Source organism: Microchirus variegatus, assembly GCF_963457635.1.
Source record: "Microchirus variegatus genome assembly, chromosome: 12".
In the NCBI taxonomy this organism is placed as follows: Eukaryota; Metazoa; Chordata; class Actinopteri; order Pleuronectiformes; family Soleidae; genus Microchirus; species Microchirus variegatus.
In genome coordinates this window covers 27,172,965-27,311,490 of record NC_139813.1, presented here as the reverse complement: position 1 = coordinate 27,311,490, position 138,526 = coordinate 27,172,965, and the positions used below count along the sequence as shown (strand labels likewise).

The following is a 138,526-nucleotide window of genomic DNA, read 5'->3' as shown; positions in this document are numbered from 1 at the left end:
ATCGTATTATGACTTAAATATGATAATATCTTTTGTTGACATAAATATCGCAATGAAATCGTATCATTACTTAAATATTGCGATAAAATTGTATCGGTATCGTATCGGGACTTTAATATAGCGACTTGAATATCGTGATATTGTATTGTGACTTAAATATCGTGATAATGTGGTATCGTGACTTAAATATTGTGATTTAAATATCGTGATAATGTCGTATCGTGACTTAAATATCATGATAATGTCATAGTGTGACTTAAATATTGTGATTTAAATATCGTCATAGTGTCATTTCGTGACTAAAATATCGTGACTTAAATATCGTGACGTCGTACCGTGACTTAAATATCATGATAATGTCATAGTGTGACTTAAATATTGTGATTTAAATATCGTCATAGTGTCATTTCGTGACTAAAATATCGTGACTTAAATATCGTGACGTCGTACCGTGACTTAAATATTGTGATAATGTCAGTGTGACGTAAATATTGTGACTTAAATATCCTGATAACGTCGTATCGTGATAATATCATATCATATTATCATGATAATGTCTTCTCTTGACTTAAATATCGTGATTTAAGTATCGTAATGTCGTAGCGTGACTTAAATATCTAATAATGTCGTAGCGTGACTTAAATATCGTGATAATGTCGTATCGTGACTTAAATATCGTGATAATGTCGTATTGTGACTTAAATATCGTGATTTAAATATCGTGATAACATCGTATCGTGACTTTAATAGTGTGACTTAAATATCGTGATAACGTCGTATCGTGACTTATATATCGTGATAATTTCCTGATAACGTCGTATCGTGACTTAAATATCGTGATAACGTCGTATCGTGAATTAAATATCGTGATAACGTCGTATCGTGATAACGTCGTAGCGTGACTTAAATATCGTGATAACGTCGTATCGTGACTTAAATATCGTGATAACGTCGTATCGTGACTTAAATATCGTGATAACGTCGTATCGTGACTTAAATATCGTGATAACGTCATATCGTGATAACGTCGTAGCGTGACTTAAATATCGTGATAATGTCGTATTGTGACTTAAATATCGTGATAATGTCGTATCGCGACTTAAATATCGTGATAACGTCGTATCATGACTTAATATCGTGATAACGTCGTATCGTGACTTAAATATCGTGATAACGTCGTATCGGGACTTAAATATCGTGATAACGTCGTATCGTGACTTAAATATCGTGATAACGTCGTATCGTGACTTAAATATCGTGATAACGTCGTATCGTGGTAACGTCGTATCGTGACTTAAATATTGTGATAACGTCGTAGCGTGACTTAAATATCGTGATAATGCCGTATCGTGACTTAAATATCGTGATAACGTCGTATCGTGACTTAAATATCGTGATAACGTCGAAGCGTGACTTAAATATCATGATAACGTCGTATCGTGACTTAAATATCGTGATAACGTCGTAGCGTGATTCACGTTCTCCTCTGAATGTCATCTCATCTTCAAATATTTACCAAATGAAAACGATTTCCTGCGAACCTTTAAGTGAAAGGTCACGTGTGGGCGTGGCCTCCGTCACCATGACAGCGGCTCACGTCAACATGTCCCAGACGAAAATAGTCGAGTGGAAAATGTGACGATGACGATGACGATGAGGAGGAAACTCGTTACGTGACGACGAGTCGCAGGCGGTGAACGTTCAGCGACCAATCACAGAGTCTGACAGATGAGACCAGAGTGTGTTTTATTGTCTCAGCACACACACACACACACACACACACACACACACACACACACACACACACACAGCATGTGAAGGATAATAAGCTGCTGTGTGTGTGTGTGTTATTTTACAGCCTGTTCCCTGTAATGACTTGTGATAACAACACAACTGACAATACAACTCATTACTGCTGACACGCACGCACGCACACACACACACACGCACGCACGCACGCACGCACGCACACACACACACACACACACACACAGCAGCTCTCCTCTCTTTTTCAGTTGCAGTTTTCTCTTCATATTTTATCGTGCGACTCTGACATTGTTGTACGTTTTTTTTAAATAAAATCTGCGTTAAAGGTCTAATATGCGACTTTCAGGTGGTTAAAAAAACAGCGCGTTTCTTTCAGAAAAAAAGTCTTTAATTTCCACTTTTTTCCACTTTTGTTAATGAACAAACATCAGAGGAGCTAATGATGCTAAGAGACAAATGCTAATGATGCTAAAAGACAAACGCTAATGATGTATGCTAATGACACTGATGGAAAAAAAAGAGTGTGTGCATGTGCGTGTGTGTGTGCTACAGTGTTTCAATGTCTACGTCCGTCACACGTGCTCCACTTCCTGTTTCAAAGTAAAAGCACACACATATCCCTTGATTTGCTCTTTTTTTTTTTTTTTTAAATGTACACACACACACACACACACACACACACACACTGTTCTTACCCAAGTGTAACCACATGTGTCTGATGGATCACCCTCTTCACACCACTGCAGGTGTGTGTGTGTGTGTGTGTGTGTGTGTGTGTGTGTGTGTGTGTGTGTGTGTGTGTGTGTGTGTGTGTGTGTGTGTGTGTGTGTGTGTGTGTGTGTGTGTGTGTGTGTGTGTGTGTGTGTGTGTGTGTGTGTGTGTGTGTGTGTGTGTGTGTGTGTGTGTGTGTGTGTGTGTGTGTGTGTGTGTGTGTGTGTGTGTGTGTGTGTGTGTGTGTGTGTGTGTGTGTGTCACTCTGTGTGTGTGTAACTTTCCACGGTAAAAACACTTTGATGTTGGACTTTTTTTTACCTGAACCAATGACTTGTTAGTGGACTAAATGTCCTGGAGCTGTGTGTGTGCGTGCGTGCGTGTGTGTGTGTGCGCGGTTGCCATGCCAACGGGAGACAGCGATAACAAATGCAGAGGTGTTTCCTCTTCGTCAGCTTCAGGCTTTCACTCTTTTAATTATTCTTTCTTTCTCTTTTTTTCCCCTTTAAATTCAAAAGACGTCGTCAGACTTTGAACTTTGTCTTTTCTTTGATAGTTTCCCTTTAGTCCTGAGGCTTTTTCTCCTCCTCATCCTCTTCATCCTCCTCTTCATCCTCCTCCTCCTCCTCCTCCTCGTCTTCATCCTCCTGTCGCTTTGGTCTGTGTGTTTTGCTGCAGTCTTGGCTGCTGTGTGTGTGTGTGTGTGTGTGTGTGTGTGTGTGTGTGTGTGTGTGCGGCGGCGGCAGCGTTCCATTAAGGTCGTTTGTTTAAAGTTGATTACAGAAGGGCGTTCCTTTTCTCACCGCTGACTCACCGCTCACTTTGCTGAGTCATGGTCTGATCAGCTGATCAGGGGGAAACCCGGCGTCTTTAAATCACTGATTCAGCTTTTATTTTGATAATTCAAACATTTACTGACAGTTTTCAAGAAAGGTTTTTATTTGTATAAGAAACCCTTTATTAAAATAAGTGTTTTGTAAAACACTCACTCTCCCACGCCAAAGCCCATAGAGAAAATCAGTGATTTTAGCTCACAGGGACACAGGAGCTGCTGGTCCTCTGCTGCCTCGTGTGGTCACTTTGTGTCACTGAGGTTAATCTAAATTAAGATTTTCAAAAGCTGAATTGACAAAATAAGACATTGTAAGTTAGTGATGGAGGCAGCAGTGGATCAACAACTCCTGTGAACTCCTGTGTGCTGTGATGTTAAAATCACTGGTTTACTCTATGGACTTTGGTGTGGGAGAGTGAGTGACTTTACAAACTTCAGTTTCCTGTTTGAAAAAGTCTGTCTTACAGTGAAATAAAGACGTGAACGTGTTCTAAAGACATCGTAGACTTAAACTGACGTAGATTTTATTGCACAAGTCTTTTGTTAGAGGGCAAAAGATCTGTTTGTAAACTCACTCACTCTCCCACACCAAAGTCCATAGAGTAAACCAGTGATTTTAACATCACAGACACACAGGAGTTCACAGGAGTTGTTGATCCACTGCTGCCTCCATCACTAACTTACAATGTCTTATTTTGTCAATTCGGCTTTTAAAAATCTTAATTCAGATTAACCTCAGTGACACAAAGTGACCACACGAGGCAGCAGAGGACCAGCAGCTCCTGTGTCCCTGTGAGCTGAAATCACTGGTGTGGGAGAGTGAGTGGTTTACAAACGTGTTCTTAAAAACATCATCGAAGAGGCTGCGAGCAGATTAAAATAAAGTCACAGTAACGTATTATAATTAATCCCGACTGAGCCGACGTCTTCATCTGCGATGGATTTACCGTCAAACCCAAGAATGAGAACGAGTGTCTGTCAAACCGGGATTATAATCTCACGTCAGTGCAATTCGCTGCGGCACTCAGTGAAGCACGAAAGACACGTTTTACTTTGAAAAGCTTCACAGTTTCACAGATTGTTCATCAAGATCTGCTAGTTAGCTTCTTAAACGTAGCATCATCTGGGTGGTTAGCTTCTCAGCAGCTAGCGTCTTGCTTTCTACAGTTATCATTTGGTGTTTTAGCATCTAAGAAAATAACAAAGCTAGCAAAAGCTTTTCAGCACCTACCAACAAGCAATTAGCTTCTAGTCTTCTCACAGCTAGCATCTGACTTGTTCGCGATTAAGCAATGGACAGCTAGTTTCTTGCCTTTACTGGCCAGGGAGCTTCATAGCAGCTAGCTTCTGTGCCTCTCACGGCGAGTATCAGGCTTCTTAGCTTCCAAGCTAATAACCGCTAGTTTCTCCGCTTTACTAGGCAGGGAGCTTCGTAGCAGCTAGCTTCTGTGCCTCTCACGGCGAGTATCAGGCTTCTTAGCTTCCAAGCTAATAACGGCTAGTTTCTCGGCTTTACTAGGCAGGGAGCTTCGTAGCGGCTAGCTCCTGTGCCTCTCACCTCAAGTATCTGGCTTCTTAGCTTCCAAGCTAATAACCGCTAGTTTCTCCGCTTTACTAGGCAGGGAGCTTCGTAGCAGCTAGCTTCTGTGCCTCTCACGGCGAGTATCAGGCTTCTTAGCTTCCAAGCTAATAACGGCTAGTTTCTCGGCTTTACTAGGCAGGGAGCTTCGTAGCGGCTAGCTCCTGTGCCTCTCACCTCAAGTATCTGGCTCTTTAGCTTCCAAGCTAATAACCGCTAGTTTCTCGGCTTTACTGGCCAGGGAGCTTCGTAGCAGCTAGCTTCTGTGCCTCTCGTGGCGAGTATCTGGCTTCTTAGCTTCCAAGCTAATCAGCGCTAGTTTTTAGGCTTTCCTAGCCAGGGAGCTTCGTAGCAGCTAGCTTCCGTGCCTCTCACGGCGAACATCTGGCTTCTTGGCTTCTAAGCTAATAACCGCTAGTTGCTCGGCTTTACTAGCCAGGGAGCTTCGTAGCAGCTAGCTTCCATGCCTCTCACGGTGAAAATCTGGCTTCTTGGCTTCTAAGCTAATAACCGCTAGTTTCTCTGCTTTACTGGCCAGGGAGCTTCGTAGCAGCTAGCTTCCGTGCCTCTCACGGCGAACATCTGGCTTCTTGGCTTCTAAGCTAATAACCGCTAGTTGCTCGGCTTTACTAGCCAGGGAGCTTCGTAGCGGCTAGCTCCTGTGCCTCTCACCTCAAGTATCTGGCTTCTTAGCTTCCAAGCTAATAACCGCTAGTTTCTTGGCTTTACTGGCCAGGGAGCTTCGTAGCAGCTAGCTTCTGTGCCTCTCGTGGCGAGTATCTGGCTTCTTAGCTTCTAAGCTAATAACCGCTAGTTAGCTTCTGGTCTCCTTACATCTGTGTGTTGTGATGTTTGCAGGTGGTTGACTGTTCCTGGGATGAGACGGTGAAGATCTACACCCCCACATGTGTCTCTGCTGCTGCTGTCTGTCCAACACCGTAGGACGGATGGACAGACAGACGGATGGACAGACGGATGGACAGACGGATGGACAGTCGTCCCCCCGCCTCGTCACACAGACTCTAACGACCGGATGTGTCTTTAAGACTGAGACACAGGTCCTCACTGAGGTGGAAGAACAAGCCTCTTCCTGTCCGTCAACAGTAAAACATAATATTACATATGAATATTTAGTGGAGATGATCCACTCACTCTCCTCGCACCAAAGCCCATAGAGAAAACCAGTGATCTTAGCTCACATGGACACAGGAGCTGCTGGTCTACTGCTGCCTCGTGTGGTCACTTTGTGTCACTGAAATAAATCTAAATTAAGATTTTTAAAAGCCGAATTGTTAAAATCAGTCATTGTAAGTTAGTGATGGAGGCAGCAGTGGATCAACAACTACTGTGAACTCCCTGTGATGTTAAAATCACTGATTTTCTCTATGGGATTTGGTGTGGGAGAGTGAGTGGTTTACAAACTTCATTTTCCTGTTGGAAAATAACGACTTGAACACACAGTTAGGATATTCCCAAATGAAATCTACGTCGCTTTAAGTCGACGATGTTTTAACAACATCAGACAGATTTTTTCCTTGTGTAAACTGAAGTTTATAAACCACTCACTCTCCCACACCAAAGCCCATAGAGTAAACCAGTGATTTTAACATCACAGCACACAGGAGTTCACAGGAGTTGTTGATCCACTGCTGCCTCCATCACTAACTTACAATGACTGATTTTACTGAATTCGGCTTTTGAAATATTTAATTTAGACTTAATTCAGTGACACAAAGTGACCACACGAGGCAGCAGAGGACCAGCAGCTCCTGTGTCCCTGTGAGCTAAAAATCACTGATTTTCTCTATGGACTTTTTGGTGTGGGAGAGTGAGTGAGTTTACAGTGAAATAAAGACGTGAACGTGTTCTTAAAGACATCGTAGACTTAAGCTAACGTCGCGTATGAGGGTAAAACGTAAAAAAATCGTCACGTTAGCGTTCCACTCGGTGATTGTGCGTCTGTATTAACACATACACACCAGTTTAGAATGAATCAATAAATGAATAAATTAACAGTTTAACACTGAATTAAAGTGGGTTTTTTTTTCTTTTTTTTTTTTAAGTGAAAAAGCTGAACTGACCCTTTAATGATCGGACGTTACGTTTATACTCCAGAAAACAGTGAACTGTGTCAATAAAGGTGGAGCGAATGAGTGAGTGAATGAATGAATGAGGGAGTTAATCCCTCCCCTTCCTTCCATCCCTCCCTCCCTCTCTCTCTCTCTCTCTCTCTGCGGCAGACTGTCATATTTCAGTCTCTCTCTCTCAGCAGCAGCAGCAGCAGCAGCATCACCTCCTCCTCTTCACCTCCTCTTCACCTCCTCCTCCTCCTCCTCTTCTTCTTCTTCTTATTCCAGTTTTTGTCAGAAAAGTGGGCGGCGACGTCTTTATTAACACGTTTTTTTCAGGATAAAGTTTCTCACCGAGTTGAAGATTGAAGAAAAGTGAGTCTCTGCTGCTCCTCCTTCATCATCGTCGTCTTCACTTCACTTTTTCTCCTGGATGAAGATTCTCTCTCCTCCTGAGCGTCTGTGCTCCTCCTCCTCCTCCTCCTCTTCCTCCTCCTCCTCCTCTTCCTCCTCTTCCTCCAGCAGCAGCAGCAGCAGCATCAGTGCGTCGCTGCCGAGTGTAAAAGCCAAACCTCGTCCTCCTCCTCCTCCTCGTCTTCATCATGGAGGTGTTTAAGCCTCGTCTGTTGGGCATCACGGTGGCCGTGGCTCACGGCGTCTTCTCAGGTTCTCTGAACATCTTGCTGAAGTTCCTCATCTCCAACTATCACTTCACTTTCCTCACGCTGATCCAGCTGCTGACGAGCAGCACGGCCGCGCTGACGCTGGAGACGCTGAGGAGGCTGGGGAAAGTCCACGTGCCTGCGTTCAGTCTGCAGCTGGCCAAGGTACACGCACACACACGTGCACGCACGCACACACATGTACACACACACACACGCGCACATGCGCACGCGCACACAATCTCAGTCTTTTATTGACACAAACATCAACATTTACCATATTTAAGAATGATGAATTTATGAAAGTGAGGACGTTTTTTTTTAAAGGCGAGGAAAACATTTTTTAAGGTGAGGACATTTTTTTTTTTAAAGTGAGAATTTTTTTTTTTAAAGGTGAGGAATTTTTTTTAAATAAACGTGAGAATTTTTTTTTAAAGATGAGAAAAAATTTTTTAAAGTGACATTTTTTTTTATATAAGTGAGGAATTTTTTAAAAATAAAAGTGAGAATTTTTTTTTAAAAGTGAGGACATTTTTTTTAAAGGTGAGGACATTTTTTTTAAAGGCAAGGAAAACATTTTTTAAAGTGAGGAATTTTTTTTAAATAAACGTGAGGATTTTTTTTTAAAGATGAGAAAAAAATTTTTAAAGTGCGGACATTTTTTTATAAAAGTGAGGAATTTTTAAAAATAAAAGTGAGATTTTTTTTTTTTTTAAATGAGGACATTTTTTTTAAAGGTGAGGACATTTTTTTTAAAGGCAAGGAAAAAATTTTTTAAGGTGAGGACATTTTTTTTTTTAAAGTGAGAATTTTTTTTTTTTAAAGGTGAGGAATTTTTTTTAAATAAACGTGAGGATTTTTTTTTAAAGATGAGAAAAGTTTTTTAAAGTGCGGACATTTTTTTTATAAAAGTGAGGACATTTAGTATTTTAAAAGAATTTCACTATAAAATTGTTATTTGGCAAAAAAACCCATATAACTAAATTCATGATTTTTTCCCCCAATTTCTGTCTGAAATGAATGAATCATAAAATTCAAGCACTAAAACAAATGTAATTTAACGTCTTAATTAAGAAATAACTATGTGTTTACAAATGTTTCTATATATTTGTGTGTAAAACTAACAATAATAATGATGTATTATGTTAAATTACATTAGAGCTAAAAAGCTTCTATAGACTGGTTCATTAACTGTGTGTGTGTGTGTGTGTGTGTGTGTGTGTGTGTGTGTGTGTGTGTGTGTGTGTGTGTGTGTGTGTGTGTGTGTGTGTGTGTGTGTGTGTGTGTGTGTGTGTGTGTGTGTGTAGGAGTTTTCCTCGGTGTGTGTCCTCTCCACTCTTCAGTCCACTCTCACCCTCTGGTCTCTTCGCGGCCTCAGTTTACCGATGTACGTCGTCTTCAAACGTTGTCTTCCTCTGTTCACGCTCAGCATCGGCGTGTGCGTGCTGAGGAACGGCGTGCCGTCCTTCGGCGTGGTCACCGCCGTGCTCATCACCACCGCCGGAGCGGCACTGGCTGGTGAGGACTGCACCTTTAACTCAGCACCGACTGTGGTGTGAGCGCCCCCTGCTGCCGAGAGGCAGCCTGATCCACTCGCTCTCCCACACCAAAGCCCATTGGGAAAATCAGTGATTTTAGCTCACGGTGGACACAGGAGCTGCTGGTCTACTGCTGCCTCGTGTGGTCACTTTGTGTCACTGAAGTAAATCTGAACAAAGGATTTAGAAAGCCGAATTTTACAAAATAAGACATTTGAATTTAGTGATGGAGGCAGCAGTAGTGTACAGGAAGTTAGCCAAAACTGAGCCCAAATAACGTACAGGAAGTTAGCTGAAACTTAGCCCAAATAACGTACAGGAAGTTAGCTGAAACTTAGCCCAAATAATGTAAAGGAAGTTAGCTGAAACTTAGCCCAAATAATGTAAAGGAAGTTAGCTGAAACTTAGCCCAAATAACGTACAGGAAGTTAGCTGAAACTTAGCCCAAATAACGTACAGGGAGTTAGCCAAAACTGATCCCAAATAACGTACAGGAAGTTAGCTGAAACTTAGCCTAAATAACGTACAGGAAGTTAGCTGAAACTTAGCCCAAATAACGTACAGGGAGTTAGCCAAAACTGATCCCAAATAACGTACAGGAAGTTAGCTGAAACTTAGCCCAAATAACCTACAGGAAGTTAGCTGAAACTTAGCCCAAATAACGTACAGGGAGTTAGCCAAAACTGATCCCAAATAACGTACAGGAAGTTAGCTGAAACTTAGCCCAAATAACGTACAGGAAGTTAGCTGAAACTTAGCCCAAATAACGTACAGGGAGTTAGCCAAAACTGATCCCAAATAACGTACAGGAAGTTAGCTGAAACTGAGCCTAAATAACGTACAGGAAGTTATCTGAAACTTAGCCCAAATAACGTACAGGGAGTTAGCCAAAACTGATCCCAAATAACGTACAGGAAGTTAGCCGAAACAGCCCAAAGAATATACAGGAAGTTAGCCAAAACTTAGCCAAAAGACAATGTTCACTTTGGTTTAGCTAAGTTTTACTTTACTACAGTTCAGTTTAATTTAGCTTAGTGTTATTCTAGCTATAGTTTAGCTTGTATTCAGTTTAGCTCAGGTTAGGTTAGCTTTCATTTTAGATTAGTTTGGTTTACTTGAGGTTTTAAGTTCAGTTTAATTTAGCTTAGCGTAGGGTCAGTTGTAGTTTTAGCGCAGTTAAGCTTAGATTTAGTTTGGTTTACTTTACAACGTGTTAGTTTTAGTTTAGCTGAGATTTTGTTGAGCTTGGGTTAGGTTTAGATAGTTTAGACTTTAGGTATTAGTTCAGTTAAGTTTAGCTTAGCATAGTGTTAGTTGTGATTTTCGTTAAGTTTAGCTCAGATTTATTTGACCTTTTGTTTAGTTTAGGGTTTTCTGTTTAACTTGATTTAGTTTAGCTTAGCATAAAGTTAGTTATAGTTTTACATGAGTAAGATTAGCTTAGCATACATTCAGATTGAGTTATTTTAGGTTTTAGCTCTCGTCCAAATGTCTCCGTTGTCCCTCCAGGTGCCGGCGATCTCACCGGCGATCCCTTCGGTTACGTGACCGGCGTGTTAGCGGTGATCGTCCACGCCTCGTACCTGGTCCTGATCCAGAGAGTCAGCCTGGACAGCGAGCACGGACCGCTCACGGCGCAGTACGCCATCGCCATCATGGCGTCGCCGGTGAGCGCTCTTTTCACCTCGACTTTAACGTGGTCTCCGTGGTTTCCTGACGTCCTCTGCTGTGTCTCAGGTGCTGCTCGTCTGCTCCTTCATCTCCATGGACACCGTCAACATGTGGACGTACGAGGGCTGGAGCGACGCCCACATCACCGTCATCTTCGTCTTCTGCGTCTTCATCGGCTGCGCCATGAACTTCACCACGCTGCACTGCACCTACCTGAACTCCGCCGTCACCACCAGCTTCGTGGGCGTGGTCAAGAGCATCGCCACCATCACCGTGGGCATGCTGGCGTTCAGCGACGTGGCGCCCACCGGCCTGTTCATCGGCGGCGTGGTGGTGAACACCGCGGGCTCCATCACGTACTGCGTGGTCAAATACTTTGAGATGAAGAAGAAGAGCCTGTACGAGGATCTGGAGGAGGAGGCGGGGAAAGACGGCGCGTTGCCGGGGGAACCGTACAAAGAGAAGCCGGCGCTGAACGGCGACGGACCGGGAGCCGACGCCGGACGACCGCAGACGGACGTGGCGTTGAGCGGTGAGAAGATGGAGGACGCGGCACCGACCGACGCGGTCAACGGACAGATGTGGGCGGGAGACGGCGGCCGAGGAGACGCGGAAGTGGGCGTGAACTCCAGCGTCATGACGGAGAAAGAGTCGCTGGAGATGCAGAGGGAGCACCTCCACCGGGAGAACCCCGGCGCCGCTCAGTCCGTCAGCGACGGCTACGTCGGGGTGTGGCGGTCCATCAGACACCTGCAGTTCGTGAAGAAAGAACCTCTGATAGAGAACATGGAGACGCAGAGTCCATGAGCTCAGGACGGAGACCCGAGGAGACGAGGAGGACGGAGGAGGACGTGGAGGACGACAACGAGAAGAACGGCCAGGAACCTCTTGATCAGCATTCGGTCAAATGAAAAGACCTTTTTGGGCTTGAAGTTGCTCTTCACTCACCGAGTGCTCTGCTCTGCTCTTTGACCAGAGGCGTCTTCTGACTTAGTGACGAGCATGAGAAGAGTTTCCCGGTGGAGAAGCGCGGGTGAGGGCGATGAGGAATGGGGAACTTCCTGTTTCCTGTGGCGAGCGGCGGGGAAACCGGCGAACCATCCATGAAGCATGATTTGGTTTGGTTTGCATCGCTGCGGCTTTCGAGAGAACGTTCGGAGAAACAAACCAGAGACACCTGGACAACATCTGGAGGAGACACCTGACTGACTGACTGCTGTGAGTCAAGGTCAAAGGTCAAAGGTCAACTTCAGGCATTTGTAAAAGCATGCGTCGGCCACAGAGAAGAACGTATCATTTCCTACGTTCCGTTTACGTCGGAAGTCAGAACCCGGGAGTGATGTCGCCGTCGAATTGACCACGTTCGAGTTTAAAAGTCGTGAGCATAAACGTATGTCGGGCTAGCCGTGGTTAGCAATACCAGTCACTAAAAAATAAGAACGGTTAGAGAGAATTTTTAGTGACAGCCATCTTGGAATACCACGACAGGGTTGACTTACGCCGTGTTCACACTGGACGTTGATTTCTTGCGCGACAACTTTACCCGACACGGACGCACAAATCGCGTCTGGTGCTCGAGAAAAATCGCGACGTCGCAAACGGCTAATCCGCAAAACTCGGGTTCGGAGTCGTACGACGACACTTTATCTGTTGCGGAAACGTCTGCAGAGGAGAAGCCGTCGTCTTGTGTGGTTTCACGCGGAGCATCGCGTGGTGTCGCGAAACCACACAAGACGACGGTTTCTAAATCACGCTCGGTGTGAACACGACATAGGACGTTTCTGATTTCCGACTAAAACTGGAACCACCACTTGGATGCGTTTGTTTGATCTGTGTTTGTTTGTTGGTTGTCGTTTTGTTTGTTTGTGTGTTTGTTTGGGTGTTTGTTTCTTTTCCTCTAACATTGTTCGTGCTCTGTATGACACTGTGAAGAAAACTTTATTTTTCAGTTGTACGTGTACAAACAGCCCTTTGACATGTGTCAATAAAGTTTTTTTTGAAGCGCGCGGCCTCCTCGAGTTCAGTGCTACGTAGGTTAGCTTCTGTTAGCACTCATTAGAACTCACTCATTGAACATTTGGTGACAATTCTACAGCCATAAAATCAAAATAAGGGAGTATATTTCTTAAATAACAAAAACATATCGGGTTCTACAGAACAAAAAGAAAGAAAAGGTCCAGCAGGGGGCGATGCAGAGGGTTTTGATGGTCGATTTTTGTAAAAAAAAATAAATATTTTTTTAAACCATAAATATAACGAGTCAAAAAAGGATCCAGCATGAAGACGTGAGATTAGAATTTAAATGTGATGCACAGTTTGTCAGGGATCACCAGGATTATTGGGATTATCCTTTCATTCATTTAATTTCATGCTTTATCTTTAAAAAACAGGTGTGTTTAAATCTTCCAGGTCGACTCGAGGGTTCATTATAATTTTGCGTCACGTGGTGACGGTGACGAATAAAAACGTGTTATTTTTGCTGTGAATTAATTCACTTTTAATCTTCTAATATGTTCTGTTTTCAGCGTAGTATTAAAGCTATTTATTATATTATATTTAAATGTAATTATGCTGGACGTCGTAGGCGAGAGGACGAGACAAAACGGCTAATAAACTCTGTGTATGTGTGTGTGTGTGTGTGTGCGTGGGCCGTGATGTACTTCCATGTGGCAGCTGGAGACGAGGCGCCTTCGTGTGTGTGTGTGTGTTCTTGTACCTGCAGCATACTGAGGACCAGTGAGTGTTTTTAACCAACAAAGTGAGGTCGTTTTTACAAAGTGAGGACATTTTGGCTGGTCCTCACTTTGTTTTCGTTGAAATCACTTCCTGAGATTGTAAACAAGCTTATATGTCTGTTTTTTTTTTTTAAACAGAGGTTCTCAATTTGGTACAAGAACCTGGCTCCACCTGCAGACCTTTTACGGTACTGCACCCAGTAGTTCTTTATAGATGAATGAAGTAGATATTTGTAAATGTGTTGATTTATGGAAGTGGAAATGCTGGTCCTCAGTATGCGGCAAGTACAAGAATGAATGTGTGTCTGTGTGTGTGTGTGTGTGTGTGTGTGTGTGGGCCTCATGGACAGACGGACACACTAATCGTCTGTAACAACAAATTAAAGGTCGATGCTTCGTTTTGCATCTTCTTCACCAAAACAGCTGTTTTTCTTTCAAGTGGAGTCAGCGTCGTCTGTGCTGTGAGCGCCCACTCACTCTCCCACACCAAACCCCGTAGAAAAAATCAACGATTTTAACATCACAGGAGTTCACAGGAGTTGTTGATCCACTGCTGCCTCCATCGCTAAGTTCAATGTCTTATTTTGTCAGTTCGGCTTGTCTCGGCTTCACTCAGATTTACCTCAGTGACGCAAAGTGACCACACGAGGCAGCAGTAGACCAGCAGCTCCTGTGTCCCTGTGATGTTAAAATCACTGGTTTTCTCTATGGGCTTTGGTGTGAGAGAGTGAGTGGTTTACAAAACTTCAGTTTCAAGTGACTAAAATATGTTTTTTCCTTGCCATGTTTTCACTGAGCGTGAGCCTCTTTGTCTTGGGCTGGTTCTCAGCAGCAGGGGGCGCTCACAGCACAGTTCCACATTCGAGTATCAGACACTTGTGGGTTTTGTGGGAAATTGTCGTCTCCGTCACTCTAACACAAAGAGTCACAAGAGGCCCCGCCCCCCCCTCTGTGTTTATCGAGCGACATTGATTTTTCTTCTCACTTCCCCCGAACTTCATTTTACGCTAGAAGAGACTGATGTGACCTGGAGCTGGAGCTGGACCAGACGGACCTGGACTCATGTACGAGAGGAGATGAGAGTGACGTCGTCGTCAAAGTGTGATAATGAGTCTGTGGAAGACGATCGGTCAGCGAGTGAGATGTTTGTGACGCTGCAGAAGAGTAAACAACAACAACAACAACAAGTGAATTTAACTTTAACTCTTTGTACTTTTGACTGAAGACTCTGTCTGTGAATGTTTTCATCTTAAATAAAAACTACGATGTCTTTAAGAACACGTTCACGTCTTTATCTTCACTGTTAGACAGACTTTAACGACAGGAAACTGAAGTTTGTAAACCACTCACTCTCCCACACCAAAGCCCATAGAGAAAATCAGTGATTTTAGCTCACAGTGGACACAGGAGCTGCTGGTCTACTGCTGCCTCGTGTGGTCACTTTGTGTCACTGAAGTATGTCGAAATGAAATATTTCCAAAGCCGAATTTTGCAAAATCAGTCATTGTAAGTTAGTGATGGAGGCAGCAGTGGATCAACAACTCCTGTGTGTTGTGATGTTAAAATCACTGGTTTACTCTATGGGCTTTGGTGTGGGAGAGTGAGTGGTTTACAAACTTCAGTTTCCTGTTGGAAAACCTAATCAAATCTATGTCAGTTTAACTCTATGATGTCTTTAAGAACACGTTCACGTCTTTATCTTCACTGTTAGACAGACTTTTACAACAGGAAACAGAAGTTTGTAAACCACTCACTCTCTCACACCAAAGCCCATAGAGAAAATCACTGTTTTTTGTTGCACAGAGGTGAAGAAACTGCTGGTTTTTCTCAAGTTTCTTTTGAGGACATGGATTCATCAGCTGTTTTGTCTCCTGTTGTTAAATTCAAGAATATTTTCTTTTAATTGAAAAACAAAAAAAAGTTCAAAACCTTTGAATCTTAAAAAACTAAATAATCCAAACAAAACTCTTTTGGACAAATGAAGCAAACCCGTAGTGTCAGTAAATGTCTCCATCTAGTGGTCAACAGCTTCAACTGCGTTATGAATTTCAAAACAAAGCTGTGTCTTTTATGGCACTGCAACATCAATTTTTTCTATTATTATTGAATAACGGTCCTTTACGTTTAAGTTCATGACCGTTTCTATGGCGACAGTTTGTCCGTCAGTCTGTGACCTTCTAGTCAAAGTGTGTGTGTGTGTGTGTCCTCGTCCTGGTGTCCTTGTGAGGACCGTGACCTCAGTGTGAGATGTGAGGACGCTTTTGAAAAGTCGTCAGGTTTCAGGACGAACTCGACCTCCTCGTGTCGATCATTTACAAACTGACATTTTTCTACTGACGAGGAGATGAAGACGAGTTCACGCTCAGTTCTCTCTGCGACCAGCAGGGGGCTAACCCTGCTACTTCCCTCCTGACTATGAAAACACCGACACAAAGAGAGGAGGAGCGTTCAAACGTCACCGTCAAAAACATAACTTTATTTGATTTTATAAATCGTGATTCAGATCGACGTCGACACTCGCAGACAAATGTGTTGACGTTTTTTCTTCAGCCTGTTTTGAGCAAAACTTTATTTAAAATAATGGACAAAGTGTCGGGGAAACACTTTATTAGCAAATACAAGATGATGTTTAGGAATCACGTGACTGAAACGATCGGCTGCAAACGTCTTTATTTCCCTGATTTCTGCGTCCTCGTTTTCTCTGGACGACGGTTTGTGGCTTGTGAGAATCGGCCCAAACTCCTCACGTAATCTCAAACGAGCATCACCGGTTGTCGTCTTCTTGGAATACGTGATTCAAATTAGGATTGAATCCGGTTCATGTCGGTGCTTCGCGTTTTTCCCGCCGTTGACGCGTTTTTCCCTGAGAAAAACGCTGATGTGAAGATCCAGAAACTTCGTCCGGAGATACATTGCGGCGAAACAAAATAAAGATTTTATCCTTTTACAAAACACACACACACACACACACACACGTACACAATTCCCAAATAAGCACACACACTCGGGGGGGCGGAGCCTAAGGGTGAATTCCAATTCCTTTCTTAACCCTCAATCTCAAAAATGTTCTCCCTCTAGTCCAAGTTCTGTCCCGATTCTCAGAAAAATTAAGTTGAGGGTCAAGTTTAAGGGCTGTATCGCCCTCAATATTGAGATTTTCCAAGACCACCCTTGGGAGCAAGGGCTACCCAGAATGCATTGCATGTTTTGCAAAGATAACAAAGATGGCGTCGAAAGCAGCGAAACGAGTGCGATACAAAGTATTAACAAAGTATTTTCTTTGTTAATAGAGATATAAAAATGATCTTAGTTTAGGCCCATATTATGGATTACTGACGTCATTGTTGCGTAACATTTATTTTATATTTTACGATCTTTTGTCTTTACTTTTCAATAAGTCGTGGTGTGTGGTAACTGTCAGCTGAATATTTGTATGAGTATCATCTTATAACTAACTGACAACCTAATAACTTGACTGACAAACGGATCAGAATAAATAATCCTGACGTAAATGTGTTCTTCTTCTTCTTCTTCTTCTTTTTTGGAGTTGACAGACCGGACGCAGCTTTTCCCGTTATTCTGCCCCCTACAGTCTGAAGACGTATCTGCATTTAAGGGGTGTCCCATTTCTAAGTGACAAAATAACACCTCAACACTTGGTTTTGAGGCCAGTTGGCTTGAGATTGAGGGTTATGATAGGAATTGGAATTGGCCCCTAAGCTCTAGCTGGAGTTCTTGCCGCCCTTCTTCTTCTTCTTCTTCGGTGCCTGCTTCTTGTTTGAGTTGTCGGTGTTTGCGGCAGCGGCGGCAGCAGCAGCAGCTGGTTCATCTGTGGTTCCAGCAGAAGGTGGAGCAGACGCTGATGTTGTTGTTGTTGTTGTTGTTGTTGTTTCTTCTGATCTCTTCACCGCTTCATGGTCGTCCACCTGGACCACAGCGTTGTCCTCACCGGGCTTCTCCAGTGGTTCAGCCTCGGATGGCAGCTGCTGCTGCTTCTCCTCATCCTTCTGCTCCTGCTCTTCGACCTGAACTTGTTCTCCTTCAGGTTCTCCTTCAGGTCCGGGTTCGGACGTCTTCTCCTCGGATGTTTGAACCTCCTCAGCTTTCACGTCCATCGCCTCCTCGGGGATAGAAACCTGCCCTTCTTTGGCCTGACCTTTGGCGCTGATTTGGATAAACGCCGTCGCGTCTTCTTCTGCCTCGCCTTCTCGCCCTCCGTCGTTGCGAGTGGGCGTGGCCAACAGCGCCTCGGCAAACTCCAGCAGCTTGGCCTGCTCCTCCTTCAGACGAGCCATGTCCTCTGTCAGGACGGGGTCCCTCTCCTGGAGCTCCTGGATGTCGGCGTCGGTCAGGAGAGCAATAGGTTGGTCAAGAACATCTGCACGGGTGGGTTCCTCGGCACGAGCGACGGCTAAGATCTTGGCCGGCAGCTCAGAGTTGGTGTGGCGGACTTCTTTGATCTTTTCGTAGAGGACCTTCCTCTCCTGCTGAAGGATACGACAGAGCTTCTCAAGCTTCTCGATCTTCAGGACGAACACCTCGTACTGTTTCCCTTTCTCGGCTCTCTGGAGGACAAAAAGGTCGAAGACAGACGTCACGTTTGGGGTTTTTTTTTTTAAAAAAGAGAACGTTTTTCTTAGCGTGAAAAGTCGGGCGAACAAACCTCCTCGATCATGTCGGTCAGAGCCTTGTTGCAGTTCTCGAACCTCGACTTCCACAGATTTGACTCGTCCTCCATTTTCTTCATCTTTTCCGACATCTGCAACGATAACAGTTTGAAGAAAGTTCTGACAGATCAGCTGCTGAGGTGAGGAACGTTCATTCAGAATTGGTCATTTTCAGTTTCCCGTTGGGAAAGTCTGTCTAACAGTGAGATAAAGACAGGGCCGGCCCAAGGCATAAGCAAACTAAGACGCTGCTTAGGGCCCCGTGACCACTAGTGGGCCCCCAAGAGCATTTAACGCAAAAAATCAAAGTTTGGATTACTGTAGTTTATTTAGAATTTTTCTCCCCATTTTTACCAAAGATTTTTCACAATTGTGATTATTTAACTTTATATTTTATTTATAAACCATTTTTATGACCTTGTTCCGGGTGCCTCTGTTGATTTACACTATTATGTAAGTATTTCTTTGATTTTATTTGATTTTATTTGTTTATTTTGTAAAAGTAAAATCTTTGTATTATAGGAGTGTATTTTGAATCCTCCCCCCCCCCCCCCCCCCCACAAAGGTTGTGCACATTTTTAAATTTTCAGACCTTAATATCTTAATATTTTATTTATAAACCGTTTGGTTTTATGTATCGATTCTCATTCTCACATTTAGTTTTACAAGTGTATTAATATTCGTGACAGAGTAGAATAAGTAGAACACCTTTAGTATAGTAGGTGTGTCAATGATCAATAATCTTTGTTATTGGCAGTAACAACAGGGCCCCAAAACCAAATTTTGCTTAGGGCCCCATGGAGGCTTTGGCCGGCCCTGGATAAAGATATCGTAACTTAAACCGACGTAGACTTTATTGCACAAGTGCACTCTGTTCAGTTGGATAAAAGTATGTTTTTGCTTGTGTGTCAGCAGGGGGCGCTCACACCACAGTCGTGCTCTCCACTCACGTTATCCATCTCCTTCTTGAAGCGGACGTAGATCTCGTTGCTCTTGGCCAGCGTGGCCTGAAACTCGTCAAACTTCTGGGCGTAGAGCGCCAGCTGTGGGCAGAGAAGGAAACTGTCAGGTTTTGATCAGAAAATATAAAGATATATATATTTTTGCTTTGATGCTACTTTCAACAAACTGTCGCTCTGTGTTCTCTGGGGGATTTTTGACAGACTGTAATGTGCTACGGGGAGTTAGCATGATGAGCTAAGAGGCTTGTTGTTGTGTATTCAAACGTGTGTGTCAGAATTTGTTTTTATAAGAATAAAGTTAAATGAATGTGAAAAAGAAAGGTTACTTTTCGATTCTGCCGCGGGAACGTTTCTCTGAAACTTTAGCGCTAAATGTACGCGTTTCTACCGAATAAACGTTTACGTTTGCGTCTTTCTCTCAGGCTGACGGGAAACTTTTGGAAGTTTGTAAACCACTCACTCTCCCACACCAAAGCCAATAGAGAAAATCAGTGATTTTAGCTCACGGGGAAACACAGGAGCTGCTGGTCTACTGCTGCCTCGTGTGGTCACTTTGTGTCACTGACGTAAATCCAAATTAAGGTTTTTAAAAGCCGAATTCACTAAAATCAGTCATTGTAAGTTAGTTGTAAGGCAGCAGTGGATCAACAACTCCCGTGAACTCCTGTGTGCTGCGATGGTAAAATCACTGGTTTTCTCAATGGGCTTTGGTGTGGGAGAGTGAGTGGTTTACAAACTTCTGTGGGACGTAGATTTTATCGAGTTCTGTGGCTCGAATACATTTCTTTTCTTGTATTTTCACTTATTTCCACAAACAACACGACGGCCAATCAGCGTTGAGGTTCTCTCTGGACGTCGCGTACCCGCTAGCATCCAGACGCCGCTCGTGGACGTTTATAATTGTTGTGTTTGGACACGTTAGCTCTTCTGGAAACGTCTGCAGAGGAGAAACCGTCGTCTTCCAGCTCCACACGGGATCGCCGCTTCCCAAAGTTAACGGTGAAACTCGCCATGAGGAGAAACCGTCGTCTTGTGGCGGTTTCACAACAACCACAAGACTACGGTTTCTCGTCTGCAGAGGTAAAGCGCAACGATGCTTTGGCCGATGGCGGAAAAGAAATCTGTTTAAAACGCGGCCGGCGCTCCCATCGCGTTGGGTGTGAGCACAACATAAGCGTGAGCCTCAGGTTCTCAGCAGCAGGGGGCGCTCACAGCACGCCGTAGTCGTACGTTTGCTCTGTCGGTGCGTATTCACCTGTGCCTGCATGACAGTCGCCTGCTCTTTGAGTGTTTTTGCCTGAAGTTTCCACTCAGCGGCCTGAACCAGTAACTGGTTAGAAGAGAACAGACAGAGCCACGTTACAAACAGCTGCTTTACCTTCTTCTTCATGGTCAGCTCCTGCTCCTTCATAGCGAAGCATTTCTTTGTTTTGTCAATAGCCTCCCTAAGCAACTACAGTGACAGAGACAATACACAGTCAATCTGAGCAGACGGTTAGCCTGGTCGCTAACACGCACACATTTCTGCAAACCACAAACTGAACACAACCGTGTTTGTATGGACTTTAGACTATTGTCACATGCAGTTTGGACTTCTTTTGATTTCTAGTTCTGCCTCGTTTGTCTTTTGTGACTTCCTGTTTTACTTTGTAGTTTTCTTTTTGAGCCGTCATCTTTTGCCGTTTTTCCATCGTACAGTTCTAACTCCACTCGTTATTTTTCTTTTCCATCGATGATAGAACCTACTCTGACGAGGTTTCAACGCAAGCTAGTTCCCAAATCTACTTAGTTTGAAAATCTACTTAAAGTTCCAAACTCTACTTAAAGTTCCAAAATCGACTTATAATTCCAAAATCTACTTAAAGTTACCAAATCTACTTAAAGTTCAAAAATCACCTTATAATTCCAAAATCTACTTAAATTTACAAAATCTACTCAAAGTTCCAAATTCTACTTAAATTTACAAAATCTACTTAAATTTACAAAATCTACTTAAAGTTCGAAAATCTACTTAAAGTTCCAAAATCTACTTATAGTTCCAAAATCTACTTAAAGTTCCAAAATCTACTTATAGTTCCAAATTCTACTCAAAGTTCCAAATTCTACTTAAATTTCGAAAATCTACTCAAAGTTCCATATTCTACTTAAATTTTGAAAATCTACTTAAAGTTACCAAATCTACTTAAAATTCCAAAATCTACTTAAAGATGGAAAATCTAATTATAATTCCAAAATCTACTTAAACTTTTAAAATCTACTTATAATTCCAAAATCTACTTAAAATGATTAAATCTACTTAAAGCTCCAAAATCTACTTATAATTAACGTAAAGAACAGAAGTGTAAAGTATAAAAACCGCCTTAAGTTTAATCTGGATCTGATCCAGATTACAGAGTCATGTGACCCAGGAGTGAAACATTTGATATTGATTTTTTCTTTTTTCACATGAAAGGTTAGAAATGTAAAAATGTCAAGTTTCCTGGTGGTTTGCAGAAAAACAACATCTTTATTGGTCTTTATTTGAGAGCAGGCTGTGATCAGGACAGCGAGTCGAGGGCAGAACACGTGAGTAAAGATGAACCTGTTGGGGAAACGCACTCACGTATTCCTTCTCGCGCTTGTGTTTCTCCTCGGCGGCGGCGAGCAGAGCGTTGGCCTCCTGCAGTTTGGCGTCGGTCAGTTTGTGCTGCAGCTCGCGATGTCTGTCGATTTTCTCCAAACTCTGAAAAAAAACAAAAAACCACGCTCGTCGAAAAAAACCTTTCCGTCGCTGCCGTGAAACAAACGAACCTGAGCGGCGCTGCGGCGTCACCTCGTCCCTCAGCTCACACTGGCCCATCAGACTCTCCAGTTTGTCGCTCAGGTTGGCGTTTTCCCGACACAGTCTGTCGTTGCGGGCGCTGTGCTGCTCGATCTGAGCCCGGATGTCGGTCAGCGTGTTCTGGAAGTGACCGGTGATCTCGTTCCTCTTCTGCTCGTCCTCGCTGCGACACTGAAGCGTCTCCTCCTGGAAACACCGACGCTCACTGTCAGTGCTGTGACTTTTGGAAGCTCACTCACTCACTCTCCCTGCACCAAAGTCCACTTTAACATCGCAGCACACAGGAGTTCACAGGAGTTGTTGATCCACTGCTGCCTCCATCACTGAGTTATAATGACTGATCTACTTAAATCTACTTTAAGTTCTAAAATCTACTTAAATTTTCAAAATCTACTTATAGTTCCAAAATCTACTTAAATTTTCAAAATCTACTTAAATTTTCAAAATGCAATTATAGTTCCAAAATCTACTTAAAGTTTTAAAATCTTCTTAAATTTTCAAAATCTACTTAAATTTCCAAAATCTACTTAAATTTTCAAAATCTAATTATAGTTCCAAAATCTACTTAAAGTTTTAAAATCTTCTTAAATTTTCAAGATCTACTTATAGTTCCAAAATCTACTTAAATTTTCAAAATCTACTTAAATTTTCAAAATGCAATTATAGTTCCAAAATCTACTTAAAGTTTTAAAATCTTCTTAAATTTTCAAGATCTACTTATAGTTCCAAAATCTACTTAAATTTTCAAAATCTACTTAAATTTTCAAAATGCAATTATAGTTCCAAAATCTACTTAAAGTTTAAAAATCTTCTTAAATTTTCAAAATCTACTTATAGTTCCAAAATCTACTTAAATTTCAAAAATCTACTTAAATTTTCAAAATCTACTTATAGTTCCAAAATCTACTTAAATTTTCAAAATCTACTTAAATTTTCAAAATGCAATTATAGTTCCAAAATCTACTTAAAGTTTTAAAATCTTCTTAAATTTTCAAAATCTACTTATAGTTCCAAAATCTACTTAAATTTCCAAAATCTACTTAAAGTTTTAAAATCTTCTTAAATTTTCAAAATCTACTTATAGTTCCAAAATCTACTTAAATTTCCAAAATCTACTTATAGTTTTAAAATCTTCTTAAATTTTCAAAATCTACTTATAGTTCCAAAATCTACTTAAATTTCCAAAATCTACTTAAATTTTCAAAATCTAATTATAGTTCCAAAATCTACTTAAAGTTTTAAAATCTTCTTAAATTTTCAAAATCTACTTATAGTTCCAAAATCTACTTAAATTTCCAAAATCTACTTAAAGTTTTAAAATCTTCTTAAATTTTCAAAATCTACTTATAGTTCCAAAATCTACTTAAATTTCCAAAATCTACTTAAATTTTCAAAATCTAATTATAGTTCCAAAATCTACTTAAAGTTTTAAAATCTTCTTAAATTTTCAAAATCTACTTATAGTTCCAAAATCTACTTAAATTTTCAAAATCTACTTAAATTTTCAAAATGCAATTATAGTTCCAAAATCTACTTAAAGTTTTAAAATCTTCTTAAATTTTCAAAATCTACTTATAGTTCCAAAATCTACTTAAATTTCCAAAATCTACTTAAATTTTCAAAATCTAATTATAGTTCCAAAATCTACTTAAAGTTTTAAAATCTACTTAAATTTTCAAAATCAACTTAAATTTTCAAAATCTACTTATAGTTCCAAAATCTACTTAAATTTTCAAAATCAACTTAAATTTTCAAAATCTACTTAAATTTTCAAAATCTACTTAAATTTTCAAAATCTACTTACATTTTCAAAATTTACTTAAAATGTGTGTGTGTGTGTGTCACCCTCAGTGTGTTGTAGTGTGTGTGTGTGTTGTAGTGTGTGTGTGTGTGTCACCCTCAGTGTGTGTGTGTGTGTCTGTGTGTCACCCTCAGTGTGTTGTAGTGTGTGTGTGTGTGTGTGTGTGTGTCACCCTCAGTGTGTTGTAGTGTGTGTGTGTGTGTGTGTGTGTGTGTGTGTCACCCTCAGTGTGTTGTAGTGTGTGTGTGTGTGTGTGTGTGTGTGTCACCCTCAGTGTGTTGTAGTGTGTCTGCAGTTCTCTACACAGATCCTCCAGTTTGCTGCGAGCTGTGACGCTGCTGCGACGCTCGTCCTGCAGAGAAGAAAACTGCTGCTGCAGGTCAGTCAGCTGGTTCTGCTCACAGCGCCGCAGGGTCGCCTGCACACACACACACACACACACACATGCACACACACATACAGGAACACAGGGTTTGTTATAAGGTCGTGTTTGTGTCAGGGTGAAAAAGACGTGGAGAAACAACAACAACAACAACAACAATAACGTTGGTACCAGTTCAGAATATTTCCTGAGCAGAGTTTCCAGTTTCTCCTCTGATGACGACAGTTTGTTCAGACTCTTTGTGACGAGAGACACGTCTGCACATGAGGAGAGAGAGAGAGAGAGAGAGAGAGAGAGAGAGAGAGAGAGAGAGAGAGAGAGAGAGAGAGACACCTGTAATCTGTCTTCATTTAGGAATTTAGGAAGAAATTACAGATTTTATCGATAAAAAATCTACGTCAGTTTATGTCTACGATATCTTTAAGAACACGTTCACGTCTTTATTTCACTGTTAGACAGACTTTTCCTTGTGTAAACTGAAGTTTGTAAACCACTCACTCTCCCACACCAAAGTCCATAGAGAAAATCAGGGATTTTAGCTCACAGGGACACAGGAGCTGCTGGTCTACTGCTGCCTCGTGTGGTCACTTTGTGTCACTGAGTTAAGTCTAAATTAAATATTTTAAAAGCCAAATTCACTAAAATCAGTCATTGTAAGTTAGTGATGGAGGCAGCAGTGGATCAACAACTCCTGTGAACTGTGAGTGAGTGACTTTGGTGTGGGAGAGTGAGTGACTTTGGTGTGAGAGAGGGAGTGACTGGTGTGGGAGAGTGAGTGACTTTGGTGCGGGAGAGTGAGTGACTTTGGTGCGGGAGAGTGAGTGACTTTGGTGTGGGAGAGTGAGTGACTTTGGTGTGGGAGAGTGAGTGGCTTTGGTGTGGGAGAGTGAGTGACTGGTGTTGGAGAGTGAGTGACTTTGGTGTGGGAGAGTGACTTTGGTGTGGGTGAGTGACTGATGTTGGAGAGTGAGTGACTTTGGTGCGGGAGAGTGAGTGACTTTGGTGCGGGAGAGTGAGTGACTTTGGTGTGGGAGAGTGAGTGACTTTGGTGTGGGAGAGTGAGTGACTTTGGTGTGAGAGAGTGAGTGACTTTGGTGTGAGAGAGTGAGTGGTTTACAAACTTCAGTTTACACAAGGAAAAGTTTGTCTAACTGTGAAAAAAAGGCGCGAACATGTTCTGTAGACATCGTAGACTTAAACTGACATAGATTTAATTTGATATATTTCCGCTAAGTGGCTTAAAACTGAAGTTTGTAAACCACTCACTCTCCCACACCAAAGTCCATAGAGAAAACCAGTGATTTTAACATCACAGCACACAGGAGTTCACAGGAGTTGTTGATCCACTGCTGCCTCCATCACTATGTTCAAATATCTTGTTTTGTCAATTCGGCTTTTGAAAATCTTAATTTAGATTAACCTCAGTGACACAAAGTGACCACACGAGGCAGCAGTAGACGAGCAGCTCCTGTGTCCCTGTGAGCTAAAATAGCTGATTTTCTCTATGGGCTTTGGTGCGGGAGAGTGAGTGAGTTCACAAACCCTCTGACTTTGTCCTCCAGTCTCACCTGTCTCCACGGTAACTGTGGCGTCGTCTCTCGTCGTCTCCAGCGTCTGTTCCGTCTCTGACGCGGCGTCCTGAAAACCAAACGTGAAAAGATTTATTTACCTTCTCACAGAAATCGCAGCGATCGTTGATAAATAAATAAACGCTGACTCACTAGTTTGTCCAGGAGGTCGGCGGTGGAGCCGTACGTGTGCATGATGTCATCGAGCCGCCTGCTGAACTCTATCATTGGGTCAAAGAAGTCAGAGGCGGAGCTAGAGGCGGAGCCAGAGGCGGAGCCACAGGCGGCGGCGGCGTCCTCGTTCTCCTGGTCCACGGACGAGGACGAGGTGGACATCATGACGTCCAGAACCTCTGCTGCTTTCACTGACGTCTCCATCCTCACGCTTCTGGAAACCAGAGGTTTGTGAGGACGTTCACTCATTCGTGGTGTGTGTTCTTGTACTTGCGGCCTACTGAGGACCGGTGAGGGTTTTTAAACCAACAAAGTGGGGACATTTTTACAAAGTGGGGGCCATTTTGGCCGGTCCTCACTTTGTTTTCATTGAAATCACTTCCTTAGGTTGTAAAGGAAAAGCTATTCTCTGTTTTTAACCAGAGTACAAACACACGCTTTCCAGCACTGGTGTTTCACACACTTTTTTCGCTCTGGGGCTCCACCTGCAGACATGTTACGGTACTGCACCCAGTAGATGACATTCATGAAGTAGATATTTGTGATAATTGTGTTGATTTATAAACTGGAAATGCTGGTCCTCACTTTGTCTGCACTTTTACCCGGTCCTCAGTATGCAGCAAGTACAAGAATGTGTGTGAGTGTGTGTGTGTGTGTGTGTGTGTGTCGAGAGGCTGTTTATCCTCACAGCTCTGTTGCAATGACGCCTGCCACTGTTATTGTATCTAGTGAGTTAAAATTAACACACACACACACACACACACACCTGTTGTGGTCTCATCTATTCTGAGAGCATCCAAATATGGTCGAACTGCCTGACACACACACACACACACACACACACACACACACTAACTTGTTTTTATTACTTAGTGAGGACACCTCATAGACATAATGCATTTCCTAACTCTAATCCTTTAACCTTTAACCTTTGACCTTTGACCTCAATCCAATTCTCACTCTAATCCTAAAAACCAGGGTTTTCACCCTGAAAAAAATAAATTTAAAGACGTGAAAAAGACGTCACAAAGACACAAATACAAGTGAACACACACACACACACACACACACACACACACACACGTTTATGTAGCTCAAACGTCGACCCGTGTCACGATGACGTCGCCACCGTCAGAGCAACGTTAGGCTCCGCCCACAGTGACTCGCAGCCAATCGCAGCCCTTCATCAGAACCGCCTCAACTTTCACCCAACCGACAAAAATAAGAGTGAAGTAAAGTGAGTGTAATTTTAATAAAAACAACAACATCAACAACAACAACAACAACAACGTGTTGAAAAAAATCAAAGCTGCTTTTATCGTTTAAATGTCAACAACAAAAACTTTATATTCATTAAAAAAAGACAAAGAAAACAACTCAATCTCAGCGAGATGAAAATACGTCACGCGACAAAAACGACCGATAACGACAAAGACGTCGCTCATGTTTGCTGCGGCGAGCGACCGTGACGAATCAACTTTCACTCACGGCGGCCATCATGGAATTCCTTCATGTGTTTTCCTTCTCAGCGCTGACAAAACCCATGTAATGAGGTAACGTTGGGTTCATGTATGTGAGTTAAAAACCACACACACACACACACACACACACACACACACACACTTGACTAACACGAGGGTTAACACAAGTTAATAAACGCATGAATAAAATAAACGACAAACGTTATATCGAAGAAAACGTGAAAGTAAAACAAGTCTTACCGCGAACAGTGGAGTCAAAGAGAGGAGGTGAAGAGGAGAACGACGGAGACGGATGAAAGAGGAGGAGGAGGAGGAGGAGGAGGAGGAGGAGCCAACGACAGCTGACCCCCAAAATAACCTGTGTGTGTGTGTGTGTGTGTGTGAGCTACATAAAGCCCTGCTCTCAGATCAGCGTCTGTCATCGCCTACGGAGTAGCTAGCAAGAAGTGCTAATAGCGACGTAGTGTGCGATGTTGTTTAAAATATGCGACTTTGCACCGGCCTCGTGTAAAGTACCTTTTAAAGGGAGCAAAAGTACAAGTATGTTACCAGAAAGTCACTTTTTGTTGTGATATTACTTCAGTAAACGTCTTGAAGTATAAGACGTTTACTGTGCTTAAAGGTGCATTATGTAATAAATCATAAAATCCTCCTAATATGTCACAGAGACTCAGGAATAATCTTCATATAACAAACTGAACTCACCAACAACAACAGTACAGACAAAATATTTGCATAAAAAAAAATCTTTTGCAGACTGCAAATCATGTTTACGCTTTGAAATCATGTGGCGCCACCTACCGCCGTCTACCAATCATTGCAGTCAGTAGAGTCTCAGCTGCCGAGCGACCACGGGTTGCCAGTTACGTCAGAAAACCAAACCTAAAAGACCTCGGTGTTTTGAATTTGAATGTAGTAACCGTCTTTGGCCACATTCTTACATGTGGCGCCTTTAAGTATCAAAAGTCATTTTCTGATATAAAATGTAAAGTAAAAGAATTGAAAAAAAAAAAGTGAGGAGTCAGGATTGAGCCATGGTGGATCAGTGGTACGGCGAGTTGTCTTTCAACTGGAAGGTTGTGTGTTCAGTTCCCGGTTCTGCTCGTCTAATTGTGTCCTTGAGCGAAGACATTTAACCCCATGTGAATGAGTGAAAACTATAGTGTAAAACAATGTAGTATGAATACAGACCATAATACCAACTCATCTTCTTCACATTTTATTTGGTAGTAACGAGTAACAAAGGTTGCGAGAGGAAGTCTTGACGCTTCCCACAAACGGGTTTTTGTTTTGGTCAAAGACGGTATCCGTCAGGATCACCAGGTCCCTGAACACGAAACACTAAACATCACTAAAGGCCACATTCCGACTATGTAATGCGTTATCCGACTGCGTAACCACGGGGAGATCCCTATAGCCTTCATAGTTCTCCGACATGGTGCCGAATACGCACTGCAATTTCCCGCCCGATCAGTAGGGGTCGCTACGCAAGGTAGCGGTCTGTGTCCCGGAACGCAGTTTTAACATCATTTGGGGCGAGAAATGAGCCATTTAGAGGGTTTGTGTATTAAGATATGACGTATTTATGGTCTAGCAGCGACGTTGTCGGCGGTGATCAGCTCCGCCTCTGTGGCCGGCACAGCAGCGTCATCTCGGCCTGTCCTGAGGACCAATCACAGACTTTGCCGTCTCCGTTGTCCCTTGACGGAGTGACAGACAAAATATAGGCTCTCCGGCGACGTAGAGGGGTCTCCGTAACCGACGTAGAGCACTTTACGCAGGAGTATAAATTGGGCTCGATGCTGTGTCACCATCAGGGTACGGTACGGTTTGGAATGGGGTTAGGTTTTCGTCCTGGGTCAGTCCTGGGTCTGAAGAGTACCTTCACGTGGTAGGCGGGGTATGGACTGTTCCTTCAACGCAATTCAAGCTAGTCCAGTCCCCGACAGCCAACCGCAGAAGATGCCTTGACTTGTGAAGAAACACCGGTTGCAAATGACTGTCGTGGATGGAGTCAGTCTAACCATTTTACTCTGGTACCCCAAAGGAAGGGTGCTGAAAAATGGAACAGTCGGTGGTTGGGTATATTGGGACAATTCCTCATGGAAACCATAAAAACATGTACGGTACTGTACCTCGCCAAACTGTGAGGGATAGTTCGGAATTTTGGACATAAGACCTATTTTCCAACTCAGCCGGGGTGATGGAGACGTCTGGAGACGTTTTCAAGAAATTTCATTCAGTTCTTCTAGTTGCCGAGTTCGCTGGTGCTATGGCTAGCGCAAGTCAATGGTATGTGCTAGCATGGCATTAGAAACACTCATACCGACTCCACAGTGCACCCGAGGCAAATCAATTTTAACGGCAGACTATCGATGTACATATCTGTGGTGATATTTGAAACAAAACTAACCTCGCATCGCATGAATTTTTGAGGGACTACTTTCTCAGCGATATACTTCCGCCGATGCCGGAAGTATGACGCGCTGCTGCTGCTGAGACATAAATCCTTCAAATTGCAATGTTGGTTTTATTTCAAACATTCTATCAACACAGATATGTACATCGATAGTCTGTGGAGTCGGTATGAGTGTTTCTAATGCCATGCTAGCAGGTACCATTGACTTGCGCTAGCCATAGCACCAGCGAACTCGGCAACTAGAAGGACTGAATGAAATTTCTTGAAAACGTCTCCAGACGTCTCCATCACACCGGCTGAGATGGAAAATAGGTCTTATGTCGAAATTCCGAACTATCACTTTAAGCTGCTGTCTCTTCATGTCCTAAAGAGAACCCAGAGACACAGAGGAGCCGTAAGAGACCCAGAACCCAGGGTAAACCGGTTCGGTCAATGTGGTCCTGAAGGTGTGGAGGTGGATCAGTGAGTCAGAGGAGACGCTGTAGAAGGACAGAGTCCCAGAAGGACAGTCCACATACACTGATACTCTGTGAGAGACCGACGACGACCTGATGGAGGTTTCTCTCTTGCGGTGGCGGACAGAGTAACCACGGACGTCAGAGCATCGCAGACTCCAGGACTGATCATAATCTCCAAACAAACCTTGAGAACTGTCGCCTTTCCTCTCGATCGATCTGGAACTCACCGAGATGAGGACATGTCCTTTCCACTTGACCTCCCAGTAACAGCGTCCAGTCAGACCAGATCTACACAGAAGCTGAGGAACGTGACTGAATCTGTCTGGATGATCAGGATACGACTGATACTCTGTCACGTTGGTCACTTTCCTGTTGTCGTCAGACAGTTTGAGTTCTCTGTAAACTGTGTTTGTGTCCAGCTCCAGTTCACATGAATCTGATGAAGAAAACAAAGACATTTGCAGTTAATTGACGATCAACTGATATGTTGTTATTTCCTGTCGTAAATCCATACTTACACTTCCTGAGGCCTGGTTTTAGCCTGTGCTCTCCGGTATGGTCCATCCTGGAGGAAGAAACAGTCTGTATGAGTTTCACATTAGTCCAAACTGCTGCTCAATATGAAGCTGAGGAGGAGGATGAGAATACCTGAGAGTGTCCAGTCTCCAGTGAGGACTCTTCAGTCCATCAGACAGAAGCTTCTTTCCTGAGTCTCCTGGATGATTGTAGCTCAGGTCCAGTTCTCTCAGATGGGAGGGGTTGGAGTTTAGAGCTGAGGTCAGAGAAGAACATCCTTCCTCTGTGACCAGACAACCTGACAGACTGGAGTTAAGAAGACATGATGAACTCAGAACATCTTCATCAACAAGAACCTGAAGAAGCAAAATCAGGATTTTAAAGATCAACTGTCAAATAAACAGGGTTCTGACCTAAGAGTCTCCAGAGAACAGTGAGGACTCTTCAGTCCATCACACATTAGCTTCACTCCTGAATCCTGAAGATCATTGTTACTCAGGTCCAGGTGTCTCAGACTAGAGGACACAGAGCTGAGGACTGAGGACAGAGCTTCACAGCTTCTCTCTGAGAGGTTACAGTCACTCAGTCTGAGGTAGAAAACAGTGATGAACAAAAGGTTAAACATGTTTATCTTGTGGTCTTTAGAATATGTCTTATTAATATTTATATATTGATCCACTTACAGAGCTTTGTTGGAGGCTTTGACCACCGGCAGCAGCTTCAGAAGAGCCTCCTCTGAAGCAGAGTACTTCTTCAGGTCAAACTCGTCCAGATCTTTTCCTGATGACAGTAAGATGAAGACCAGAGCTGACCACTGAGCAGGAGACAGTGTCTCTGTGGACAGACGTCCAGATTTCAAGGACTCTTGGATCTCCTCCACAAGAGAACAATCATTCAGTTCATTCAGACAGTGGAACAGGTTGATGCTTTTCTCTGCTGACAGATTTTTACTGATCTTCTTCTTCTTGATGTACTGGGCTGTTTTCTGATTGGTCTGTGAGCTACTTCCTGTTTGTGTCAGTAGACCTCTTAAGAGCTTCTGATTGGTCTCCAGTGAAAGACCAAGAAGGAAGCGGAGGAACAAGTCCAGGTGTCCATTTGGACTCAGTAAGGCCTTGTCCACAGCACTCTGGTGCAGATGATTCAGTTCAGGTTTGTTTTTAAACAATTTGAACCTCTGGGATGTTGATGGTTCCTCTGAAAACAGATTTGTTCCAGAGTTGATGAAGGTCAGATGAACATGAAGAGCAGCCAGAAACTCCTGAACACTCAGATGGACAAAGCAGAAGACCTTGTCCTGGTACAGGCCTCTCTCCTCTTTAAAGATCTGAGTGAAGACTCCTGAGTAAACTGAAGCTGCTGTGATATCGATGCCACACTCTGTCAGGTCTGATTCATAGAAGATCAGGTTTCCTTTCTGCAGCTGCTCAAAGGCCAGTTTCCCCAGAGACTCAATCATCTTCCTGTTCTCTGGACTCCAGTGTGGATCTGTCTCAGCTCCTCCATCATATTTGACCTTCTTCACTTTGGACTGAACCACCAGGAAGTGGACGTACATCTCAGTCAGGGTCTTGGGCAGTTCTCCTCCATCTCTGGTTTTCAACATGTTCTCCAGAACTGTTGCAGTGATCCAGCAGAAGACTGGGATGTGGCACATGATGTGGAGGCTTCGTGATGTCTGGATGTGGGAGATGATCCTCCTGGCCTGCTCCTCATCTCTGAACCTCTTCCTGAAGTAGTCCTCCTTCTGTGGGTCTGTGAACCCTCTGACCTCTGTCACCATGTCAACACAGTCAGGAGGGATCTGATTGGCTGCTGCAGGTCGTGTGGTTATCCAGAGGCGAGCAGAGGGAAGCAGTTTCCCCCTGATGAGGTTTGTCAGCAGCACGTCCACTGAGGTGGACGCTGTGACATCAGTCAGGATCTCAGTGTTGTGGAAGTCCAGAGGAAGTCGACACTCGTCCAGACCATCAAAGATGAAGACCACCTTCAAGTCTTCAAACCTGCAGATTCCTGCTTCTTTGGTTTCAGTGAAGAAGTGATGGATGAGTTCCACCAAACTGTACTTCTTCTCTTTCAGCACATTCAGCTCTCTGAAGGTGAAGGGAAATGTGAACTGTATGTCCTGGTTGCTTTTGTCTTCAGCCCAGTCCAGAGTGAACTTCTGTGTTAAGACTGTTTTCCCAATGCCAGCCACTCCCTTTGTCATCACTCTTCTGATTGGTCCGTCTCTTCCAGCTGAGGCTTTAAAGATGTCTTCTTGTCTGATGGTTGTTTCTGCTCTGTCTGGTTTCCAGGAAGTTCTTTCAATCTGTCTGACCTCATGTTCTTCATTGACCTCTCCAGTCCCTCCCTCTGTGATGTAGAGCTCTGTGAAGATCTCATTCAGAAGGGTGGGGTTTCCTGCTTTAGCCACACCCTCAAACAAACACTGGAACTTCTTCTTCAGGTTTGATTTGAGTTCACGTCGACAAGCTGGAGCTCTGTTTTCTGAAGGAAAACAAGAAAATAAATCAGTGAGTGGATCATTGAGAAAATAAGATGTTCTATCTTTCACATTAAAAGTCCTCTTACTGCTCTGCAGACAGTCAGCTAGCTTCTCCTGCTTCATCCTCCTCAAGAAGTTCTCTGTGATCTTCAGAAAGGCCTCTCTGCTCCTCCTCTGCTCCTCATCGTCACCATCCAACACCTCCTCATCCTCCCTCTGACCCAGAACCTTCTGGATCTTCTTCAGCTCGTTCTTCACAAAGCAGATGATGTTCTCCTCCAGCAGCTGGAACAGAACATGTGAAGTGAAATGAGATCCTGCAGGTCCACAGAGCAGCATCCAGACTGTCAGGACCAGGACTCTGCTTCAATATTAACAGTAGTGTCATGTTTGTACATTTACACACCTTAAATATGGAGTCCAGGTCTGCTCCATGCTGCTGGACAGACTGACCACTGAGAACCTCTGTCCTCTGCTGATCAACTCTGAGGAGAAAACATTCAGTGTCATTTACTAAACAAGGTTCTAACGAGGTTTTCACTGAGCTGCACCTACGTTTCTTCTTCAGCCAAGTTCACACGACATGAGTTTGACAACTTGAAGACAAAAGTCCCTGAAGGACACTCTCTAGTGTGTATGTTCGAACTCTCAAAGACAAAATCAGAGTGTCTTGTCGATATGTCCCTGACCAATCACAGACTCTGACCAGATTTACTGCTGGACATTTGTTCAGAGACGAGGACAGGCTGAAGACATTTAGTGGAACCTCAAACAGAAATGCAAGATTGGTCCACCAAAGAGTTTGGAAGAGACAGGCTCCCCCTGGTGGAGGATCATGTGTGTGAATATGTGTGAAATTCTTACATCTGTTCGCCATGTTTCTCTCCATCCTTGAAGTTCATATAACGGCCTATAGATGCTTCGCTCATCATACACACACCGCTGGGACCAGGTCCAGGAGAGTCTGGTTTTTCATGCTGGTTCCTAATCAAGAGAAATAAATTCATAGAATTATGTTTTACAGAAAACAACAAACTACTCATTTTGTTTTCTCACCTCTGACGCTCGCTGAAGTTAATAATTTGGTTTTTGGACCAGTCACTCTTCATGGACACACCGCTAGGACCAGGTCCAGGAGAGTCTGGTTTTTCATGCTGGTTCCTAATCAAGAGAAATAAATCCATAAAAGGATGTTTTACTGAAAACAACAAACTTATTTTTCTTTTTACCTCTGATAATTTCTGACATTATGAAGAAGATTCTCTGGTGATACTCTCTTCATTCTCTTCTCTCCAGGTCCAGGTCCGGTAGAGTCCGGTCCCTGTTGATGGATTCTCCTACAAATTCAATGTAAAAAGCCACATAAACATCTTTACAATATAGTGACTGTATAATTATTTGATTGTTTGTGTTCACTGATGCTGTGGTGAGTTTGTTTTTATTGACTTATTTGTTGTAATTCCACCTAGCAGCCAGCAGGGGGCGGCTCCCTCCATTCCTTGCTGTAAAGTTGACCTGTTGTTGTCTGTCCGCCATTTTGTTTAGCTCACCTTAGCTTCGCTAGCTGCACACACAGGTTCTGTGTTGATTGTGAGTCAAATCACGTATATTCCTGTTCGTCTGGGAGACGCAGAGTTTCGCGGTGAGTAAAGAGAAGTCTGTCGTTTTCTTTGTTCGTGAGGAAATAGTTGTAAACGGAGTCGCGGCAAAAGTCCGCTAACCGCTAAGCTAACAAACTCAATGTAAAGTCCCATAGGCGTATGCTAACAATGTTAGCCTATTGTGTGAATGGGGAAACGCGGTTAACAGGCGGGATTTGTGACTAAATATGAACGCGTGAGTGTGAAATGTCACTGCTGAGACGCATTTTGTTGTGTTTAGTGTTGAGGAAATTTAGACAAAACCCTGTTGTGAGATTTATTTCATATAATTAATGTAAATAACTGCTAAGTTGTTTTATTAGTTTGTCCAGTTCACAATATAGTCCTTCTGTAGCTTGTGTGAAATCATTGCTGCCACACGAGTAAAATAAAAACAACAGTATCACATTACAACGTGATAAGATAAGTGTTAAAACAATATAATGTTTTTGTTATTTATATGTTTTTTAACTCACAAATGAGAGTAAAACACTCGCACTGTCGAGCCCTGGTTTTTGAAACAGAGGTTTTGTTGTGTATAAATACAAATACTGTGAAGAAATACTCTTTTTCTTGTTTTGTTAGGCTTACATCACGATATATCACAAATTAAATAGTCTTGCAATGAAGTTAGTGAAGTTCTCAGAATCACTGTATCATCATAGCATCGTTATCATGGACACAACTGTATTGCAGTGTCGTCCAAGTCCAAGCAACTGAACTTTTAATCACTGAACTGGGGGAATTTTCTAATGTGTTATTGTACAGTTTATCAGTTAAATAAATGGTGGAATATACTTACTATACTTTTTTTTTTTTTAAATCTTGACTCATTTTTATTAATCAGATCTTGGCTCCAGTTGTTGTAAATCTTTCAGATTATAGTCCAGAGCTTATGTTTTCATTGGCATTGTTTTTTGTTTCTGTAAGTTTGTCCTAATGTTAGCAACTTCCTGTCCAGAGTTTTTAACGAATGGATCTGAATGTTTTTGTGATGGGTTGGTGATCACCCAAATATATTTTATTTTAGTAAGAATCTACCCACAGATCTTTGTCCAAACTGAAATTTGGTACAGGATCAGACTTATCATGTAACATGGTTCAGTCCTGTTAATAAGTTCAGATGTTTATATCAGATCTGGATGAATTTTTTTCATCATGATGTTCCATATTTTCATGGGCCCAGATCCAAGCTTTGGAGGAAGAGATGGGTGTTTTTGGGACATGTGTCCAGAATGTCTCAGTTTTGCATGGGTCTGGGTTTGAATGTCTAAATATTAGGTGTCTCTGGTGTTACATGGTGGATCATTTAGTGTTGTTGACCTGTGAAGACCTCCATCATCTGACCTCTGTTCTTGTTTGAAGTCCATAGGTTCACCCATGGACCAGTCACTCGACATGGAGACACAGCTGGGTCCAGGTCCAGTAGAACCTGGTCCCTGTTGATGGATCCTCCTACAAACACAGGACATGACATGTAAATATAACACTGAGCTGTGACATGGAGATGAGTCACATGGTCCATGAGATCCTCATCTCACCTCTGACCCTCATGTTCCTCACACAGAGTGGTTTTAGAGGGCGGAGCTTCATCTTCACTGTCTTTGATCTGATTCATTGCGGAGCGCCACCTGCTGGGAGAGTAAAACTCACACATAACAAGTTCTGCTAACATGGGTGGACCTCAGGCTTCTAACAACATCATCATCATCATCATCAGGTCCAGCAGGAGCAAGAAGATCCAGCAACACCAGATGGACCAGATGAAAGGAACCACAGGTATGTTAGTGTGAGCAGAACACCAACACAAACGTCAGAGAACAAGTAAAACGTACGTGGACGTATTTTTGTTACTGGGATGAAAATCGAGAACTGGTTCTGTTTTGGTACCAGTTTCTCACGAGTTAGAACCAAAGTATCAATAATCATCTGAACAAATAGTTCCTTCTATAAATAGTTATGTTACTTTCACACTAACTTGAAGGGAATTGTAAAATAATGCTGATGATGTTTGACGTCGTGCTGCGTTGTTTACTCTCCAACCATCATGGCCGACAAGTGCTTAAAAGTTTTCGTTGAATTTTGTGAAAGTACAGCAGTTTGTGTCATAGTACGTAAAAAGGTAGTTACAAAACACAAACAAATACAACAGTGTAAACGTGAGGCGGTGTCTTAACCAAGCTAACATTTGTGCTGCTGCTAACAGAAGTGCAGCGTCCTCAGTGCAGCCTGATACAAGTCTGAAGATAAAACTACTAGAGCTGGGATTTATGGCTCTTTGAAGGGAGCCGGATATTGAGGAGCCGTTCCCTTCAAAGAGCCGTTCAAAACAATCGGCTCGTTCTTATATTTCATCGTTTTTTAGAAGCCAAACAGAAAATAATCACTGGTTGTAAATTATAAGGTAAGATTTGTATCAGAATGATTCAAACGTTCACATCCCACCAATATATACTTCATTGGTGAAAGTTATTCTGAAATATTGGTTATATTTTTCATTTGTCTTGTGTTTTCAATGTAAACAGTCCATAAGGTGGCGCCATATCCCCATGCTTTCACAGTGAGATCAGTATTTTGGACTTTGTGGCACAATAAAAAATAATCAGGCAACAATAAATTATTTTAGCGCGCCGCTCTCAACGTTACCTCCTCCCTTTGTGTGTGTGTCAGCCGACAAGTTCTTTAAAGTTTTGTCTGAATTTTGTGAAAGTACAGCAGCTTGTGTCATAGTACGTAAAAAGGTAGTTACAAAACACAAACAAATACAACAGTGTAAACGTGAGGCGGTGTCTTAACCAAGCTAACATTTGTGCTGCTGCTAACAGAAGTGCAGCGTCCTCGGTGCAGCCTGATACAAGTCTGAAGATAAAACTACTTGAGCTGGGATTTATGGCTCTTTGAAGGGAGCCGGATATTGAGGAGCCGTTCCCTTCAAAGAGCCGTTCAAAACACTCGGCTCGTTCTTATATTTCATCGTTTTTTAGAAGCCAAACAGAAAATAATCACTGGTTGTAAATTATAAGGTAAGATTTGGATCAGAATGATTCAAACGTTCACATCCCACCAATATATGCTTTATTGGCGCTGTGTGCTCGGCTCCTCCCCCAAGTTCATACAGAAGACGTCACGTGAAGACAGCGTGGACGATTTGCGTATAAAAAGAAACGGTTTGCAACTGCGACTCGGTTCTCATTGTTTTCGATTCGACTCGATTCGACGTTTGTGAACGTTACAGCTCTGAAAAACGACTCGCTCAAGACGCCGACAGCATCGCACTTTACGGCCCTTCACTACAGGTGAGTCCATTGGTTTAAACAGAAGAGCCCGCCCTCTGGTGGTCAGGTAAGAAGCTGTTCAACTTACCTCTGTGTTCAGGCTTCCTCAGCAACAAATCGTAGACTCATAGTATCATTATTATCAAATATATGTGGCAGTAACCTGTACATTTGTTGACAAACCGATGATAGTGATGAACTGTGACTCAGGATTTCTAATGTCCAAACAACCATGTCCTCAGACCAGGTACAGTCCACTGTGTTAGAGCGTTTTAGACGTTGTGTCGCTTTAAATTTCTTTATCGCAAACTCAAAGAACAGATTTGTTAAATCTTTGACCAGAGAAAGAAACGCGATCGTGTGATTTCTAACGTGGTTTAATATTGAAACAGTGCAGACGTGACAGAGACTTATGAAGCGTAATAAAGTGACTCAGAGTTGATTTGTGGATTGAAGCTGTCAGACCAGTTCAGACGCTTCATGCAGGAATGTTGAAAAGACAAAGTCAGATTGTAAAGATTCAGCAGTGATTTTATTTATTCTCACCTGCTGAACTGAGCTCAGGTCCACTCACACACACACACACTGTCCACCTTCATGTGGACACCAGACGCTGACGATTGTCCCTGGTCTGTCCTGCCGTCCTTCTGTGTCTGATCTGAGGACACAGAGTCACGTCCTCATACCTTCAGAGTCAAAGTGACGACGTCAGAACCGGTCCAACGAGCCGCGGCTGGATTCAGGTCTGTTCTCTCTCCTGATTGGCCGATTGCGATGGAGCTGGAATTTTTATGCGAAGCAGCCGCCTGGTCATGGGTCACAGATGATGTAGGTGTGCTATCTGTCCACTAGGAGGCGCTAAGTCAAGCAGCAGGAGCAGCTGCTGTCAGTTCCATGTAGAGTTGTCGCGATACCAAAATGAGTAACCACGGTACGATACCAGACAAAGTATCACGGTTCCGGGTAGTATCACGATACCACAGCCTTTTTTTATTATTATTTTTATCAACTGCAATGTTTTTGTACAAGTTATAAATACTTATTAATTACTTAATAATTTTGTTTGGTGCATGATAAACATAATACTGGTGACGTAAGAATTAGATTGAATGGTTTTAGTTCATAACTAGGTCAACAAGAGTACATGAACAAAAGCATTTCAGCAATAAAAAAAATAAATGAAGTTAGAATGTATATGATTGAAATTAAATAATTATTCGGTTTTCTCTGCGCATTAATTTTTGTTTATCTAATATAAATAATCAACTTAGGATAACAAAAAAATTTAAAAAAAATCTATTGGACAATTATGCTTCTTCTCCAACATAATAAACCATAGAGGACAAAATACAATAAACAGGAACTGATTTCCTGTGAAAACTATATTTTTTATGCTTTAACATCCTTTAACTCTTCATTCTTCAGCGTGTACACGGAGCATACAGCCTAATATTAGCCAATGATAGAATAAACAGGGCTTACTAACCTGGTATTCCACCCGTAAATCTGTGTGACGACACTGCCGGTGTTTTATGAGGCTGGAGGTGTTCCCTCCTTTGGCTCCTATAGCTTGGTGGCAGCACCTGCACAGTGGACGGCCGTCGTCTATTTCTTTACCGTCTGTGTCTTCTTTAAAGCCAAAATAGTTCGAACTGTGACTTTTGGAGGTTGGTTTTTAGAGCAAAGTTAGCGGAGCCACTGACGACGACGCCCGGTGCTTCTGCCATGGTGAGTGTGTTGTCTCGTGTTTGTGACTGTAAACCGTGTGCGCGTCTGGACGAGACAGAACTTTAGCTTGTTGTTTGTTTTGAAGTGAATTTCTATCCAATCGGAGCTGTTTTCATGGAGTTCGTTCTTGCCGGCAGAAACACACAAACAGCCGATCAGCTAACAGACGGGCGCACCCAGCGTGCGGAAACAGCCTATCATATACCCGGACGTCACCAGTAACAGGCAAACAGCCAATCATTCAGCAGCTGTGGAGTTCGGTTGCAGTAGTTGCACAATGGGTTTGTTTACAAGGGAGTAGCATGCAGTGAGAAGTCGGGAGGCCGGGAGGAGAGTAGACGCGGCCGATATGTAGCGGAAACTGGCACCAGTATATCAGTATACCGTAATTCACGGTATTACCGTCGCGTAGAATTTCTAGTACCGTTTTCTAGGAACCGTTAAGAATTGGCACCGCGGTGTACCGTGGGTATCGTGCAACTCCATGTGATGACCAGCAGGAGTCAGCAGATGTTCCTGATCTGTGCATCAACAACACAGATGTAAGTTCTCTGACGTTTACGTTTGTTTATCGTTGAACATTTTAATGTATAGAGTTAGGATTGTTTGTGTTTGTATGAAAATATTCAAAGTTGAAAAGAGTTTAGTGTTAAATGTTGTGATCGTTCACATGTGAACCTCTGTGTTCCAGGCTGGTTCTCAGCAGCAGGGGGCGCTCACAGCACAGTCAGTACCTCCATAGGTAGGCGGGTCAGTTAATGACAGACGATCGTTATTTATGTTTATTTCACACATACAAGTTTGTTTTTTCTCTTTATTTATTGACGGTCATCAGGACGTGAAGAGAATTCAAAAGTGTTTCAACAATGAATTACTGAGCCGAGCTTTAACATCAGATTATAAACAGTGAGACCTCGTCCACCACACGACTGAAGCTGCTGTCTCTTCATGTTCTACAGAGAACACAGAGACACTGAGGAACCAGGCCAGACACAGAACCCAGGATAAAGTGTTTGAGTGAATGTGGTCCTGAAGGTGTGGAGGTGGATCAGTGAGTCAGAGGAGACTCTGTAGAAGGACAGAGTCCCAGCAGGACAGTCCACATACACTGATACTCTGTGAGAGACAGACGATGATGTGATGAATGTTATTGTCTCACAGTGACGGACAGAGTAACCATCATCATCAGAGCACCTCAGACTCCAGGACTGATTATTATATCCAAACAAACAGTCAAAACTGTTGCCTTTCCTCTTGATTCCTCTGTAACTCAGTGATATATAAACATCTCCTCTCCACTCGACCTCCCAGTAACAGAGACCAGTCAGACCAGATCTACACAGCAGCTGATAATCGACATCAAATCTGTCTGGATGATCAGGATACGACTGATCTTCTCTCACATTGGTCACTTTCCTGTTGTTGTCAGACAGTTTGAGTTTTCTGTTCATTGTGTTTGTGTCCAGTTCCAGTTCACATGAATCTGATGAAGAACAACAAGACACAGCTGCAGTTTATTGACGATCAGCTGATATGTTATTTCCTGTAAATCCATACTTACACTTCCTGAGACCTGGTTTTAACCACTGCTCTCCAGCATGGTCCATCCTGGAGGAAGAAACAGTCTGAATGAGTTTGTGTCCAACATTTGTCCAAACTGTTGTCTTAATAACGCACTCTGGTGGACAGAATTATGAACTACACTCTGGTGTGTGAGAGAAGACGGTGTCTGCAGAACCAGAGACCACAGTTTCAGGCGGCTACGCATTTTCTGAACAGCGCCCCCATGTGAACAACACAAAAATCAGTTGCAATATTCTTCAATTGTCTCCTGCAGTTTAGACCAGACGATGCCAAAGACGTTTAAATGTGATTATAGCACTGAATTTTAAATTCATTCAAACAATGATGAATGTTTGAATTACACAGGAAAGTTCATGTTTGCTATTCTAAGTGTGTTTATACCATTTAGTTGTAAAGTAGGATCATGTTTTCTGTGGTTTTCATTAAAAAGAGCCACCATGAAGCTCGTACTAAATCTACTCAACTCTGTTAACACAGTAGTCATTTAGTCATCGTTCATTTAGTGAATGAAGTGGTTATTTTGACCAAACCAGAGTTGGTGATTTGATGAAAGTGATTTGTCAGTCAGGCATATTTTGGAGCTGTAGAATAGTCTGTGTTGTCTGTGGAGAGTAATTATACATTTCAGTTGTTCAGTGATGCCTTTGCCTTTTCTTATGTAATATTTTGTAATGCTCTTGTTGTGGTTTTATTTTGAAAGGCATCGTCAAAGGTTTGGGTTCTGGACTCATGAGACTAGAGACCTGATCCAGGGAACCCTTCAGCCAATATCTATGGTTCTAAGACAGAGTTGTGTCACTCAGGAAGCTCACAGGTGGATAATGTCCAGGATTCTTAATGCTTTTATTTATTGTTTTTGATAATCTTTTATCGTGAAACATGAAGCAGAAGAGGAAGAGGAGGAGAATACCTGAGAGTGTCCAGTCTCCAGTGTGGACTCTTCAGTCCATCAGACAGAAGCTTCTTTCCTGAGTCTCCTGGATGATTGAAGCTCAGGTCCAGTTCTCTCAGATGGGAGGGGTTGGAGTTTAGAGCTGAGGTCAGAGAAGAACATCCTTCCTCTGTGACCAAACAACCTGACAGACTGGAGTTAAGAAGACATGATGAACTCATGATGATTCAGAAAATCCTGAAGATATTGAACATCTTCATTAACAAGAACCTGAAGAAGCAAAATCAGAATTTAAAAGATCAACTGTCAAATAAACGGAGATCTGACCTGAGAGTCTCCAGAGAACAGTGAGGACTCTTCAGTCCATCACACAGCAGCTTCACTCCTGAATCCTGAAGGTCATTGTTACTCAGGTCCAGATTTTTCAGGAGGAAAGATTCGGAGTTCAGAGCTGAGGTCAGAGAAGAACATCCTTCCTCTGTGACCAGACAACCTGACAAACTGGAGTAAAGAAGACATGATGAACTCAGTGTTTTAGAAAACCCTGAAGATATTGAACATCTTCATCAACAAGAAGCAATATCAGGATTTAAAAAGATGAATTTTGAAATAAACTGAGTTCTGACCTGAGAGTCTCCAGAGAACAGTGAGGACTCTTCAGTCCATCACACAGCAGCTTCACTCCTGAATCCTGAAGGTCATTGTTACTCAGGTCCAGTTCTCTCAGATGGGAGGCTTTGGAGTTCAGAGCTGAGGTCAGAGAAGAACATCCTTTCTTTCTGACCAGACAACCTGACAACCTAAACATTCGAAAATGTAACCCTGTTAAGAATCCGTATTCATAAAATGAATAATGGATAAGTTATGGTTTAAATCAAAATAAATTTTAAATTAATGGTTAAATCTGTTATTAAAAATCTAGAAGTAATAGTTCATAAAAGTTAAAATAGTTTTGATAAAAGGAGTAAGGTGTAATAAATAAGATCAACCTGACAAATGTACATGGTTAAATATTACATTTTATTTTGAAGGAACTTATGGGGAGAGAGGAAGTACTGATGGGGAAGAAGTGTGATCCTGATCAGGTATTGGTAAAAGTGTGATTGACAGGTTTAGACCGGAAGTGAGCGAGTGGAGTGTGTGTGTTTTGGAGCGAGTGAAAACGACGACGAGAGGAAAAAGAGGCACAAAGGAGACGCATGACCGTGAACATTCTACAGAATAGAATAGTTAAGTGTGTAGTTTTCAGTGTGTAAGAGATTGTCTGCTCGACATTCGGAGCCCGGACATTGGAACTACTGTAGTTTGTGTACGGTTTGTGAAGTTTCAGCTCGGAACTTTTAGAGAAGCTGTCTAGTTTTAGCTTAGCCCAGCTACTGAGCTAACTGAGTGTGGTATTAGCATTCGCTTTCAAAGCCAACGCACTTAGCCGCGAGGAGTTAAACCAGCTTCTGATATCGGCTGCACCTTGTGGTCTCACCGCGGGAGCACGAGGGTTCGGCTCGGACGTTGCCGGTGTCTGTGTGACCTGTCGTCGTTGGACATCGTCCCGGACAGCGCAGGAGGCGCCATCATCCACTCACCAGTTTGTTCCAGTCTACCTGAAGAGTCGGCTTCCAGACACAGATCGGGTAAACGGTCATCGTTTGGTTTGGAGGTAACACTTATCAAAAGTCACCATATCAGGCCTGCAACGTGGTTAGTTTGTTTTGCCGGCTGTGTGTATGTGTGTGTGAGTAAGTGTGGGCCCACTGAATTGTGTTTGGGTTTATTACTGAAAGTAACTGAAATCTTATTATTCAGAGGTTTTAAGGTAATTTGAATGCAAGTTGAGAGTATATCTGCTACAAAGAATTTACTTTTAACATATTTTCAGTAAAAGTGTATTACCTTTTCTTAGAATTTGTTTAAACTTTAAGTAAATACTGTAATTGATTTGTTTATTTAAAAAAAAAAAAAAAAAGAATTTTGTGATATTTCCTTTGTCAGAGTCAAAGGTGAGCATAGTGATTACCTATAGTTGAGTGTGTATAAAAAACAAAATCCAAATTACTTTTAGGGAAAATTACTGAAAATTTGGGTTCAAATATAATTAAGGAACCCAGAAGCATAACCTTAGTATGAAGTCTATTGAGGGGAGTGCTACACAGACATGAAGGAATGATGATTGAATAATGTCATTTCGAATCGTAACAAATGGTTCTTATGGACAGGAAATGAAAACAACCCTTTCATGGATCACCTGACCTGAGAGTCTCCAGAGAACAGTGAGGACTCTTCAGTCCATCACACAGCAGCTTCACTCCTGAATCCTGAAGGTCATTGTTACTCAGGTCCAGATTTTTCAGGAGGGAGGATATGGAGTTCAGAGCCGAGTTCAGAGAAGAACATCCTTCCTCTGTGACCAGACAACCTGACAGACTGGAGTTAAGAAGACATGATGAACTCAGTGATTCAGAAAATCCTGAAGATGTTGAACATCTTCATCAAAAAGAACCTAAAGAAGCCAAATCAGGATTCAATGGACCAACTGTCAAATATACTGACTTCTGACCTGAGAGTCTCCAGAGAACAGTGAGGACTCTTCAGTCCATCACACAGCAGCTTCACTCCTGAATCCTGAAGGTCATTGTTACTCAGGTCCAGGTGTCTCAGACTAGAGGACACAGAGCTGAGGACTGAGGACAGAGCTTCACAGCTTCTCTCTGAGAGTTTACAGTCACTCAGTCTGAGGTAGAAAACAGTGATGAACAAAAGGTTAAACATGTTTATCTTGTGGTCTTTAGAATATGTCTTATTAATATTTATATATTGATCCACTTACAGAGCTTTGTTGGAGGCTTTGACCACCGGCAGCAGCTTCAGAAGAGCCTTCTCTGAAGCAGAGTACTTCTTCAGGTCAAACTCGTCCAGATCTTTTCCTGATGACAGTAAGATGAAGACCAGAGCTGACCACTGAGCAGGAGACAGTGTCTCTGTGGACAGACGTCCAGATTTCAAGGACTCTTGGATCTCCTCCACGAGAGAACAATCATTCAGTTCATTCAGACAGTGGAACAGGTTGATGCTTTTCTCTGCTGACAGATTCTCACTGATCTTCTTCTTCATGTACTTGAGTGTTTTCCAATTGGTCTGTGAGCTACTTCCTGTTTGTGTCAGTAGACCTCTTAAGAGCTTTTGGTTGGAGTCCAGTGAAAGACCCAGGAGGAAGCGGAGGAACAAGTCCAGGTGTCCATTTGGACTCAGTAAGGCCTTGTCCATAGCACTCTGGTGCAGATGATTCAATTCAGGTTTGTTTCCAAACAATTTGAACCTCTGGGATGTTGATGGTTCCTCTGACAACAGATTTGTTCCAGAGTTGATGAAGGTCAGATGAACATGAAGAGCAGCCAGAAACTCCTGAACACTCAGATGGACAAAGCAGAAGACCTTGTCCTGGTACAGGCCTCTCTCCTCTTTAAAGATCTGAGTGAAGACTCCTGAGTAAACTGAAGCTGCTGTGATATCGATGCCACACTCTGTCAGGTCTGATTCATAGAAGATCAGGTTTCCTTTCTGCAGCTGCTCAAAGGCCAGTTTCCCCAGAGACTTAATCATCTTCATGTTCTCTGGACTCCAGTGTGGATCTGTCTCAGCTCCTCCATCATATTTGACCTTCTTCACTTTGGACTGAACCACCAGGAAGTGGACGTACATCTCAGTCAGGGTCTTGGGCAGTTCTCCTCCATCTCTGGTTTTCAACATGTTCTCCAGAACTGTTGCAGTGATCCAGCAGAAGACTGGGATGTGACACATGATGTGGAGGCTTTGTGATGTCTGGATGTGGGAGATGATCCTCCTGGCCTGCTCCTCATCTCTGAACCTCTTCCTGAAGTAGTCCTCCTTCTGTGGATCTGTGAACCCTCTGACCTCTGTCACCATGTCAACACAGTCAGGAGGGATCTGATTGGCTGCTGCAGGTCGTGTGGTTATCCAGAGGCGAGCAGAGGGAAGCAGTTTCCCCCTGATGAGGTTTGTCAGCAGCACGTCCACTGAGGTGGACGCTGTGACATCAGTCAGGATCTCAGTGTTGTGGAAGTCCAGAGGAAGTCGACACTCGTCCAGACCATCAAAGATGAAGACCACCTTCAAGTCTTCAAACCTGCAGATTCCTGCTTCTTTGGTTTCAATGAAGAAGTGATGGATGAGTTCCACCAAACTGTACTTCTTCTCTTTCAGCACATTCAGCTCTCTGAAGGTGAAGGGAAATGTCAACTCTATGTCCTGGTTGCTTTTGTCTTCAGCCCAGTCCAGAGTGAACTTCTGTGTTAAGACTGTTTTCCCAATGCCAGCCACTCCCTTTGTCATCACTCTTCTGATTGGTCCGTCTCTTCCAGCTGAGGCTTTAAAGATGTCTTCTTGTCTGATGGTTCTTTCTGCTCTGTCTGGTTTCCAGGAAGCTCTTTCAATCTGTCTGACCTCATGTTCTTCATTGACCTCTCCAGTCCCTCCCTCTGTGATGTAGAGCTCTGTGAAGATCTCATTCAGAAGGGTGGGGTTTCCTGCTTTAGCCACGCCCTCAAACAAACACTGGAACTTCTTCTTCAGGTTTGATTTGAGTTCACGTCGACAATCTGGAGCTCTGGTTTCTGAAGGAACACAAGAAAATAAATCAGTGAGTGGATCATTGAGGAAATAATTCTTCCTTTCACATTAAAAGTCCTCTTACTGCTCTGCAGACAGTCAGCTAGCTTCTCCTGCTTCATCCTCCTCAGGAAGTTGTCTGTGATCTTCAGAAAGGCCTCTCTGCTCCTCCTCTGCTCCTCATCTTCACCATCCAACACCTCCTCATCCTCCCTCTGACCCAGAAACTTCTGGATCTTCTTCAGCTCGTTCTTCACAAAGCAGATGATGTTCTCCTCCAGCATCTGGAACAGAACAACGTGAAGTGAAATGAGATCCTGCAGGTCCACAGAGCAGCATCCAGACTGTCAGGACCAGGACTCTGCTTCAATATTAACAGTAGTGTCATGTTTGTACATTTACACACCTTAAATATGGAGTCCAGGTCTGCTCCATGCTGCTGGACAGACTGACCACTGAGAACCTCTGTCCTCTGCTGATCAACTCTGAGGAGAAAACATTCAGTGTCATTTACTTAACAAGGTTCTAACGAGGTTTTCACTGAGCTGCACCTACGTTTCGTCTTAAGTCAAATTCACATGAGTTTGACAACTTGAAGACAAAAGTCCCTGAAGGACAGTCTCTAGTGTGTATGTGTGAACTCTCAAAGACAAAATCAGAGTGTCTTGTCGATATGTCCCTGACCAATCACAGACTCTGACCAGATTTACTGCTGGACATTTGTTCAGAGACGAGGACAGGCTGAAGACATTTAGTGGAACCTCAAACAGAAATGCAAGATTGGTCCACCAAAGAGTTTGGATGAGACAGGCTCCCCCTGGTGGAGGATCATGTAAGTGTGTGAATATGTGTGAAATTCTTACATCTGTTCACCATGTTTCTCTCCATCCTTGAAGTTCATATAACGGCCTATAGATGCTTCGCTCATCATACACACACCGCTGGGACCAGGTCCAGGAGAGTCTGGTTTTTCATGCTGGTTCCTAATCAAGAGAAATAAATTCATAGAATTATGTTTTACAGAAAACAACAAACTACTCATTTTGTTTTCTCACCTGTGACGCTCGCTGAAGTTAATAATTTGGTTTTTGGACCAGTCACTCTTCATGGACACACCGCTAGGACCAGGTCCAGGAGAGTCTGGTTTTTCATGCTGGTTCCGAATCAAGAGAAATAAATTCATAGAATTATGTTTTACAGAAAACAACAAACTTATTTTTCTTTTTACCTCTGATAATTTCTGACATTATGAAGAAGATTCTCTGGTGATACTCTCTTCATTCTCTTCTCTCCAGGTCCAGGTCCGGTAGAGTCCGGTCCCTGTTGATGAATTCTCCTACAAATTCAATGTAAAAAGCCACATAAACATCTTTACAATATAAAGACTGTATAATTATTTGATTGTTTGTGTTCACTGATGCTGTTTGTTTTTATTAACTTATGTGTTGTAATTCCACCTAGCAGCCAGTAGGGGGCGGCTCCCACGATTCCTTGCTGTAAAGTTGACCTGTTGTTGTCTCTCCGCCATTTTGTTTAGCTCACCTTAGCTTCGCTAGCTGCACACACAGGTTCTGTGTTGATTGTGAGTCAAATCACGTATATTCCTGTTCGTCTGGGAGACGCAGAGTTTCGCGGTGAGTAAAGAGAAGTCTGTCGTTTTCTTTGTTCTTGAGGAAATAGTTGTAAACGGAGTCGCGGCAAAAGTCCGCTAACCGCTAAGCTAACAAACTCAATGTAAAGTCCCATAGGCGTATGCTTACAATGTTAGCCTATTGTGTGAATGGGGAAACGCGGTTAACAGGCGGGATTTGTGACTAAATATGAACGCGTGAGTGTGAAATGTCACTGCTGAGACGCATTTTGTTGTGTTTAGTGTTGAGGAAATTTAGACAAAACCCTGTTGTGAGATTTATTTCATATAATTAATGTAAATAACTGCTAAGTTGTTTTATTAGTTTGTCCAGTTCACAATATAGTCCTTCTGTAGCTTGTGTGAAATAATTGCTGCCACACGAGTAAAATAAAAACAACAGTATCACATTACAACGTGATAAGATAAGTGTTAAAACAATATAATGTTTTTGTTATAAATATATGTTTTTTAACTCACAAATGAGAGTAAAACACTCGCACTGTCGAGCCCTGGTTTTTGAAACAGAGGTTTTGTTGTGTATAAATACAAATACTGTGAAGAAATACACTTTTTCTTGTTTTGTTAGGCTTACATCACGATATATCACAAATTAAATAGTCTTGCAATGAAGTTAGTGAAGTTCTCAGAATCACTGTATCATCATAGCATCGTTATCATGGACACAACTGTATTGCAGTGTCGTCCAAGTCCAAGCAACTGAACTTTTAATCACTGAACTGGGGGAATTTTCTCATGTTTTATTGTACAGTTTATCGGTTATGTAAATGGTGGAATATACTTACTATACTTTTTTTTTTTTTTAAATCTTGACTCATTTTTATTAATCAGATCTTGGCTCCAGTTGTAAATCTTTCAGATTATAGTCCAGAGCTTATGTTTTCATTGACATTGTTTTTTATTTCTGTAAGTTTGTCCTAATGTTAGCAACTTCCTGTCCAGAGTTTTTAACGAATGGAGCTGAATGTTTTTGTGATGGGTTGGTGATCACCCAAATATATTTTATTTAGGTAAGAATCTACCCACAGATCTTTGTCCAAACTGAAATTTGGTACAGGATCAGACTTATCATGTAACATGGTTCAGTCCTGTTAATAAGTTCAGATGTTTATATCAGATCTGGATGAATTTTTTTCATCATGATGTTCCATATTTTCATGGGCCCAGATCCAACCTTTGGAGGAAGAGATGGGTGTTTTTGGGACATGTGTCCAGAATGTCTCAGTTTTGCATGGGTCTGGGTTTGAATGTCTAAATATTAGGTGTCTCTGGTGTTACATGGTGGATCATTTAGTGTTGTTGACCTGTGAAGACCTCCATCATCTGACCTCTGTTCTTGTTTGAAGTTCATAGGTTGATTCATGGACCAGTCACTCGACATGGAGACACAGCTGGGTCCAGGTCCAGCAGAGTCTGGTCTCTGTTGATGGATCCTCCTACAAACACAGGACATGACATGTAAATAAAACACTGAGCTGTGACATGGAGATGAGTCACATGGTCCATGAGATCCTCATCTCACCTCTGACCCTCATGTTCCTCACACAGAGTGGTTTTAGAGGGCGGAGCTTCATCTTCACTGTCTTTGATCTGATTCATTGCAGAGTGCCACCTGCTGGGAGAGTAAAAGTCACACATTACAAGTTCTGCTAACATGGGTGGACCTCAGGCTTCTAACAACATCATCATCATCATCATCAGGTCCAGCAGGAGCAAGAAGATCCAGCAACACCAGATGGACCAGATGAAAGGAACCACAGGTATGTTAGTGTGAGCAGAACACCAACACAAATGTCAGAGAACAAGTAAAACGTACGTGGACGTATTTTTGTTACTGGGATGAAAATCGAGAACTGGTTCTGTTTTGGTACCAGTTTCTCACGAGTTAGAACCAAAGTATCAATAATCATCTGAACAAATAGTTCCTTCTATAAATAGTTATGTTACTTTCACACTAACTTCAAGGGAATTGTAAAATAATGCTGATGATGTTTGACGTCGTGCTGCGTTGTTTACTCTCCAACCATCATGGCCGACAAGTTCTTGAAACTTTTGGTTGAATTTTGTGAAAGTACAGCAGTTTGTGTCATAGTACGTAAAAAGGTAGTTTCAAAACACAAACAAATACAACAGTGTAAACGTGAGACGGTGTCTTAACCAAGCTAACATTTGTGCTGCTGCTAACAGAAGTGCAGCGTCCTCGGTGCAGCCTGATACAAGTCTGAAGATAAAACTACTTGAGCTGGGATTTATGGCTCTTTGAAGGGAGCCGGATCTTGAGGAGCCGTTCCCTTCAAAGAGCCGTTCAAAACACTCGGCTCGTTCTTATATTTCATCGTTTTTTAGAAGCCAAACAGAAAATAATCACTGGTTGTAAATTATAAGGTAAGATTTGGATCAGAATGATTCAAACGTTCACATCCCACCAATATATACTTTATTGGTGAAAGTTATTCTGAAATATTGGTTATATTTTTCATTTGTCTTGTGTTTTCATTGTAAACAGTCCATAAGGTGGCGCCATATCCCCATGCTTTCACAGTGAGATCAGTATTTTGGACTTTGTGGCACAATAAAAAATTATCAGGCTACAATAAATTATTTCAGCGCGCCGCTCTCAACTTTACCTCCTCCCTTTGTGTGTGTGTCAACGGCACCAACGAGACAGGAAGTGTTTTGTTTTGGAGTCACTCGGTCAGTTGGGGCGGGGCTTTGTGCTTGGCTCCTCCCCCACGTCGATACTGAAGACGTCACGAGCCGCACACACGTGTCACACGTGTTAGCATCACACTTTACAGCCCTTCACTGCAGGTGAGTCCACTGGTTAAAACAGAAGAGCCCGCCCTCTGGTGGTCAGGTAAGAAGCTGTTCAACTTACCTCCATCGATTTAATAGATAGATAGATATGTATGTTAGAGAAGAAATGTTAAATCTAACTTAGTTAATTAAATCTTATCAAAACATGATTTCAGTTTTTTTTGCCTACAATGGTTGTAATCTGTTTTCATCGGAAACATAAAAGTATCAGTCATTATCTGATCTTTCAGTCCAGCAGAACTTCTCTCTCACCAAAACCACAAATGTTCCATAAACCAGTGATTTCCAAACATTTTCAAACACCAGAGTTTAGTGACGTCAGAGATTCATGAAGCTTCACAGTAAAAACATCACAATGACAAAAAGTTAAAGCTTAAACATTTCTTTTACCGATGTTTGATAAGATGAGTTCAGTTCCGTTACCTTCTGATGGTAAGAAGTAATCGTCATGAAGCTGTTGAAAGTTATTCTGCTGCTTTGAACAGGAAACAAACCAGAGAGCAAAGTTTTCTCAAGTGTTATCTGAAGGAAATTTGATGATTCTGATCAAGTAACTGCTTTGATCTGAACTTTAGACTCAACTGGATCAACTGGAGTCAAATATTAACAGAATCAAATCTCATCTAGTGATGGGACAAACTGTGCTGAGGCTTCTGGGCGTGTCGAGGAATCCAGGAAGTCTTTTATGAAGCACGTATCAATGTTTGCTTCTTTAAAGGTGAGTGACGTGTTTTAACGCTTTATGAACATAATTCATGATTCCTCCAACTGACACTTACCTATGGACACAAGTGTTACTGAGGTTAAGGTAAGAACTCACAGAACACTGTTTATACATGAGACCACTGGTCATGGGTCACAGATGATGTAGGTGTGCTATCTGGGTGTAGGAGCCATTTGGCTTCTTCCCTGTTTAGCTTTTTATGGCCACTAGGTGGCATAATGAGAGACCCGAGGGTCATGTAATATAGGTGGGAACTGCCGTTCAGGTTGGGTGTTGCTGGACGAAAGGGAGCACACACAGTTTTTGACCGCTTCACTTCGTTCCACTTAACTTTGCTGCACTGCGCGTTGTTGCTGTCGTGGTATGTTGTGAGTGAATATGAGTGAACAAATGTGAACTGAGGAAAAGTGGACTATCACGTTGAGCTGCAATAAATATACCGAAGTATAAGCCATGAAGACTGTTTTATTTCCGTAAACAAGTACAAAGTGGATAAAGTTAAGCGCGTCAGGCAGGTGCTTGTCTAGCAACCCCCGAGAGACTTCAAGTATTTGGCTTAGTCTCTACATAAAGTCAAAAACTACTGCTTCACGCTACCGACGCGGAAGGAGTTGGAGCACACGTTGAAGTGGAACAACGGCGCTCGCGTTCGCATTGGGAGCTCCAGGAGCTGCTCGTGTTCGGATGGGAGACAGAGGACGGCGGGCGTACGTTTAACGCTTGGGATCGTACTTCACGATTGTTTGGATTAATAAATCAGCCATCAGCACAGCAGAGGACAACGCTGATACACGCCGAAAGTCTACAAATTATCCCGATGGCGCCCAACGTGAGGTATGATTAAATGTAGCGCTACTTGTTAATGAATGGCCATTTAGTTTGTGTACACATATCGCTGGAAAAACAAAAACAAAAAACAATGCATTGATGACACTCGGGGCGGGCAGGTTACGTCGTAATCTTGTTGGGAACTTTGCTACATTGCTACTTTGTTGCGAGCTCGTTGCGAACATTCGAACTGAAAAATGGAATCACACGAAACTTTGGATAAGCCGGCGGAGCCGTCCGCGGAGTTTGACAATGCTGAACATGGTGCACAAGAAAAGCGTGTTGTTAAATTAACTGCTAAAGCATTCGCTGAAAAGCTCGAACGTCTGCAAAACGAAAGGAAATCTAAGTTAAATAAGGCATGCAGATTTAGAGATGTGTTGCAAGGTCTCATGGAAAAAAAGGATTTATCACAGGTTAAATGTGTATTTAACGACTTTGTTAAATTATGTGTTGAAGCAAAAAATATTCATGTGTCTGTGATGAGTATGTTGCCTGATACTGAACAAGAGAAACATGATGTGTGGTTTAAAGCCAAAATGATTGCCAATAATGATTTTACTTCTAAGGTGCAATTATGGGTGTTTAATGCTGATCAAAATGTAATTTCTGATTCTGCTGTTAGCAATACTGAGGATGGTGTTAACCCTGAGGACAGCATCTCAAATGTAGCCAGTAAGCGTTCAGGGAAGAGTGTGTTTAGTAATAAATCGAGCACTACTTCCTCAAGAATAAAAGCAGAGGTTGAGAAGGCTGTAGTACTTGCCCGTATTGCAGCTTTAACAAGTAAACATGCACTGCTGGAACAAGAGCAGCAAATAAGGAGAAAAAGGGAGCAACAAGAGCTGGAAACAATGCTCGCTGAATCTGATGCTAAACTTGCAGTGTTACAAAACTTTGACAGCCAAAGCTACGCTAAAGCATCTAACGCCATGAATTCTTATTTTGAGAAAGGGACTCAAAAATCAGCACCTACATACAGACTGGATCCAATGGCAACTGAATTTAACTGTGCACCTCAGAGGAAACCCGAGCAAACACAGGAGTGGTCAGTGCCAGCCAGCCAACCAATAACAACTGGCATGAAACATCCATGGACAAATGAACAGCCCATAATAAGACCTAAGGAGCAGAGTGGATCAATCAGGCAGAGCTATCAACACGCCTCAGAAACAGAGCAGCAATTTTTCCAAGTCAATGCTCTAGCAACGGATCAAGGACAAACTGGAGATCTTGTGTCAGTGATGCATAAACAAAATGAAATAACATCATCTCTCGTTCAACAACAGCGTTTATTGTCATTGCCAGCAAGAGACATTCCTTTGTATGATGGTGATCCTCTTCAGTACATATCCTTCATGAGAGCATTCGAACAAGGAGTAGAGGAAAAGGCCAGCAAGAGTGATTGCCTGTACTATCTGGAGCAGTTCACAAGGGGGCAGCCAAGGGAACTTGTTCGTAGCTGCCTCCACATGACTCCTGAACTGGGCTATACCAAAGCAAAGACGCTGCTGCAGAAACACTTTGGCAATAAATATAAGATTGCTGTTGCATATGTTGAAAAGGCATTGTCCTGGCCTCAAATAAAGAATGAAGATATTAATGCCTTGCAAGCTTACTCCCTCTTTTTGCAGGGCTGTTGCAATGTCATGGAGGACCTGCAGTACATGCAAGAATTAGACATGCCAAGTAATATAAGGGCAGTTGTCTTTAAACTGCCATACAAGCTCAGGGAGCGATGGAGGACTGTTGCCCACAGCATATTGGAAGCAACAGAATGCAGAGCTGTATTCAAAGACCTTGTAAAAGTAATTGAGAGACACGTTCACATATTATCTGATCCATTGTACGGCAACATTAATGACTCGCCAGCTGGGATGGCTGGTCCAAGGATTGTCAGTAAGGCAAGGTCACATCTAGTCCAAAGAGTGAAAGGACAGAGTTTTGCTACGTCCATTGCACCTGTGGAATCTGACAGTGCCAGAGTTTTAAGGGCTGTTACATCTAGCCGTAGCTCTGTTTCAGTATGTGCATGCTGTGCTCAACGTCACCCATTAGAGCACTGTCAACAATTCAAACGCAAGAAACACAGAGACAAGATAAACCTTATAAAGGAGAAAGAGCTTTGCTTCGGCTGCCTGAATGCTGGGCACAGGAGTCGGAACTGTGTGAAGCGTTTAATCTGTAAAACATGCAGTCAAAGGCATCCTACTGTGCTGCACATTGACAACAATGATATAACTGAAACACGCACAGAGCGTGTTAAAGTTACAGCAAGCACCTCTACTGAACCTGACAAGGAGTCAGGTTCACCATTTGCGTCATCAGAGACTTGTGGACATACAGGGGCCGGGATGGATCGCTGTCTGTTGTCCATACTGCCAGTCCAAATTAAGTCTGCCAAAGGCAACCAGGTGATACAGACGTATGCTTTCCTCGATCCTGGCAGTTCAGCCACCTTTTGCTCGGAACAGCTTATGCAAAGGCTTCGCCTTTCTGGAAAGCGAACCCAGTTCCTCTTACACACAATGGGGCAAGAAAGAGTGGTGCCAGCGTTTTCACTTTTCGGCTTGGAAGTGTCTGGTATAACTGGTGATGCTTTTTATGAACTTCCACAAACCCTCACTCAGAAGAAAATGCCTGTAAGTGCTGACAACATTATATCTGCTGATGACCTGGCAAAGTGGCCATACTTGGCAAAATTGGAAATGCCAAAGATAAATGCTACTGTTGACCTGTTGATTGGAAGCAACGCCCCCAAGTTGTTGGAACCTTGGGAGGTCATCAACAGCAGTGGGAACGGCCCCTACGCTATAAGAACAGCACTAGGATGGGTCGTTAATGGCCCTTTGCATGGAGATAACTCAAATGTGAATGCAGAGTGTACGTCAGCACTGGTTAATAGGATATCTGTACGAAAGTTGGAGGAAATGCTGAACAATCAGTACAATCATGACTTCAACGAGCGAGCTACTGAGGAGAAGGGGCTATCAAGAGAGGACAGGAAGTTCATGGAGATTATGGAACAATCTGCAATTCTCCAAAATAATCATTACCAGCTGAATCTGCCTTTTAAGAAGGACGTGTGCTTGCCTAATAACTTTTCAGTGGCAAAACAAAGGGTAACGAGCCTAAAAAGGAAGTTTCTAATGAATGAACACTTATTTAAAGAGTATAGTGCTAACATCAAAGGGATGGTGAGCAACGGCTATGTAGAGGAAGTACCTCCCCAGCAACTGAATGGTGACAGTGGCAAGGTGTGGTACATCCCTCATCATGGGGTGCGTCATCCCAAGAAGAAAACTCTGCGTGTGGTGTTTGACTGTGCTGCAGCGTTCAAGGGAACATCACTAAATCAGCAACTCTTGCAGGGTCCTAACCTCAACAGTACGTTGCTTGGAGTCCTTCTGAGGTTTAGGCAGGAACCTGTGGCAGTTATGGGCGATGTACAAGCAATGTACCATCAAGTCAAAGTCCCAGTAGCAGACAGAGACTTCCTGCGGTTCCTGTGGTGGCCTGAGGGTGATCTTGCCAAGGAGTTGTCAGACTTCCGCATGACTGTCCACTTGTTTGGTGCCGTGTCATCTCCGAGCTGTGCCATCTTCGCTCTGAGGAAAACGGCCGACGACAACCAGGCTGACTTTCCAGCAGAAGTTATCCAAACTGTGAAAGAGAACTTTTATGTCGACGACTGCCTGAAGAGTTTGGCATCTGAAGAGGAAGCTGTGTCAATGGTCAAACACCTGACTATGCTGTGTCAGAGAGGAGGATTTACTTTGACAAAATGGATTAGTAATAGTCGCTCTGTGTTACAATCTCTGCCAGAGGAACATCGAGCTAAAGATTTAAAGGAACTTGATATGGACCGGGATGAACTTCCTGTTGAGAGAGCCCTTGGCTTACAGTGGTGCGTTGAGGACGACACTTTCACATTTAGGTTGGAGGTGTGTCAAAGGTCCTGCACCAGACGTGGAATACTGTCTATGTCCAGTTCAGTGTATGATCCATTGGGCTTTATTGCACCAGTATTGCTTCCTGCCAAGATCATGGTACAGGAGCTATGCAGAAGGAACTTTGGATGGGATGAAACTGTACCACGAGAGCTGCTCCATCATTGGACAAGATGGCTAGAGGAGTTGGATAAGCTGCCTGAGTTCAAGATCAACAGGTGCATCAAGCCTAAAGGTTTTGGAAACATCATGCACGCACAGCTTCATCACTTTTCAGATGCAAGCGAGTCAGGATACGGGGCAGTATCTTACCTTAGGATGCAAAATAGCAAGAGTGCCATGCATGTTGCATTCCTGATGGGTAAAGCCAGAGTAACACCCTTGAAGGCTGTCACCATTCCTCGCTTGGAGCTGACTGCTGCAGTTCTTGCTGTTCGTGTGGACCTGATGCTGAGGGATGAGCTTAGGATTCCTTTGCAAGAATCAGTCTTTTGGACAGACAGCACGTCAGTGCTCAAGTATATAAGGAACGAGAACAAGCGCTTTCATACCTTTGTGGCAAACAGGGTCACAACCATAAGAGAGGCAACAACAACTTCACAGTGGCGTTACATCAGCTCAAAGGAAAACCCAGCGGATGATGCATCCAGAGGTCTGAATGTCCGGGACTTTGTCGAAAGCAACAGGTGGATAGAGGGTCCAAGTTTCCTGCACAAGCCAGAAGAGGACTGGCCAGCTGACAAGGTGGACACTGCGATAAGTGCAGATGACCTGGAGGTGAGGAAAGAAACTGTGGTGAATGCAGTCAATGTGAAGGACTCACCTGGTGATGCAACCAGCCGCCTTATTGCGCACTTTTCAGATTGGAGGAGACTGAAAGTAGCAGCAGCTTGGTTCTTGAAATTGAAGAGGATGCTTCTGAATAGGACTCGTAATAGGAGGGAGTCTGAGACTTCTTATACAAGTACGCAGAATGCCACAGAACCCAAAGAACAAGCTTTGACTGTTGAAGATTTGTGCGAGGCTGAACTTGCCATTATTCGGTACTGTCAGCAACAAAGATTTGGTGAGGAGATTGCTACCTTGTCTGCAGGAAAGAACACAGTGAGTCGGCAGAGCATGCTCTACAAACTGGACCCACGTCTGGATGATGGGCTCCTAAGAGTTGGAGGACGGCTAACCAGGGGTTCACTGCCAGAAGAAGAAAACATCCACTGATTCTGTCCAAGGACCAACATGTAGCTATTCTTCTTTTGCGAGAGATTCACCAACAGCTTGGTCATAGTGGTCGGAACCACGTACTGTCCACACTGAGAAGGAAATATTGGGTCACAGGTGCCAATTCAGCAGTGAGGAAAGTCATATTTGAATGCTGTTTCTGTAGAAGATACAATGGTCGGATGATGATGCAGAAGATGGCAGATTTGCCAAAAGAAAGAATTCTTCCTGACCATCCACCATTCACCAATGTAGGGGTCGACTACTTTGGGCCGATAGAGGTGAAGAGGGGACGGAGCACAGTCAAACGTTATGGCGTGATTTTCACCTGTCTGGCTAGTCGAGCAGTCCATCTAGAAGTAGCCAGCTCATTGGATACAGATGCGTGCATTAACTCACTACGCCGCTTCATTTGCAGAAGAGGTCAGGTTGTTCAAATTCTGTCGGACAATGGCACCAACTTCATCGGAGCAGAGAGAGAGCTCAGAGAGGCGCTTTCGTCCTTGAATCAGGCAAGGATCAAAGGGATGCTGCAACAAAAGGGAATCAAGTGGAGTTTTAATCCTCCAGCAGGGTCTCACTTTGGCGGTGTCTGGGAGCGCATAATCCGAATGGTGAGGAGAATTCTCAGTTCAGTTCTTCAGCAACAAAGACTGGATGATGATGGATTACATACAGTCATGTGTGAAGCTGAGGCCATTTTAAATGACCGCCCCATCACCAAACTGTCCAATGATCCGAACGACCTTGAACCCTTGACTCCTAATCATATCCTGCTAATGAAAGGGAAGCCATCATTACCACCAGGGCTGTTTGAACAACATGACATGTATGTCAGAAGGAAGTGGAGGCAAGTTCAGTACGTATCCAATCTCTTTTGGAAAAGATGGATTTGTGAATACCTGCCACTACTTCAAGAGAGGCAGAAATGGAATGAACGGCAAAATAACCTCAAGCCAGGAGATATTGTGATCATTATGGATTCTACTGCACCACGTGGCTCATGGCCACTTGCAAGAGTCTTGGAGGCGTTCCATGATATGAAAGGCCTTGTTCGCTCAGTGCGACTCCAGACAAAAAGCAGCATCATTGAAAGGCCTGTGACCAAACTTTGCTTACTGCATGAGCCAGGTTAGCTGGTTATCAAGGCCTCAACTTAAATGTCCTCCCTGGTTTAATGTGTACAAAATGGTGTATTGCTTATGTGTGTACAGTTTTCTTATGGCTCCTGTGTTATGTATTGGAATTGTGATGTCTGTATACCATTACAATTAGGGGCCGGGGTGTAGGAGCCATTTGGCTTCTTCCCTGTTTAGCTTTTTATGGCCACTAGGTGGCATAATGAGAGACCCGAGGGTCATGTAATATAGGTGGGAACTGCCGTTCAGGTTGGGTGTTGCTGGACGAAAGGGAGCACACACAGTTTTTGACCGCTTCACTTCGTTCCACTTAACTTTGCTGCACTGCGCGTTGTTGCTGTCGTGGTATGTTGTGAGTGAATATGAGTGAACAAATGTGAACTGAGGAAAAGTGGACTATCACGTTGAGCTGCAATAAATATACCGAAGTATAAGCCATGAAGACTGTTTTATTTCCGTAAACAAGTACAAAGTGGATAAAGTTAAGCGCGTCAGGCAGGTGCTTGTCTAGCAACCCCCGAGAGACTTCAAGTATTTGGCTTAGTCTCTACACTGTCCACTAGGAGGAGCTAAGTCAAGCAGCAGGAGCAGCTGCTGTCAGTTCCATGTGATGACCAGCAGGAGTCAGCAGATGTTCCTGATCTGTGCATCAACAACACAGATGTAAGTTCTCTGACGTTTACGTTTGTTTATCGTTGAACATTTTAATGTATAGAGTTAGGATTGTTTGTGTTTGTATGAAAATATTCAAAGTTGAAAAGAGTTTAGTGTTAAATGTTGTGATCGTTCACATGTGAACCTCTGTGTTTCAGGCTGGTTCTCAGCAGCAGGGGGCGCTCACAGCACAGTCAGTACCTCCATAGGCAGGCGGGTCAGTTAATGACAGACAATCGTTCTTTATGTTTATTTCACACATACAAGTTTATATTTTCTCTTTATTTATTGACGGTCATCAGGACGTGAAGAGAATTCAAAAGTGTTTCAACAATGAATTACTGAGCTGAGCTTTAACATCAGATTATAAACAGTGAGACCTCGTCCACCACACGACTGAAGCTGCTGTCTCTTCATGTTCTACAGAGACACTGAGGAACCAGGCCAGACAAAGAACCCAGGATAAAGTGGTTCAGTGAATGTGGTCCTGAAGGTGTGGAGGTGGATCAGTGAGTCAGAGGAGACTCTGTAGAAGGACAGAGTCCCAGCAGGACAGTCCACATACACTGATACTCTGTGAGAGACAGACGATGATGTGATGAATGTTTTTGTCTCACAGTGAAGGACAGAGTAACCATCATCAGAGCAGCTCAGACTCCAGGACTGATTATTATGTCCAAACAAACAGTCATAACTGTATCCTTTCCTCTTGATTCCTCTGTAACTCACTGATATATAAACTCTTCCTCTCCACTCGACCTCCCAGTAACAGCGACCAGTCAGACCAGATCTACACAGCAGCTGATAATACTCGTCAAATCTGTCTGGATGATCAGGATACGACTGATCTTCTCTCACATTGGTCACTTTCCTGTTGTTGTCAGACAGTTTGAGTTCTCTGTACATTGTGTTTGTGTCCAGTTCCAGTTCACATGAATCTGATGAAGAACAACAAGACACAGCTGCAGTTTATTGACGATCTGCTGATATGTTGTTATTTCCTGTAAATCCATACTTACACTTCCTGAGACCTGGTTTTAACCACTGCTCTCCAGCATGGTCCATCCTGGAGGAAGAAACAGTCTGAATGAGTTTGTGTCCAACATTTGTCCAAACTGTTGTCTTAATGATGCACTCTGGTGGACAGAATTATGAACTACACTCTGGTGTCAGATCAAGGACAGGTGTGTTTCAAAGAGAAGACGGTGTCTGCAGAACCAGAGACCACAGTTTCAGGTGGCTATGCATTTTCTGAACAGCACCACCATGTGGACAACACAGTAGACAGCACTTCAATTGTCTCCTCCAGTTTAGATCAGAAGACGCCAAAGATGTTTAAATGTGATTATAGCACTGAATTTTAAATTCATTCAAACAATGATGAATGTTTGAATTACAGGGGAAAGTTCATGTTTGCTATTCTAAGTGTGTTTATACCATTTAGTTGTAAAGTAGGATCATGTTTTCTGTGGTTTTCATTAAAAAGAGCCACCATGAAGCTCGTACTAAATCTACTCAACTCTGTTAACACAGTAGTCATTTAGTCATCGTTCATTTAGTGAATGAAGTGGTTATTTTGACCAAACCAGAGTTGGTGATTTGATGAAACAGTGATTTGTCAGTCAGGCATATTTTGGAGCTGGAGAAGATGATCTGTGTTGTCTGTGGAGAGTAATTATACATTTCAGTTGTTCAGTGATGCCTTTGCCTTTTCTTATGTAATATTTTGTAATGCTCTTGTTGTGGTTTTATTTTGAAAGGCATCGTCAAAGGTTTGGGTTCTGGACTCATGAGACTAGAGACCTGATCCAGGGAACCCTTCAGCCAATATATATGGTTCTAAGACAGAGTTGAGTCACTCAGGAAGCTCACAGGTGGATAATGTCCAGGATTCTTAATGCTTTTATTTATTGTTTTGGATAATCTTTTATCGTGAAACATGAAGCAGAAGAGGAAGAGGAGGAGAATACCTGAGAGTGTCCAGTCTCCAGTGTGGACTCTTCAGTCCATCAGACAGAAGCTTCTTTCCTGAGTCTCCTGGATGATTGTAGCTCAGGTCCAGTTCTCTCAGATGGGAGGGGTTGGAGTTTAGAGCTGAGGTCAGAGAAGAACATCCTTCTTCTGTGACCAGACAACCTGACAGACTGGAGTTAAGAAGATATGATGAACTCATGATGATTCAGAAAATCCTGAAGATATTGAACATCTTCATTAACAAGAACCTGAAGAAGCAAAATCAGAATTTAAAAGATCAACTGTCAAATAAACGGAGATCTGACCTGAGAGTCTCCAGAGAACAGTGAGGACTCTTCAGTCCATCACACAGCAGCTTCACTCCTGAATCCTGAAGGTTGTTGTTACTCAGGTCCAGATTTTTCAGGAGGAAAGATTTGGAGTTCAGAGCTGAGGTCAGAGAAGAACATCCTTCTTCTGTGACCAGACAACCTGACAGACTGGAGTTAAGAAGATATGATGAACTCATGATGATTCAGAAAATCCTGAAGATATTGAACATCTTCATTAACAAGAACCTAAAGAAGCAAAATCAGAATTTAAAAGATCAACTGTCAAATAAACGGAGATCTGACCTGAGAGTCTCCAGAGAACAGTGAGGACTCTTCAGTCCATCACACAGCAGCTTCACTCCTGAATCCTGAAGGTTGTTGTTACTCAGGTCCAGATTTTTCAGGAGGAAAGATTTGGAGTTCAGAGCTGAGGTCAGAGAAGAACATCCTTCTTCTGTGACCAGACAACCTGACAGACTGGAGTTAAGAAGGTGTGATGAACTCATGATGATTCAGAAAATCCTGAAGATATTGAACATCTTCATGAACAAGAACCTGAAGAAGCAAAATCAGAATTTAAAAGATCAACTGTCAAATAAACGAAGATCTGACCTGAGAGTCTCCAGAGAACAGTGAGGACTCTTCAGTCCATCACACAGCAGCTTCACTCCTGAATCCTGAAGGTTGTTGTTACTCAGGTCCAGATTTTTCAGGAGGAAAGATTTGGAGTTCAGAGCTGAGGTCAGAGAAGAACATCCTTCTTCTGTGACCAGACAACCTGACAGACTGGAGTAAAGAAGACATGATGAACTCAGTGGTTTAGAAAACCTTGAAGATGTTGAACATCTTCATCAACAAGAACCTGAAGAAGCAAAATCAGGATTTTAAAAGATGAATTGTCAAAGAAACTGAGTTCTGACCTGAGAGTCTCCAGAGAACAGTGAGGACTCTTCAGTCCATCACACAGCAGCTTCACTCCTGAATCCTGAAGGTCATTGTTACTCAGGTCCAGTTCTCTCAGATGGGAGGCTTTGGAGTTCAGAGCTGAGGTCAGAGAAGAACATCCTTTCTTTCTGACCAGACAACCTGACAACCTAAACATTCGAAAATATAACCCTGTTTAGAATCTGTATTCATAAAATAAATAATGGATAAGTTATGGTTTAAATCAAAATAAAATTTAAATGAATGGTTAAATCTGTTATTAAAAGTAAGAGTAAGGTGTAATAAATAAGATCAACCTGACAAATGTACATGGTTAAATATTACATTTTATTTTGAAGGAACTTATGGGGAGAGAGGAAGTACTGATGGGGAAGAAGTGTGATCCCGATCAGGTATTGGTAAAAGTGTGATTGACAGGTTTAGACCGGAAGTGAGCGAGTGGAGTGTGTGTGTTTTGGAGCGAGTGAAAACGACGACGAGAGGAAAAAGAGGCACAAAGGAGACGCATGACCGTGAACATTCTACAGAATAGAATAGTTAAGTGTGTAGTTTTCAGTGTGTAAGAGATTGTCTGCTCGACATTCAGAGCCCGGACATTGGAACTACTGTTGTTTGTGTACGGTTTGTGAAGTTTCAGCTCGGAACTTTTAGCGAAGCTGCCTAGTTTTAGCTTAGCCCAGCTACTGAGCTAACTGAGTGTGGTATTAGCATTCGCTTTCAAAGCGAACGCACTTAGCCGCGAGGAGTTAAACCAGCTTCTGATATCGGCTGCACCTTGAGGGTTCGGCTCGGACGTTGCCGGTGTGTGTGTGACCTGTCGTCGTTGGACATCGTCCCGGACAGCGCAGGAGGCGCCATCATCCACTCACCAGTTTGTTCCAGTCTAACTGAAGAGTCGGCTTCCAGACACGGATCGGGTAAACGGTCTTCGTTTGGTTTGGAGGTAAAACTTATCAAAAGTCACCATATCAGGCCTGCAACGTGGTTAGTTTGTTTTGCCGGCTGTGTGTATGTGTGTGTGAGTAAGTGTGGGCCCACTGAATTGTGTTTGGGTTTATTACTGAAAGAAACTTAAATCTTATTATTCAGAGGTTTTAAGGTAATTTGAATGTAAGTTGAGAGTATATCTGCTACAAAGAATTTACTTTAAACATATTTTCAGTAAAAGTGTATTACTTTTTCTTAGAATTTGTTTAAACTTTAAGTAAATACTGTAATTGATTTGTTTGTTTTTCAAAAAAAAAAGAATTTTGTGATATTTCCTTTGTCAGAGTCAAAGGTGAGCATAGTGATTACCTATAGTTGAGTGTGTATAAAAAACAAAATCCAAATTACTTTTAGGGAAAATTACTTAAAATTAGGGTTAAAATATAATTAAGGAACCCAGAAGCATGCCCTTAGTATGAGGTCTATTGAGGGGAGTGCTACACAGACATGAAGGAATGATGATTGAATAATCATTTCGAATCGTAACAAATGGTTCTTATGGACAGGAAATGAAAACAACCCTTTCATGTATCACCTGACCTGAGAGTCTCCAGAGAACAGTGAGGACTTTTCAGTCCATCACACAGCAGCTTCACTCCTGAATCCTGAAGGTCATTGTTACTCAGGTCCAGATTTTTCAGGAGGGAGGATTTGGAGTTCAGAGCCGAGTTCAGAGAAGAACATCCTTCCTCTGTGACCAGACAACCTGACAGACTGGAGTTAAGAAGACCTGATGAACTCAGTGATTCAGAAAATCCTCAAGATGTTGAACAACTTCATCAAAAAGAACCTAAAGAAGCCAAATCAGGATTCAATGGACCAACTGTCAAATATACTGACTTCTGACCTGAGAGTCTCCAGGGAACAGTGAGGACTCTTCAGTCCATCACACAGCAGCTTCACTCCTGAATCCTGAAGGTCATTGTTACTCAGATTCAGGTTTTTCAGCAGGGAGGATTTGGAGTTCAGAGTTGAGGTCAGAGAAGAACATCCTTCCTCTGTGACCAGACAACCTAACAGACTGGAGTTAAGAAGACATGATGAACTCAGTGGTTTAGAAAATTGTGCAAACATTGTCAACAACAAGAACCCGAAGATCCCCTGTCAAATAAACAGGGTTCTGACCTGAGAGTCTCCAGAGAACAGTGAGGACTCTTCAGTCCATCACACAGCAGCTTCACTCCTGAATCCTGAAGGTCATTGTTACTCAGATTCAGGTTTTTCAGCAGGGAGGATTTGGAGTTCAGAGTTGAGGTCAGAGAAGAACATCCTTCCTCTGTGACCAGACAACCTAACAGACTGGAGTTAAGAAGACATGATGAACTCAGTGGTTTAGAAAATTGTGCAAACATTGTCAACAACAAGTACCCGAAGATCCCCCGTCAAATAAACAGGGTTCTGACCTGAGAGTCTCCAGAGAACAGTGAGGACTCTTCAGTCCATCACACAGCAGCTTCACTCCTGAATCCTGAAGGTCATTGTTACTCAGGTCCAGGTGTCTCAGACTAGAGGACACAGAGCTGAGGACTGAGGACAGAGCTTCACAGCTTCTCTCTGAGAGTTTACAGTCACTCAGTCTGAGGTAGAAAACAGTGATGAACAAAAGGTTAAACATGTTTCTCTTGTGGTCTTTAGAATATGTCTTATTAATATTTATATATTGATCCACTTACAGAGCTTTGTTGGAGGCTTTGACCACCGGCAGCAGCTTCAGAAGAGCCTCCTCTGAAGCAGAGTACTTCTTCAGGTCAAACTCATCCAGATCTTTTCCTGATGACAGTAAGATGAAGACCAGAGCTGACCACTGAGCAGGAGACAGTGTCTCTGTGGACAGACGTCCAGATTTCAAGGACTCTTGGATCTCCTCCACAAGAGAACAATCATTCAGTTCATTCAGACAGTGGAACAGGTTGATGCTTCTCTCTGCTGACAGATTCTCACTGATCTTCTTCTTGATGTACTGGACTGTTTTCTGATTGGTCCGTGAGCTACTTCCTGTTTGTGTCAGTAGACCTCTTAAGAGCTTCTGATTGGTCTCCAGTGAAAGACCCAGAAGGAAGCGGAGGAACAAGTCCAGGTGTCCATTTGGACTCAGTAAGGCCTTGTCCACAGCACTCTGGTGCAGATTATTCAGTTCAGGTTTGTTTTTAAACAATTTGAACCTCTGGGATGTTGATGGTTCCTCTGAAAGCAGATTTGTTCCAGAGGTGATGAAGGTCAGATGAACATGAAGAGCAGCCAGAAACTCCTGAACACTCAGATGGACAAAGCAGAAGACCTTGTCCTGGTACAGGCTTCTCTCCTCTTTAAAGATCTGAGTGAAGACTCCTGAGTAAACTGAAGCTGCTGTGATATCGATGTCACACTCTGTCAGGTCTGATTCATAGAAGATCAGGTTTCCTTTCTGCAGCTGCTCAAAGGCCAGTTTCCCCAGAGACTCAATCATCTTCCTGTTCTCTGGACTCCAGTGGGGATCTGTCTCAGCTCCTCCATCATATTTGACCTTCTTCACTTTGGACTGAACCACCAGGAAGTAGACGTACATCTCAGTCAGGGTCTTGGGCAGTTCTCCTCCATCTCTGGTTTTCAACATGTTCTCCAGAACTGTTGCAGTGATCCAGCAGAAGACTGGGATGTGGCACATGATGTGGAGGCTTCGTGATGTCTGGATGTGGGAGATGATCCTCCTGGCCTGCTCCTCATCTCTGAACCTCTTCCTGAAGTAGTCCTCCTTCTGTGGGTCTGTGAACCCTCTGACCTCTGTCACCATGTCAACACAGTCAGGAGGGATCTGATTGGCTGCTGCAGGTCGTGTGGTTATCCAGAGGCGAGCAGAGGGAAGCAGTTTCCCCCTGATGAGGTTTGTCAGCAGCACGTCCACTGAGGTGGACGCTGTGACATCAGTCAGGATCTCAGTGTTGTGGAAGTCCAGAGGAAGTCGACACTCGTCCAGACCATCAAAGATGAAGACCACCTTAAAGTCTTCAAACCTGCAGATTCCTGCTTCTTTGGTTTCAGTGAAGAAGTGATGGATGAGTTCCACCAAACTGTACTTCTTCTCTTTCAGCACATTCAGCTCTCTGAAGGTGAAGGGAAATGTGAACTGTATGTCCTGGTTGCTTTTGTCTTCAGCCCAGTCCAGAGTGAACTTCTGTGTTAAGACTGTTTTCCCAATGCCAGCCACTCCCTTTGTCATCACTCTTCTGATTGGTCCGTCTCTTCCAGCTGAGGCTTTAAAGATGTCTTCTTGTCTGATGGTTGTTTCTGCTCTGTCTGGTTTCCAGGAAGTTCTTTCAATCTGTCTGACCTCATGTTCTTCATTGACCTCTCCAGTCCCTCCCTCTGTGATGTAGAGCTCTGTGAAGATCTCATTCAGAAGGGTGGGGTTTCCTGCTTTAGCCACGCCCTCAAACAAACACTGGAACTTCTTCTTCAGGTTTGATTTGAGTTCACGTCGACAAGCTGGAGCTCTGGTTTCTGAAGAAACACAAGAAAATAAATCAGTGAGTGGATCATTGAGGAAAATAAGATGTTCTTCCTTTCACATTAAAAGTCCTCTTACTGCTCTGCAGACAGTCAGCTAGCTTCTCCTGCTTCATCCTCCTCAGGAAGTTCTCTGTGATCTTCAGAAAGGCCTCTCTGCTCCTCCTCTGCTCCTCATCTTCACCATCCAACACCTCCTCATCCTCCCTCTGACCCAGAACCTTCTGGATCTTCTTCAGCTCGTTCTTCACAAAGCAGATGATGTTCTCCTCCAGCAGCTGGAACAGAACAACGTGAAGTGAAATGAGATCCTGCAGGTCCACAGAGCAGCATCCAGACTGTCAGGACCAGGACTCTGCTTCAATATTAACAGTAGTGTCATGTTTGTACATTTACACACCTTAAATATGGAGTCCAGGTCTGCTCGAAGCTGCTGGACAGACTGACCACTGAGAACCTCTGTCCTCTGCTGATCAACTCTGAAGAGAAAACATTCAGTGTCATTTACTAAACAATCATTTATTCTGACACGGTTTTCACTGAGCTGCACCTACGTTTCTTCTTCAGCCAAGTTCACACGACATGAGTTTGACAACTTGAAGACAAAAGTCCCTGAAGGACAGTCTCTAGTGTGTATGTGTGAACTCTCAAAGACAAAATCAGAGTGTCTTGTCGATATGTCCCTGACCAATCACAGACTCTGACCAGATTTACTGCTGGACATTTGTTCAGAGACGAGGACAGGCTGAAGATATTTAGTGGAACCTCGAACAGAAATGCAAGATTGGTCCACCAAAGAGTTTGGATGAGACAGGCTCCCCCTGGTGGAGGATCATGTAAGTGTGTTAGTATGTGTGAAATTCTTACATCTGTTCACCATGTTTCTCTCCATCGTTGAAGTTCATTAAACGATATAAAGATTCTTCGCTCATCATGGGCACACCGCTGGGACCAGGTCCAGAAGACTCTGACTTTTTACTGAAAACAACAAACTTATTTTTCAAACTTGGTTATATTTTTTACCTCCGATTATTTCTCAAGTTATCAAGAAGATCCTCTGCGCCTAGTTTTTCAAAAGTAATATTTCCAGATTTGGATAACGGATTGGATCAGATCTTGAAAATCTTTAGTTTGTGATTTTCAGAACTTTGTAGTAGGATTGGGATCACTTTGATCCAAAAATTCTGGATTAAACTGATCTCATCAGAAGGTTGGATTTCAGGCCCAAAATATGATGACACTTTAAAATTGTATCGAATAATACTATCTATGGATCACACAGTATAGCCTACAAGATATCCTACTTATGCATACAGTTTTAATTTGATTTATTCATCCATCAGGCTACAGTGATTAGGTAGGCTATAACGTATTCAGCCTTTCAGTATAGGACTACAGCAAAGTAGAAAGAGTTTTGCCTGATAACATAATCCCCCAAACGGCTGTCAATAGTGACCACAAATAATATATTTAATTCTGCCACTAATTAATGTGTGTTCTTCACAATCAAAACTTTTTTTTTAGATTATTTTTTAGTGATGCATGCAATGAGAAAAAAGGGAAAAACAAAGCATTGGTAATGGCATCACTGGTTTTTGAAATCCAAAACTAATCCAAATCGTAGTGTCTAATTATTGCGTCCCTTGTTGCACGTCCTGTTTGCTCGTTCTGGCAGAATGCAGGAGGTTGGTCAGGGTCTCCAAGGGGCTCAGGTGCATCATTGTCCGCACAGAGGGACATTGACTGAGTAGCGATGTTGTGCAGGACAATACAGGCATGGGTTATGTTGCATGCTTTCTGTGATTCCGCTCTCATGGAGTAATGGCATGCAAAGTGCCTATTAAGAACTCCATTTAAGCCCTCGGTTGCATTGCTATTCTACTTGTTGCTCTTTACATAAAGTATCTATAGTTCTACATTGTGGATTTCCTATCCTAATTGAGCTCAGGTTATGCAGATTTGGTGATCCTGAGTTTCTGTCCAGATCAGATTGATCTAATCCAATGTTGCTTTGAAAAACTGGTGGATGGATTACGTGATCATGGATAGCAAAAAAAAAGGATTACCGAGTCCGGATCAATTTTAACCGGAATAAATCTCTTGAAAAACCAGGCCGTGATAATACTCTCTTCATTCTCCTTCTTCCAGGTCCAGGTCTGGTAGAATCCGGTCCCTGTTGATGGATTCTCCTACAAATACAGGACATGTGTAGCCCATGTAAAAAGCAATTTAAACATCTTTGCAAAGACTGTATAATTATTTGACTGTTTGTGTTAACTGATGCTGTGGTGAGTTTGTTTTTATTGAGTTATTTCTCACACTGTCGAGCCCTGGTTTTGTTGTGTATGAATACAAATACTGTGATGAAATACTCTTTTTCTTGTTTTGTTAGGCTTACATCACGATATATCACAAATTAAATAGTCTTGCAATGAAGTTAGTGAAGTTCTCAGAATCACTGTATCATCATAGCATCGTTATCATGGACACAACTGTATTGCAGTGTCGTCCACGTCCAAGCAACTGAACTTTTAATCACTGAACTGGGGGAATTTTCTTATGTTTTATTCTCCGAAGACCTTTACCTGTGAAACAGGGCTGCTCTGAAAACACCCCTATTAGCACTTGGTACTTTCCTCCTGATGACCATTAACCATCGACTGAATGAAATTAGCTTAGCAAAACAAAACAAAAATCAACCACTCAGAATTTTGGTGTTTGGTGTTTTTGTCAAAAGATCGTTATAATAGCGTATATCACCATTCAAGCAAAACATATCGCGATATGAGTTTTGGTCCATATTGCCCAGCCCTAGGACCAGGTCCAGAATAGTTTTTCATGTTGGTTCCTAATCAGAGAAACTTTCTTAAAATGCTGTTTTACTAAAAATAACAAACTGCCATCTTTGTTTTCTCACCTCTGACACTCTCTAGTGTTATCAATTTCCCTTTCAGACCAGAATCTCTTCACGGACACACCGCTGGGACCAGGTCCAGGAGAGTCTGTTTTTTCATGTTGGTTCCTAATAAAGAGAAGTACATTTATAAAAGGATGTTTTACTGAAAACAACAAACTTGTTTTTCTTTTTACCTCTGATAATTTATGAACTTATCAAGAAGATCCTCTGGTGATACTCTCTTCATTCTCTTCTCTCCAGGTCCAGGTCCGGTAGAGTCCGGTCCCTGTTGATGGATTATCCTACAAATACAACGTAAAAAGCCACATAAACATCTTTGCAATATAAAGAATGTATAATTATTTCATCATTGCATCCTTCATTCCAGAGGGAGGGAGCTACGCTTCTGGGAGCGTGTGTGCCGAATGTCACTTCTGGGCTACTGGCCAATCACAACACAGTCCGTCTTCTCGGCAAGATTTATGTCTGAAATAGCGCGGCTGACAAGTGCTTCAAAAAGGACAGATTTCTATCGGCTCGTTTCCAGCAACTAGGAGGTTTTTGACCATAAAAACAAGTTGATATATGTAAGTAGACCTCTATAACTAACATATATGTGCAACAGGAACACTCTATGTGACCTTTAATTGTACAGTTTATCGGTTAAATAAATGGTGTAATATACATTTTTTAATTTTATCTTGACTCATTATTATTAATCAGATCTTGGCTCCAGTTGTTGTAAATCTTTCAGATTATAGTCCAGAGCTTATGTTTTCATTGACATTGTTTTTTATTTCTGTAAGTTTGTCCTAATGTTAGCAACTTCCTGTCCAGAGTTTTTAACGAATGGAGCTGAATGTTTTTGTGATGGGTTGGTGATCACCCAAATATATTTTATTTTAGTAAGAATCTACCCACAGATCTTTGTCCAAACTGAAATTTGGTACAGGATCAGACTTATCATGTAACATGGTTCAGTCCTGTTAATAAGTTCAGATGTTTATATCAGATCTGGATGAATTTTTTTCATCATGATGTTCCATATTTTCATGGGCCCAGATCCAACCTTTGGAGGAAGAGATGGGTGTTTTTGGGACATGTGTCCAGAATGTCTCAGTTTTGCATGGGTCTGGGTTTGAATGTCTAAATATTAGGTGTCTCTGGTGTTACATGGTGGATCATTTAGTGTTGTTGACCTGTGAAGACCTCCATCATCTGACCCCTGTTCTTGTTTGAAGTCCATAGGTTGATTCATGGACCAGTCACTCTTCATGGAGACACAGCTGGGTCCAGGTCCAGTAGAGTCTGGTCCCTGTTGATGGATCCTCCTACAAACACAGGACATGACATGTAAATATAACACTGAGCTGTGACATGGAGATGAGTCACATGGTCCATGAGATCCTCATCTCACCTCTGACCCTCATGTTCCTCACACAGAGTGGTTTTAGAGGGCGGAGCTTCATCTTCACTGTCTTTGATCTGATTCATTGCAGAGCGCCACCTGCTGGGAGAGTAAAAGTCACACATTACAAGTTCTGCTAACATGGGTGGACCTCAGGCTTCTCACAACAACAACAACATCATCATCAGGTCCAGCAGGAGCAAGAAGATCCAGCAACACCAGATGGACCAGATGAAAGGAACCACAGGTATGTTAGTGTGAGCAGAACACCAACACAAATGTCAGAGAACAAGTAAAACGTACGTGGACGTATTTTTGTTATTGGGATGAAAATCGAGAACTGGTTCTGTTTTGGTACCAGTTTCTCACGAGTTAGAACCAAAGTATCAATAATCATCTGAACAAATAGTTCCTTCTATAAATAGTTATGTTACTTTCACACTAACTTGAAGGGAATTGTAAAATAATGCTGATGATGTTTGACGTCGTGTTGCGTTGTTTACTCTCCAACCATCATGGCCGACAAGTTCTTTAAAGTTTTGTCTGAATTTTGTGAAAGTACAGCAGTTTGTGTCATAGTACGTAAAAAGGTAGTTACAAAACACAAACAAATACAACAGTGTAAACGTGAGATGGTGTCTTAACCAAGCTAACATTTGTGCTGCTGCTAACAGAAGTGCAGCGTCCTCGGTGCAGCCTGATACAAGTCTGAAGATAAAACTACTAGAGCTGGGATTTATGGCTCTTTGAAGGGAGCCGGATCTCCTTCAAAGAGCCGTTCAAAACACTCGGCTTGTTCTTATATTTCATTATTTCTCAGAAGCCAAATAGCAAATTATCACTGGTTGTAAATTATAAGGTAAGATTTGGATCAGAATGATTCAAACGTTCACATCCCACCAATATATGCTTTATTGGTGCTGTGTGCTCGGTTCCTCCCTCAAGTTCAGACAGAAGACCTCACGTGAAGACAGCGTGGACGATTTGCGTATAAAAAGATACGGTTTGCAACTGCGACTCGGTTCTCATCGTTTCGATTCGACTCGTTCGTGAACGTCACAGCTCTGAAAAACGACTCGCTCAAGACGCCGACAGCATCGCACTTTACGGCCCTTCACTACAGGTGAGTCCATTGGTTTAAACAGAAGAGCCCGCCCTCTGGTGGTCAGGTAAGAAGCTTTTCAACTTACCTCTGTGTTCAGGCTTCCTCAGCAACAAATCGTAGACTCATAGTATCATTATTATCAAGTATATGTGGCAGTAACCTGTACATTTGTTGACAAACCGATGATAGTGATGAACTGTGACTCAGGATTTCTAATGTCCAAACAACCATGTCCTCAGACCAGGTACAGTCCACTGTGTTAGAGCGTTTTAGACGTTGTGTCGCTTTAAATTTCTTTATCGCAAACTCAAAGAACAGATTTGTTAAATCTTTGACCAGAGAAAGAAACGCGATCGTGTGATTTCTAACGTGGTTTAATATTGAAACAGTGCAGACGTGACAGAGACTTATGAAGCGTAATAAAGTGGCTCAGAGTTGATTTGTGGATTGAAGCTGTCAGACCAGTTCAGACGCTTCATGCAGGAATGTTGAAAAGACAAAGTCAGATTGTAAAGATTCAGCAGTGATTTTATTTATTCTCACCTGCTGAACTGAGCTCAGGTCCACTCACACACACACACTGTCCACCTTCATGTGGACACCAGACGCTGCCGATTGTCCCTGGTCTGTCCTGCCGTCCTTCTGTGTCTGATCTGAGGACACAGAGTCACGTCCTCATACCTTCAGAGTCAAAGTGACGACGTCAGAACCGGTCCAACGAGCCGCGGCTGGATTCAGGTCTGTTCTCTCTCCTGATTGGCCGATTGTGATGGAGCTGGAATTTTTATGCGAAGCAGCCGCCTGGTCGTGGGTCACAGATGATGTAGGTGTGCTATCTGTCCACTAGGAGGAGCTAAGTCAAGCTGCTGTCAGTTCCATGTGATGACCAGAGCAGATGTTCCTGATCTGTGCATTAACAACACAGATGTAAGTTCTCTGACGTTTACGTTTGTTTATCATTGAACATTTTAATGTATAGAGTTAGGATTGTTTGTGTTTGTATGAAAATATTCAAAGTTACTGTGGAATATTTTTGATCAATGAAAGTGAAAAGAGTTTAGTGTTAAATGTTGTGATTGTTCACATGTGAACCTCTGTGTTCCAGGCTGGTTCTCAGCAGCAGGGGGCGCTCACAGCACAGTCAGTACCTCCATAGGTAGGCGGGTCAGTTAATGACAGACAATCGTTCTTTATGTTTATTTCACACATACAAGTTTGTTTTTCTCTTTATTTATTGACGTCATCAGGACGTGAAGAGAATTCAAAAGTGTTTCAACAATGAATTACTGAGCCGAGCTTTAACATCAGATTATAAACAGTGAGACCTCGTCCACCACACGACTGAAGCTGCTGTCTCTTCATGTTCTACAGAGAACACAGTGACACTGAGGAACCAAGCCAGACCAGGAACCCAGGATAAAGTGGTTCAGTGAATGTGGTCCTGAAGGTGTGGAGGTGGATCAGTGAGTCAGAGGAGACTCTGTAGAAGGACAGAGTCCCAGCAGGACAGTCCACATACACTGATACTCTGTGAGAGACAGACGATGATCTGATGGATGTTTTTGTCCCACAGTGAAGGACAGAGTAACCATCATCATCAGAGCACCTCAGACTCCAGGACTGATTATTATTTCCAAACCAACAGTCAAAACTGTTGCCTTTCCTCTTGATTCCTCTGTAACTCAGTGATATATAAACACTTCCTCTCCACTCGACCTCCCAGTAACAGCGACCAGTCAGACCAGATCTACACAGCAGCTGATAATGGACATCAAATCTGTCTGGATGATCAGGATACGACTGATCTTCTGTCACGTTGGTCACTTTCCTGTTGTTGTCAGACAGTTTGAGTCTTTTGTTCATTGTGTTTGTGTCCAGTTCCAGTTCACATGAATCTGATGAAGAACAACAAGACACAGCTGCAGTTTATTGACGATCAGCTGATATGTTGTTATTTCCTGTAAATCCATACTTACACTTCCTGAGACCTGGTTTTAACCTCTGCTCTCCAGCATGGTCCATCCTGGAGGAAGAAACAGTCTGAATGAGTTTGTGTCCAACATTTGTCCAAACTGTTGTCTTAATAACGCACTCTGCTGGACAGAATTATGAACTACACTCTGGTGTGTGAGAGAAGACGGTGTCTGCAGAACCAGAGACCACAGTTTCAGGCGGCTACGCATTTTCTGAACAGCGCCCCCATGTGAACAACACAAAAATCAGTTGCAATATTCTTCAATTGTCTCCTGCAGTTTAGACCAGATGACGTCAAAGACGTTTAAATGTGAGTATAGCACTGAATTTTAAATTCATTCAAACAATGATGAATGTTTGAATTACACAGGAAAATTCATGTTTGCTATTCTAAGTGTTTATACCATTTAGTTGTAAAGTAGGATCATGTTTTCTGTGGTTTTCATTAAAAAGAGCCACCATGAAGCTCGTACTAAATCTACTCAACTCTGTTAACACAGTAGTCATTTAGTCATCGTTCATTTAGTGAATGAAGTGGTTATTTTGACCAAACCAGAGTTGGTGATTTGATGAAACAGTTATTTTTCAGTCAGGCATATTTTGGAGCTGTAGAATAGTCTGTGTTGTCTGTGGAGAGTAATTATACATTTCAGTTGTTCTTTAATTCCTTTGCCTTTTCTTATGTAATACTTTGTAATGCTCTTGTTGTGGTTTTATTTTGAAAGGCATCGTCAAAGGTTTGGGTTCTGGACTCATGAGACTAGAGACCTGATCCAGTGAACCCTTCAGCCAATATATATGGTTCTAAGACAGAGTTGTGTCACTGAGGAAGCTCCAGCTCACATGCAGGATGTTAATGACTGAACTGCAGAGGAAAAGACAATAGTGGACAGTTTTCAGGTATTTACCTTATAATTTAAGCCAGTCAGGAATTATTCAACTTCATTAGTATTTAGTTTGCATCCAGTTCATATAAATCATTTTGAATTGGATGTTGTTTTTACTCCAGAAACTAATACATGTTCCAATACAACTATTGTTGTCAACGTCTTTTTATATTCAGCTGAAAATCTTCAACCTGAACCTGCTTACAAGTTTAAATACTGCTGTTGAACATGAAGCAGAAGAGGAAGAGGAGGAGAATACCTGAGAGTGTCCAGTCTCCAGTGTGGACTCTTCAGTCCATCAGACAGAAGCTTCTTTCCTGAGTCTCCTGGATGATTGTAGTTCAGGTCCAGTTCTCTCAGATGGGAGGGGTTGGAGTTCAGAGCTGAGGTCAGAGAAGAACATCCTTCTTCTGTGACCAGACAACCTGACAGACTGGAGTTAAGAAGACATGATGAACTCATGATGATTCAGAAAATCCTGAAGATGTTGAACATCTTCATTAACAAGAACCTGAAGAAGCAAAATCAGAATTTAAAAGATCAACTGTCAAAAAAACGGAGATCTGACCTGAGAGTCTCCAGAGAACAGTGAGGACTCTTCAGTCCATCACACAGCAGCTTCACTCCTGAATCCTGAAGGTCATTGTTACCCAGGTCCAGGTTTTTCAGGAGGAAAGATTTGGAGTTCAGAGCTGAGGTCAGAGAAGAACATCCTTCTTCTGTGACCAGACAACCTGACAGACTGGAGTTAAGAAGACATGATGAACTCAGTGGTTTAGAAAACCTTGAAGATGTTGAACATCTTCATCAACAAGAACCCGAAGAAGCAAAATCAGGATTTAAAAAGATGAATTTTGAAATAAACTGAGTTCTGACCTGAGAGTCTCCAGAGAACAGTGAGGACTCTTCAGTCCATCACACAGCAGCTTCACTCCTGAATCCTGAAGGTTGTTGTTACTCAGGTCCAGATTTTTCAGGAGGAAAGATTTGGAGTTCAGAGCTGAGGTCAGAGAAGAACATCCTTCTTCTGTGACCAGACAACCTGACAGACTGGAGTTAAGAAGACATGATAAACTCAGAACATCTTCATCAACAAGAACCTGAAGAAGCAATATCAGGATTTAAAAGATCAACTGTCAAATAAACAGAGTTCTGACCTGAGAGTCTCCAGAGAACAGTGAGGACTCTTCAGTCCATCACACAGCAGCTTCACTCCTGAATCCTGAAGGTCATTGTTACTCAGGTCCAGTTCTCTCAGATGGGAGGCTTTGGAGTTCAGAGCTGAGGTCAGAGAAGAACATCCTTTCTTTCTGACCAGACAACCTGACAACCTAAACATTCGAAAATGTAACCCTGTTAAGAATCCGTATTCATAAAATGAATAATGGATACGTCATGGTTTAAATCAAAATAAAATTTAAATGAATGGTTAAATCTGTTATTAAAAATCTAGAAGTAATAGTTCATAAAAGTTAAAATAGTTTTGATAAAAGGAGTAAGGTGTAATAAATAAGATTAACCTGACAAATGTACATGGTTAAATATTACATTTTATTTTCAAGGAACTTATGGGGAGAGAGGAAGTACTGATGGGGAAGAAGTGTGATCCCGATCAGGTATTGGTAAAAGTGTGATTGACAGGTTTAGACCGGAAGTGAGCGAGTGGAGTGTGTGTGTTTTGGAGCGAGTGAAAACGACGACGAGAGGAAAAAGAGGCACAAAGGAGACGCATGACCGTGAACATTCTACAGAATAGAATAGTTAAGTGTGTAGTTTTCAGTGTGTAAGAGATTGTCTGCTCGACATTCGGAGCCCGGACATTGGAACTACTGTAGTTTGTGTACGGTTTGTGAAGTTTCAGCTCGGAACTTTTAGAGAAGCTGCCTAGTTTTAGCTTAGCCCAGCTACTGAGCTAACTGAGTGTGGTATTAGCATTCGCTTTCAAAGCGAACGCACTTAGCCGCGAGGAGTTAAACCAGCTTCTGATATCGGCTGCACCTTGTGGTCTCACCGCGGGAGCACGAGGGTTCGGCTCGGATGTTGCCGGTGTCTGTGTGACCTGTCGTCGTTGGACATCGTCCCGGACAGCGCAGGAGGCGCCATCATCCACTCACCAGTTTGTTCCAGTCTACCTGAAGAGTCGCCTTCCAGACACGGATCGGGTAAACGGTCATCGTTTGGTTTGGAGGTAACACTTATCAAAAGTCACCATATCAGGCCTGCAACGTGGTTAGTTTGTTTTGCCGGCTGTGTGTATGTGTGTGTGAGTAAGTGTGGGCCCACTGAATTGTGTTTGGGTTTATTACTGAAAGTAACTGAAATCTTATTATTCAGAGGTTTTAAGGTAATTTGAATGTAAGTTGAGAGTATATCTGCTACTAAGAATTTACTTTGAACATATTTTCAGTAAAAGTGTATTACTGTTTCTTTGAATTTGTTTAAACTTTAAGTAAATACTGTAATTGATTTGTTTATTTTAAAATTTTGAAAGTGATATTTCCTTTGTCAGAGTCAAAGGTGAGCATAGTGATTACCTATAGTTGAGTGTGTATAAAAAACAAAATCCAAATTACTTTTAGGGAAAATTACTTAAAATTAGGGTTAAAATATAATTAAGGAACCCAGAAGCATGCCCTTAGTATGAGGTCTATTGAGGGGAGTGCTACACAGACATGAAGGAATGATGATTGAATAATGTCATTTCGAATCGTAACAAATGGTTCTTATGGACAGGAAATGAAAACAACCCTTTCATGGATCACCTGACCTGAGAGTCTCCAGAGAACAGTGAGGACTTTTCAGTCCATCACACAGCAGCTTCACTCCTGAATCCTGAAGGTCATTGTTACTCAGGTCCAGTTCTCTCAGATGGGAGGGGTTGGAGTTCAGAGCTGAGGTCAGAGAAGAACATCCTTCCTCTGTGACCAGACAACCTGACAGACTGGAGTTAAGAAGACATGATGAACTCAGTGATTCAGAAAATCCTGAAGATGTTGAACATCTTCATCAAAAAGAACCTAAAGAAGCCAAATCAGGATTCAATGGACCAACTGTCAAATATACTGACTTCTGACCTGAGAGTCTCCAGAGAACAGTGAGGACTCTTCAGTCCATCACACAGCAGCTTCACTCCTGAATCCTGAAGGTCATTGTTACTCAGGTCCAGATTTTTCAGGAGGGAGGATTTGGAGTTCAGAGCTGAGGTCAGAGAAGAACATCCTTTCTTTCTGACCAGACAACCTGACAGACTGGAGTTAAGAAGATATGATGAACTCAGTGATTCAGAAAATTCTGAAGAAGTTGAACATCTGTCAAATAAACAGAGTTCTGACCTGAGAGTCTTCAGAGAACAGTGAGGACTCTTCAGTCCATTACACAGCAGCTTCACTCCTGAATCCTGAAGGTCATTGTTACTCAGGTCCAGGTGTCTCAGACTAGAGGACACAGAGCTGAGGACTGAGGACAGAGCTTCACAGCTTCTCTCTGAGAGTTTACAGTCACTCAGTCTGAGGTAGAAAACAGTGATGAACAAAAAGTTAAACATGTTTCTCTTGTGGTCTTTAGAATATGTCTTATTAATATTTATATATTGATCCACTTACAGAGCTTTGTTGGAGGCTTTGACCACCGGCAGCAGCTTCTGAAGAGCCTCCTCTGAAGCAGAGTACTTCTTCAGGTCAAACTCATCCAGATCTTTTCCTGATGACAGTAAGATGAAGACCAGAGCTGACCACTGAGCAGGAGACAGTGTCTCTGTGGACAGACGTCCAGATTTCAAGGACTCTTGGATCTCCTCCACGAGAGAACAATCATTCAGTTCATTCAGACAGTGGAACAGGTTGATGCTTCTCTCTGCTGACAGATTCTCACTGATCTTCTTCTTGATGTACTGGACTGTTTTCTGATTGGTCCGTGAGCTACTTCCTGTTTGTGTCAGTAGACCTCTTAAGAGCTTCTGATTGGTCTCCAGTGAAAGACCCAGAAGGAAGCGGAGGAACAAGTCCAGGTGTCCATTTGGACTCAGTAAGGCCTTGTCCACAGCACTCTGGTGCAGATGATTCAGTTCAGGTTTGTTTCCAAACAATTTGGACCTCTGGGATGTTGATGGTTCCTCTGAAAACAGATTTTTTCGAGCAGTGATGAAGGTCAGATGAACATGAAGAGCAGCCATAAACTCCTGAACACTTAGATGGACAAAGCAGAAGACCTTGTCCTGGTACAGGCCTCTCTCCTCTTTAAAGATCTGAGTGAAGACTCCTGAGTAAACTGAAGCTGCTGTGATATCGATGCCACACTCTGTCAGGTCTGATTCATAGAAGATCAGGTTTCCTTTCTGCAGCTGCTCAAAGGCCAGTTTCCCCAGAGACTTAATCATCTTCCTGTTCTTTGGACTCCAGTGTGGATCTGTCTCAGCTCCTCCATCATATTTGACCTTCTTCACTTTGGACTGAACCACCAGGAAGTGGACGTACATCTCAGTCAGGGTCTTGGGCAGTTCTCCTCCATCTCTGGTTTTCAACATGTTCTCCAGAACTGTTGCAGTGATCCAGCAGAAGACTGGGATGTGACACATGATGTGGAGGCTTCGTGATGTCTGGATGTGGGAGATGATCCTCCTGGCCTGCTCCTCATCTCTGAACCTCTTCCTGAAGTAGTCCTCCTTCTGTGGGTCTGTGAACCCTCTGACCTCTGTCACCATGTCAACACAGTCAGGAGGGATCTGATTGGCTGCTGCAGGTCGTGTGGTTATCCAGAGGCGAGCAGAGGGAAGCAGTTTCCCCCTGATGAGGTTTGTCAGCAGCACGTCCACTGAGGTGGACGCTGTGACATCAGTCAGGATCTCAGTGTTGTGGAAGTCCAGAGGAAGTCGACACTCGTCCAGACCATCAAAGATGAAGACCACCTTCAAGTCTTCAAACCTGCAGATTCCTGCTTCTTTGGTTTCAGTGAAGAAGTGATGGATGAGTTCCACCAAACTGTACTTCTTCTCTTTCAGCACATTCAGCTCTCTGAAGGTGAAGGGAAATGTCAACTCTATGTCCTGGTTGCTTTTGTCTTCAGCCCAGTCCAGAGTGAACTTCTGTGTTAAGACTGTTTTCCCAATGCCAGCCACTCCCTTTGTCATCACTCTTCTGATTGGTCCGTCTCTTCCAGCTGAGGCTTTAAAGATGTCTTCTTGTCTGATGGTTCTTTCTGCTCTGTCTGGTTTCCAGGAAGCTCTTTCAATCTGTCTGACCTCATGTTCTTCATTGACCTCTCCAGTCCCTCCCTCTGTGATGTAGAGCTCTGTGAAGATCTCATTCAGAAGGGTGGGGTTTCCTGCTTTAGCCACGCCCTCAAACAAACACTGGAACTTCTTCTTCAGGTTTGATTTGAGTTCACGTCGACAAGCTGGAGCTCTGGTTTCTGAAGGAACACAAGAAAATAAATCAGTGAGTGGATCATTGAGAAAATGAGAAGTTCTATCTTTCACATTAAAAGTCCTCTTACTGCTCTGCAGACAGTCAGCTAGCTTCTCCTGCTTCATCCTCCTCAGGAAGTTGTCTGTGATCTTCAGAAAGGCCTCTCTGCTCCTCCTCTGCTCCTCATCTTCACCATCCAACACCTCCTCATCCTCCCTCTGACCCAGAACCTTCTGGATCTTCTTCAGCTCGTTCTTCACAAAGCAGATGATGTTCTCCTCCAGCAGCTGGAACAGAACAACGTGAAGTGAAATGAGATCCTGCAGGTCCACAGAGCAGCATCCAGACTGTCAGGACCAGGACTCTGCTTCAATATTAACAGTAGTGTCATGTTTGTACATTTACACACCTTAAATATGGAGTCCAGGTCTGCTCCATGCTGCTGGACAGACTGACCACTGAGAACTTCTGTCCTCTGCTGATCAACTCTGAAGAGAAAAGATTCAGTGTCATTTACTAAACAATCATTTATTCTGACACGGTTTTCACTGAGCTGCACCTACGTTTCTTCTTCAGCCAAGTTCACACGACATGAGTTTGACAACATGAAGACAAAAGTCCCTGAAGGACAGTCTCTAGTGTGTATGTGTGAACTCTCAAAGACAAAATCAGAGTGTCTTGTCGATATGTCCCTGACCAATCACAGACTCTGACCAGATTTACTGCTGGACATTTGTTCAGAGACGAGGACAGGCTGAAGACATTTAGTGGAACCTCAAACAGAAATGCAAGATTGGTCCACCAAAGAGTTTGGATGAGACAGGCTCCCCCTGGTGGAGGATCATGTAAGTGTGTGAATATGTGTGAAATTCTTACATCTGTTCACCATGTTTCTCTCCATCCTTGAAGTTCATATAACGGCCTATAGATGCTTCGCTCATCATACACACACCGCTGGGACCAGGTCCAGGAGAGTCTGGTTTTTCATGCTGGTTCCTAATCAAGAGAAATAAATTCATAGAATTATGTTTTACAGAAAACAACAAACTACTCATTTTGTTTTCTCACCTGTGACGCTCGCTGAAGTTAATAATTTGGTTTTTGGACCAGTCACTCTTCATGGACACACCGCTAGGACCAGGTCCAGGAGAGTCTGGTTTTTCATGCTGGTTCCTAATCAAGAGAAATAAATTCATAGAATTATGTTTTACAGAAAACAAGAAACTACTCATTTTGTTTTCTCACCTCTGACTCTCTCTGAAGGTAATAATTTGGTTTTTGGACCAGTCACTCTTCATGGACACACCGCTAGGACCAGGTCCAGGAGAGTCTGGTTTTTCATGCTGGTTCCTTATCAAATAAACATATTCTTAAAATGCTATTTTACAGAAAACAACAAACTACCAATTTTGTTTTCTCACCTCTGACGCTCGCTGAAGTTAATAATTTGGTTTTTGGACCAGTCACACTTCATGGACACACCGCTAGGACCAGGTCCAGGAGAGTCTGGTTTTTCATGCTGGTTCCTAATCAAGAGAAATAAATCCATAAAAGGATGTTTTACTGAAAACAACAAACTTATTTTTCTTTTTACCTCTGATAATTTCTGACGTTATGAAGAAGATTCTCTGGTGATACTCTCTTCATTCTCTTCTCTCCAGGTCCAGGTCCGGTAGAGTCCGGTCCCTGTTGATGGATTCTCCTACAAATTCAATGTAAAAAGCCACATAAACATCTTTACAATATAAAGACTGTATAATTATTTGATTGTTTGTGTTCACTGATGCTGTTTGTTTTTATTAACTTATGTGTTGTAATTCCACCTAGCAGCCAGTAGGGGGCGGCTCCCACGATTCCTTGCTGTAAAGTTGACCTGTTGTTGTCTCTCCGCCATTTTGTTTAGCTCACCTTAGCTTCGCTAGCTGCACACACAGGTTCTGTGTTGATTGTGAGTCAAATCACGTATATTCCTGTTCGTCTGGGAGACGCAGAGTTTCGCGGTGAGTAAAGAGAAGTCTGTCGTTTTCTTTGTTCGTGAGGAAATAGTTGTAAACGGAGTCGCGGCAAAAGTCCGCTAACCGCTAAGCTAACAAACTCAATGTAAAGTCCCATAGGCGTATGCTAACAATGTTAGCCTATTGTGTGAATGGGGAAACGCGGTTAACAGGCGGGATTTGTGACTAAATATGAACGCGTGAGTGTGAAATGTCACTGCTGAGACGCATTTTGTTGTGTTTAGTGTTGAGGAAATTTAGACAAAACCCTGTTGTGAGATTTATTTCATATAATTAATGTAAATAACTGCTAAGTTGTTTTATTAGTTTGTCCAGTTCACAATATAGTCCTTCTGTAGCTTGTGTGAAATCATTGCTGCCACACGAGTAAAATAAAAACGTAAATCACATTACAACGTGATAAGATAAGTGTTAAAACAATATAATGTTTTTGTTATTTATATGTTTTTTAACTCACAAATGAGAGTAAAACAGTCGCACTGTCGAGCCCTGGTTTTTGAAACGGAGGTTTTGTTGTGTATAAATACAAATACTGTGAAGAAATACTCTTTTTCTTGTTTTGTTAGGCTTACATCACGATATATCACAAATTAAATAGTCTTGCAATGAATTTAGTGAAGTTCTCAGAATCACTGTATCATCATAGCATCGTTATCATGGACACAACTGTATTGCAGTGTCGTCCAAGTCCAAGCAACTGAACTTTTAATCACTGAACTGGGGGAATTTTCTAATGTGTTATTGTACAGTTTATCAGTTAAATAAATGGTGGAATATACTTACTATATATTTTTTTTTTTTTAAATCTTGACTCATTATTATTAATCAGATCTTGGCTCCAGTTGTTGTAAATCTTTCAGATTATAGTCCAGAGCTTATGTTTTCATTGGCATTGCTTTTTATTTCTGTAAGTTTGTCCTAATGTTAGCAACTTCCTGTCCAGAGTTTTTAACGAATGGATCTGAATGTTTTTGTGATGGGTTGGTGATCACCCAAATATATTTTATTTTAGTAAGAATCTACCCACAGATCTTTGTCCAAACTGAAATTTGGTACAGGATCAGACTTATCATGTAACATGGTTCAGTCCTGTTAATAAGTTCAGATGTTTATATCTCAGATCTGGATGAATTTTTTTCATCATGATGTTCCATATTTTCATGGGCCCAGATCCAAGCTTTGGAGGAAGAGATGGGTGTTTTTGGGACATGTGTCCAGAATGTCTCAGTTTTGCATGGGTCTGGGTTTGAATGTCTAAATATTAGGTGTCTCTGGTGTTACATGGTGGATCATTTAGTGTTGTTGACCTGTGAAGACCTCCATCATCTGACCTCTGTTCTTGTTTGAAGTCCATAGGTTGACCCATGGACCAGTCACTCTTCATGGAGACACAGCTGGGTCCAGGTCCAGCAGAGTCTGGTCCCTGTTGATGGATCCTCCTACAAACACAGGACATGACATGTAAATAAAACACTGAGCTGTGACATGGAGACAAATCACATCCATGAGATCCTCATCTCACCTCTGACCCTCATGTTCCTCACTCAGAGTGGTTTTGGAGGGCGGAGCTTCATCTTCACTGTCTTTGATCTGATTCATTGCAGAGCGCCACCTGCTGGGAGAGTAAAAGTCACACATTACAAGTTCTGCTAACATGGGTGGACCTCAGGCTTCTCACAACAACAACATCATCATCATCATCATCAGGTCCAGCAGGAGCAAGAAGATCCAGCAACACCAGATGGACCAGATGAAAGGAACCACAGGTATGTTAGTGTGAGCAGAACACCAACACAAACGTCAGAGAACAAGTAAAACGTACGTGGACGTCTTTTTGTTATTGGGATGAAAATCCAGAACTGGTTCTGTTTTGGTACCAGTTTCTCACGAGTTAGAACCAAAGTATCAATAATCATCTGAACCAATAGTTCCTTCTATAAATAGTTATGTTACTTTCACACTAACTTGAAGGGAATAGTAAAATAATGCTGATGATGTTTGACGTCGTGCTGCATTGTTTACTCTCCAACCATCATGGCCGACAAGTTCTTTAAAGTTTTGTCTGAATTTTGTGAAAGTACAGCAGCTTGTGTCATAGTACGTAAAAAGGTAGTTACAAAACACAAACAAATACGACAGTGTAAACGTGAGACGGTGTCTTAACCAAGCTAACATTTGTGCTGCTGCTAACAGAAGTGCAGCGTCCTCGGTGCAGCCTGATACAAGTCTGAAGATAAAACTACTAGAGCTGGGATTTATGGCTCTTTGAAGGGAGCCGGATATTGAGGAGCCGTTCCCTTCAAAGAGCCGTTCAAAACACTCGGCTTGTTCTTATATTTCATTATTTCTCAGAAGCCAAATAGCAAATTATCACTGGTTGTAAATTATAAGGTAAGATTTGGATCAGAATGATTCAAACGTTCACATCCCACCAATATATGCTTTATTGGCGCTGTGTGCTCGGCTCCTCCCCCAAGTTCATACAGAAGACGTCACGTGAAGACAGCGTGGACGATTTGCGTATAAAAAGAAACGGTTTGCAACTGCGACTCGGTTCTCATTGTTTTCGATTCGACTCGATTCGACGTTCATGAACGTCACAGCTCTGAAAAACGACTCGCTCAAGACGCCGACAGCATCGCACTTTGCGGCCCTTCACTACAGGTGAGTCCATTGGTTTAAACAGAAGAGCCCGCCCTCTGGTGGTCAGGTAAGAAGCTGTTCAACTTACCTCTGTGTTCAGGCTTCCTCAGCAACAAATCGTAGACTCGTAGTATCATTATTATCAAACATATGTGGCAGTAACCTGTACATTTGTTGACAAACCGATGATAGTGATGAACTGTGACTCAGGATTTCTAATGTCCAAACAACCATGTCCTCAGACCAGGTACAGTCCACTGTGTTAGAGCGTTTTAGACGTTGTGTCGCTTTAAATTTCTTTATCGCAAACGCAAAAAGAACAGATTTGTTAAATCTTTGACCAGAGAAAGAAACGCGATCGTGTGATTTCTAACGTGGTTTAATATTGAAACAGTGCAGACGTGACAGAGACTTATGAAGCGTAATAAAGTGGCTCAGAGTTGATTTGTGGATTGAAGCTGTCAGACCAGTTCAGACGCTTCATGCAGGAATGTTGAAAAGACAAAGTCAGATTGTAAAGATTCAGCAGTGATTTTATTTATTCTCACCTGCTGAACTGAGCTCAGGTCCACTCACACACACACACTGTCCACCTTCATGTGGACACCAGACGCTGCCGATTGTCCCTGGTCTGTCCTGCCGTCCTTCTGTGTCTGATCTGAGGACACAGAGTCACGTCCTCATACCTTCAGAGTCAAAGTGACGACGTCAGAACCGGTCCAACGAGCCGCGGCTGGATTCAGGTCTGTTCTCTCTCCTGATTGGCCGATTGCGATGGAGCTGGAATTTTTATGCGAAGCAGCCGCCTGGTCGTGGGTCACAGATGATGTAGGTGTGCTATCTGTCCACTAGGAGGAGCTAAGTCAAGCTGCTGTCAGTTCCATGTGATGATCAGCAGGAGTCAGCAGATGTTCCTGATCTGTGCATCAACAACACAGATTTCTCTGACGTTTACGTTTGTTTATCGTTGAACATTTTAATGTATAGAGTTAGGATTGTTTGTGTTTGTATGAAAATATTCAAAGTTACTGTGGAATATTTTTGATCAATGATGGTGAAAAGAGTTTAGTGTTAAATGTTGTGATTGTTCACATGTGAACCTCTGTGTTTCAGGCTGGTTCTCAGCAGCAGGGGGCGCTCACAGCACAGTCAGTACCTCCATAGGTAGGCGGCTCAGTTAATGACAGACGATCGTTCTTTATGTTTATTTCACACATACAAGTTTGTTTTTCTCTTTATTTATTGACGGTCATCAGGACGTGAAGAGAATTCAAAAGTGTTTCAACAATGAATTACTGAGCCGAGCTTTAACATCAGATTATAAACAGTGAGACCTCGTCCACCACACGACTGAAGCTGCTGTCTCTTCATGTTCTACAGAGACACTGAGGAACCAAGCCAGACCCAGAACCCAGGATAAAGTGGTTGAGTGAATGTGGTCCTGAAGGTGTGGAGGTGGATCAGTGAGTCAGAGGAGACTCTGTAGAAGGACAGAGTCCCAGCAGGACAGTCCACATACACTGATACTCTGTGAGAGACAGACGATGATCTGATGGATGTTTTTGTCTCACCGTGAAGGACAGAGTAACCATCATCATCAGAGCACCTCAGACTCCAGGACTGATTATTATGTCCAAACAAACAGTCATAACTGTTGTCTTTCCTCTTGATTCCTCTGTAACTCAGTGATATATAAACATATCCTCTCCACTCGACCTCCCAGTAACAGCGACCAGTCAGACCAGATCTACACAGCAGCTGATAATACTCGTCAAATCTGTCTGGATGATCAGGATACCACTGATCAGGATACGACTGATCTTCTCTCACATTGGTCACTTTCCTGTTGTTGTCAGACAGTTTGAGTTTTCTGTACATTGTGTTTGTGTCCAGTTCCAGTTCACATGAATCTGATGAAGAACAACAAGTCACAGCTGCAGTTTATTGACGATCAGCTGATATGTTGTTATTTCCTGTAAATCCATACTTACACTTCCTGACACCTGGTTTTAGCCTCTGCTCTCCAGCATGGTCCATCCTGGAGGAAGAAACAGTCTGAATGAGTTTGTGTCCAACATTTGTCCAAACTGTTGTCTTAATGACGCACTCTGGTGGACAGAATTATGAACTACACCCTGAGAGAAGACGGTGTCTGCAGAACCAGAGACCATAGTTTCAGGTGGCTACGCATTTTCTGAACAGCACCACCATGTGGACAACACAGGAGACAGCACTTCAATTGTCTCCTGCAGTTTAGACCAGACGATGCCAAAGATGTTTAAATGTGAGTATAGCACTGAATTTTAAATTCATTCAAACAATGATGAATGTTTGAATTACACAGGAAAGTTCATGTTTGCTATTCTAAGTGTGTTTATACCATTTAGTTGTAAAGTAGGATCATGTTTTCTGTGGTTTTCATTAAAAAGAGCCACCATGAAGCTCGTACTAAATCTACTCAACTCTGTTAACACAGTAGTCATTTAGTCATCGTTCATTTAGTGAATGAAGTGGTTATTTTGACCAAACCAGAGTTGGTGATTTGATGAAACAGTGATTTGTCAGTCAGGCATATTTTGGAGCTGTAGAAGAGTCTGTGTTGTCTGTGGAGAGTAATTATACATTTCAGTTGTTCAGTGATTTCTTTGCCTTTTCTTATGTAATATTTTGTATCGCTCTTTTTGTGGTTTTATTTTGAAAGACATCGTCAAAGGTTTGGCTTCTGGACTCATGAGACTAGAGACCTGATCCAGGGAACCCTTCAGCCAATATATATGGTTCTAAGACAGAATTGTGTCACTCAGGAAGCTCACAGGTGGATAATGTCCAGGATTCTTAATGCTTTTATGTATTGTTTTGGATAATCTTTTATCGTGAAACATGAAGCAGAAGAGGAAGAGGAGGAGAATACCTGAGAGTGTCCAGTCTCCAGTGTGGACTCTTCAGTCCATCAGACAGAAGCTTCTTTCCTGAGTCTCCTGGATGATTGTAGCTCAGGTCCAGTTCTCTCAGATGGGAGGGGTTGGAGTTCAGAGCTGAAGTCAGAGAAGAACATCCTTCTTCTGTGACCAGACAACCTGACAGACTGGAGTTAAGAAGATATGATGAACTCATGATGATTCAGAAAATCCTGAAGATATTGAACATCTTCATTAACAAGAACCTGAAGAAGCAAAATCAGAATTTAAAAGATCAACTGTCAAATAAACGGAGATCTGACCTGAGAGTCTCCAGAGAACAGTGAGGACTCTTCAGTCCATCACACAGCAGCTTCACTCCTGAATCCTGAAGGTCATTGTTACTCAGGTCCAGATTTTTCAGGAGGAAAGATTTGGAGTTCAGAGTTGAGGTCAGAGAAGAACATCCTTCCTCTGTGACCAGACAACCTGACAAACTGGAGTAAAGAAGACATGATGAACTCAGTGTTTTAGAAAATCCTGAAGATATTGAACATCTTCATTAACAAGAACCTGAAGAAGCAAAATCAGAATTTAAAAGATCAACTGTCAAATAAACGGAGATCTGACCTGAGAGTCTCCAGACAACAGTGAGGACTCTTCAGTCCATCACACAGCAGCTTCACTCCTGAATCCTGAAGGTCATTGTTACTCAGGTCCAGATTTTTCAGGAGGAAAGATTTGGAGTTCAGAGCTGAGGTCAGAGAAGAACATCCTTCCTCTGTGACCAGACAACCTGACAAACTGGAGTAAAGAAGACATGATGAACTCAGTGTTTTAGAAAACCCTGAAGATATTGAACATCTTCATCAACAAGAAGCAATATCAGGATTTAAAAAGATGAATTTTGAAATAAACTGAGTTCTGACCTGAGAGTCTCCAGAGAACAGTGAGGACTCTTCAGTCCATCACACAGCAGCTTCACTCCTGAATCCTGAAGGTCATTGTTACTCAGGTCCAGATTTTTCAGGAGGAAAGATTTGGAGTTCAGAGCTGAGGTCAGAGAAGAACATCCTTCCTCTGTGACCAGACAACCTGACAAACTGGAGTAAAGAAGACATGATGAACTCAGTGTTTTAGAAAACCCTGAAGATATTGAACATCTTCATCAACAAGAAGCAATATCAGGATTTAAAAAGATGAATTTTGAAATAAACTGAGTTCTGACCTGAGAGTCTCCAGAGAACAGTGAGGACTCTTCAGTCCATCACACAGCAGCTTCACTCCTGAATCCTGAAGGTCATTGTTACTCAGGTCCAGTTCTCTCAGATGGGAGGCTTTGGAGTTCAGAGCTGAGGTCAGAGAAGAACATCCTTTCTTTCTGACCAGACAACCTGACAACCTAAACATTCGAAAATGTAACCCTGTTAAGAATCCGTATTCATAAAATGAATAATGGATAAGTTATGGTTTAAATCAAAATAAATTTTAAATTAATGGTTAAATCTGTTATTAAAAATCTAGAAGTAATAGTTCATAAAAGTTAAAATAGTTTTGATAAAAGGAGTAAGGTGTAATAAATAAGATCAACCTGACAAATGTACATGGTTAAATATTACATTTTATTTTGAAGGAACTTATGGGGAGAGAGGAAGTACTGATGGGGAAGAAGTGTGATCCTGATCAGGTATTGGTAAAAGTGTGATTGACAGGTTTAGACCGGAAGTGAGCGAGTGGAGTGTGTGTGTTTTGGAGCGAGTGAAAACGACAACGAGAGGAAAAAGAGGCACAAAGGAGACGCATGACCGTGAACATTCTACAGAATAGAATAGTTAAGTGTGTAGTTTTCAGTGTGTAAGAGATTGTCTGCTCGACATTCGGAGCCCGGACATTGGAACTACTGTTGTTTGTGTACGGTTTGTGAAGTTTCAGCTCGGAACTTTTAGAGAAGCTGTCTAGTTTTAGCTTAGCCCAGCTACTGAGCTAACTGAGTGTGGTATTAGCATTCGCTTTCAAAGCCAACGCACTTAGCCGCGAGGAGTTAAACCAGCTTCTGATATCGGCTGCACCTTGTGGTCTCACCGCGGGAGCACGAGGGTTCGGCTCGGACGTTGCCGGTGTCTGTGTGACCTGTCGTCGTTGGACATCGTCCCGGACAGCGCAGGAGGCGCCATCATCCACTCACCAGTTTGTTCCAGTCTACCTGAAGAGTCGGCTTCCAGACACAGATCGGGTAAACGGTCGTCGTTTGGTTTGGAGGTAACAATTATCAAAAGTCACCATATCAGGCCTGCAACGTGGTTAGTTTGTTTTGCCGGCTGTGTGTATGTGTGTGTGAGTGAGTGTGGGCCCACTGAATTGTGTTTGGGTTTATTACTGAAAGTAACTGAAATCTTATTATTCAGAGGTTTTAAGGTAATTTGAATGTAAGTTGAGAGTATATCTGCTACAAAGAATTTACTTTAAACATATTTTCAGTAAAAGTGTATTACTGTTTCTTTGAATTTGTTTAAACTTTAAGTAAATACTGTAATTGATTTGTTTATTTTTCAAAAAAAAAAAGAATTTTGTGATATTTCCTTTGTCAGAGTCAAAGGTGAGCATAGTGATTACCTATAGTTGAGTGTGTATAAAAAACAAAATCCAAATTACTTTTAGGGAAAATTACTTAAAATTAGGGTTAAAATATAATTAAGGAACCCAGAAGCATGCCCTTAGTATGAAGTCTATTGAGGGGAGTGCTACACAGACATGAAGGAATGATGATTGAATAATGTCATTTCGAATCGTAACAAATGGTTCTTATGGACAGGAAATGAAAACAACCCTTTCATGGATCACCTGACCTGAGAGTCTCCAGAGAACAGTGAGGACTCTTCAGTCCATCACACAGCAGCTTCACTCCTGAATCCTGAAGGTCATTGTTACTCAGGTCCAGATTTTTCAGGAGGGAGGATTTGGAGTTCAGAGCCGAGTTCAGAGAAGAACATCCTTCCTGTGTGACCAGACAACCTGACAGACTGGAGTTAAGAAGACCTGATGAACTCAGTGATTCAGAAAATCCTCAAGATGTTGAACATTTTCATCAAAAAGAACCTAAAGAAGCCAAATTAGGATTCAATGGACCAACTGTCAAATATACTGACTTCTGACCTGAGAGTCTCCAGAGAACAGTGAGGACTCTTCAGTCCATCACACAGCAGCTTCACTCCTGAATCCTGAAGGTCATTGTTACTCAGATTCAGGTTTTTCAGCAGGGAGGATTTGGAGTTCAGAGTTGAGGTCAGAGAAGAACATCCTTCCTCTGTGACCAGACAACCTAACAGACTGGAGTTAAGAAGACATGATGAAATCAGTGGTTTAGAAAATTGTGCAAACATTGTCAACAACAAGAACCCGAAGATCACCTGTCAAATAAACAGGGTTCTGACCTGAGAGTCTCCAGAGAACAGTGAGGACTCTTCAGTCCATCACACAGCAGCTTCACTCCTGAATCCTGAAGGTCATTGTTACTCAGGTCCAGGTGTCTCAGACGAGACGACACAGAGCTGAGGACTGAGGACAGAGCTTCACAGCTTCTCTCTGAGAGTTTACAGTCACTCAGTCTGAGGTAGAAAACAGTGATGAACAAAAGGTTAAACATGTTTCTCTTGTGGTCCTTAGAATATGTCTTATTAATATTTATATATTGATCCACTTACAGAGCTTTGTTGGAGGCTTTGAACACCGGCAGCAGCTTCAGAAGAGCCTTCTCTGAAGCAGAGTACTTCTTCAGGTCAAACTCATCCAGATCTTTTCCTGATGACAGTAAGATGAAGACCAGAGCTGACCACTGAGCAGGAGACAGTGTCTCTGTGGACAGACGTTCAGATTTCAAGGACTCTTGGATCTCCTCCACGAGAGAACAATCATTCAGTTCATTCAGACAGTGGAACAGGTTGATGCTTCTCTCTGCTGACAGATTTTTACTGATCTTCTTCTTGATGTACTGGACTGTTTTCTGATTGGTCTGTGAGCTACTTCCTGTTTGTGACAGTAGACCTCTTAAGAGTTTCTGGTTTGAGTCCAGTGAAAGACCCAGGAGGAAGCGGAGGAACAAGTCCAGGTGTCCATTTGGACTCAGTAAGGCCTTGTCCATAGCACTCTGGTGCAGATGATTCAATTCAGGTTTGTTTCCAAACAATTTGGACATCTGGGATGTTGATGGTTCCTCTGAAAACAGATTTTTTCGAGCAGTGATGAAGGTCAGATGAACATGAAGAGCAGCCAGAAACTCCTGAACACTCAGATGGACAAAGCAGAAGACCTTGTCCTGGTACAGGCCTCTCTCCTCTTTAAAGATCTGAGTGAAGACTCCTGAGTAAACTGAAGCTGCTGTGATATCGATGTCACACTCTGTCAGGTCTGATTCATAGAAGATCAGGTTTCCTTTCTGCAGCTGCTCAAAGGCCATTTTCCCCAGAGACTCAATCATCTTCCTGTTCTCTGGACTCCAGTGTGGATCTGTCTCAGCTCCTCCATCATATTTGACCTTCTTCACTTTGGACTGAACCACCAGGAAGTAGACGTACATCTCAGTCAGGGTCTTGGGCAGTTCTCTCTCATCTCTGGTTTTCAACATGTTCTCCAGAACTGTTGCAGTGATCCAGCAGAAGACTGGGATGTGGCACATGATGTGGAGGCTTCGTGATATCTGGATGTGGGAGATGATCCTCCTGGCCTGCTCCTCATCTCTGAACCTCTTCCTGAAGTAGTCCTCCTTCTGTGGGTCTGTGAACCCTCTGACCTCTGTCACCATGTCAACACAGTCAGGAGGGATCTGATTGGCTGCTGCAGGTCGTGTGGTTATCCAGAGGCGAGCAGAGGGAAGCAGTTTCCCCCTGATGAGGTTTGTCAGCAGCACGTCCACTGAGGTGGACGCTGTGACATCAGTCAGGATCTCAGTGTTGTGGAAGTCCAGAGGAAGTCGACACTCGTCCAGACCATCAAAGATGAAGACCACCTTAAAGTCTTCAAACCTGCAGATTCCTGCTTCTTTGGTTTCAGTGAAGAAGTGATGGATGAGTTCCACCAAACTGTACTTCTTCTCTTTCAGCACATTCAGCTCTCTGAAGGTGAAGGGAAATGTGAACTGTATGTCCTTGTTGCTTTTGTCTTCAGCCCAGTCCAGAGTGAACTTCTGTGTTAACACTGTTTTCCCAATGCCAGCCACTCCCTTTGTCATCACTCTTCTGATTGGTCCGTCTCTTCCAGCTGAGGCTTTAAAGATGTCTTCTTGTCTGATGGTTGTTTCTGCTCTGTCTGGTTTCCAGGAAGCTCTTTCAATCTGTCTGACCTCATGTTCTTCATTGACCTCTCCAGTCCCTCCCTCTGTGATGTAGAGCTCTGTGAAGATCTCATTCAGAAGGGTGGGGTTTCCTGCTTTAGCCACGCCCTCAAACAAACACTGGAACTTCTTCTTCAGGTTTGATTTGAGTTCACGTCGACAAGCTGGAGCTCTGGTTTCTGAAGAAACACAAGAAAATAAATCAGTGAGTGGATCATTGAGGAAAATAAGATGTTCTTCCTTTCACATTAAAAGTCCTCTTACTGCTCTGCAGACAGTCAGCTAGCTTCTCCTGCTTCATCCTCCTCAGGAAGTTCTCTGTGATCTTCAGAAAGGCCTCTCTGCTCCTCCTCTGCTCCTCATCTTCACCATCCAACACCTCCTCATCCTCCCTCTGACCCAGAACCTTCTGGATCTTCTTCAGCTCGTTCTTCACAAAGCAGATGATGTTCTCCTCCAGCAGCTGGAACAGAACATGTGAAGTGAAATGAGATCCTGCAGGTCCACAGAGCAGCATCCAGACTGTCAGGACCAGGACTCTGCTTCAATATTAACAGTAGTGTCATGTTTGTACATTTACACACCTTAAATATGGAGTCCAGGTCTGCTCGAAGCTGCTGGACAGACTGACCACTGAGAACCTCTGTCCTCTGCTGATCAACTCTGAAGAGAAAAGATTCAGTGTCATTTACTAAACAATCATTTATTCTGACACGGTTTTCACTGAGCTGCACCTACGTTTCTTCTTCAGCCAAGTTCACACGACATGAGTTTGACAACATGAAGACAAAAGTCCCTGAAGGACAGTCTCTAGTGTGTATGTGAGAACTCTCAAAGACAAAATCAGAGTGTCTTGTCGATATGTCCCTGACCAATCACAGACTCTGACCAGATTTACTGCTGGACATTTGTTCAGAGACGAGGACAGGCTGAAGACATTTAGTGGAACCTCAAACAGAAATGCAAGATTGGTCCACCAAAGAGTTTAGATTAGAGAGGCTCCCCCTGGTGGAGGATCATGTAAGTGTGTGAATATGTGTGAAATTCTTACATCTGTTCACCATGTTTCTCTCCATCGTTGAAGTTCATTAAACGATATAAAGATTCTTCGCTCATCATGGGCACACCGCTGGGACCAGGTCCAGAAGACTCTGACTTTTTACTGAAAACAACAAACTTATTTTTCAAACTTGGTTATATTTTTTACCTCCGATTATTTCTCAAGTTATCAAGAAGATCCTCTGCGCCTAGTTTTTCAAAAGTAATATTTCCAGATTTGGATAACGGATTGGATCAGATCTTGAGAATCTTTAGTTTGTGATTTTCAGAACTTTGTAGTAGGATTGGGATCACTTTGATCCAAAAATTCTGGATTAAACTGATCTCATCAGAAGGTTGGATTTCAGGCCCAAAATATGATGACACTTTAAAATTGTATCGAATAATACTATCTATGGATCACACAGTATAGCCTACAAGATATCCTACTTATGCATACAGTTTTAATTTGATTTATTCATCCATCAGGCTACAGTGATTAGGTAGGCTATAACGTATTCAGCCTTTCAGTATAGGACTACAGCAAAGTAGAAAGAGTTTTGCCTGATAACATAATCCCCCAAACGGCTGTCAATAGTGACCACAAATAATATATTTAATTCTGCCACTAATTAATGTGTATTCTTCACAATCAAAACTTTTTTTTTTTATTATTTTTTAGTGATGCATGCAATGAGAAAAAAGGGAAAAACAAAGCATTGGTAATGGCATCACTGGTTTTTGAAATCCAAAACTTATCCAAATCGTAGTGTCTAATTATTGCGTCCTTTGTTGCACGTCCTGTTTGCTCGTTCTGGCAGAATGCAGGAGGTTGGTCAGGGTCTCCAAGGGGCTCAGGTGCATCATTGTCCGCACAGAGGGACATTGACTGAGTAGCGATGTTGTGCAGGACAATACAGGCATGGGTTATGTTGCATGCTTTCTGTGATTCCGCTCTCATGGAGTAATGGCATGCAAAGCGCCTATTAAGAACTCCATTTAAGCCCTCGGTTGCATTGCTATTCTACTTGTTGCTCTTTACATAAAGTATCTATAGTTCTACATTGTGGATTTCCTATCCTAATTGAGCTCTGGTTATGCAGATTTGGTGATCCTGAGTTTCTGTCCAGATCAGATTGATCCAATCCGATGTTGCTTTGAAAAACTGGTGGATGGATTACGTGATCATGGATAGCAAAAAAAAAAGGATTACCGAGTCCGGATCAATTTTAACCGGAATAAATCTCTTGAAAAACCAGGCCGTGATAATACTCTCTTCATTCTCCTTCTTCCAGGTCCAGGTCTGGTAGAATCCGGTCCCTGTTGATGGATTCTCCTACAAATACAGGACATGTGTAGCCCATGTAAAAAGCAATTTAAACATCTTTGCAAAGACTGTATAATTATTTGACTGTTTGTGTTAACTGATGCTGTGGTGAGTTTGTTTTTATTGAGTTATTTCTCACACTGTCGAGCCCTGGTTTTGTTGTGTATAAATACAAATACTGTGAAGAAATACTCTTTTTCTTGTTTTGTTAGGCTTACATCACGATATATCACAAATTAAATAGTCTTGCAATGAAGTTAGTGAAGTTCTCAGAATCACTGTATCATCATAGCATCGTTATCATGGACACAACTGTATTGCAGTGTCGTCCAAGTCCAAGCAACTGAACTTTTAATCACTGAACTGGGGGAATTTTCTGATGTTTTATTCTCCGAAGACCTTTACCTGTGAAACAGGGCTGCTCTGAAAACACCCCTATTAGCACTTGGTACTTTCCTCCTGATGACCATTAACCATCGACTGAATGAAATTAGCTTAGCAAAACAAAACAAAAATCAACCACTCAGAATTTTGGTGTTTGGTGTTTTTGTCAAAATATCGTTATAATAGCGTATATCACCATTCAAGCAAAACATATCGCGATATGAGTTTTGGTCCATATTGCCCAGCCCTAGGACCAGGTCCAGAATAGTTTTTCATGTTGGTTCCTAATCAGAGAAACTTTCTTAAAATGCTGTTTTACTAAAAATAACAAACTGCCATCTTTGTTTTCTCACCTCTGACACTCTCTAGTGTTATCAATTTCCCTTTCAGACCAGAATCTCTTCACGGACACACCGCTGGGACCAGGTCCAGGAGAGAGTGGTTTTTCATGTTGGTTCCTAATAAAGAGAAGTAAATTTATAAAAGGATGTTTTACTGAAAACAACAAACTTGTTTTTCTTTTTACCTCTGATAATTTATGAACTTATCAAGAAGATCCTCTGGTGATACTCTCTTCATTCTCTTCTCTCCAGGTCTAGGTCCGGTAGAGTCCGGTCCCTGTTGATGGATTATCCTACAAATACAACGTAAAAAGCCACATAAACATCTTTGCAATATAAAGAATGTATAATTATTTCATCATTGCATCCTTCATTCCAGAGGGGGGGAGCTACGCTTCTGGGAGCGTGTGTGCCGAATGTCACTTCTGGGCTACTGGCCAATCACAACACAGTCCGTCTTCTCGGCAAGATTTATGTCTGAAATAGCGCGGCTGACAAGTGCTTCAAAAAGGACAGATTTCTATCGGCTCGTTTCCAGCAACTAGGAGGTTTTTGACCATAAAAACAAGTTGATATATGTAAGTAGACCTCCATAACTAACATATATGTGCAACAGGAACACTCTATGTGACCTTTAATTGTACAGTTTATCGGTTAAATAAATGGTGTAATATACATTTTTTAATTTTATCTTGACTCATTATTATTAATCAGATCTTGGCTCCAGTTGTTGTAAATCTTTCAGATTATAGTCCAGAGTTTATGTTTTCATTGGCATTGTTTTTTATTTCTGTAAGTTTGTCCTAATGTTAGCAACTTCCTGTCCAGAGTTTTTAACGAATGGATCTGAATGTTTTTGTGATGGGTTGGTGATCACCCAAATATATTTTATTTTAGTAAGAATCTACCCACAGATCTTTGTCCAAACTGAAATTTGGTACAGGATCAGACTTATCATGTAACATGGTTCAGTCCTGTTAATAAGTTCAGATGTTTATATCAGATCTGGATGAATTTTGTCAAGTTTTGTGTCCAAAATGTCTCAGTTTTACATGGTCTGGGTTTGAATGTCTAAATATTAGGTGTCTCTGGTGTTACATGGTGGATCATTTAGTGTTGTTGACCTGTGAAGACCTCCATCATCTGACCTCTGTTCTTGTTTAAAGTCCAGAGGTCGATCCATGGACCAGTCACTCTTCATGGAGACACAGCTGGGTCCAGGTCCAGCAGAGTCTGGTTGTTCATGCTGGTTCCTAATGAAAGAAACTTATTCTTAAACTGCTGTTTTACTGAAACAACAAACTGACAATTTTGTTTTCTCACCTCTGACACTCTCTGAATTTATCAATTTCCCTTTCAGACCAGTATCTTCTCAAGGACACACCACTGGGACCAGGTCCAGGAGGGTCCGTTTTTTTATGCTTGTTCCTAATCAAGAGAAATAAATCCATAAAAGGATGTTTTACTGAAAACAAGAAACTTATTTTTCTTTTTACCTCTGATAATTTCTGAAGTTATCAAGAAGATTCTCTGGTGATACTCTCTTCATTCTCTTCTCTCCAGGTCCAGGTCCGGGAGAGTCCGGTCCCTGTTGATGGATTCTCCTACAAATTCAATGTAAAAAGCAACATTAACATTTTTACAATATAGAGACTGTATAATTATTTGATTGTTTGTGTTCACTGATACTGTGGTGAGTTTGTTTTTATTGACTTATTTGTTGTTATTTAACCTAGCAGCCAGTAGGGGGGGGGGGCACCATTCCTTGCTGTAAAGTTTACCTGTTGTTGTCTCTACGCCATTTTGTTTAGCTCACCTTAGCTTCGCTAGCTGCACACACAGGTTCTGTGTTGATTGTGAGTCAAATCACGTATATTCCTGTTCGTCTGGGAGACGCAGAGTTTCGCGGTGAGTAAAGAGAAGTCTGTCGTTTTCTTTGTTCGTGAGGAAATAGTTGGAAACACAGTCGTGGCAGAAGTCTGCTAACCGCTAAGCTAACAAACTCAATGTAAAGTCCCATAGGCGTATGCTAACAATGTTAGCCTATTGTGTGAATGGGGAAACGCAGTTAACAGATCCAAGCTTTGGAGGAAGAGATGGGTGTTTTTAGGACATGTGTCCAGAATGTCTCAGTTTTGCATGGGTCTGGGTTTGAATGTCTAAATATTAGGTGTCTCTGGTGTTACATGGTGGATCATTTAGTGTTGTTGACCTGTGAAGACCTCCATCATCTAACCTCTGTTCTTGTTTGAAGTCCATAGGTTGATCCATGGACAAGTCACTCGACATGGAGACACAGCTGGGTCCAGGTCCAGCAGAGTCTGGTCCCTGTTGATGGATCCTCCTACAAACATAGGACATGACATGTAAATAAAACACTGAGCTGTGACATGGAGATGAGTCACATGGTCCATGAGATCCTCATCTCACCTCTGACCCTCATGTTCCTCACACAGAGTGGTTTTAGAGGGCGGAGCTTCATTTTCACTGTCTTTGATCTGATTCATTGCAGAGCGCCACCTGCTGGGAGAGTAAAAGTCACACATTACAAGTTCTGCTAACATGGGTGGACCTCAGGCTTCTCACAACAACATCATCATCATCATCATCAGGTCCAGCAGGAGCAAGAAGATCCAGCAACACCAGATGGACCAGATGAAAGGAACCACAGGTATGTTAGTGTGAGCAGAACACCAACACAAACGTCAGAGAACAAGTAAAACGTACGTGGACGTCTTTTTGTTATTGGGATGAAAATCGAGAACTGGTTCTGTTTTGGTACCAGTTTCTCACGAGTTAGAACCAAAGTATCAATAATCATCTGAACAAATAGTTCCTTCTATAAATAGTTATGTTACTTTCACACTAACTTGAAGGGAATTGTAAAATAATGCTGATGATGTTTGACGTCGTGCTGCGTTGTTTACTCTCCAACCATCATGGCCGACAAGTTCTTTAAAGTTTTGTCTGAATTTTGTGAAAGTACAGCAGCTTGTGTCATAGTCCGTAAAAAGGTAGTTACAAAACACAAACAAATACGACAGTGTAAACGTGAGGCGGTGTCTTAACCAAGCTAACATTTGTGCTGCTGCTAACAGAAGTGCAGCCTGATACAAGTCTGAAGATAAAACTACTAGAGCTGGGATTTATGGCTCTTTGAAGGGAGCCGGATCTCGTTCAAAGAGCCGTTCAAAACACTCGGCTCGTTCTTATATTTCATTATTTCTCAGAAGCCAAATAGCAAATTATCACTGGTTGTAAATTATAAGGTAAGATTTGGATTAGAATGATTCAAACGTTCACATCCCACCAATGTATACTTTATCGCCGCTGTGTGCTCGGCTCCTCCCCCAAGTTCATACAGGAGGCGTCACGAGCCGCACTCGCGTGTCACGTGAAGACAGCGTGGACGATTTGCGTATAAAAAGAAACGGTTTGCAACTGCGACTCGGTTCTCATCGTTTCGATTCGACTCGTTCGTGAACGTCACAGCTCTGAAAAACGACTCGCTCAAGACGCCGACAGCATCGCACATTACGGCCCTTCACTACAGGTGAGTCCATTGGTTTAAACAGAAGAGCCCGCCCTCTGGTGGTCAGGTAAGAAGCTGTTCAACTTACCTCTGTGTTCAGGCTTCCTCAGCAACAAATCGTAGACTCATAGTATCATTATTATCAAATATATGTGGCAGTAACCTGTACATTTGTTGACAAACCGATGATAGTGATGAACTGTGACTCAGGATTTCTAATGTCCAAACAACCATGTCCTCAGACCAGGTACAGTCCACTGTGTTAGAGCGTTTTAGACGTTGTGTCGCTTTAAATTTCTTTATCGCAAACTCAAAGAACAGATTTGTTAAATCTTTGACCAGAGAAAGAAACGCGATCGTGTGATTTCTAACGTGGTTTAATATTGAAACAGTGCAGACGTGACAGAGACTTATGAAGCGTAATAAAGTGGCTCAGAGTTGATTTGTGGATTGAAGCTGTCAGACCAGTTCAGACGCTTCATGCAGGAATGTTGAAAAGACAAAGTCAGATTGTAAAGATTCAGCAGTGATTTTATTTATTCTCACCTGCTGAACTGAGCTCAGGTCCACTCACACACACACACACTGTCCACCTTCATGTGGACACCAGACGCTGCCGATTGTCCCTGGTCTGTCCTGCCGTCCTTCTGTGTCTGATCTGAGGACACAGAGTCACGTCCTCATACCTTTAGAGTCAAAGTGACGACGTCAGAACCGGTCCAACGAGCCGTGGCTGGATTCAGGTCTGTTCTCTCTCCTGATTGGCCGATTGCGATGGAGCTGGAATTTTTATGCGAAGCAGCCGCCTGGTCGTGGGTCACAGATGATGTAGGTGTGCTATCTGTCCACTAGGAGGAGCTAAGTCAAGCTGCTGTCAGTTCCATGTGATGACCAGAGCAGATGTTCCTGATCTGTGCATCAACAACACAGATTTCTCTGACATTTACGTTTGTTTATCATTGAACATTTTAATGTATAGAGTTAGGATTGTTTGTGTTTGTATGAAAATATTCAAAGTTACGGTGGAATATTTTTGATCAATGAAAGTGAAAAGAGTTTAGTGTTAAATGTTGTGATCGTTCACATGTGAACCTCTGTGTTTCAGGCTGGTTCTCAGCAGCAGGGGGCGCTCACAGCACAGTCAGTACCTCCATAGGTAGGCGGGTCAGTTAATGACAGACGATCGTTCTTTATGTTTATTTCACACATACAAGTTTGTTTTTCACTTTATTTATTGACGGTCATCAGGACGTGAAGAGAATTCAAAAGTGTTTCAACAATGAATTACTGAGCCGAGCTTTAACATCAGATTATAAACAGTGAGACCTCGTCCACCACACGACTGAAGCTGCTGTCTCTTCATGTTCTACAGAGAACACAGAGACACTGAGGAACCAAACCAGACCAGGAACCCAGGATAAAGTGGTTGAGTGAATGTGGTCCTGAAGGTGTGGAGGTGGATCAGTGAGTCAGAGGAGACTATGTAGAAGGACAGAGTCCCAGCAGGACAGTCCACATACACTGATACTCTGTGAGAGACAGACGATGATCTGATGGATGTTTCTGTCTCACAGTGAAGGACAGAGTAACCATCATGATCAGAGCAGCTCAGACTCCAGGACTGATTATTATATCCAAACCAACAGTCATAACTGTTGCCTTTCCTCTTGATTCCTCTGTAACTCACTGATATAAAAACAGTTCCTCTCCACTCGACCTCCCAGTAACAGCGACCAGTCAGATCAGATCTACACAGCAGCTGATAATGGTAGTCAAATCTGTCTGGATGATCAGGATACGACTGATCTTCTCTCACATTGGTCACTTTCCTGTTGTTGTCAGACAGTTTGAGTTTTCTGTTCATTGTGTTTGTGTCCAGTTCCAGTTCACATAAATCTGATGAAGAACAACAAGACACAGCTGCAGTTTATTGACGATCAGCTGATATGTTGTTATTTCCTGTAAATCCATACTTACACTTCCTGAGACCTGGTTTTAACCTCTGCTCTCCAGCATGGTCCATCCTGGAGGAAGAAACAGTCTGAATGAGTTTGTGTCCAACATTTGTCCAAACTGTTGTCTTAATGACGCACTCTGGTGGACAGAATTATGAACTACACCCTGAGAGAAGACGGTGTCTGCAGAACCAGAGACCATAGTTTCAGGCGGCTACGCATTTTCTGAACAGCACCACCATGTGGACAACACAGGAGACAGCACTTCAATTGTCTCCTGCAGTTTAGACCAGATGACGTCAAAGATGTTTAAATGTGAGTATAGCACTGAATTTTAAATTCATTCAAACAATGATGAATGTTTGAATTACACAGGAAAGTTCATGTTTGCTATTCTAAGTGTGTTTATACCATTTAGTTGTAAAGTAGGATCATGTTTTCTGTGGTTTTCATTAAAAAGAGCCACCATGAAGCTCGTACTAAATCTACTCAACTCTGTTAACACAGTAGTCATTTAGTCATCGTTCATTTAGTGAATGAAGTGGTTATTTTGACCAAACCAGAGTTGGTGATTTGATGAAACAGTGATTTGTCAGTCAGGCATATTTTGGAGCTGTAGAATAGTCTGTGTTGTCTGTGGAGAGTAATTATACATTTCAGTTGTTCAGTGATGCCTTTGCCTTTTCTTATGTAATAATTTGTATTGCTCTTTTTGTGGTTTTATTTTGAAAGGCATCGTCAAAAGTTTGGGTTCTGGACTCATGAGACTAGAGACCTGATCCAGTGAACCCTTCAGCCAATATATATGGTTCTAAGACAGAGTTGAGTCACTGAGGAAGCTCCAGCTCACATGCAGGATGTTAATGACTGAACTGCAGAGGAAAAGACACTAGTGGACAGTTTTCAGGTATTTACCTTATAGTTTAAGCCAGTCAGGAATTATTCAACCTCATTAGTATTTAGTTTGCATCCAGTTCATATAAATCATTTTGAATTGGATGTTGTTTTTACTCCAGAAACTAATACATGTTCCAAAACAACTATTGTTGTCAACGTCTGTTTTTATTCAGCTGAAAATCTTCAACCTGAACCTGCTTACAAGTTTAAATACTGCTGTTGACCATGAAGCAGAAGAGGAAGAGGAGGAGAATACCTGAGAGTGTCCAGTCTCCAGTGTGGACTCTTCAGTCCATCAGACAGAAGCTTCTTTCCTGAGTCTCCTGGATGATTGTAGCTCAGGTCCAGTTCTCTCAGATGGGAGGGGTTGGAGTTTAGAGCTGAGGTCAGAGAAGAACATCCTTCCTCTGTGACCAGACAACCTGACAGACTGGAGTTAAGAAGATATGATGAACTCATGATGATTCAGAAAATTCTGAAGAAGTTGAACATCTGTCAAATAAACAGAGTTCTGACCTGAGAGTCTCCAGAGAACAGTGAGGACTCTTCAGTCCATCACACAGCAGCTTCACTCCTGAATCCTGAAGGTCATTGTTACTCAGGTCCAGGTGTCTCAGACTAGAGGACACAGAGCTGAGGACTGAGGACAGAGCTTCACAGCTTCTCTCTGAGAGTTTACAGTCACTCAGTCTGAGGTAGAAAACAGTGATGAACAAAAGGTTAAACATGTTTCTCTTGTGGTCTTTAGAATATGTCTTATTAATATTTATATATTGATCCACTTACAGAGCTTTGTTAGAGGCTTTAACCACCGGCAGCAGCTTCAGAAGAGCCTCCTCTGAAGCAGAGAACTTCTTCAGGTCAAACTCATCCAGATCTTTTCCTGATGACAGTAAGATGAAGACCAGAGCTGACCACTGAGCAGGAGACAGTGTCTCTGTGGACAGACGTCCATATTTCAAGTACTCTTGGATCTCCTCCACAAGAGAACAATCATTCAGTTCATTCAGACAGTGGAACAGGTTGATGCTTCTCTCTGCTGACAGATTTTTACTGATCTTCTTCTTGATGTACTGGACTGTTTTCTGAACGGTCTGCAAGCTACTTCCTGTTTGTGTCAGTAGACCTCTTAAGAGCTTCTGATTGGTCTCCAGTGAAAGACCAAGAAGGAAGCGGAGGAACAAGTCCAGGTGTCCATTTGGACTCAGTAAGGCCTTGTCCACAGCACTCTGGTGCAGATGATTCAGTTCAGGTTTTTTTTTAAACAATTTGAACCTCTGGGATGTTGATGGTTCCTCTGAAAGCAGATTTGTTCCAGAGGTGATGAAGGTCAGATGAACATGAAGAGCAGCCAGAAACTCCTGAACACTCAGATGGACAAAGCAGAAGACCTTGTCCTGGTACAGGCCTCTCTCCTCTTTAAAGATCTGAGTGAAGACTCCTGAGTAAACTGAAGCTGCTGTGATATCGATGCCACACTCTGTCAGGTCTGATTCATAGAAGATCAGGTTTCCTTTCTGCAGCTGCTCAAAGGCCAGTTTCCCCAGAGACTCAATCATCTTCCTGTTCTCTGGACTCCAGTGTGGATCTGTCTCAGCTCCTCCATCATATTTGACCTTCACTTTGGACTGAACCACCAGGAAGTGGACGTACATCTCAGTCAGGGTCTTGGGCAGTTCTCCTCCATCTCTGGTTTTCAACATGTTCTCCAGAACTGTTGCAGTGATCCAGCAGAAGACTGGGATGTGGCACATGATGTGGAGGCTTCGTGATGTCTGGATGTGGGAGATGATCCTCCTGGCCTGCTCCTCATCTCTGAACCTCTTCCTGAAGTAGTCCTCCTTCTGTGGGTCTGTGAACCCTCTGACCTCTGTCACCATGTCAACACAGTCAGGAGGGATCTGATTGGCTGCTGCAGGTCGTGTGGTTATCCAGAGGCGAGCAGAGGGAAGCAGTTTCCCCCTGATGAGGTTTGTCAGCAGCACGTCCACTGAGGTGGACGCTGTGACATCAGTCAGGATCTCAGTGTTGTGGAAGTCCAGAGGAAGTCGACACTCGTCCAGACCATCAAAGATGAAGACCACCTTCAAGTCTTCAAACCTGCAGATTCCTGCTTCTTTGGTTTCAGTGAAGAAGTGATGGATGAGTTCCACCAAACTGTACTTCTTCTCTTTCAGCACATTCAGCTCTCTGAAGGTGAAGGGAAATGTGAACTCTATGTCCTGGTTGCTTTTGTCTTCAGCCCAGTCCAGAGTGAACTTCTGTGTTAAGACTGTTTTCCCAATGCCAGCCACTCCCTTTGTCATCACTCTTCTGATTGGTCCGTCTCTTCCAGCTGAGCCTTTAAAGATGTCTTCTTGTCTGATGGTTGTTTCTGCTCTGTCTGGTTTCCAGGAAGCTCTTTCAATCTGTCTGACCTCATGTTCTTCATTGACCTCTCCAGTCCCTCCCTCTGTGATGTAGAGCTCTGTGAAGATCTCATTCAGAAGGGTGGGGTTTCCTGCTTTAGCCACGCCCTCAAACAAACACTGGAACTTCTGCTTTAGGTTTGATTTGAGTTCACGTCGACAAGCTGGAGCTCTGGTTTCTGAAAGAACACAAGGAAATAAATCAGTGAGTGGATCATTGAGAAAATGAGAAGTTCTTTCTTTCACATTAAAAGTCCTCTTACTGCTCTGCAGACAGTCAGCTAGCTTCTCCTGCTTCATCCTCCTCAGGAAGTTCTCTGTGATCTTCAGAAAGGCCTCTCTGCTCCTCCTCTGCTCCTCATCTTCACCATCCAACACCTCCTCATCCTCCCTCTGACCCAGAACCTTCTGGATCTTCTTCAGCTCGTTCTTCACAAAGCAGATGATGTTCTCCTCCAGCAGCTGGAACAGAACAACGTGAAGTGAAATGAGATCCTGCAGGTCCACAGAGCAGCATCCAGACTGTCAGGACCAGGACTATGCTTCAATATTAACAGTAGTGTCATGTTTGTACATTTACACACCTTAAATATGGAGTCCAGGTCTGCTCCATGCTGCTGGACAGACTGACCACTGAGAACCTCTGTCCTCTGCTGATCAACTCTGAGGAGAAAACATTCAGTGTCATTTACTAAACAATCATTTATTCTGACACGGTTTTCACTGAGCTGCACCTACGTTTCTTCTTCAGCCAAGTTTACACGACATGAGTTTGACAACATGAAGACAAAAGTCCCTGAAGGACAGTCTCTAGTGTGTATGTGTGAACTCTCAAAGACAAAATCAGAGTGTCTTGTCGATATGTCCCTGACCAATCACAGACTCTGACCAGATTTACTGCTGGACATTTGTTCAGAGACGAGGACAGGCTGAAGACATTTAGTGGAACCTCAAACAGAAATGCAAGATTGGTCCACCAAAGAGTTTGGATGAGACAGGCTCCCCCTGGTGGAGGATCATGTAAGTGTGTGAATATGTGTGAAATTCTTACATCTGTTCACCATGTTTCTCTCCATCCTTGAAGTTCATATAACGGCCTATAGATGCTTCGCTCATCATACACACACCGCTGGGACCAGGTCCAGGAGAGTCTGGTTTTTCATGCTGGTTCCTAATCAAGAGAAATAAATTCATAGAATTATGTTTTACAGAAAACAACAAACTACTCATTTTGTTTTCTCACCTGTGACGCTCGCTGAAGTTAATAATTTGGTTTTTGGACCAGTCACTCTTCATGGACACACCGCTAGGACCAGGTCCAGGAGAGTCTGGTTTTTCATGCTGGTTCCTAATCAAGAGAAATAAATTCATAGAATAATGTTTTACAGAAAACAACAAACTACTCATTTTGTTTTCTCACCTCTGACTCTCTCTGAAGGTAATAATTTGGTTTTTGGACCAGTCACTCTTCATGGACACACCGCTAGGACCAGGTCCAGGAGAGTCTGGTTTTTCATGCTGGTTCCTTATCAAATAAACATATTCTTAAAATGCTATTTTACAGAAAACAACAAACTACCAATTTTGTTTTCTCACCTCTGACGCTCGCTGAAGTTAATAATTTGGTTTTTGGACCAGTCACTCTTCATGGACACACCGCTAGGACCAGGTCCAGGAGAGTCTGGTTTTTCATGCTGGTTCCTTATCAAGAGAAATAAATCCATAAAAGGATGTTTTACTGAAAACAACAAACTTATTTTTCTTTTTACCTCTGATAATTTCTGACGTTATGAAGAAGATACTCTGGTGATACTCTCTTCATTCTCTTCTCTCCAGGTCCAGGTCCGGTAGAGTCCAGTCCCTGTTCATGAATTCTCCTACAAATTCAATGTAAAAAGCCACATAAACATCTTTACAATATAAAGACTGTATAATTATTTGATTGTTTGTGTTCACTGATGCTGTGGTGAGTTTGTTTTTATTGACTTATTTGTTGTAATTCCACCTAGCAGCCAGCAGGGGGCGGCTCCCACCATTCCTTGCTGTAAAGTTGACCTGTTGTTGTCTCTCCGCCATTTTGTTTAGCTCACCTTAGCTTCGCTAGCTGCACACACAGGTTCTGTGTTGATTGTGAGTCAAATCACGTATATTCCTGTTCGTCTGGGAGACGCAGAGTTTCGCGGTGAGTAAAGAGAAGTCTGTCGTTTTCTTTGTTCGTGAGGAAATAGTTGTAAACGGAGTCGCGGCAAAAGTCCGCTAACCGCTAAGCTAACAAACTCAATGTAAAGTCCCATAGGCGTATGCTAACAATGTTAGCCTATTGTGTGAATGGGGAAACGCGGTTAACAGGCGGGATTTGTGACTAAATATGAACGCGTGAGTGTGAAATGTCACTGCTGAGATGCATTTTGTTGTGTTTAGTGTTGAGGAAATTTAGACAAAACCCTGTTGTGAGATTTATTTCATATAATTAATGTAAATAACTGCTAAGTTGTTTTATTAGTTTGTCCAGTTCACAATATAGTCCTTCTGTAGCTTGTGTGAAATCATTGCTGCCACACGAGTAAAATAAAAACAACAGTATCACATTACAACGTGATAAGATAAGTGTTAAAACAATATAATGTTTTTGTTATAAATATATGTTTTTTAACTCACAAATGAGAGTAAAACACTCGCACTGTCGAGCCCTGGTTTTTGAAACAGAGGTTTTGTTGTGTATGAATACAAATACTGTGAAGAAATACTCTTTTTCTTGTTTTGTTAGGCTTACATCACGATATATCACAAATTAAATAGTCTTGCAATGAAGTTAGTGAAGTTCTCAGAATCACTGTATCATCATAGCATCGTTATCATGGACACAACTGTATTGCAGTGTCGTCCAAGTCCAAGCAACTGAACTTTTAATCACTGAACTGGGGGAATTTTCTCATGTGTTATTGTACAGTTTATCAGTTAAATAAATGGTGGAATATACTTACTATACTTTTTTTTTTTTTTTAAATCTTGACTCATTATTATTAATCAGATCTTGGCTCCAGTTGTTGTAAATCTTTCAGATTATAGTCCAGAGCTTATGTTTTCATTGGCATTGCTTTTTATTTCTGTAAGTTTGTCCTAATGTTAGCAACTTCCTGTCCAGAGTTTTTAACGAATGGATCTGAATGTTTTTGTGATGGGTTGGTGATCACCCAAATATATTTTATTTTAGTAAGAATCTACCCACAGATCTTTGTCCAAACTGAAATTTGGTACAGGATCAGACTTATCATGTAACATGGTTCAGTCCTGTTAATAAGTTCAGATGTTTATATCAGATCTGGATGAATTTTTTTCATCATGATGTTCCATATTTTCATGGGCCCAGATCCAACCTTTGGAGGAAGAGATGGGTGTTTTTGGGACATGTGTCCAGAATGTCTCAGTTTTGCATGGGTCTGGGTTTGAATGTCTAAATGTTAGGTGTCTCTGGTGTTACATGGTGGATCATTTAGTGTTGTTGACCTGTGAAGACCTCCATCATCTAACCTCTGTTCTTGTTTGAAGTCTATAGGTTGACCCATGGACCAGTCACTCTTCATGGAGACACAGCTGGGTCCAGGTCCAGCAGAGTCTGGTCCCTGTTGATGGATCCTCCTACAAACACAGGACATGACATGTAAATAAAACACTGAGCTGTGACATCGAGATGAGTCACATGGTCCATGAGATCCTCATCTCACCTCTGACCCTCATGTTCCTCACTCAGAGTGGTTTTGGAGGGCGGAGCTTCATTTTCACTGTCTTTGATCTGATTCATTGCGGAGCGCCACCTGCTGGGAGAGTAAAAGTCACACATTACAAGTTCTGCTAACATGGGTGGACCTCAGGCTTCTCACAACAACAACAACATCATCATCATCATCATCAGGTCCAGCAGGAGCAAGAAGATCCAGCAACACCAGATGGACCAGATGAAAGGAACCACAGGTATGTTAGTGTGAGCAGAACACCAACACAAATGTCAGAGAACAAGTAAAACGTACGTGGACGTATTTTTGTTACTGGGATGAAAATCGAGAACTGGTTCTGTTTTGGTACCAGTTTCTCACGAGTTAGAACCAAAGTATCAATAATCATCTGAACAAATAGTTCCTTCTATAAATAGTTATGTTACTTTCACACTAACTTGAAGGGAATTGTAAAATAATGCTGATGATGTTTGACTTCGTGCTGCGTTGTTTACTCTCCAACCATCATGGCCGACAAGTTCTTTAAAGTTTTCGTTGAATTTTGTGAAAGTACAGCAGCTTGTGTCATAGTACGTAAAAAGGTAGTTACAAAACACAAACAAATACAACAGTGTAAACGTGAGACGGTGTCTTAACCAAGCTAACATTTGTGCTGCTGCTAACAGAAGTGCAGCGTCCTCGGTGCAGCCTGATACAAGTCTGAAGATAAAACTACTAGAGCTGGGATTTATGGCTCTTTGAAGGGAGCCGGATCTCGAGGAGCCGTTCCCTTCAAAGAGCCGTTCAAAACACTCGACTTGTTCTTATATTTTGTTATTATTTTAGAAGCCAAACATAAAATAATCACTGGTTGTAAATTATAAGGTAAGATTTGGATCAGAATGATTCAAACGTTCACATCCCACCAATGTATACTTTATCGCCGCTGTGTGCTCGGCTCCTCCCCCAAGTTCATACAGGAGGCGTCACGAGCCGCACTCGCGTGTCATGTGAAGACAGCGTGGACGATTTGCGTATAAAAAGAAACGGTTTGCAACTGCGACTCGGTTCTCATCGTTTCGATTCGACTCGATTCGACTCGTTCGTGAACGTCACAGCTCTGAAAAACGACTCGCTCAAGACGCCGACAGCATCGCACTTTACGGCCCTTCACTACAGGTGAGTCCATTGGTTTAAACAGAAGAGCCCGCCCTCTGGTGGTCAGGTAAGAAGCTTTTCAACTTACCTCTGTGTTCAGGCTTCCTCAGCAACAAATCGTAGACTCATAGTATCATTATTATCAAATATATGTGGCAGTAACCTGTACATTTGTTGACAAACCGATGATAGTGATGAACTGTGACTCAGGACTTCTAATGTCCAAACAACCATGTCCTCAGACCAGGTACAGTCCACTGTGTTAGAGCGTTTTAGACGTTGTGTCGCTTTAAATTTCTTTATCGCAAACTCAAAGAACAGATTTGTTAAATCTTTGACCAGAGAAAGAAACGCGATCGTGTGATTTCTAACGTGGTTTAATATTGAAACAGTGCAGACGTGACAGAGACTTATGAAGCGTAATAAAGTGACTCAGAGTTGATTTGTGGATTGAAGCTGTCAGACCAGTTCAGACGCTTCATGCAGGAATGTTGAAAAGACAAAGTCAGATTGTAAAGATTCAGCAGTGATTTTATTTATTCTCACCTGCTGAACTGAGCTCAGGTCCACTCACACACACACACACTGTCCACCTTCATGTGGACACCAGACGCTGCCGATTGTCCCTGGTCTGTCCTGCCGTCCTTCTGTGTCTGATCTGAGGACACAGAGTCACGTCCTCATACCTTCAGAGTCAAAGTGACGACGTCAGAACCGGTCCAACGAGCCGCGGCTGGATTCAGGTCTGTTCTCTCTCCTGATTGGCCGATTGCGATGGAGCTGGAATTTTTTATGCGAAGCAGCCGCCTGGTCGTGGGTCACAGATGATGTAGGTGTGCTATCTGTCCACTAGGAGGAGCTAAGTCAAGCAGCAGGAGCAGCTGCTGTCAGTTCCATGTCGAGTTGTCGCGATACCAAAATGAGTAACCACGGTATGATACCAGACAAAGTATCACGGTTCCGGGTAGTATCACGATACCACAGCCTTTTTTTATTATTATTTTTATCAACTGCAATGTTTTTGTACAAGTTATAAATACTTATTAATTACTTAATAATTTTGTTTGGTGCATGATAAACATAATACTGGTGAAGTAAGAATTAGATTGAATGGTTTTAGTTCATAACTAGGAAACAAGAGTACATGAACAAAAGCATTTCAGCAATAAAAAAAATAAATTAAGTTAGAATGTATATGATTGAAATTAAATAATTATTCGGTTTTCGTTGCGCATTAATTTTTGTTTATCTAATATAAATAATCAACTTAGGATAACAAATCCACTGTCTTTAAAAAAATCTATTGGACAATTATGCTTCTTCTCCAACATAATAAACCATAGAGGACAAAATACAATAAACAGGAACTGATTCCCTGTGAAAACTATATTTTTTATGCTTTAACATCCTTTAACTCTTCATTCTTCAGCGTGTACACGGAGCATACAGCCTAATATTAGCCAATGATGGAATAAACAGGGCTTACTAACCTGGTATTCCACCTGTAAATCTGTGTGACGACACTGCCGGTGTTTTATGAGGCTGGAGGTGTTCCCTCCTTTGGCTCCTATAGCTTGGTGGCAGCACCTGCACAGTGGACGGCCGTCGTCTATTTCTTTACCGTCTGTGTCTTGTTTAAAGCCAAAATAGTTCGAACTGTGACTTTTGGAGGTTGGTTTTTAGAGCAAAGTTAGCGGAGCCACTGACGACGACGCCCGGTGCTTCGGCCATGGTGAGTGTGTTGTCTCGTGTTTGTGATTGTAAACCGTGTGCGCGTCTGGACGAGACAGAACTTTAGCTTGTTGTTTGTTTTGAAGCGAATTTCTATCCAAGCGGAGCTGTTTTCATGGAGTTCGTTCTTGCCGGCAGAAAGACACGAACAGCCGATCAGCTAACAGACGGGCGCACCCAGCGTGCGGAAACAGCCTATCGTATACCCGGACGTCACCAGTAACAGACAAACAGCCAATCATTCAGCAGCTGTGGAGTTCGGTTGCAGTAGTTGCACAATGGGTTTGTTTACAAGGGAGTAGCATGCAGTGAGAAGTCGGGAGGCCGGGAGGAGAGTAGACGCGGCCGATATGTAGCGGAAACTGGCACCAGTATATCAGTATACCGTAATTCACGGTATTACCGTCGCGTAGAATTTCTAGTACCGTTTTCTAGGAACCGTTAAGAATTGGCACCGCGGTGTACCGTGGGTATCGTGCAACTCCATGTGATGACCAGCAGGAGTCAGCAGATGTTCCTGATCTGTGCATCAACAACACAGATGTAAGTTCTCTGACCTTTACGTTTGTTTATCGTTGAACATTTTAATGTATAGAGTTAGGATTGTTTGTGTTTGTATGAAAATATTCAAAGTTGAAAAGAGTTTAGTGTTAAATGTTGTGATCGTTCACATGTGAACCTCTGTGTTTCAGGCTAGTTCTCAACAGCAGGGGGCGCTCACAGCACAGTCAGTACCTCCATAGGTAGGCGGGTCAGTTAATGACAGACGATCGTTCTTTATGTTTATTTCACACATACAAGTTTGTTTTTCTCTTTATTTATTGACGGTCATCAGGACGTGAAGAGAATTCAAAAGTGTTTCAACAATGAATTACTGAGCCGAGCTTTAACATCAGATTATAAACAGTGAGACCTCGTCCACCACACGACTGAAGCTGCTGTCTCTTCATGTTCTACAGAGAACACAGAGACACTGAGGAACCAAACCAGACCAGGAACCCAGGATAAAGTGGTTCAGTGAATGTGGTCCTGAAGGTGTGGAGGTGGATCAGTGAGTCAGAGGAGACTCTGTAGAAGGACAGAGTCCCAGCAGGACAGTCCACATACACTGATACTCTGTGAGAGACAGATGATGATGTGATGGGTGTTTCTGTCTTACAGTGAAGGACATAGTAACCATCATCATCAGAGCACCTCAGACTCCAGGACTGATCATTATATCCAAACAAACAGTCATAACTGTCGCCTTTCCTCTTGATTCCTCTGTAACTCAGTGATATAAAAACAGTTCCTCTCCACTCGACCTCCCAGTAACAGCGACCAGTCAGACCAGATCTACACAGCAGCTGATAATGGAAGTCAAATCTGTCTGGATGATCAGGATACGACTGATCTTCTGTCACATTGGTCACTTTCCTGTTGTTGTCAGACAGTTTTAGTTCTCTGTTCATTGTGTTTGTGTCCAGTTCCAGTTCACATGAATCTGATGAAGAACAACAAGACACAGCTGCAGTTTATTGACGATCAGCTGATATGTTGTTATTTCCTGTAAATCCATACTTACACTTCCTGACACCTGGTTTTAGCCTCTGCTCTCCAGCATGGTCCATCCTGGAGGAAGAAACAGTCTGAATGAGTTTGTGTCCAACATTTGTCCAAACTGTTGTCTTAATAACGCACTCTGGTGGACAGAATTATGAACTACACCCTGAGAGAAGACGGTGTCTGCAGAACCAGAGACCATAGTTTCAGGCAGCTACGCATTTTCTGAACATTTTCCACCGTGTGGACAACACAGGAGACAGCACTTCAATTTTCTCCTGCAGTTTAGACCAGATGACGCCAAAGACGTTTAAATGTGAGTATAGCACTGAATTTTAAATGCATTCAAACAATGATGAATGTTTGAATAACACAGGAAAGTTCATGTTTGCTATTCTAAGTGTGTTTATACCATTTAGTTGTAAAGTAGGATCATGTTTTCTGTGGTTTTCATTAAAAAGAGCCACCATGAAGCTCGTACTAAATCTACTCAACTCTGTTAACACAGTAGTCATTTAGTCATCGTTCATTTAGTGAATGAAGTGGTTATTTTGACCAAACCAGAGTTGGTGATTTGATGAAACAGTGATTTGTCAGTCAGGCATATTTTGGAGCTGTAGAAGAGTCTGTGTTGTCTGTGGAGAGTAATTATACATTTCAGTTGTTCAGTGATGCCTTTGCCTTTTCTTATGTAATACTTTGTAATGCTCTTGTTGTGGTTTTATTTTGAAAGGCATCGTCAAAGGTTTGGGTTCTGGACTCATGAGACTAGAGACCTGATCCAGGGAACCCTTCAGCCAATATATATGGTTCTAAGACAGAGTTGTGTCACTCAGGAAGCTCACAGGTGGATAATGTCCAGGATTCTTAATGCTTTTATTTATTGTTTTGGATAATCTTTTATCGTGAAACATGAAGCAGAAGAGGAGGAGAATACCTGAGAGTGTCCAGTCTCCAGTGTGGACTCTTCAGTCCATCAGACAGAAGCTTCTTTCCTGAGTCTCCTGGATGATTGTAGTTCAGGTCCAGTTCTCTCAGGTGGGAGGGGTTGGAGTTTAGAGCTGAGGTCAGAGAAGAACATCCTTCTTCTGTGACCAGACAACCTGACAGACTGGAGTTAAGAAGACATGATGAACTCATGATGATTCAGAAAATCCTGAAGATATTGAACATCTTCATTAACAAGAACCTGAAGAAGCAAAATCAGAATTTAAAAGATCAACTGTCAAATAAACAGAGTTCTGACCTGAGAGTCTCCAGGGAACAGTGAGGACTCTTCAGTCCATCACACAGCAGCTTCACTCCTGAATCCTGAAGGTCATTGTTACTCAGGTCCAGATTTTTCAGGAGGGAAGATTTGGAGTTCAGAGCTGAGGTCAGAGAAGAACATCCTTCTTCTGTGACCAGACAACCTGACAAACTGGAGTTAAGAAGACATGATGAACTCAGTGGTTTAGAAAACCCTGAAGATGTTGAACATCTTCATCAACAAGAACCTGAAGAAGCAAAATCAGGATTTTAAAAGATGAATTGTCAAAAAAACAGAGTTCTGACCCGAGAGTCTCCAGAGAACAGTGAGGACTCTTCAGTCCATCACACAGCAGCTTCACTCCTGAATCCTGAAGGTCATTGTTACTCAGGTCCAGATTTTTCAGGAGGGAGGATTTGGAGTTCAGAGCCGAGGTCAGAGAAGAACATCCTTCTTCTGTGACCAGACAACCTGACAGACTGGAGTTAAGAAGATATGATGAACTCAGTGATTCAGAAAATTCTGAAGAAGTTGAACATCTGTCAAATAAACAGAGTTCTGACCTGAGAGTCTCCAGAGAACAGTGAGGACTCTTCAGTCCATCACACAGCAGCTTCACTCCTGAATCCTGAAGGTCATTGTTACTCAGGTCCAGGTGTCTCAGACTAGAGGACACAGAGCTGAGGACTGAGGACAGAGCTTCACAGCTTCTCTCTGAGAGTTTACAGTCACTCAGTCTGAGGTAGAAAACAGTGATGAACAAAAGGTTAAACATGTTTCTCTTGTGGTCTTTAGAATATGTCTTATTAATATTTATATATTGATCCACTTACAGAGCTTTGTTGGAGGCTTTGACCACCGGCAGCAGCTTCAGAAGAGCCTCCTCTGAAGCAGAGTACTTCTTTAGGTCAAACTTGTCCAGATCTTTTCCTGATGACAGTAAGATGAAGACCAGAGCTGACCACTGAGCAGGAGACAGTGTCTCTGTGGACAGACGTCCAGATTTCAAGGACTCTTGGATCTCCTCCACAAGAGAACAATCATTCAGTTCATTCAGACAGTGGAACAGGTTGATGCTTCTCTCTGCTGATAGATTCTCACTGATCCTCATCTTGATGTACTCGACTGTTTCCTCATTGGTCTGTGAACCACTTCCTGTTTGTGTCAGTAGACCTCTTAAGAGCTTCTGATTGGAGTCCAGTGAAAGACCCAGGAGGAAGCGGAGGAACAAGTCCAGGTGTCCATTTGGACTCAGTAAGGCCTTGTCCACAGCACTCTGGTGCAGATGATTCAGTTCAGGTTTGTTTCCAAACAATTTGGACATCTGGGATGTTGATGGTTCCTCTGAAAACAGATTTTTTCGAGCAGTGATGAAGGTCAGATGAACTTGAAGAGCAGCCAGAAACTCCTGAACACTCAGATGGACAAAGCAGAAGACCTTGTCCTGGTACAGGCCTCTCTCCTCTTTAAAGATCTGAGTGAAGACTCCTGAGTAAACTGAAGCTGCTGTGATATCGATGCCACACTCTGTCAGGTCTGATTCATAGAAGATCAGGTTTCCTTTCTGCAGCTGCTCAAAGGCCAGTTTCCCCAGAGACTCAATCATCTTCCTGTTCTCTGGACTCCAGTGTGGATCTGTCTCAGCTCCTCCATCATATTTGACCTTCTTCACTTTGGACTGAACCACCAGGAAGTGGACGTACATCTCAGTCAGGGTCTTGGGCAGTTCTCCTCCATCTCTGGTTTTCAACATGTTCTCCAGAACTGTTGCAGTGATCCAGCAGAAGACTGGGATGTGACACATGATGTGGAGGCTTCGTGATGTCTGGATGTGGGAGATGATCCTCCTGGCCTGCTCCTCATCTCTGAACCTCTTCCTGAAGTAGTCCTCCTTCTGTGGGTCTGTGAACCCTCTGACCTCTGTCACCATGTCAACACAGTCAGGAGGGATCTGATTGGCTGCTGCAGGTCGTGTGGTTATCCAGAGGCGAGCAGAGGGAAGCAGTTTCCCCCTGATGAGGTTTGTCAGCAGCACGTCCACTGAGGTGGACGCTGTGACATCAGTCAGGATCTCAGTGTTGTGGAAGTCCAGAGGAAGTCGACACTCGTCCAGACCATCAAAGATGAAGACCACCTTCAAGTCTTCAAACCTGCAGATTCCTGCTTCTTTGGTTTCAGTGAAGAAGTGATGGATGAGTTCCACCAAACTGTACTTCTTCTCTTTCAGCACATTCAGCTCTCTGAAGGTGAAGGGAAATGTGAACTCTATGTCCTGGTTGCTTTTGTCTTCAGCCCAGTCCAGAGTGAACTTCTGTGTTAAGACTGTTTTCCCAATGCCAGCCACTCCCTTTGTCATCACTCTTCTGATTGGTCCGTCTCTTCCAGCTGAGGCTTTAAAGATGTCTTCTTGTCTGATGGTTGTTTCTGCTCTGTCTGGTTTCCAGGAAGCTCTTTCAATCTGTCTGACCTCATGTTCTTCATTGACCTCTCCAGTCCCTCCCTCTGTGATGTAGAGCTCTGTGAAGATCTCATTCAGAAGGGTGGGGTTTCCTGCTTTAGCCACGCCCTCAAACAAACACTGGAACTTCTTCTTCAGGTTTGATTTGAGTTCACGTCGACAAGCTTGAGCTCTGGTTTCTGAAGGAACACAAGAAAATAAATCAGTGAGTGGATCATTGAGGAAATAATTCTTCCTTTCACATTAAAAGTCCTCTTACTGCTCTGCAGACAGTCAGCTAGCTTCTCCTGCTTCATCCTCCTCAGGAAGTTCTCTGTGATCTTCAGAAAGGCCTCTCTGCTCCTCCTCTGCTCCTCATCTTCACCATCCAACACCTCCTCATCCTCCCTCTGACCCAGAACCTTCTGGATCTTCTTCAGCTCGTTCTTCACAAAGCAGATGATGTTCTCCTCCAGCAGCTGGAACAGAACAACGTGAAGTGAAATGAGATCCTGCAGGTCCACAGAGCAGCATCCAGACTGTCAGGACCAGGACTCTGCTTCAATATTAACAGTAGTGTCATGTTTGTACATTTACACACCTTAAATATGGAGTCCAGGTCTGCTCCATGCTGCTGGACAGACTGACCACTGAGAACCTCTGTCCTCTGCTGATCAACTCTGAGGAGAAAACATTCAGTGTCATTTACTTAACAAGGTTCTAACGAGGTTTTCACTGAGCTGCACCTACGTTTCGTCTTAAATCAAATTCACATGAGTTTGACAACTTGAAGACAAAAGTCCCTGAAGGACAGTCTCTAGTGTGTATGTGTGAACTCTCAAAGACAAAATCAGAGTGTCTTGTCGATATGTCCCTGACCAATCACAGACTCTGACCAGATTTACTGCTGGACATTTGTTCAGAGACGAGGACAGGCTGAAGACATTTAGTGGAACCTCAAACAGAAATGCAAGATTGGTCCACCAAAGAGTTTGGATGAGACAGGCTCCCCCTGGTGGAGGATCATGTAAGTGTGTGAATATGTGTGAAATTCTTACATCTGTTCACCATGTTTCTCTCCGTCCTTGAAGTTCATATAACGGCCTATAGATGCTTCGCTCATCATACACACACCGCTGGGACCAGGTCCAGGAGAGTCTGGTTTTTCATGCTGGTTCCTAATCAAAAGAAATAAATTCATAGAATTATGTTTTACAGAAAACAACAAACTACTCATTTTGTTTTCTCACCTCTGACGCTCGCTGAAGTTAATAATTTGGTTTTTGGACCAGTCACTCTTCATGGACACACCGCTAGGACCAGGTCCAGGAGAGTCTGGTTTTTCATGCTGGTTCCTTATCAAGAGAAATAAATCCATAAAAGGATGTTTTACTGAAAACAACAAACTTATTTTTCTTTTTACCTCTGATAATTTCTGACGTTATGAAGAAGATCCTCTGATGATACTCTCTTCATTCTCTTCTCTCCAGGTCCAGGTCCGGTAGAGTCCAGTCCCTGTTCATGAATTCTCCTACAAATTCAATGTAAAAAGCCACATAAACATCTTTACAATATAAAGACTGTATAATTATTTGATTGTTTGTGTTCACTGATGCTGTGGTGAGTTTGTTTTTATTAACTTATTTGTTGTAATTCCACCTAGCAGCCAGTAGGGGGCGGCTCCCACGATTCCTTGCTGTAAAGTTGACCTGTTGTCTCTCCACGCCATTTTGTTTAGCTCACCTTAGCTTCGCTAGCTGCACACACAGGTTCTGTGTTGATTGTGAGTCAAATCACGTATATTCCTGTTCGTCTGGGAGACGCAGAGTTTCGCGGTGAGTAAAGAGAAGTCTGTCGTTTTCTTTGTTCGTGAGGAAATAGTTGTAAACGGAGTCGCGGCAAAAGTCCGCTAACCGCTAAGCTAACAAACTCAATGTAAAGTCCCATAGGCGTATGCTAACAATGTTAGCCTATTGTGTGAATGGGGAAACGCGGTTAACAGGCGGGATTTGTGACTAAATATGAACGCGTGAGTGTGAAATGTCACTGCTGAGACGCATTTTGTTGTGTTTAGTGTTGAGGAAATTTAGACAAAACCCTGTTGTGAGATTTATTTCATATAATTAATGTAAATAACTGCTAAGTTGTTTTATTAGTTTGTCCAGTTCACAATATAGTCCTTCTGTAGCTTGTGTGAAATCATTGCTGCCACACGAGTAAAATAAAAACAACAGTATCACATTACAACGTGATAAGATAAGTGTTAAAACAATATAATGTTTTTGTTATTCATATGTTTTTTAACTCACAAATGAGAGTAAAACACTCGCACTGTCGAGCCCTGGTTTTTGAAACAGAGGTTTTGTTGTGTATAAATACAAATACTGTGAAGAAATACTCTTTTTCTTGTTTTGTTAGGCTTACATCACGATATATCACAAATTAAATAGTCTTGCAATGAATTTAGTGAAGTTCTCAGAATCACTGTATCATCATAGCATCGTTATCATGGACACAACTGTATTGCAGTGTCGTCCAAGTCCAAGCAACTGAACTTTTAATCACTGAACTGGGGGAATTTTCTCATGTTTTATTGTACAGTTTATCGGTTAAATAAATGGTGTAATATACTTACTATACTTTAAAAAAAAATCTTGACTCATTATTATTAATCAGATCTTGGCTCCAGTTGTTGTAAATCTTTCAGATTATAGTCCAGAGCTTATGTTTTCATTGGCATTGCTTTTTATTTCTGTAAGTTTGTCCTAATGTTAGCAACTTCCTGTCCAGAGTTTTTAACGAATGGATCTGAATGTTTTTGTGATGGGTTGGTGATCACCCAAATATATTTTATTTTAGTAAGAATCTACCCACAGATCTTTGTCCAAACTGAAATTTGGTACAGGATCAGACTTATCATGTAACATGGTTCAGTCCTGTTAATAAGTTCAGATGTTTATATCAGATCTGGATGAATTTTTTTCATCATGATGTTCCATATTTTCATGGGCCCAGATCCAACCTTTGGAGGAAGAGATGGGTGTTTTTGGGACATGTGTCCAGAATGTCTCAGTTTTGCATGGGTCTGGGTTTGAATGTCTAAATATTAGGTGTCTCTGGTGTTACATGGTGGATCATTTAGTGTTGTTGACCTGTGAAGACCTCCATCATCTGACCTCTGTTCTTGTTTGAAGTCCATAGGTTGATCCATGGACCAGTCACTCGACATGGAGACACAGCTGGGTCCAGGTCCAGTAGAGTCTGGTCCCTGTTGATGGATCCTCCTACAAACACAGGACATGACATGTAAATAAAACACTGAGCTGTGACATGGAGATGAGTCACATGGTCCATGAGATCCTCATCTCACCTCTGACCCTCATGTTCCTCACACAGAGTGGTTTTAGAGGGCGGAGCTTCATTTTCACTGTCTTTGATCTGATTCATTGCGGAGCGCCACCTGCTGGGAGAGTAAAAGTCACACATTACAAGTTCTGCTAACATGGGTGGACCTCAGGCTTCTCACAACAACAACATCATCATCATCATCATCAGGTCCAGCAGGAGCAAGAAGATCCAGCAACACCAGATGGACCAGATGAAAGGAACCACAGGTATGTTAGTGTGAGCAGAACACCAACACAAATGTCAGAGAACAAGTAAAACGTACGTGGACGTATTTTTGTTCCTGGGATGAAAATCGAGAACTGGTTCTGTTTTGGTACCAGTTTCTCACGAGTTAGAACCAAAGTATCAATAATCATCTGAACAAATAGTTCCTTCTATAAATAGTTATGTTACTTTCACACTAACTTGAAGGGAATAGTAAAACAATGTTGATGATGTTTGACGTCGTGCTGCGTTGTTTACTCTCCAACCATCATGGCCGACAAGTTCTTGAAACTTTTGATTGAATTTTGTGAAAGTACAGCAGCTTGTGTCATAGTACGTAAAAAGGTAGTTACAAAACACAAACAAATACAACAGTGTAAACGTGAGGCGGTGTCTTAACCAAGCTAACATTTGTGCTGCTGCTAACAGAAGTGCAGCGTCCTCGGTGCAGCCTGATACAAGTCTGAAGATAAAACTACTAGAGCTGGGATTTATGGCTCTTTGAAGGGAGCCGGATCTCGAGGAGCCGTTCCCTTCAAAGAGCCGTTCAAAACACTCGACTTGTTCTTATATTTTGTTATTATTTTAGAAGCCAAACATAAAATAATCACTGGTTGTAAATTATAAGGTAAGATTTGGATCAGAATGATTCAAACGTTCACATCCCACCAATGTATACTTTATCGCCGCTGTGTGCTCGGCTCCTCCCCCAAGTTCATACAGGAGGCGTCACGAGCCGCACTCGCGTGTCATGTGAAGACAGCGTGGACGATTTGCGTATAAAAAGAAACGGTTTGCAACTGCGACTCGGTTCTCATCGTTTCGATTCGACTCGATTCGACTCGTTCGTGAACGTCACAGCTCTGAAAAACGACTCGCTCAAGACGCCGACAGCATCGCACTTTACGGCCCTTCACTACAGGTGAGTCCATTGGTTTAAACAGAAGAGCCCGCCCTCTGGTGGTCAGGTAAGAAGCTTTTCAACTTACCTCTGTGTTCAGGCTTCCTCAGCAACAAATCGTAGACTCATAGTATCATTATTATCAAATATATGTGGCAGTAACCTGTACATTTGTTGACAAACCGATGATAGTGATGAACTGTGACTCAGGATTTCTAATGTCCAAACAACCATGTCCTCAGACCAGGTACAGTCCACTGTGTTAGAGCGTTTTAGACGTTGTGTCGCTTTAAATTTCTTTATCGCAAACTCAAAGAACAGATTTGTTAAATCTTTGACCAGAGAAAGAAACGCGATCGTGTGATTTCTAACGTGGTTTAATATTGAAACAGTGCAGACGTGACAGAGACTTATGAAGCGTAATAAAGTGGCTCAGAGTTGATTTGTGGATTGAAGCTGTCAGACCAGTTCAGACGCTTCATGCAGGAATGTTGAAAAGACAAAGTCAGATTGTAAAGATTCAGCAGTGATTTTATTTATTCTCACCTGCTGAACTGAGCTCAGGTCCACTCACACACACACACTGTCCACCTTCATGTGGACACCAGACGCTGACGATTGTCCCTGGTCTGTCCTGCCGTCCTTCTGTGTCTGATCTGAGGACACAGAGTCACGTCCTCATACCTTCAGAGTCAAAGTGACGACGTCAAAACCGGTCCAACGAGCTGGGCTGGATTCATGTCTGTTCTCTCTCCTGATTGGCCGATTGCGATGGAGCTGGAATTTTTTATGCGAAGCAGCCGCCTGGTCGTGGGTCACAGATGATGTAGGTGTGCTATCTGTCCACTAGGAGGCGCTAAGTCAAGCAGCAGGAGCAGCTGCTGTCAGTTCCATGTAGAGTTGTCGCGATACCAAAATGAGTAACCACGGTACGATACCAGACAAAGTATCACGGTTCCGGGTAGTATCACGATACCACAGCCTTTTTTTATTATTATTTTTATCAACTGCAATGTTTTTGTACAAGTTATAAATACTTATTAATTACTTAATAATTTTGTTTGGTGCATGATAAACATAATACTGGTGAAGTAAGAATTAGATTGAATGGTTTTAGTTCATAACTAGGTCAACAAGAGTACATGAACAAAAGCATTTCAGCAATAAAAAAAAATAATTAAGTTAGAATGTATATGATTGAAATTAAATAATTATTCGGTTTTCTCTGCGCATTAATTTTTGTTTATCTAATATAAATAATCAACTTAGGATAACAAATCCACTGTCTTTAAAAAAATCTATTGGACAGTTATGCTTCTTCTCCAACATAATAAACCATAGAGGACAAAATACAATAAACAGGAACTGATTCCCTGTGAAAACTATATTTTTTATGCTTTAACATCCTTTAACTCTTCATTCTTCAGCGTGTACACGGAGCATACAGCCTAATATTAGCCAATGATAGAATAAACAGGGCTTACTAACCTGGTATTCCACCCGTAAATCTGTGTGACGACACTGCCGGTGTTTTATGAGGCTGGAGGTGTTCCCTCCTTTGGCTCCTATAGCTTGGTGGCAGCACCTGCACAGTGGACGGCCGTCGTCTATTTCTTTACCGTCTGTGTCTTGTTTAAAGCCAAAATAGTTCGAACTGTGACTTTTGGAGGTTGGTTTTTAGAGCAAAGTTAGCGGAGCCACTGACGACGACGCCCGGTGCTTCGGCCATGGTGAGTGTGTTGTCTCGTGTTTGTGATTGTAAACCGTGTGCGCGTCTGGACGAGACAGAACTTTAGCTTGTTTGTTTTTAAGCGAATTTCTATCCAATCGGAGCTGTTTTCATGGAGTTCGTTCTTGCCGGCAGAAAGACACAAACAGCCGATCAGCTAACAGATGGGCGCACCCAGCGTGCGGAAACAGCCTATCATATACCCGGACGTCACCAGTAACAGGCAAACAGCCAATCATTCAGCAGCTGTGGAGTTCGGTTGCAGTAGTTGCACAATGGGTTTGTTTACAAGGGAGTAGCATGCAGTGAGAAGTCGGGAGGCCGGGAGGAGAGTAGACGCGGCCGATATGTATCGGAAACTGGCACCAGTATATCAGTATACCGTAATTCACGGTATTACCGTCGCGTAGAATTTCTAGTACCGTTTTCTAGGAACCGTTAAGAATTGGCACCGCGGTGTACCGTGGGTATCGTGCAACTCCATGTGATGACCAGCAGGAGTCAGCAGATGTTCCTGATGTGTGCATCAACAACACAGATGTAAGTTCTCTGACGTTTACGTTTGTTTATCGTTGAACATTTTACTGTATAGAGTTAGGATTGTTTGTGTTTGTATGAAAATATTCAAAGTTGAAAAGAGTTTAGTGTTAAATGTTGTGATCGTTCACATGTGAACCTCTGTGTTTCAGGCTAGTTCTCAACAGCAGGGGGCGCTCACAGCACAGTCAGTACCTCCATAGGTAGGCGGGTCAGTTAATGACAGACGATCGTTCTTCATGTTTATTTCACACATACAAGTTTGTTTTTCTCTTTATTTATTGACGGTCATCAGGACGTGAAGAGGATTCAAAAGTGTTTCAACAATGAATTACTGAGCCGAGCTTTAACATCAGATTATAAACAGTGAGACCTCGTCCACCACACGACTGAAGCTGCTGTCTCTTCATGTTCTACAGAGAACACAGAGACACTGAGGAACCAAGCCAGACACAGAACCCAGGATAAAGTGGTTCAGTGAATGTGATCCTGAAGGTGTGGAGGTGGATCAGTGAGTCAGAGGAGACTCTGTAGAAGGACAGAGTCCCAGCAGGACAGTCCACATACACTGATACTCTGTGAGAGACAGAGGACGACCTGATGGATGTTTCTGTATTACAGTGAAGGACAGAGTAACCTTGATCAGAGCAGCTCAGACTCCAGGACTGATCATTATTTCCAAACCAACAGTCAGAACTGTTGCCTTTCCTCTTGATTCCTCTGTAACTCAGTGATATATAAACTCTTCCTCTCCACTCGACCTCCCAGTAACAGCGACCAGTCAGACCAGATCTACACAGCAGCTGATAATGGAAGTCAAATCTGTCTGGATGATCAGGATACGACTGATCTTCTGTCACGTTGGTCACTTTCCTGTTGTTGTCAGACAGTTGAACAGAGAGTTTTCTGTTCATTGTGTTTGTGTCCAGTTCCAGTTCACATGAATCTGATGAAGAACAACAAGACACAGCTGCAGTTTATTGACGATCAGCTGATATGTTGTTATTTCCTGTAAATCCATACTTACACTTCCTGACACCTGGTTTTAGCCTCTGCTCTCCAGCATGGTCCATCCTGGAGGAAGAAACAGTCTGAATGAGTTTGTGTCCAACATTTGTCCAAACTGCTGTCTTAATAACGCACTCTGGTGGACAGAATTATGAACTACACCCTGGTGTTGGATGAAGGACAAGTGTGTTTCAAAGAGAAGACATTGGCCGTTTCTCAGTACCCAAGTATGCCAGTACGTACTTACATACTTGGGAAGTACATACTTAGAAGTACGAACTTGCCAAGTACGGGAGTACACGAGTACGATCTCTTCAATTGGAACTGCCGTCTACTTCCTTGTTCTACTGTTTGAATGGCTGGTGGCGCCAAACACTTAAGCCTCACTGCTACCTACAGTCTTGATGAATGAACATATAAAATACTTTTAATAAATCCATATATATTGTTATTTTCACATTTTAACCACTGCTTCCCTGACCCTCTTTTTGGAGTCCCTGCTCAAAAATGACAAACTAAATAGAGTAAATCTCTGCAGTTACAAGCTCTGTGGATTATCTTGGTATCAAACTACAGATAACACTTGTGAGATTCCACCAGATGTGTAAGTTTCACTGTAGATGCCACTGTGTTAGAGTAAATGTACATGGAACACAGCACTGAAGGATTCTTTTCTCTCGCCTAAAACAAATAGTATTTTAAAGCAAATATCACCTCTAAAATATGCAGTAGGAGCTTAGAATAGAATAGAATAGCCTTTTATTGTCATTGTATTGTGTACAACGAAATTTGAGTGGCAATCCCTTGACAACACATGGAGGTCATGTAACAACATGTGGACATGAGCTGTGCAAAGTCTGATGCTGCTGAAATGAAGCAGAGTGAAATTACAGAGGTTTTAGTAAAGATATGTCTAGGCATTCTCTCTTTTGGCACAGTGTGGCACCATATGTGCCATTTGAGATTTCTTAGGTACCAAATTATTAAAAACCCATTTAATTTTATTTATATGTCACTATTGGTCTAAAAAGAACTTGTTTTTTATGATAACTCGCTGTAAATGGATGCTCCCTGTGCATAATAACAACTCTGTGACTCTGCAGCGTCTTCAGTTATGCAGCGCCATAGCTCTGGCTTACCTTCGTCAATTAGGGTGATTGACAGCTCGTTTTAAACCTCTAAACAGGTAGAATCAGACCCTGTAGAAAACCGGTAGAATCAGAGTCTCCAAATGCGTGTAAATCACTTCATTAGTGAGTCAAAAGGACATAAATGCATATGACGCATTTGTGCGGACATTCGCCTTTCTCTAATCAGAACGATCTAATGTCGCTCTGTAGTGATCAATCAGACTGGGATTTGTTCCCAAAGCATGCTGGAAAGTGTAGTTCTTCATTGGAAGTGGTTTTGTTCCGGTGGAAATAACTTGTTTTGATAAACAGCAAAGGTAAGACAACATTTCTGCTTGTATTTCTTGAAAGTCAGTTGTTTTGCTGTGATAACAATGGTACTGCTGGAATCTGTGGATTCTCTGCTGTCCAGTCGACATGTGTTTTTTTGTTTACATAATCAAGCTGACGCCCCGGTTCAACTTTTTAACGTGAGCGCTGTAACGGCTTTTTTTTGCTCCTGCTGGTTTGATCCGTCGGTGTTTTAACTGTGTTTCGTGAACATAAGAATGGTTTATATGAACTTTTAGCTGAGTTTCGGACCTTTCTGTGGGTATGCAGCATGTCTGTGTTTGTTAAAGTTAGACATGGTTTAATGACTCTTTTGTCGATGTGTCTGACGCTGCCCCCGGTATCGGGGGCAACCGTGAAGAAGAGGTTAAATATACTTAAATAAACTTAATGTATTAATTCATCTTTATTAAGATATACAGTACCATGTGGAAAATAGATAAATTAGAGCAGTGTAGAGTAATGTATTTATGTGTATATATATATATATATATATACGTACAGGTCCATAAGTATTTGGACATCAACACAGTTCTCTTTATTTTGGCTCTATACTCCACTACAATGGATTTGAAATGAAACTAACAAGATGTGCTCTAATGGTACACTTTCAGCTTTGATTTGAGGGTATTTACATCCAAATCAAGTGAACGGTGTAGGAATTAGAACACTTTCTATATGTGCCTCCCACTTTTTAGGGGACCAAAATCAATGGGACAATTGACTGAAAAGCTATTTCATGGACAATTGTGGGCTATTCCCTCATTATTTCATCTTCAATGACACAGGTAAAAGTTCTGGAGTTGATTCCAGGAGTGACATTTGCATTTTGAATATGTTGCTGTTAACTTTCTATATGAGATCCAAGGAGCTGTCACTGTCAGTGAAGAAGCCATCATTAGGCTGAAAAATCAAAACAAACCCATCAGAGAAATAGCAAAAACATTAGGTGTGGCCAAATCAACTGTTTGGAACATTCTTAAAAAGAAAGAATGCACCAGTGAGCTCAGCAACACCAAAGGACCTGGAAGACCACAGAAAACCACTGTGGTGGACGACAGAAGAATTATTTCCCTGGTGAAGAAAAAGCCCTTCACAACAGTTGGCCAGATCAAAAACACACTCCAGGAGGTAGGTGTTTGTGTTTCAACAAGTCAACAATCAAAAGAAGACTTCACCAGAGTGAATACAGAGGGTTCACCACAAGATGGAAACCATTGGTGAGCCTCAAAAACAGGAAGACGAGATTAGAATTTGCCAAACAACACCTAAAAAAGCTGTTATAATTCTGTAAGAACATCCTCTTGTACCACAGTGATGGGAAGAGAAGAGTGTGGAGAAGGAAAAGGAACTGCTCATGATCCACAACATACCACCTCATCAGTGAAGCATGGTGGTGGTAGTGTCATGGTGTGGGCATGTATGGCTGACAATGGAACTGGTTCCCTTGTATTTATTGATGATGTAACTGCTGACAAAAGCAGCAGGATGAATTCTGAAGTGTTTCCAACAATATTATCTGCTCATATTCAGCCAAATGCTTCAGAACTCATTGGACGGAGCTTCACAGTGCAGATGGACAATGACCCAAAGAATACTGCAAAAGCAACCAAAGAGTTTTTTAAGGCAACTATGGAATGTTATCAGTCAATCACCTGACCTGAATCTGATTGAGCATGCATTTCACTTGCTGGAGACCAAACTGAAGGGAAAATGCCCCAAGAACAAGCAGGAACTGAAGAGCGTGTCAGTAGAGGCCTGACAGAGCATCACCAGGGATGAAACCCAGTGTCTGGTGATGTCTATGCCTTCAGACTTCAGGCTGGAATTGACTTCAAAGGATTTGCAACCACGTATTAAACAATGAAAGTTTGATTTATGATTGTTTAGTTTTTCCCATTACTTTTGGTCCCCTAAAAAGTGGGAGGCACATAAAGAAAGTGTTGTAATTACTACACCGTTCACTTGATTTGGGTGTAAATCCCCTCAAATTAAAGCTGAAAGTGTGCAGTTAAAGCACATCCTGTTCGTTTCATTTCAAATCCATTGTAGTGGTGTATAGAGCCAAAATAAAGAGAACTGTGTCGATGTCCAAATATTTATGGACCTAACTGTATATGTACATGTGTGTATATATATATATATATATATATACATACATATATATATATATATATATATGTATAAAATGTGTGAATGTATTTAAATATAAAGGACACTTTATCATAGTGTCAACCGTACTCGCTGCTCACGTTCTTGAGAATTGGAGTTCAGAGCTGAGGTCAGAGAAGAACATCCTTCATCTGTGAGCGGACAACCTGACAGACTGGAGTTAAGAAGACATGATGAACTCAGTGGTTTAGATGTTGTCATCAACATCAAAAGTATGGACAAGTAAGGATATTGAGAAACGGCCAGAGTCTGCAGAACCAGAGACCACAGTTTCAGACGGCTACACATTTACTGAACAGCGCCCCCATGTGAACAACACAAAAATCAGTTGCAATATTCTTCAATTGTCTCCTGCAGTTTAGACCAGATGACGTCAAATATGTTTTGAATGTGAGTATAGCACTGAATTTTAAATTAATTCAAACAATGATGAATGTTTGAATTACACAGGAAAGTTCATGTTTGCTATTCTAAGTGTGTTTATACCATTTAGTTGTAAAGTAGGATCATGTTTTCTGTGGTTTTCATTAAAAAGAGCCACCATGAAGCTCATACTAAATCTACTCAACTCTGTTAACACAGTAGTCATTTAGTCATCGTTCATTTAGTGAATGAAGTGGTTATTTTGACCAAACCAGAGTTGGTGATTTGATGAAACAGTTATTTTTCAGTCAGGCATATTTTGGAGCTGGAGAAGATGATCTGTGTTGTCTGTGGAGAGTAATTATACATTTCAGTTGTTCTTTAATTCCTTTGCCTTTTCTTATGTAATACTTTGTAATGCTCTTTTTGTTGTTTTATTTTGAAAGGCATCGTCAAAGGTTTGGGTTCTGGACTCATGAGACTAGAGACCTGATCCAGGGAACCCTTCAGCCAATATCTAGGGTTCTAAGACAGAGTTGAGTCACTGAGGAAGCTCCAGCTCACATGCAGGATGTTAACGACTGAACTGCAGAGGAAAAGACACTAGTGGACAGTTTTCAGGTATTTACCTTATAGTTTAAGCCAGTCAGGAATTATTTAACTTCATTAGTATTTAGTTTGGATCCAGTTCATATAAATCATTTTGAATTAGATGTTGTTCTTACTACAGAAACCAATACACATTCCAAAAAAACTGTTGTCAATGTATGTTTTATTCAGCTGAAGATCTGCAACCTGAACCTGCTTACAAGTTTAAATACTGCTGTGGAAAATGAAGCAGAAGAGGAGGAGAATACCTGAGAGTGTCCAGTCTCCAGTGTGGACTCTTCAGTCGCACAGACAGAAGCTTCTTTCCTGAGTCTCCTGGATGATTGTAGCTCAGGTCCAGTTCTCTCAGATGGGAGGGGTTGTAGTTCAGAGCTGAGATCAGAGAAGAACATCCTTCTTCTGTGACCAGACAACCTGACAGACTGTAGTTAAGAAGACATGATGAACTCAGTGATACAGAAAATCCTGAAGATGTTGAACAGTTTTATCAACAACAACCTATAGAAGCAAAATCGGAATTTAAAAGATCAACCATCAAATAAACTGAGTTCTGACCTGAAAGTCTCCAGAGAACAGTGAGAACTCTTCAGTCCATCACACAGAATCTTCACTCCTGAATCCTGAAGGTCATTGTTACTGAGGTCCAGGTTTTTCAGGACGGAGGATTTGGAGTTCAGAGTTGAGGTCAGAGAAGAACAGCCTTCATTTTTGACCAGACAACCTGACAGACTGGAGTTAAGAAGATATGATGAACTCAGTGGTTTAGACATTGTCATCAACAAGAACCTAAAGTAGGTAAATCAGGATGGAGAAGATCAACAGTCTGTTCTGACCTGAGAGTTTCCAGAGAACAGTGAGGACTCTTCAGTCCATCACACAGCAGCTTCACTCCTGAATCCTGAAGGTCATTGTTACTCAGGTCCAGGTGTCTCAGACTAGAGGACACAGAGCTGAGGACTGAGGACAGAGCTTCACAGCTTCTCTCTGAGAGGTTACAGTCACTCAGTCTGAGGTAGAAAACAGTGATGAACAAAAGGTTAAACATGTTTCTCTTGTGGTCTTTAGAATATGTCTTATTAATATTTATATATTGATCCACTTACAGAGCTTTGTTGGAGGCTTTGACCACCGGCAGCAGCTTCAGAAGAGCCTTCTCTGAAGCAGAGTACTTCTTCAGGTCAAACTCGTCCAGATCTTTTCCTGATGACAGTAAGATGAAGACCAGAGCTGACCACTGAGCAGGAGACAGTGTCTCTGTGGACAGACGTCCAGATTTCAAGGACTCTTGGATCTCCTCCACAAGAGAACAATCATTCAGTTCATTCAGACAGTGGAACAGGTTGATGCTTTTCTCTGCTGACAGATTTTTACTGATCTTCTTCTTGATGTACTCGACTGTTTTCTGATTCGTCCATGAGCTACTTCCTGTTTGTGTCAGTAGACCTCTTAAGAGCTTCTGATTGGTCTCCAGTGAAAGACCCAGGAGAAAGCGGAGGAACAAGTCCAGGTGTCCATTTGGACTCAGTGAGGCCTTGTCCACAGCACTCTGGTGCAGATGATTAAGTTCAGGTTTGTTTTTAAACAATTTGAACCTCTGGGATGTTGATGGTTCCTCGGAAAACAGATTTGTTCCAGATGTGATGAAGGTCAGATGAACATGAAGAGCAGCCAGAAACTCCTGAACACTCAGATGGACAAAGCAGAAGACCTTGTCCTGGTACAGGCCTCTCTCCTCTTTAAAGATCTGAGTGAAGACTCCTGAGTAAACTGAAGCTGCTGTGATATCGATGCCACACTCTGTCAGGTCTGATTCATAGAAGATCAGGTTTCCTTTCTGCAGCTGCTCAAAGGCCAGTTTCCCCAGAGACTCAATCATCTTCCTGTTCTCTGGACTCCAGTGTGGATCTGTCTCAGCTCCTCCATCATATTTGACCTTCTTCACTTTGGACTGAACCACCAGGAAGTGGACGTACATCTCAGTCAGGGTCTTGGGCAGTTCTCCTCCATCTCTGGTTTTCAACATGTTCTCCAGAACTGTTGCAGTGATCCAGCAGAAGACTGGGATGTGACACATGATGTGGAGGCTTCGTGATGTCTGGATGTGGGAGATGATCCTCCTGGCCTGCTCCTCATCTCTGAACCTCTTCCTGAAGTAGTCCTCCTTCTGTGGGTCTGTGAACCCTCTGACCTCTGTCACCATGTCAACACAGTCAGGAGGGATCTGATTGGCTGCTGCAGGTCGTGTGGTTATCCAGAGGCGAGCAGAGGGAAGCAGTTTCCCCCTGATGAGGTTTGTCAGCAGCACGTCCACTGAGGTGGACGCTGTGACATCAGTCAGGATCTCAGTGTTGTGGAAGTCCAGAGGAAGTCGACACTCATCCAGACCATCAAAGATGAAGACCACCTTCAAGTCTTCAAACCTGCAGATTCCTGCTTCTTTGGTTTCAATGAAGAAGTGATGGATGAGTTCCACCAAACTGTACTTCTTCTCTTTCAGCACATTCAGCTCTCTGAAGGTGAAGGGAAATGTGAACTGTATGTCCTTGTTGCTTTTGTCTTCAGCCCAGTCCAGAGTGAACTTCTGTGTTAAGACTGTTTTCCCAATGCCAGCCACTCCCTTTGTCATCACTCTTCTGATTGGTCCGTCTCTTCCAGCTGAGGCTTTAAAGATGTCTTCTTGTCTGATGGTTGTTTCTGCTCTGTCTGGTTTCCAGGAAGCTGTTTCAATCTGTCTGACCTCATGTTCTTCATTGACCTCTCCAGTCCCTCCCTCTGTGATGTAGAGCTCTGTGAAGATCTCATTCAGAAGGGTGGGGTTTCCTGCCTTAGCCACACCCTCAAACAAACACTGGAACTTCTTCTTCAGGTTTGATTTGAGTTCACGTCGACAAGCTTGAGCTATGGTTTCTGAAGGAACACAAGAAAATAAATCAGTGAGTGGATCATTGAGGAAATGAGAAGTTCTTCTTTTCACATTAAAAGTCCTCTTACTGCTCTGCAGACAGTCAGCTAGCTTCTCCTGCTTCATCCTCCTCAGGAAGTTCTCTGTGATCTTCAGAAAGGCCTCTCTGCTCCTCCTCTGCTCCTCATCTTCACCATCCAACACCTCCTCATCCTCCCTCTGAACCAGAAACTTCTGGATCTTCTTCAGCTCGTTCTTCACAAAGCAGATGATGTTCTCCTCCAGCAGCTGGAACAGAACAACGTGAAGTGAAATGAGATCCTGCAGGTCCACAGAGCAGCATCCAGACTGTCAGGACCAGGACTCTGCTTCAATATTAACAGTAGTGTCATGTTTGTACATTTACACACCTTAAATATGGAGTCCAGGTCTGCTCCATGCTGCTGGACAGACTGACCACTGAGAACCTCTGTCCTCTGCTGATCAACTCTGAGGAGGAAAGATTCAGTGTCATTTACTAAACAATCATTTATTCTGACACGGTTTTCACTGAGCTGCACCTACGTTTCTTCTTCAGCCAAGTTCACACGACATGAGTTTGACAACTTGAAGACAAAAGTCCCTGAAGGACAGTCTCTAGTGTGTATTAAAGGATTTTCTATTGTTCAGTTTTAGCCCAACAGCTTGACTCAACTGAACTTTCGCTCATCCGTGCTATGACAACCCAGCCCATGTTGAGGAAGTAGGCTCCCTCTGGTGGAGGATCATGTAAGTGTGTGTTACTATGTGTGAAATTCTTACTTCAGTTCACCATGTTTTTGTCCATTCTTGAAGGTAATAGGATGACCCATTGACTCGTCACTCTTCATAGACACACAGCTGGGACCAGGTCCAGCAGAGTCTGGTCCCTGTTGATGGATCCTCCTGCAAACACAGGACATCACATGTAAAGTTACATCTGCTCTGATAGATTGATCTCATTAATGATCGACAGTATCAGGAGACAAAAGGAAAACAGGTTTGTGTCTGAAATGGTTGAGTGTGACCCAGATGGTGTCGGCTGCTCGGTGTCAAACACCAACACTGATTAATACATTTAAGACTTCCACTAAAATATGTAGAACATTTTCAGTCAGATCAGTTTACCCAAACCCAAGGACGTGAGCCAGGACTGTTCCAGATTTATTCAACATTTCTTATTTTTTCATTGGCTCCAGATCTGAGCTTAAAGAGACAGGTCTGTTTTTTTGACTTGGGTCCAGAATGACTTGCTACTGCATCTGAGGTCCCAAATATTTGGCATTTCTGATGCTACATAATGGATCATTTGAGTTGTTGACCTCCATTCTACATCATCTGACCTCTGTTCTTGTTTGAAGTTCATAGGTTGATCCATGGACCGGAAGTTCAGACGTTGATCCATGGACTGGAAGTTCAGACGTTGATCCATGGACTGGAAGTTCAGACGTTGATCCATGGACTGGAAGTTCAGACGTTGAGCCATGGACCGGAAGTTCAGACGTTGATCGATGGACTGGAAGTCCAGACGTTGATCCATGGACCGGAAGTTCAGACGTTGATCCATGGATCCAAAGTTCAGACGTTGATCCATGGACCGGAAGTTCAGACGTTGATCCATGGATCCAAAGTTCAGACGTTGATCCATGGACCGGAAGTTCAGACGTTGATCCATGGATCCAAAGTTCAGACGTTGATCCATGGACCGGAAGTTCAGACGTTGATCCATGGACCTGAAGTTCAGACGTTGATCCATGGACAACGTGGACACACAGCTGGGTCCAGGTCCAGCAGAGTCTGGTCTCTGTTGATGGATCCTCCTACAAACACAGGACATGACATGTAAATAAAACACTGAGCTGTGACATGGAGATGAGTCACATAGTCCATGAGATCCTCATCTCACCTCTGACCCTCATGTTCCACAGAGTGGTTTTAGAGGGCGGACCAATATATACTTTATTGGTGAAAGTTAATCTAAAATATTGGTTTTATTTTTCATTTGTCTTGTGTTTTCATTGTAAACAGTCCATAGGGTGGCGCCATATCCCCATGCTTTCACAGTGAGATCACTATTTTGGACTTTGTGTCATAATAAAAAATTATCAGGCAACAATTAATTATTTTAGCGCGCCGCTCTCAACTTTACCTCCTCCTCCCTTTGTGTGTGTGTCAACGGCACCAACGAGACAGGAAGTGTTTTGTTTTGGAGTCACTCGGTCAGTTGGGGCGGGGCTTTGTGCTCAGCTTCTCCCCCGCGTTGATGCAGAAGACGTCAAGAGCCGCACACACGTGTCACACGTGTTAGCATCACACTTTACAGCCCTTCACTGCAGGTGAGTCCACTGGTTAAAACAGAAGAGCCCGCCCTCTGGTGGTCAGGTAAGAAGCTGTTCAACTTACCTCCATCTAGCCAATAGATAGATAGATAGATATGTATGTTAGAGAAGAAATGTTAAATTTAACTTAGTTAATTAAATCTTATCAAAACATGATTTCAGTTTTTTTTGCCTACAATGGTTGTAATCTGTTTTCATCGGAAACATAAAAGTATCAGTCATTATCTGATCTTTTAGTCCAGCAGAACTTCTCTCTCACCAAAACCACAAATGTTCAATAAACCAGTGATTTACAAACATTTTCAAACATCAGAGTTTAGTGACGTCAGAGATTCATGAAGCTTCACAGTAAAAACATCACATCGACAAAAAGTTCAAACTTAAACATTTCTTTTACCGATGTTTGATGAGATGAGTTCAGTTCCGTTACCTTCTGATGGTAAGAAGTAATCGTCATGAAGCTGTTGAAAGTTATTCTGCTGCTTTGAACAGGAAACAAACCAGAGAGTAAAGTTTTCTCAAGTGTTATCTGAAGGAAATTTGATGATTCTGATCAAGTAACTGCTTTGATCTGAACTTTAGACTCAACTGGATCAACTGGAGTCAAATATTAACAGAATTAAATCTCATCTAGTGATGGGACGAACTGTGCCGAGGCTTCTGGGCGTGTCGAGGAATCCAGGAAGTCTTTTATGAAGCACGTATCAATGTTTGCTTCTTTAAAGGTGAGTGAAGTGGCTTAGTGTTGTTAGATTTTTTTTTTACACCACGGATTTTTCTATACCGGGGAATAAGGGTACATGTGCCCGCATTTCATCGGTGCAGCGCACGCTTGTCCAGATGCCGATTGAAACCCAGGTCACACTATCAAGTGCGTCATTATTACGGTTACATTGTTCTTGTCAACAAAGATGTTATATTTAGGGATGCACCGATAATTCGGCGGCCGAAACACAGCGAGTTCACTGTGGAACAGCAACTATTAAATGCTGGAAAGTTTCTTCGCACAAAAGCGAAACTTGGCTGCGTACATACGGCGCAGATTATGAACTCTCTGCGACATTTACTTCACACCAGAGAACATTCTCTCTCTTTGAGCAGTGAACTAAAGAGATCAGCTCATCTGATGCATCTGTTATTACCTTAATTGCAGCGCTAAAGCGTCTTGTACAACGACCGAGACCATGGATTGAAAACAATGAAAAGTGCGCTCTGCTCTTCAGAGTCTGTCACCATGTTTTACTCAGATCTACTCGGATCCCCCTCATAAAGATCATTATTTTTATGTGGGGATGAAACGCGTAGAGAAATTATCCAGAAGAGCCCGCTTGGAGACGTAGGAGCGCAGGAGCGACAAACGGCGCAGGAGAGGGAGAAGAGGAAAGTGCTGGGGTGGTGCACAGAAAAGGGCACTACCACTTCTTAATTTATGTTGATTTATTTTAATTTTAAATGTGACCATTGCATGGCTTGTGTTAAGATTCACCGGCCAATTACTTAATTAGTATTTAATTTAAGTGAAAAGAAATGTATATTATTTATTTATTTTGTAAGACTCTATAGTAGTTGTAAAAGTATTGTTAATAAATGTCTTACAATAACACATAATAGTCAGAATTAAAAATGTACATAAAAAAAACAAAAAACATTATTAAACGCCGTGGGCCGCCGGTGGGACACCCGAGAGGTCCTACCACCGGGCTTAGCAGGTTTTCTGGGGGAAACACCGGCAAGTGAGACTATATTTTTCATTTGTCTTGTGTTTTCATTGTAAATATTCCATAAGGTGGCGCCATATCCCCATGCTTTCACAGTGAGATCAGTATTTTGGACTTTGTGGCACAATAAAAAATTATCAGGCTACAATAAATTATTTCAGCACGCCGCTCTCAACGTTACCTCTTCCTGCCTTTGTGTGTGTGTCAGTGGCAGCAACGAGACAGGAAGTGTTTTGTTTTGGAGTCCCTCGGTCAGTTGGGGCGGGGCTTTGCGCTCGGCTCCTCCCCCACGTTGATACAGAAGACGTCACGAGCCGCACAAACGTGTCACACGTGTTAGCATCACACTTTACAGCCCTTCACTGCAGGTGAGTCCACTGGTTAAAACAGAAGAGCCCGCCCTCTGGTGGTCAGGTAAGAAGCTGTTCGACTTACCTACATCTAGCCAATAGATAGATAGATATGTATGTTAGAGAAGAAATGTTAAATTTAACTTGGTTAATTAAATCTTATCAAAACATGATTTCATTTTTTTTGCCTACAATGGCTGTAATCTGTTTTCATCGGAAACATAAAAGTATCAGTCATTATCTGATCTTTCAGTCCAGCAGAACTTCTCTCTCACCAAAACCACAAATGTTCAATAAACCAGTGATTTCCAAACATTTTCAAACATCAGAGTTAAGTGACGTCAGAGATTCATGAAGCTTCACAGTAAAAACATCACATTGACAAAAAGTTAAAGCTTAAACATTTCTTTTACCGATGTTTGATGAGATGAGTTCAGTTCCGTTACCTTCTGATGGTAAGAAGTAATCGTCATGAAGCTGTTGAAAGTTATTCTGCTGCTTTGAACAGGAAACAAACCAGAGAGCAAAGTTTTCTCAAGTGTTATCTGAAGGAAATTTGATGATTCTGATCAAGTAACTGCTTTGATCTGAACTTTAGACTCAACTGGATCAACTGGAGTCAAATATTAACAGAATCAAATCTCATCTAGTGATGGGACAAACTGTGCCGAGGCTTCTGGGCGTGTCGAGGAATCCAGGAAGTCTTTTATGAAGCACGTATCAATGTTTGCTTCTTTAAAGGTGAGTGACGTGTTTTAACGCTTTATGAACATAATTCATGATTCCTCCAACTGACACTTACCTATGGACACAAGTGTT

At 42.4% G+C, this 138,526-nt stretch overlaps 9 protein-coding genes across 11 annotated transcripts in view; 2 read left to right on the top strand and 7 right to left on the bottom strand.

Annotated features, from left to right (window-relative positions):
* pex7 (peroxisomal biogenesis factor 7) overlaps positions 1 to 6,861 on the top strand; it is a 26,787-nt gene extending 19,926 nt beyond the window's left edge. Inside the window, exon 11 of the mRNA XM_083898398.1 lies at positions 5,748 to 6,861. Within this exon, the coding sequence (XP_083754524.1) occupies positions 5,748 to 5,831 (84 nt within the window). The 3' untranslated portion in view covers positions 5,832 to 6,861. The remainder of the gene's footprint in view (positions 1 to 5,747) is intronic.
* Positions 6,862 to 7,560: 699 nt separating this feature from the next.
* On the top strand, positions 7,561 to 11,636 carry slc35d3 (solute carrier family 35 member D3; the record flags this gene model as incomplete). Its single annotated transcript, XM_083898396.1, has 4 exons — positions 7,561 to 7,785; positions 8,928 to 9,138; positions 10,668 to 10,825; positions 10,896 to 11,636. The coding sequence occupies 4 exons, from the start codon at positions 7,561 to 7,563 to the stop codon at positions 11,634 to 11,636; spliced, it is 1,335 nt and encodes a 444-aa protein (XP_083754522.1).
* Positions 11,637 to 16,019: 4,383 nt separating this feature from the next.
* Positions 16,020 to 27,775, bottom strand: LOC310934619 (beta-taxilin-like). 3 transcript variants are annotated; one of them, XM_083898385.1, is made up of 11 exons: positions 27,661 to 27,775; positions 25,919 to 26,150; positions 25,766 to 25,835; positions 24,369 to 24,454; positions 24,084 to 24,233; positions 22,006 to 22,200; positions 21,796 to 21,915; positions 20,449 to 20,523; positions 19,182 to 19,274; positions 18,228 to 18,323; positions 16,020 to 18,129 (listed from the first exon to the last, which is right to left on the bottom strand). In XM_083898385.1, exons 2-11 carry the CDS (start codon positions 26,141 to 26,143, stop codon positions 17,287 to 17,289), a joined length of 1,953 nt encoding a protein of 650 aa, XP_083754511.1. In that variant the 5' UTR covers positions 26,144 to 26,150; positions 27,661 to 27,775; the 3' UTR covers positions 16,020 to 17,286. The 3 variants fall into 3 exon arrangements, with proteins under 3 accessions (XP_083754511.1, XP_083754510.1, XP_083754509.1); XM_083898384.1 differs by lacking the exon at positions 20,449 to 20,523 and adding an exon at positions 20,572 to 20,646 and having other exon boundaries at positions 25,919 to 26,153; positions 27,661 to 27,719; XM_083898383.1 differs by having other exon boundaries at positions 25,919 to 26,153; positions 27,661 to 27,719.
* Positions 27,776 to 30,203: 2,428 nt separating this feature from the next.
* LOC310934868 (protein NLRC3-like) lies at positions 30,204 to 36,559 on the bottom strand (the record flags this gene model as incomplete). Its single annotated transcript, XM_083898667.1, has 11 exons — positions 30,204 to 30,733; positions 30,816 to 30,862; positions 30,946 to 31,119; positions 31,227 to 31,400; positions 31,497 to 33,303; positions 33,388 to 33,586; positions 33,708 to 33,786; positions 34,166 to 34,285; positions 34,358 to 34,462; positions 36,289 to 36,396; positions 36,483 to 36,559. The coding sequence occupies 11 exons, from the start codon at positions 36,557 to 36,559 to the stop codon at positions 30,204 to 30,206; spliced, it is 3,420 nt and encodes a 1,139-aa protein (XP_083754793.1).
* A 4,338-nt stretch (positions 36,560 to 40,897) lies between these two features.
* Positions 40,898 to 47,327, bottom strand: LOC310934616 (NLR family CARD domain-containing protein 3-like; the record flags this gene model as incomplete). The annotated part of the gene is made up of 7 exons (XM_083898378.1): positions 40,898 to 41,427; positions 41,506 to 41,552; positions 42,439 to 42,612; positions 43,047 to 43,220; positions 44,975 to 45,148; positions 45,245 to 47,048; positions 47,129 to 47,327. The coding sequence occupies 7 exons, from the start codon at positions 47,325 to 47,327 to the stop codon at positions 40,898 to 40,900; spliced, it is 3,102 nt and encodes a 1,033-aa protein (XP_083754504.1).
* A 13,117-nt stretch (positions 47,328 to 60,444) lies between these two features.
* Positions 60,445 to 106,818, bottom strand: LOC310934867 (uncharacterized protein; the record flags this gene model as incomplete). Its single annotated transcript, XM_083898666.1, has 38 exons — positions 106,744 to 106,818; positions 106,423 to 106,621; positions 104,538 to 106,338; positions 104,268 to 104,441; positions 104,008 to 104,181; positions 102,877 to 102,923; positions 102,279 to 102,795; positions 99,798 to 99,887; positions 99,604 to 99,711; positions 98,864 to 98,971; positions 98,691 to 98,795; positions 98,516 to 98,620; positions 97,380 to 97,484; positions 94,862 to 94,940; positions 94,542 to 94,734; positions 92,653 to 94,456; positions 92,383 to 92,556; positions 92,105 to 92,278; positions 91,798 to 91,971; positions 84,934 to 85,023; positions 82,991 to 83,098; positions 82,818 to 82,922; positions 82,465 to 82,569; positions 82,273 to 82,392; positions 81,806 to 81,884; positions 81,485 to 81,683; positions 79,597 to 81,400; positions 79,327 to 79,500; positions 79,069 to 79,242; positions 78,762 to 78,935; positions 77,152 to 77,325; positions 76,871 to 77,044; positions 76,563 to 76,736; positions 76,254 to 76,427; positions 65,645 to 65,818; positions 61,995 to 62,168; positions 61,044 to 61,090; positions 60,445 to 60,962 (listed from the first exon to the last, which is right to left on the bottom strand). The coding sequence occupies exons 2-38, from the start codon at positions 106,457 to 106,459 to the stop codon at positions 60,445 to 60,447; spliced, it is 10,710 nt and encodes a 3,569-aa protein (XP_083754792.1). The 5' UTR covers positions 106,460 to 106,621; positions 106,744 to 106,818.
* LOC310935210 (protein NLRC3-like) lies at positions 65,911 to 72,114 on the bottom strand (the record flags this gene model as incomplete). Its single annotated transcript, XM_083899063.1, has 6 exons — positions 65,911 to 66,181; positions 66,533 to 67,718; positions 69,850 to 69,913; positions 70,859 to 70,922; positions 71,820 to 71,951; positions 72,038 to 72,114. 6 exons carry the CDS (start codon positions 72,112 to 72,114, stop codon positions 65,911 to 65,913), a joined length of 1,794 nt encoding a protein of 597 aa, XP_083755189.1.
* A 6,896-nt stretch (positions 106,819 to 113,714) lies between the features above and the next one.
* On the bottom strand, positions 113,715 to 121,436 carry LOC310934866 (uncharacterized protein; the record flags this gene model as incomplete). The annotated part of the gene is made up of 14 exons (XM_083898665.1): positions 113,715 to 114,244; positions 114,326 to 114,372; positions 115,241 to 115,414; positions 115,550 to 115,723; positions 115,858 to 116,031; positions 116,116 to 116,289; positions 116,386 to 118,189; positions 118,270 to 118,468; positions 118,591 to 118,669; positions 119,048 to 119,167; positions 119,240 to 119,344; positions 119,413 to 119,520; positions 121,166 to 121,273; positions 121,360 to 121,436. The coding sequence occupies 14 exons, from the start codon at positions 121,434 to 121,436 to the stop codon at positions 113,715 to 113,717; spliced, it is 3,873 nt and encodes a 1,290-aa protein (XP_083754791.1).
* Positions 121,437 to 125,181: 3,745 nt separating this feature from the next.
* LOC310934865 (NACHT, LRR and PYD domains-containing protein 3-like) lies at positions 125,182 to 135,056 on the bottom strand (the record flags this gene model as incomplete). The annotated part of the gene is made up of 10 exons (XM_083898664.1): positions 125,182 to 125,714; positions 125,796 to 125,842; positions 130,629 to 130,802; positions 130,936 to 131,109; positions 131,214 to 131,387; positions 131,484 to 133,287; positions 133,372 to 133,570; positions 133,693 to 133,771; positions 134,138 to 134,206; positions 134,644 to 135,056. The coding sequence occupies 10 exons, from the start codon at positions 135,054 to 135,056 to the stop codon at positions 125,182 to 125,184; spliced, it is 3,666 nt and encodes a 1,221-aa protein (XP_083754790.1).
* Positions 135,057 to 138,526: the final 3,470 nt, after the last annotated feature.

Coding starts and splice junctions, on each gene's coding strand:
- LOC310934619 (XM_083898385.1), bottom strand. CDS start 26,143: ATGGAGACGTCAGTGAAAGCAGCAGAGGTTCTGGACGTCATGATGTCC. Junction 20,524..21,795: donor ACAAGCGCGAGAAGGAATAC/GTGAGTGCGTTT, acceptor TCTTCTAACCAG/TTACTGGTTCAGGCCGCTGA. Junction 18,324..19,181: donor TCAAGAAGGAGATGGATAAC/GTGAGTGGAGAG, acceptor TTATCGTTGCAG/ATGTCGGAAAAGATGAAGAA.